This window comes from Nannobrachium achirus, assembly GCF_963921795.1.
Source record: "Nannobrachium achirus genome assembly, chromosome: 24".
Taxonomy (NCBI): domain Eukaryota; kingdom Metazoa; phylum Chordata; class Actinopteri; order Myctophiformes; family Myctophidae; genus Nannobrachium; species Nannobrachium achirus.
In genome coordinates, this window is record NC_137831.1 from 41684325 (window position 1) to 41799465 (window position 115141).

A 115141-nucleotide genomic window follows, 5' to 3' on the forward strand; every position below is an offset into this window, starting at 1 on the left:
ATGATGAAAAGTACATTTTATTATTCCCCCCCCCTGCCATAGCTTGCCAGAAAGACTGGTAGGCGAGGTTATAGCTTGCCATACCCAATTGACGCCTCTGGACCCATAAAGATACTGGGGAAACTGTGAACTAAAGTAGCCAATCACGGCGCGGCCATCCCCCCGGGCCATGGGATGTGGAGCTACCTCCTGAAACTTTAGAGGGGAGAGTGGAAACTCCATGTTGAATCAAAGTTGTCAACTCTTTTGCTAAATGTTTTCTAACCTCCAGCCTTCAGACAAAAAAATAGACCATAACCACACGGTTATGACTTAAATGGACGCGTTGGACGAGTCGACGTATCGTTTATTACCGGGTAGTTCCACTTGTTTCTAAATGTTGTTGTGGTATGTGTAGGTTTAATGCACTGTGTCTGTACTGTGCGAACAATCTTTGATATCGCGACAAGTAAAGCTGCAGAGTTTTACTTTTAAAGAGTAGATCACAACGTTGATATTCTGGACCAAATCTGGATGTGATGGACAATCCGTCCTCGATAATAACTCAAGTTAGTCGCGATGAAGAGGCAAAGAAATCCCCCAGACAGAGAGGTAAGTGAGTGCATTTAAAAAAAAAAAAAAGTTTGAGCTCATTTTCACGTCATAGTGTCCTGCACGCCATGCATGTCAACAACACCTTTTACAACTTGAACTGAAGTCATCTCAACAACTTTACAACTCACCCTATCGAGGGCTATTATTATGATCTGTATTCTTGTAAAAGAATATAACCACACATTGAAAATATCAAATAGGCCTAGGCTATATGAACATATCTTTCAGTGGTAGAAAAAGTACTAAAATTTTTTACTCAAAGTATCAATACAGCCATATAGAAATACTGTTGTCCGAAATAAATAAAGAAATTCTTGAGTAAAAGTACAAACTTATTGGCAATCAAAATGTACCTTTACTTTACTGGAGTGTTTCCAATATAGTCAGTACTTTTACCAAAAGTCAAAGTACTCATTAGGCAGAGTGTCCCATTTCAGGTTTTAAAATGTATACAAATCTTTTGAAAATGGTAGATCTACAAGCTCACAAATAATTGCAATGGAGTAAAAGTACAATAGTTGGGTTTTGATGATCATGTAGTGGAGTAGAAGTAAAAGTACTGACTATTGGAAAACACTCCAGTAAAGTAAAAATATCTCAAAAGTGTCCTTAAGTACAGTACTTGATCACAGTACTTGAGCACATTTACTTAGTCACTTTACACCACTGTTGTTGTTGTTGTTGTTGTTGTTATTATTGATATTGCTGTTCTCCTTGTTACAAGTCTGAGAAGACAATGAACATTTGACACACTTCCAGATGAACACCTTGCTTCACATTAATTAGCAGGTCACTGCAAGTATATTAGTCTATAGGAGTCAAATGCATGCATGGAGTGTATACCTTTAGAGCAAGCAGTGTTTCTAAAACTTTCAAATTTCAAGGTCTCCCCTTAACTCTGACAGTGTACACATGGAACTAAATGAACCCTGACGGGTTCATTTGGTTTCATTTGTACACTGTCAGAGTTACAGACTTGTATGGGTCAATTTGGCCTAAAGGAATTCACAGAGTCCCTGGAATCCACTTTGAGAACCACTGCTTTAGACTAGAGAACTGGAAATTCGGGCTGCTACTGCCATTCGTCATCTCTGAACGTCACTGACTGTCTGTATCATTATATGATTAGATTATTGTCATCATCGTAATTGCCATAATGTCATCATCATCATCTTATGTCTGCTGTATGTTTAAACCTCTCTGCTGTTGCATTCTCTTGGATTTTAAGCTTCTGGATGTTGACATTTGAGGGAAACTTTGTTCACGCAGAACTAGGCCTTGTGACTATAAGTGTGTGTGTGTGTGTGTGTGTGTGTGTGTGTGTGTGTGTGTGTGTGTGTGTGTGTGTGTGTGTGTGTGTGTGTGTGTGTGTGTGTGTGTGTGTGTGTGTGTGTGTGTGTGTGTGTGTGTGTGTGTGTGTGGTGTTGGGGTATCTATTTAGTGTCTGTGTTTTATATTGAGGTTAGGAGAAAAGTAGGTGTGTGGTGGTTGAATAGCTTGGCTCTAATTGGGCCTTACGGTAGCCTAATCTGTTGCGTAATGTACTGTAACCGTGTTCCCCAGCCCGCACATTGTTGTGCATTTGTTTACCCAGTCAAAACACACACTCTTTTGCTGCCTCACTGAGAGCGTGTTTACACTCAGCAAAAGAAAGTGTGGTTTTTCACATCTGGTTTCAAAGAGGCCGCCTCACCAGTTCAAGGTTGCTTTGCTTTCTTTGTAGTGTAAGCCACACGTGCTTATAAGGACCTATATGAGCTACTGTACTCCACTGATAAAACATTTAGACGTTATTTCATATTCCTCTTCTATCCTAATTGATAACTTGGCGCCATGTTGGCTACAGACAACTGAAGTGGTACCAGTAAGACTCCCTAATCGGGAGATAAGCGACCGTCACGTCGCATACACAAACTTTAGAAGGCAATCGTAGCCAATCAGGAGGGAATATTGGAAATGGGACAGATCCATGTTGATGACTTTAGATATACTGTGTACCACTGTCCGTGATTTTAGGCCAAAATCTGTTGGAGCAGTGTCCAAAAATGTGTTTTACAAAAATCGGGCTTGATGGTGGTGCTAGAAGAGGGTGTGAGATATTAGGGCTGGAGGTTGTTGTTTGGCAGCCAAGGAGTGTGTGTGCAACGTTTGGCATGAATTTGGCAGAGTAGGGAAAACGTGTGACCTGACGTGACGGACTGACTGACTGACAGACTGACTAACTGACAGACACACAGCCGGTGGAGGTTTTGATAGTAACTGCGACCTGACTGTCGCAATCAGTTGTGTTCATTGAACTCTGAGAGTACAAATGTGAAAGGCCTAAAGGGTCCTCCCCTATACGTCATTTAGCTGGAGACCCCCTGGAACCCCCACCAAGGACTCCTGGGGTCCCCGCACATTCTCCCCCATAGTGTGGGTGATGACCGAAAGTATAAGGTTGCGGGTGCAAGCGGACGAAATGGGTTCCCTCAGACGGGTGGCTGTTATCTCCCTTAGAGATAGGGTGAAATCTGGAGGTCTCAGTTGGAACTGTTACCCCAGCGACCCGATTCCGGATAAGCGGTTGAAGATGGATGGATGGTTGGATGCTGTACAGTATACCACTAATGATGCTGTGGCTGTGAATTAATCAAGGTGCTGGATAGTCTTAAATTGGCATAATTAAGTCTTGGAGTTCATTCACCATGCTTGCAAACTGCGTGCTATGTATTGCCCTCCTATTAACATAGTATCTTTAGAATGGTGGGCGAACACAGTGAATTATCAAATTAATAATTATGTGACAAGGGTGCAGCTCCCAGAAGTTGCATTTTGCACCAAGCGTATGAGTCTCTGTATAATTTATACAACATCATTCAGTGTTTTGTTGTCAAACACAGAAGAATGTATCATGGTTCGAGGTTAATGCTTGGCTCATCATCAAATTCAGAATATTAATAGACAGGGCCAGGTGCACAGATCAGGGTATTTGAAATGAGGAAAAAAAAAAAAAAAAAAAAAAAACATTTCATAAAGGTTAACACTTTGAGTGCCAGGGCGTCATATGACGTCAGACACGCACTTGGCAATGATGCCAGAAAATAATATTGGCGTCATATGACGCCAGATGCTTTTTTTTCATATTACAGTAGTACAGTGTTGGATCTATGCGGTAACCAAGATACAGCCCTTTTGGACGATGGGACGGTCGTCATGCATGACAATTCAGTGGCGTCAGTTCAGAACAAGCTAAGGTATGGCAACATGACTGGTGTCTGGTGAAGACACCAGTCATGTTGCCATACCTTAGCAACAGGCACGATGAAAAGTACATTTTTATTATTTCCCCCTGTCAAGGTATGGCAGCTGCATACCCCTGCCATACCCAATTGACGCCCCTGCATGACATCACACGCTTATGTGACCAAATTCAAGCATGCTGATTGGCCGGTTCCCCCCAGAAACAAGGGTCTCAAAGATTTCAGTGACTTTTACCGTCCGGACACACAGCAATCAGAGGGAGAGAGAGATATATTGAGAGAATGAGCTAGAATTAGTTATAAAATCATTAGATGTAGTATTATTTAGAGAGATAGAGAGAGAGATCGGAAGGTAGAGGTTTTACCTAGGAGGAGTGGGGGAAGGGAAGGGCTAGTTTCTTTGTAGGTTGGGGGCGTCCATTTTGTATAAAAAGAAAAAGAAAACGCCGTCCCAGTTACCGGACCGTTGCTCCGCTGATCAGAGAGCAAGTCATGGCCGCACATGGAGACCAAGCAGGCAGCCGAACCATGCCCCGTGGCCGTGGACACCAAGCCCGCAGCCAGCGCCGCCACCGACCATAATCAAAACCCGAAGCACCAGTTGGACTTTCGTTTGTTGCTGCGCGGCTGCGTTTGGGACTTGACTGAGGCGACGCGTGAGGATGAACGGTGATGCCGTTGAACGCTGATGCCGGCGATTTGAAGAGAATTCTGTGTTTTTGCTGCTGTGTCGGGGTAGCCAAGGAACGTCGCCAGCCATCCACAGTGGACGGAGGAGCTACGGCGGTGATCCGGACCGGAGGCAGGCTGTTTGGAGCAGTGTATCATCTTACGGCGCCCACCGGCTGCACCGATAGGTATGGCCCCGGAGAGCGGAGTTGCAGCGGGCGCTAATACACCCAAATGAGGCCGTGCGTGGACTTAGCCAAGGAGGACGACCCGGTCGCTGCGGTGCTCTGTCTCCCCCTGCCCTGAAGGAAGCACTGCTGAGGTGTGCTGCGATCAGCGAACCGGGTAAGCATTATAAAGCAATGCGTTTTACGTTTCAATATGTTCTATACGTCTGTCTGTCTTTCAATGTTATATGAGATCAGTGCTGTGTTCTGGGGACTCACCGGGGACTACCCTCCACACCTCGCCCGACTTGGGACACCCTCGCAGGCACGGCGCCGCCAGGCGCCGGCCTCTATACCTCCGTGATGGAGGAACAATAAAATATGAACGGCGTCTGCCCTCGTGAACCTTTCAAAGTAGCGTATTTGATAGGGATTATGTACTATAGCGTCTGCCCTGGCCAAACGAATAGTAGCTGATCGTATGCCCTCAAAAAAAGTCTAGAACACACCACTGTATGATATGCATAAAGTGTGTTCCTGTGGAAATGAGCCATGAATCTGTAGGTCTACTCTAATGCAAGCTTGTAATACATTCTTCAATCAATCAATAACCGATGTCAATAAGCCTGACCTGCTATTGTTTTTTTTCCACGTAGGGTGCATTTGGTAATATACAATTCAATTCAAAGGAGCGTTATTGGCATGAGAAAACATACGTTTACATTGCCAAAGCAAGTATCACACATACAATAAAAAAAACAGTTGAAAATATACAGTTGGAGGGGGTACAGCATTGTTCAAACAGAGCTATGTCGCATTGTCATTTTATATATATACAGGGTACAAATAGCAGCATTATTTTCCTCATACTAGTACATAAAGGTATCAGCTCTGTTTCATACTGTATGTGCAGTAGGTCTAGATGTCAATCCATGGTTTGTAGTAGGTGTATGAAGTTCCTCCAACTTCTTCCAGTAAGAATACATTTCTTTATAGTTTAGTTTTTTATTGTGTGTGTATACCTAGATAGATAGTTTAGTAATACAATCAGTGTGTGTGTGTGTGTGTGTGTGTGTGTGTGTGTGTGTGTGTGTGTGTGTGTGTGTGTGTGTGTGTGTGTGTGTGTGTGTGTGTGTGTGTGTGTGTGTGTGTGTGTGTGTGTGTGTGTGTGTGTGTGTGTGTGACATAATAATCTATCAAATCGATCTCAAATCTGTATCAAATTTGTATCAAAGCAGAGCCTATAGAATTCAGTGGCCACGTATATATACATATATACATTTGAAATTATTTAGACTAGTGAAAACAGCCGATCTACAAGCACACAACGCCTCGCTTGTAGATCTGCTGTTTTCACTACTTTTGTGCGACAGCCTTTGCTAAAGAACATACAAATTATACAGAAGCACGTTCATTTAGTATTTTGTATTTATTTCTATCATATACAGGGCCCGTGGAGTCTGACTGGATGGAGGAAGGATGGGAGCCCGATCTGCAACCAGACCAATGACAACGCAGAGGACAGTATGATGGCGGAGATAGCGAGAGCGGAGGAGTCAGGCATAGGTCATACACACTGTAGGTTCGCTGCCTGGACCAATGTCACTCTAGGGGAGCTGAAGAACTTTCTGGGACTTCTCTTCCTCACAGCTATCGTTCACAAGCCGGAGATTGCCATGCAGTGGTCAAAAAAACATTGCCATGCCGTACTTTCCCAGAACAATGGCAAGGAACAGGTACCAGGCCATTTTGAGGCACCTGAGGTACACACACACGCACACACACACACACACACACACACACACACACACACACACACACACACACACACACACACACACACACACACACACACACACACACGGTGAACAGTACCATCTTTGACCTTGATTTGTGGTGCCTTTGACTCCTGAATGTTGGCTTGTTGAATGCCTTTTTTTGACTTTTATATTATTTTATTTATTCTTTACTTGCTGCACATTTATTTTATTTTACTTTTATCCAGTTATATTTTATTTTTGTGAAGTCATATTTGTGATTTTTCTTTTGGAAATATTTGTAAATATTGTTGAACATAAATATGTTCATGCTGGATGTGTGAGGTACTCACCAGGGTTAGGGTTCGATGTTGCCATAAAATAAAAGGTTGACATCGCTTTTCTGACTTTTTGTCTTCCTGACCTTCTAGACCAGGTAAAAACACAGTGAATTCACAGTGCATAGTTCTATCAAAATGTAAGGCAATTTCCACCTTCTGAGTCATTTCATACTTTTTCACTTTGCCCCCTTGAAACTAGACGATGGTACAATATTTTTTTCACTTTTTTTGCAGAAAATAAAGTAGGCATGCTATTCTTTCTGTCAAGGGTACTTGTGTTCCGTTACCATTTACCAATTTGTCGCTATGGCTTCCTAAAGTTTTTTTTCTTTGAACTCAAATATCTCAGAATCTAGATTTCTGAGGTTATTGACTGGTTTGCGCAGTGCGCACTCTCGAGCACCTATCTCCAAAACCGCTCACCGAAATCACTCCAAAATTCTTTTGGTAAAAAAAAAAATCCTCTTTTACCAAACCTCCCATTTTTGTTCCGATGTGAATATCGGATCATTTTCAATATATTCCCTGGAATCGGGGCAGAATGAATGGGACCTAATGGTGGCACTGGTAAGGGACGGGGGCCAGGGGGGGCTGGCACTCAAAGTGTTAACTAGCCCCCAGCAATAAACTGCAGATTGAAGATTGGTTCCCTCATCAAATATAATGGTGCTGGAATGAGTTTGTTTTAGGGAGGGCACTGGGAAGCACAGGCTCATTATTGATTATAATCAATGTAGTCTTAAAACGGTGATTCTCAACCTGTGGGCCGTGAGGGTATTGCAAGTGGGCCCCCAAATAATTAGCAAAACAAAAAGATTTGAATGATACTATAACATTAATTGCGACCGTCAGGTTGCAGTTACTATCAAAACCTCCCCCGGCTGTCTTTCAGTGTGTCCGTCACTTTTCCCCTATCCATGCCAAATTGTAAGAAAAATCATTAAATATATAAATGCTGCTACAGTAACAAAATAAATAGAAGAATGTATAGATTTTTGATCGGGAATATCGGTATCGGCACATACTGATTCCAGTTGATCGGTGATCGGGATCGGCCCCAAAAATCGCAATCGGAGCATCTCTACCAAAGAGTGAATAGGGCAACGAAAGAGTGATTAAGGGTAAGAGAACTGTCCAAGGGAAAAGATTTTATTGTCAGTCAGTAAAGCTTTGTAAGACACAGCATAGGATTAGACGAAGGTCGAAGGGGTACCAGAAACCAGGTATACTACAGAAACCTTGCCTGCATTTGGCCTTGCACTTTTGGACTGCCTGGGAATTAAGCATTTGTGACCTTACCATTTGTTCCTCGTGAGGTGTGTGATACCCTTCTGTTTCCTCTTCCTGTGTGTGTGTGCCCATGGCAGAAGCCGGCCGCGGGGGTCAGATGGGCTTGTGTCCACAAATAGAGTAGGACGGGAGTAGGGGAGAGGTAGTGAAAAGAAGAGAGGGGGCGAGAGACAGAGACCCGGACAACAGAGGTTTTGTGTGTTTGTAACGCGGTCACGTCCAGAGCAGGACAGGGAAAGAGATGGCTTCTGGGGTGTAAGAGAACGAAGGGGGTCGTGGTGGAGGGAGGGGGTCCATACTAACACAGAAAAATGAGAAACCTGACGTCGGAGAGACCTGTGTATTGTTTTCTCTAAATCAGGGGTCTTCAACGTTTTCAGGCCAAGGACCCCTTAGCTGACTAGAGAGATCAAGCTCTACATATAAATGTTTGATGGAGATTTTCATCGATTTCATAGATTGATTGATAGACTTGTTAGACAGCACTGTCATCTGTCTATGTTGGATTCTTTTTTTCCCAGACTTAAATCGTCGATACTTAGTAAACTTGACCTTTCGCTCTGTACTCTGTCCGCTCTACACCAAACCTATTTGCCGAAAATAGCTGATCTACGAGCTCTCAACGCCTCGCGCTGTGAGGCGTTGAGAGCTTGTAGTAGTGTTGTAGTCGAGTCCACCTAAAGCGAGTCCAAGTCAAGTCCAAGTCATATGGGGTTCGAGTCCGAGTCGAGTCCGAGTCAAGAGCCCCTGGGAGGGGGTCGAGTCCGAGTCGAGTCCGAGACCAATGGGAGGCGAGTCCGAGTCGAGTCCGAGACCAATGGTAGGCGAGACCGAGTCGAGTCCGAGACCAATGGTAGGCGAGACCGAGCCGAGTCCAGTTTTCTTTTTTTCTTTTTGATAGGTAGGCTGCAGAAAACAATATATATATTTTGTCTGGTGTTTCCTACCAATACCTTTCAAATTAATGGCTTGTCTTCAAATTAAATCAATAGGTCTCCCCAAATTACCTTTGGTTGCTGTCAATGCTGTGATTTAGGTTTGAGGGAGTTTTTTTCCCATAGGCCCTACCAATATTCTGTCTAAGATCTAGACATTTGAGTTGCTACAATTACATTTTCTCCCAGGCAGAGAACAGCATGCACCAAAAGGCCAAGTGATAACAAAAATAATATTATTCAAAAATAATTATGTCTACTACCAGGGCTCCAGACTAACTTTTTCACAGGTAGCACTGGTGCCACCTACGTTTTAATTAAGTAGCACAATCAGAAATTAGGTAGCACCACATTTTTCTTTGTATAGCGTATTAGCGTGGTATTAATACATAGCCTTATTATACTGATGACAGTTGTGTTCATTTCCATACCATAAGCCATTTCAATTTGCCTTGATGTAAAGATTGACAATGACCCTAACTTGATATTTGCTAAATATTTTAATCTGAACTTTAGGTTTCTCTGCATGAGCAGCAGTAAAAATAGGTCAGCACTAAGGCTGTGTGATATTAGGAAAGCCTTTGATATTTGATATAATGTTGTTGAATACCCCGATAACAATATGTCTCATGATAAGTAAAAAAAAAGCTGTAGCCTAGTTTTTATGGATTTTTGCTTCAAGTTAATATTTGCAAACTAAAGACATTAATTCAAGAAAGATTTACGAATATCTCGGCTAACAAACGCAATATAGAACTATGACTTTAAACTTGCACAACGTAGACTAAATGCAATAGGCCTGCTTTCATGCAGGATGGAAAAATAAAATTGTCCTTATGGTTTTAGAGTGAGATACTGGGAAGTAAGCTGCTTGATATCAACAGAAAACGTTCACTTGGACACACACACACACACACACACACACACACACACACACACACACACACACACACACACACACACACACCCCACACACGCACACGAGACACCAAAGGCAGAAAAGTTTACAGCTGCCGTTCATTTGAGCTAATTGGCTATGAAGTGAGAAGCGCATTTTGGGCACTGAGGAACTTAACGAGTCACACAGCTGTTTTAACGTAACGAGATGACAACAGAAAAAAGCACGGTTATACAAAGAAAGGTTAGTATATATGTGATATCTATCCAATGTGAGCGAGAGAGAGAGAGAGTCTGTCTGTCTGTCTGTCTGTCTGTCTGTCTGTCTGTCTGTCTGTCTGTCTGTCTGTCTGTGTGACCCACCAGCCACCACCACCGGACCAACGATAAAGTGTGTGTGTACTGTATGTGAGTGAAAGAGAAAGAGAAGGGGAGGGGCCGAGCATAGCCTCTGCAGGCAGGCAGCCAGGGAGAGAGAGAGACGGAGCGAGAGAGAGAGAGAGAGAGGCGTCAGGCGATCTTCGATTGAGGATTTTCTTTTTGTCCCCTCTTTTTTTCCAACTCGCACCAGCACGACCTGGTTACATTTTAACTCGCACTTTATGAAATTAAGTCGCATATGCGAGTTAATAGGTCGCACCCTGGAGCCCTGTCTACTACTGTAATCTATAACATTTTTAAACATTGCTGTTATAGTTGCATTGAAATAGAGCATGCATGATTTTAGCAAAACGTTTTTCAAACAAACTCTTATCTTAATATTTTATTTTGACTAAAAGCTAAAATAAATAAATAAGGTTTTCCCATTCAAACACATAGCAGTACGTGCCTGTCTGCATTTCATTGTTTAAGGTGAGAAATGTAGGCTACCCTATGTCATTAGTCTGATGCCTTTCAAGTAAATACAAGGCAAAACAATACCCCATGTCACTGCTTCAAGTTGTTTTGATTCGTTTTAACCTCTCCAGGGACTTACAATGTTACACCAGGGCTCCACCGGCGGCGTCGCGTTGCTCTGCGTCGTGGCGGCTTCATTGACGCCGTCACATTGACGTCCGACCGGCTCCACCGCAGCGCAGCGGCTGTGTATTCATTCTATGGCCAATATAGCCCATTTCCAAAACTACATGAAAATCACTTTCAAACAGGAATAAAACTATTTGTGACCTGAATGTGAACGTATAGAGCACACTATGTTCACAGCAGAGAGCAGCAATGCACCACGGACCACTTTGTTTTGTCATGATTAAAGCCTATGTTGTATAATTTTATCAAAGAAGACCGCTGTAATTACATAAAAAAATATGCTAGGATTTCTGGGACATCTAGTCACCCTTGTGAATGACGTGAATGGATAGCCAACAGCAGAAAAGCACGTATGTAGCCTACATTTAAATATACAATGCATTTATTCATATTTTATACATGACTGGACGTTGTGGACACCGTCAAAAAATTGAACCGGGGCGATTTTTGAGTTTGGACGCCGTCAAGGGAGCGTCCGACGCGGACGTTGACGTCGGCAGTGGAGCACCCTTCATTGATTAAAACGGGAGTGTTCCCAACGTTGACGTTGACGCGACGCTCGACCCGCCCGGTGGAGCCGGGGGGTTACACTTCTCTCTGTTGATCAGTGCATTTTAAAACTTTCGGACGAGGCTTGCTTAACGAGTAATAGACTACACCTGGAAATACAAAAAGACGTAAATTCTTAATCCAGCTGTGCAGGTGGATTAAACTACACATGATCACAAAGGCTTGTGTTTGGAAGCAGTTAGGACTTATTTATTTGGGGACACAAGGATATCCTGCAGGTAAGAGGAAAGTGAACTGTTGTGCTGTTGTCTGTTTGGCGAAAAAAATAACTTCTGGGAAGATTAGATGCTTGCTGCTGTGCTGAGCGGGGGGCTCTACGTGTGTGTGCCTGCGTGTGTGCTACTACTGTGTGCCTATCAGATGCGCGTCAGAATGCTCCGTTACTTAACAAGGCAGCTCTCTCAATGTTAACGTGAATGCGCTCCTCATATGGATATAACATTTATTCCATTGCATTGTAGTGACTTGACTCGAGTGGACTCGGTGGGGGTCCAAGTCAAATTAGACCGAGACCGAGACGAGTCCAAGTCAAATTAAGGGCGAGACCGAGACGAGACCGAGTCAGTGAAAATTTGGACTCGAGTCCTGACTCGAGACGAGTCATTGACTCGAGTACTACAACACTAGCTTGTAGATCTGCTATTTTTGGCTAAAGTCAGAATAGGGATGTGAGGGTTCAAGTTGTTAATTTAAAAATCCTATCAAACAAGCATTTGGTGGCCCCCCCTGTAGTAACTCTGAGGACCCCCTGTTGAAGACCCCTGCTCTAAATCAATACACAGTTTATTTCTTATCATCTCTATTTTTGCTCATTCGGTTGTTCCAGGTAAGGGCGTCTGTAAAATACCTTGAGTGTAAAATGTGAGACGTGATTGAGCACGCTGTGAAATGTGAATCGTAATTTGTTTTGACCCTTCATCCACATTACTGTACAGAACATTGCAAGCAGGTGTTTTCTTGTTAGTGGCCTCATCATCTCCTAGCCCTAGGACAATTCTTTTCAAAAGTGGGTAATTATGGTGTTTGTAATTTATTGGTTGGAAAGAAATGAAGGTCTTCTTCCTCCACAAGTGCCGCGCTCTTCTATTGGAAGTCCTTGTTGTCATGTGAAAAGTGGCTGGTGGCTCCAGACAGGTCTATGACATACTTATTGCTGTTGTTGCACGATTACACATCTCCAAAAATTAGGCTGCTCATTTTCGACACGCATGTGGTTCTGAAATTATGATGCCTACTTTTAAAGTGCGGGTGCCATGATTTTTTCCCCCTCTAAAACATGATTATCAGCTATTATGATTATACTAGGAGGAAGATTTTTTCCCAAAAAGTGTACAGAAAGAGTTAAAATTATGTTTTTATGTGGCCACACCCACCAGTTCATTGGTATGCGTGGTTGTCATGGTGGGTGGTGACCCAGCTGAAGTTAGCCACACCCACGTATGTTGGGTGAATGGTAATTAGGGGAGGGGTTGATTCTGTGATGTAATAAGTATCTGTGTTTTTGGACCGGCACGTTTGACCCCACAAGGTGGCATCCTCCAGCTAAAACCCAAATAGAAAGGCAATACATAATTATGTATTGCTCATAACAACCACACCAGGGGGTCTAATGAAGTACTGTCAACCTCCTAGACACATGAAAACTAGAAAAAGTACAAAACTATGGCACCGCCTCTTTAAGAGGTTTTACTCGTTCAACACGCAAACGTCTATGTCACGTCAGGTAAGAAACGGCAAAGGTGTTACTGTTGAACCGTGGTTAGTTTACCCAGGCCAGGACAGCTCCTCACAGCTGCCTTGGCAGCACTCCCAAGTGTTGGAAACATTCATTGGTGGACTGGAGTAGAATGTCTTGTCACTGACATCAGTGTTATGGTTATGCAAGAACTCTTCTGTGAGGCACATGTTGTGCTGTTGGCTTTATTGTACATGATTGTACATAATAAATTAAATGGTAAATGATAACATTTATATAGTTTTATCCAAGGCGCTTTACAATGTGCATTACAGTCACTCACTCACACACCCACATTCATACAGGTACGTGCAGAGAATGTTAGAGAGGCAGGGGCTGACGTTCCTAAAAGGAAAGGACCTTTTGGTGAAAATGTGGTACTGAAAATAGCCGACCTCCAAGCTCACCGTTGTGAGCTTGGAGGTCAGCTATTTTCTGGTACCTGATACCACTCTGAACTAAGCATATAGTGAATACTGGAGATGTGACGTACGTCATGGATTTCTACACATGCAGAGAGGGCAATTCTTTCAACATGATGCTGCATTCAAGTTCAGTAGAGTTTGGACCAGGCAATTCTCGTGAATGGCATGGAAATTGGGCATTTTAATTTCTTTCACCAAAGTGAAAACTGCATTCATAGTCTGGAGAGGGCGCTTTTTACAGACGGGTAAAAGGGCAGGGGCTCAAGCCCCCTTTGACGTCTATGTGTGCACATGCCTGCATTCATATGCAGACAGCAGAGGAAACCCAGGGGTTGACACTAGGGTCTCAGATCCACTTCCCCGTACAGGTATGGCTGGGCAACCTGAAAGCAAACTCCACCCGACCGAATGTTTTTATTTACCTGCCAGGGGCAGGTGGGCAACCTTTAGTGTCAACTATGCAATGCATCAACCAGCTCATTGGGAGCAATTAGGGGTTCAGTGTCTTGCTCAAGGACACTCCGCGGGAGCCCGTGATCCTCCGGTTCCCAAGCGTCCGCTCTTCGTCCTGAGCTCCTCCCGCCCCTAATTATCACTTCTATACAACCAGTAAGACTCCTTAATCCGGTAATCGATAAGCGACCGTCAGGTCGCATGTAAAAATCGGCCTGATGGTGGCACTAAATGAGACAGATCCATGTTGATGACTTTGACTTGACTGTAGACTGTGTACCGCTTTGCATGATTTTAGGGCAAAATGTGTAGGAGCAGTGTCCAAAAATGTGTTTTGCAAGAATCGGCCCGATGGTGGTGCTAGAAGAGGGCCATGTGAGAAATGAGGTTATGGTTTGGCAGCCAATGAGTGTGTGTGCAAAGTTTGGCATGGATGGGGGCAACAGTGGTGGAGTTATGAGTAGGGCAAAAGTGTGACGTGACGGACAGACAGACAGACAGACTGACTGACTGACGGACGGACGGACGGACGGACAGACAGACTGACAGCCGGTGGAGGTTTTGATAGTAACTGCGACCTGACTGAGCCTGCGGCCGGGAATCAATTGCTAACTAACATTGCATTGAATTGTGCTCCAAGGGGTAGATGTGATTGTTATAGAGATTCACAATAAACTAGGGCAGGGTTCCTCAATTAGTTTAATAATCAACAAACTTTATAACAACTAAAACAGGAAAAGAGTGCCCTGGCAGAAAAAAGGTTGAGAAACACTGTACTAGTGAGACTTGTTGCTGCTCTTATACCACCATTATTATAATTATTATGATAAATGCACTCCTTAAAGTTGAAACAAAATAAGTTAAGAACCAATTAACCAGTCTGCTTGAGAAGTATGAGTTAAACAGCAGCTAGTTGAACAGTGCAGAGACATAATTGCCGTCCTTTGATTTATAACGAGGGGTCATCAACTACTTATTGGCATCAGCTGCCAGCTGGAGACAGACACACACAAACATTCCCTCTGCTGTGCCGTCTGTCTCATTTCCCCAAAAGCCCTTGAATATGATTGAAAATGATTAAGGATTGCTGTGATTATGGTAAGCTTATGTTTCATATCGCACTCACCATATCTTTAACTTTCACTACTCCCCGAAAATATTTTTTGGGGTAATTATTATTATTATAATTTTTTTTGACTGGGGTTGGTGGGGGCCGGACAGAACCCTACCACGGGCCGCAAATGGCCCTGAACTAGGGGTTCGGGCCTCTACGCGGTAGGAATGGGCATTATGTATTTGCATTGCACATAGGAATACATAATTGTAGTGTACAAGGTTATGGATTGATTGGTTTCTATTGAACATTGGTTGACCATTTGGTTGACCATTTTCTTCTCCATATATGGGCATAAAAGGGATTCTGTTAGAGTGGTTCCCATGACATCACATACAATCTCTTTTATGCCCATACATGGAGATCTCTATCTGAACCAGCCACACAGATATGGGCCATGTCTTGGCCATCTGGCCAGTGATGTATATCGATGACATCAAGGATCTTCAATTCTTCATATACAGTATGGGCATAAAAGGGATTCTGGGAATAACTTGTATGGACTTTTACCTAGGTGATGTCACATGTGATATCACCTCTGATGTCACAGTGATGTGTCAGGGGAACCACAGCGTCAGGCGTGACCTTCAGAGATACACGGATACGTGGACACGTATACACTGTATCGGTCACATCAGTGGCTCTCAACCTGTGGGTCGGGACCCCCAGAGGGGTCCCCAAATCACCCCAGATGTTTAGCTTAATGTTAACATTGCTTTCTCACTAAACAAACCAAACATAAAGTTTAAGCGTATAGAGGGTATCTGTCTGCACATTTCTAATGTGACAATCGAAGGACTTTTTAATACCTCTAAAATGACAAATTAAATTTTGGTCAAATTGTCAAATATTAGAGGCAGAAGTTGTGAGCATGTGAGCATGCTTTTGAGCATATAGATAATCTGTTTTCACAATAGAACTGTGTTAAACAAAATGTAATGCCTCACCTCTTAGTGCTCATCAGGGTGGGGTTCAAATATGATTATTTTGGGCGCATGAAATGTTTGAGAACTACTGGGTTACATCACATTACATCTTCTGTCCAAACTTTATATTAATCATTTGATTAATCATTTCATCCACAAATGAAACTTGACTAACGCCTGTCCGTCCCTCCTCATCTCCTCCCAGGTTCCTCCCAGTCGTCCAGAAAGCCCAGAAGTGGAGGCCTCCTCTCCAGTCTGTTCTGCTGCCTGTGTGAAGAGCGCTCAGAGACCCCGGCGGTCAACAACAACGCCCCGCTGCTGGTCGAAGAGAATGGAACGGTCTCCAAGGTGGTTTTTTAGGGATGGGACCATATGAAACATTCATATCACCGTTATTGGGACCAAAGAAATTTACGATGTTATCGTGATAATCAATATACCCTAAACATCAATTATCCTAGGGCCAAAGATTGCAGATCTACAAGCTCACAACGCGTCACAACACGTTGTGAGCTTGTAGATCAGCTATTTTTTGGCAAAGAGATTTGGTAGAGAGTGAAAAAAAGACTCTATTAACTCTTTTAGTGCCACCCGTTCACCACTAGAGGGTGCCCCAGGTGCCATAGAAAATCCCATAGAGATATGCTGGTATATGCAGAAGCCCTGCAGCCATGACTTGCCTGAACACTTTCCTTTGTGCATGTACAGGAAGAGGATGAAGTTAGCTTGAAGTTAGCTATTGGCTACCAAGCATTTTAGAAGCCTTATTTTCGTCAACTTAGCCATGATTAAACCTTGCACACCTCATGCATGGGAAAAAAACAGAGAAGAATGAGCTCTAAAAAATCCAATGCAATCCTGGATTGCATTGGAGTGGATTTGTGCAGTTTGTTCACAGCTTTCAAACAAAAAAATCCGATTGGAAATCCGTTCAGGCATTCTTGAGATAATCGCCATTATGTTTTACATGTTATGTAAACAAACATGGCTGCCCTGTATGTTAGATGGGGTTGTATGGGGGTGGAACATGCAAAATCGCGATTGAAATCATGTTCACTAGATTTGATGGGGTCCAAAAAAATCTTTTTTTTTTTAAAAATTCAAAAAAAAAATTTTTTTTTTTTTTTTTTTTTTTTTCAAAAACCGAATTTATTCGGTTTTGGCATATGTAATACGTTTTAAAAAACCGAACTTTTTCGGTTTTGGCACTGGATGAGTTAAGGAGGACTTCACCACTTTTCAACCTATCTTCATATAATAGGTCCTCACTAATGTTCATAATAAAATAGATCAATATTTGAGCGGTGCTAACCACTCCTATAGACCGCTTTTTTACCAAAACTATGATATCACAAAAGATGATGACATGAGTTCGCTAGACCAATGAAACACTTCAATTCTGTTGATCTGTCCATGATGTCATAGTCACAGAGGCACCCGATTGGTTAACCCTGATTTAGAACGCGTTTAGGCCGTGTAAAATACGTCATAACGCGTTTAGGCCGCGTAAAATACGTCATAAAAAAATTATTGAGCGGTGCTAACCTTGAATTTCAAAATTGTATTAGATGAATATCACTTATAAGCGATAAAATAACCACACTTTTAGACAGACTGTGGAAAATCTTACAGGTTATAAATGATAGGCAGCTAAGACAAGTTTAAAATACAAATGAACAGACTTTGAAAAACTAAAATATTCATCTTCTGGCCTCTTCTCGCCTCTCTGGAGGCCTCTCTGGAGGTAAATAAGGTCACTTATCATTACACTACGACACTCTTACAAGTTACAATCCGTAGCTTGGTCAACTAACTGATGAGAAATGACAATAAAGACTTATATAGTCTGAGCAGACCTCTAGACTGACATCATACACAACAAAAACAATATTGCCATGCATGCCTATCAACACTGATTCGCGCAGGAATTAGTTTGCACCGCTCACTTCGCACAGGTGCGATTCTTTTCTACTCTGTCCAAGTCTCCTATAGGAGAGCTGTGGGAAGTTCAGAATTTATCAATATTTTTGAAAAAAATATTTAGATTTTTATTATCGCGAGAACAATGGCTTCCACTTTAACATTGCAACTTTTCAGGAATAGAAAGCCTGCAGTTTCTATTAGCTTGGATTCCCAATCGATGATGTCACAAGACGATGGGTTTCTGACCTGCCCACAGCCCTCCTCTGAAAAAAAAAAAAAAAAGACATTTTTTTAGTGAGGACCAATTATATGAAGATAGGTTGAAAAGTGGTGAAGTACTCCTTTAAAGGGGAGTTTCGGTCAAAAACGACTTTCCTACCTTTAAAATGTTGATTCAGGAAGCTTCTGGGTTGATCCTGGTTAGTTTTGACCCATAGCAGCATTTTGTTCTATTTTGGATTTTCTCCCCTGCACCCCACGGCTCCAAACGGCACCTCTTGGGTCACTCCATAATCCGGTTATTATTCTCGCTCAAAACTCACTTTTCTCGCTCGGTCTCAGTCCCTGGTAACGTTGTTAGCATATACGAGCTACAACAGCTCCTGGTCGCCGCCATGTTTGTTTACAAGAAGCTCAACTCTGAACTCTCAGCCCTGCAAGAGAAACACTGGGAAATCCCATACCCGTTGGGAAACGCGCGTTCGCGAGCTGCTGCTGCTGCTCACAGCTCCACCCCCCTCCCCCCACAGCCTGTTGTGCCTGTTGAGGTAGACAAGAGGCTACACCATACATCACTCTGCAGACTTTGTCGACATAGTTACATCTTTTTTCTTTGGCTAAGAGCATTTTTGTGTTTTATTGTTCGTCGCGCGTCGGGGAGTCACGCGATACAAAACGTGATTTCACAGTGTTCTCTCCTGGGCTGAGAGTTCAGAGTTGAGCTAAAAGTAAACAAACATGGCAGCGACCAGGAGCTGGTGTAGCTTGGATTTGCTAACAACGTTACCAGGGACTGAGACCGAGAGAGAAAAGTGAGTTTTGAGCGAGAATAATAACCGGATTATGGAGTGACCCAAGAGGTGCCGTTTGGAGCCGTGGGGTGCAGGGGAGAAAATCCAAAATGGAACAAAATGCTGCTATGGGTCAAAACTAACCAGGATCAACCCAGAAGCTTCCTGAATCAACATTTTAAAGGTAGGAAAGTCGTTTTTGACCGAAACTCCCCTTTAAGTGTGTTATTTCCAGGTCCTGACTGATCCCAACTCATCCAGGCGGGGTCACCAGAGGTAAAGTCTTTACCTCTGGTGACCCTGCCTGGATGAGCAGAGTTTAGATTCATGTTACATGAGAGTGAAACCAAAAAATAATAATTTCAAAGCTGCTAGCATACATCTGACCTCTCTGTCTCTCTAATGGCGCTTTTCCTCTCTGTGGTAGCGGCTCAACTCAGTTCAGTTCTACTCGCCCTTTTTCTCGATTTGACTTTAGGCTAAAGTACCCGGTACTCTTTGGTATCGCCTCCGTCAAAGCTGAAAGTGAGCTGAGAGCTAAAGGTGAAATACAAGCTCACAACGTGATCTACAAGCTCACAACGTGATCTACAAGCTCACAACGCCTCGCGCTGCGAGGCGTTGTGAGTTTGTAGACCGGCTATTTTTGGCAAAAGAGCTTTGGTGTAGAGAGGAAAAAAGAGCAGACTAAGTACAGAGTGAAAGGTCATGTTTATTAAGTATTGACGGTTCAAGTGGTTAAATACCGGTATCTGAAAACACAAATTGACATGAATCCAAATTACACTGATGACTGTGCTGTCAAACAATGAAACTATGTAGAATGAACAGATTGTGGGGGTCCCTGCTTCATCTCTCTCTTAACTAAGGGGTGGTCCCTGGCCTGAAAATGTTGAAGACCCCTGGGGACATTGCTATAACGACCAGCTACTATTGAGGCCGGGGGTCTTGCTGTATCTGCACTGGAAAGTAGAGTTGAGCCTGTACCATGCAGTGGATAAGTCTCTCCCTCTCTCTCCCTCCCTCCCTCCATGTCATTCAGTCTCTGACTATCTCATCTTTCAGATGTTGCTTTGTAAGTCCCAAGTAAGCGTTGCTTTATGTTTTTTGAGCTGATGGTTCGTTGCTTCGTGCAGCTTCAAGTAAATGTGACGTACTGTATACTGTCTGCATTTATTCCTTTTTAAATCCAGGTGAAACCATTGCTGCCTCCGGCAAAGTCCAAAGACGCTGGAAAGATCTGTGTGGTTATCGACCTAGATGAGACATTAGTTCACAGCTCTTTTAAGGTAAGGTTGACCACACATGTTAAGGGAGGGGCGCTGTTTTTCAGGCCACACACACACACACACACACACACACAAACACAGCCTCCACCGCTCAGTTCATACTAGTGTGATTTTTAATAAGACAATAGATTTATTGGTCCCCAAACTCTTACTCTTACTCTTACTGTAGGAACCTGTCTGAAACGGCTGAAACCTCTAGTTACTTGTAGTCAACATTGCAGTTACAATATGGCTGATATTCTTCAAATGATTGGGATATGGAGAGTTACATGTTATTTTATCTTTGTGTATCTCCTTGTTTCTATGCAAAGAAAAGAATAAGCTGTTGCCACTTGTGGGTGCATTACACCATCAGATGCGTATGTTCTATAGTAAGACACACGCTTTATGGTCTGGCTAATCGTTCTCTGGTTGTTGTTGGCAGCTACAATGACATTGCTGTCATCTTTGGCAGACGCCAAACCCAGACTAGCTGGTTCTCAAACACAAATAACCATGGATTTCCTCCTACGTGGAACCGATAGCCGCAGGCATATTTATGTTTCCAGGTAGAGCGTCTGAGTTGTGGGTTCTATTCCCTACGTAGCTTAAAGAATCGTTGAAGGTTGTTGAGCAACTTCCGTTCCCATTGCAGCTGCGTGGGTCAAGCACTAAAGTAGCATACTATAAACAGTGGTGTGATATGGGTTTTTGAAGTGGTGGCCCTCTAAATTCATGACGTCACATGCACGTCACGTGCACGCGCATGTGTGCACGCATGCCTGCCACTCGGTGCTAATACTGCATAACACAACATTTTTAATTTAATTATATTTCTTATGATTTAGTTACATTGTTAATTTGTTGTTTTTATTTTAGTTTCAATTAATGTATTTTCCTTTAGGTTTTATATAAAATAACTTTACATAGACTTTATAGACTCACAGTAAAGTCTGCTAGCTCCTTTCGGAACCTCTCCCGAGTCCCTCCGCTATGCAGCTCTGACAAAATGAGTGATTTAAACTCATGACATGAAGAGTTAGGAGCTGCATAGCGGAGGGAGAGGTTCCGAAAGGAGCTAAAAGTCTGCAAAGAATGCTAGGCGAACATATATGCTGGCCGCATATACCGTAAGTGTAAATGAGCCTGCCTACCAGAGTATTGTTATGCAAAGCAGACAGGTAGGGGATTGAAGTGTTGACCGAGCCGTCGAGCCGTCACACAACTTGACGACGTGCGTTATCTCTCCGATGTATCGGTCTAATAAGTAATATTAGACCACCATTTGATTATATTAGCCACTCAGACCCAAAACTTAGAATATATTTAATATTGCTGAATCCATTGGGCTTCATTTTACACTCATGAGTTAAAGATCTTATAAAGGGTCCATGTCCATGTAAAGGGTCCATGTGTGCGTACGGCTTGCGTGCGTACTGCTTGATACAGTAAGTGTGGGCTCGCCGAGCCCAACCGAGCCCACGGCATCTAAGCCCTGACTATAAACAAAGTCAAAACCTTTTTCCATTTCTGCAGGTCAATAAGGACAACATTACGTAATTGCAGAACAAACAAGTCTCCCGATTCACATACTTTGAATCGGTCTTCTCCCATGTCAGATTTCCACACTCGTCTCATCCCATGTAGGGCATTCCAGGCAAGTGCCCTCCGGACCCTCAGATGCTATTCCGTTGAGGCAGTCCAGGCCCCCAAAGTCCTCACTGAGGCGCCGGCTACACAGAGCTGGATATTTCTGAAGCTAGACATTTTTTTATGCGTTTGGGGCTTGCAGCCAAGCTGGATATTTCGGCTGCGAAGCTGGATATTTTTGAAACCGGATAAATAAGTGGAGAGATTGAAAAATATCCGATTCACTGGATCCGTGTAGACGGGGAACCCGGATATCTCTGAAGACTTTACTGTGTGTGTGCTTGTTAGACCTAGATATCTTTGTCGTGTGGACCTAGATATTTTTCTGTGTGGATATCTGAAAAAACGGGATATATGAAATATCCAGCTCCGTGTAGCCTATGCCTGAATTGAACTGAGATTGAGACTGAGATGTCTGATCGTCTGGCTATGCAAGCCTAAACTTTTTTTTCAAATTAGCCAAACATCACTGCAGAGAAACAAACGCAAACATCATGGGTGCACTCAATGTGCTCGTGATTCATATTTTTTTACTTCCGCAATGGACCATTACAGTGTTATATAAAGAGAGCACAACCAGACGGCAATGAATTAATGGAAAGAGATAGCACACACTTTGTCCATAGTATCTATCACCAAATATGACAAAACCTCAGAGACAAATACCCGTAATTGCCGGACTATTAGCCGCAGCTTTTTTTCCCATGTTTTGAACCCTGCAGCTTATACAACGGTGCGGCTTATATAAAGATTTTTACAGCTAACGGCCAGTTAGTTAGTTTTACAATGGTCTTTGACAAGGATTTACATATAGATTTTTACAGCTAACGGCCACCAGGGGCGCTCTAGCGGGAAGCAGGAAGGACACCTGCGGGTTATAGTCCGGTGCGGCTCATATATGTAAACATTTGTTTTTTGTTCTAAATTTAGTTGGTGAGGCTTATATTCAGGTGCAGCTTATAGTCCAGCAATTACGGTAGCTGCAGACTGACTAAAGCGCTTTGGCGTTATAAAAAGATCAGATGATATTGAACTAAGACCACCAACGTTACTTAGGCCAAAAAAACATTCTTGGTTTGATTAAAACTTTGGCGAAGAATGCACTCAATGGTTAAATGCATTGTGGTTAAGGACATCCGCAGAAATTATGGCGTTTCATGATTTGGTCTTTGTTGCTCCCAACAGCCGGTGAACAACGCAGACTTCATCATTCCAGTGGAGATTGATGGAACACAACACCAGGTATGGATGCTCGTGCCACTGCAAGATGGTACAATATGATTCTAATTGGGATTGTATTTGTTTGATTACACTGTGTGTTGTTTGTATGTCTGTAATGTTAATCCCTTTGCACACAGGACAGTTGCGTTTTTCGTTTGCTGCATGAATAAAACACATTGGATTTGGTGTGCAATGCTCTGCGGAATCGGCGCTGCGGATCCCAAAAGGAGTCATAAAAGGAGTGATGAGTTTTTTTACCGCATGCTACAAGACGCACAAATCGAACTGGATTAGATCGAGAAAAATACGCACGGCCGTAGCCACTCGTCGCACAGCTAATTCAGATCCGGTGTGCATTGTTTTCTTTAAAAAAAAAAAATTGTCCGTTTTATCCGTGCGGATAAACGCGCATGTGTGCAAAGACCTTTACTGTACATCAGTGCCCTCGGATTTTTGTGTTTGAGACCCACCAAAAATTAATGTGCACATCCGTGCAGGCCAGGAAAAAGCTCTCGGTTTTTTATAGAATTTTCAATTTCTGGAAATGAAGGCAAATCTCATGAAGTCAAAAATTAAAAACAAGATTACATAATATGAAAGTAAAAGTAAAAGCAGTGTCGACATGAAACAAACAAAAAGGAAAACAAAAATACAAGTCAGGTTTAGCACCGCATAACACATCCAGCAACATATGAGTACCCTTACAATGCAATATCTAAAATTTAAACATTTAAACATTAAGAGGCATTGTCAGAAAGGGCTGCCACACTCTGATATACTTATCAGTAGAACCCCCTCAGTTAGTAAGGGGATTTTATAAGATATTTGACCAATCTGCGAAGTAAATCGTTACCAAGAAATGTCTTCACCAATGTGTTTCTAAAGGTGTGTAATAATATGTACTAAAAGGTTGAAATTCAACTCCCAGGGGAAACCTCATAAAAAAACTGATTTGTGTTTGTGTCCCATTAATTTACTATACAGGTAAAAAATACAAAACATAAATATGCTTTAAATAGCATGTGAGGGGTCAAACTAGGGGTTTTTCATGATGCTGAATCCATTGCAAGCATTTGTTTTGCATGAAAAACATTCCTTGGGCTAAAAACGGACCCACAAAACGATGGTTTAGTGATGAATCATCACTTTTCACCCTTTTGTAGGGGCCATTTGTAGCCCACGGAATATTTTTCGTGCAAACAAATGCTTGCAATGGATTCAGCATCATGAAAACCCCCTAGTTTGACCCCTCACGTGCTACTTAAAGCAGATTTACACAAATCAGTTTTTTTATGAGGTTTCCCCCGGGAGTTGAATTTCAACCTTTTAGTACATATTATTACACACCTTTAGAAACACATTGATGAAGAAATTTCTTGGTAACGATTTACTTTGCAGATTTTCTTGTTCCCCTTACTAAGTGTATATCTATTTTTTTCTAGTTTAAGAAAATACATGAGCTCGCAGATCCACCTCCAGTTCAAGAGAATTAAACAAGCCAAGATTCTCAGAGGGCACAACGAAAAGACCCAAGCATAGGGCAAGGCTCAATCGTTCGACCGGAGATTGAAGTCAGGACACGCAGACATGTGTTAATGTCTTGTCTAGTAAGCTACCCGCACAGGTTAACGTTGTGTGTTCCCATACACTGACCCTTAATTCTACCTCAGCGCTCCTGTGCTGGTTTCAAATTGCTACGTGCCGCGTGCCGCTGGCATTTAAGGGATTTTGAAAATGGGACGCGTGAAGAAGACGGATGACGTGCCCCAGGTCCGGGCCTGATTCAAGTAATCCAGGATAGGTTTGTTCAGACATGCAAGAGCCTATTCCGGATGACTTGGTTCAGGAACGCTGTCCTCTAGCGCGCACACCTGGGAGAGATCGACGCGGAAGGAAGCTCAAAGGAACATCTTTATTTGTTTGTGTGTTTGTGTGTGTTTTTTTTTTTTTTTGAAAATCTGACTCTGGATTCTGTATTTGTTTTCATGGTTTCTGCACATGTATGGAAGAATTAAATTAAAGGACAATTTTGTTTTTTTTCCAACAATTTAGATAGTTATTAGAGAAAAGAAAAGATGAGTGTTAACATGTTTTCATTTACTGCTTTCTATCATTTTAGTGATTTGATTTGCATGCAAGTGGCTAAATATGTCTTTTAGACACAATAAGCCCATTCCCAAGATGCACTGCAATCTTTCATGGCCAGATGTGACTTTTGGGGGCTGGTGTAAATAGTAACAAAGAAATTGCTGGCTTATGGTGTCTAAAAAGGCATATTTAGCCACTTGTACGCATGCCCCCAACCACTGAAATCTAAATCCTAAAATTGTTAAAACAATAGAAAGTAGTAAATGAAAACATTTTAAAAGTCATTTCTTTTCTCTTATTACAATCTAAAATATGAACCCTTGTTGTAAAAAAACAAAGTTGTCCTTCAAATAACATTTCCAGATTTGGAAAGTTTTTAGAATTGAACGATGTAAAACAATGGGGAAGTCACCATAATATATGCCCATAACTATGGAGTTGATGGATTTCTGTCTACTGTATGCTATGCTACCCTCCTCCGGACATAATGATTTGGGGAATCTGGGGGGCGTTCCAGGTGTACGTGCTGAAAAGGCCTCACGTAGATGAATTCCTGAAGAGGATGGGACAGCTCTTTGAGTGCGTCCTGTTCACTGCCAGTCTAGCCAAGGTGAGAGGATAATTGCACTGAATATTCACTAGTGAAAATGGAGTATTGGTACAACTTCATCACACATCCAGACCTCCAGATACTTGCAAAGGGAAAACTGTTGAACATAAAATATGTACTGTTGTGCTCGAAATTATTCAACCCCCTCTGAAGTTTAGGTTCATTGGTGAACTATGCTCAAAACTGTTTTAGGAACATTGTGCCTTTGCAATTGTTTTATATTTTTTCCTTCTGTTTTTAAGCTCTTTAAAGGACAATAGTTCAAACTCTTGTGCGCTGCTGATTAAGTAATTTATTTTTTTAAATTGATTAAAATGATATGGTAACAGGGTTGAAATTACTTTACCGGGGTTGAATAGCCACATTACTTTTGATCATAGATTATTGTTAGTATGACAAATACTTGCTCAAGACCACAGAATTGGTATTTTAATAACATCAATATTATTTGAATAACTTTAATGTTACACATAAGGATGGTTGGTAGACAATCAAGCAATGAATGTTCCTAAAAGTTTGAGGATAGTTCACAAGTTCAAAGTTAAAGGAGGAGGTTGAATAATTTCGAGCACAATCATAGCTAATAACCATTTAAGAGCTGGAAAGCATCTGTGTCACATTTTAACCACTTTAACCATCATTTTAAATGTTGGCTATTCAAAAATAGCAGATATACAAGCTCATATGGCATCCCAAGTGTTAACACATGGTGCCAACCCCCGAGTTTCCCGAGTTTGGGCCGTTTTTGAAGATTTTCTTTTCCCAAAATATATATATATCCACAAGTTTCCAACGCCCCATAGTGCATTGCGCAGACGTCTGCACCGAGCTTCCGCCGCCGATTTACAAGCTCACAACGGGTTGCATCTGCGACGCGACGTGAGCTTGTATGTCTGCTGTTAAACCCGGAAGTTTGGTCCCGATAGTCTCCAGTAAACTCCCGCGGAAACTTGTGGATATATATTTTTTAAATGTGGACCTCCACAAATGTATTAAGCATGATCGCGATGGCGAAATTGCATGTTTAACCCCCATAACAAACCCCATCTTTCAAACATGGCAGCCATGTTTGTTTACATAATGTAAAAACATAATGGCTGATATCTCATGAATGCCTGAATGGATTTCCAAGCAGATTTTTTTGTTTGAAAGCTGTGAACAGCTTTTTTTTTTTTTGGTGCATGATCTAGGCATGGGAGTGCATGATCTGTGCTCTATGAATTACATAGAAGTCTATGGCGACCATGGCATCTTGGACCTTCAAAGAGATTTAATTGATTGCAACAAATGCGTTAATGGGTTACACATGTTTAAATGTTTTTTCCCCGCTCTCTGTCTGTCTTTGCCCCAGTATGCAGACCCTGTATCTGACCTCCTGGATAAGTGGGGCGCCTTCCGGTGTCGCCTGTTCCGAGAGTCGTGCGTGTTCCACCGCGGGAACTACGTCAAGGACCTGAGTCGCTTGGGCCGCGACCTCAACAAGGTCATCATCATCGACAACTCCCCCGCCTCCTACATCTTCCACCCTGACAACGCAGTAAGAGACGCCTTGCATGCACTATTAATCATGGAAGAATTATTCAGGTCAGGCTGACTGAGCAACACCACACCCTCCTCCTCCACATGTATACTGTCTGTCACTGATAAAACCTTTGACAGGGTTCCCACGGTCATGAAATTCCTGGAAATATTTTGAAATTAGAAAAAAAGAAATCCAGTACTGGGAAAGTTTTGGAATTGATCAAGGGTCCTGTAAGGTCCTGGAAAAAATAGCTATGCATTGTCTTTGGTTGTAGATCTGCTATTTTCACAATAGAACTGTGTTATACAAAATTCCTCAACTCTTAGTGCTCGTCAGGGTGCCGGGTCCCCAGTTAAAACATGATTATTTCGGGGGTCACGGCCTGAAAAGGTTGAGAACCACTGGCATACACTTCCTGTCTTTGGGCATTGCTCATAGGAGTAAGCGACCTGTTATTGAGCTGAATTATTGTTATATAGTCCTATAAATTGGGTTAAATATTCTGGAAAAGTTTTGGAAAAGTTTTGAAAATGAATTGGTAAAGATGTGTGGGAACCCTGTGTCTGTCACTGATAAAACCTTTGAGCTGGCCAGAGTTAAAGGAGCCACACCATGCTTTAAAAAATATATATATATTTTATATAAATATTAAATATTGGTCCATAATACGGTTTTATGCAGGTTTTAGCCTAAACAACCACTCAGATATTGAAATTTCATGTTCCGTCTGTCTCTAATTCCAAGCTATTTCAGATGCAATACCAAAATGCCTTTTGTTGACAACGGGGCACTGTCTTTGGGCTAAAATTGGAACGATACCATTAGCATGATACCATGGCACCATGCTAATCTTCTCTGTATCGTTCCAATTTTAGCACCACTTTACTCCGCCCACCTCATAGTCTCAATAGAATATAGCCTCCCAAAAAGTACCGCCCCCTTCTCGAGGGGGCCCAATAGGAAATGAGCCCAATGCCTACCTAGACGGAGGGCAGATTTCAAAAGAGTACCGTTCAGACACGCCCATTCAGAAAATCACTGAAATGAAAGGCAAGAATTAGAGTTAACAAATGTTTTTTTGGGGCTCGAAGAGACACTGGGAAGACCAAAACATGTGGAGCTTGTAGATCTGCTATTTCCACTTTTTTTTTTTTTTTTTATGAAACTTTTTCAACATGGAAACGATTATGACGATTATGTCAAATAATTGCGATTAGACGATTATGTCATAATTGTGACAGACACAAGTCTGAAGAGGGGAGTTTTCAGACTGGTGAGTCTGCAGTTCTGAGCCAGGAGGGAGAAGAGACTACTAGGACGTGTCGTGCGTTGGCCCGGGTGTTTTAGGGGCAGATCGTAACTTATTTCAGCGCGGTATGAAACTCATCCTGCAGAGACTTGAAGTTTGAGACTTGAGACCGGTAATCCAATGCAGTGAACTTGTGCCACTATTGCTTTTGGCAAAGTTATGGTTTCATTGCATTTGAATGCACAGGCTGACTTGAAAAGGCTTTTCAAGTCAATTTTCACATAACAACACAATTTCAACTCTTTATGTAGGCCTACACCTTTTTTGAAAAAAATCCTCACTGCACGGCACCGAGCTTGTAGATCTGCTATTTTTGAAAAAATCGTGAACATTTGAATTTTGACCCCGATTTTGACCCGATTCTATAAGTGTCTTCTAAATCCTTCTAAGGTTTTTTGAAGTGGTTCTCAAACTTTTTCATGTCAAGGACCCCTAGAATTATATGTATTTGGCCGCCGACCCCCATCTCAAAATATTTTTTATCAGGGAGGGACCCCTCAGAAGCAAATATTTGAGTTACAAATGTTCGCTTTAAAAATGAGATATTCAAAGATTTGCACAAATTCTCATGATTTTCCAAAAATAGCAGATCTACAAGCTCGCACAGGAGTGCTCTCAGTGCTGTGAACTTGGGCATTAACAAAAAAGTCGACAAGTCAACTGAGTCGACTTCATTACACAAGTCGACTCCCACCAGAGAAAGTCAAAAGTCGAAGTTGAAAAAAAAAATCCTTTGTATTTCTTTCTATCATTATTTTTGCTCCATGTGTGCGTCTGTACAGCATTCAAAACAGTAGGATTGCTTTGGCACTTGTGTTTGTTTGATTACAGTTGAGTGAGAAAACAATGTTGCACATTAAGTTAATCATCTGGGGACCCCCCCAAAATAATTGGGGGGTCGTGTGTGATGTGATGATGTCATCAAACGATAAAGTCGACTTCAACTCGAGTCGAGTCGACTTGCAAAAATCACAAGTCGTTAATGCTAGGGGTGTAACGATACATTTTAATAGTGATTCGATACATATCACGATACATTGTTGACAATACGATACATGGACGATATTGGTTCATTTGTGACGATACGATACGATTCGATTCAATGATTTAAAATCGATATAGTAACTATTTAGCAAAGAAGTTAAATCTGTGTGAAAGGTGTGGATAGTTCAGGTTTTTAAGGGAAACATGTATTATTATGGATATAAATAAGTAAACACAGTGATTATCTGCCAAATACATGAACATTGTATACTGACAAACCCACACCTTGACATGAACCCAGAGATTACACACATTTATCGATAGACCAGTGTAGTTATATGGAAAGGAAACGTAATTAAACCCCTCCTTTTAGTTTGTTCTTCTAAAACATGCTAAATACAATGCACAAGTAGGTAGTATCGATACAATCGATTCTTTGCACTGCCAATTCGATACGATACAAAATAAAACAATGCGATATTCGATTTTAGCTGTTTTCATTTCGATATACTTCGATTTATTAAGTAAAAAAAATATATATATTTCGATACAGTTACTATATCGTTACACCCCTAGTTAATGCCCTACTGTGAAGAAGAGTGAGCCTGTTTCACCCTCCCCTCCTCTGTCTTTTTGTCCAGGTGCCCGTGGTCTCGTGGTTCGACGACATGTCCGACACAGAGCTCCTGGACCTCATCACCTTCTTCGAGAGGCTGAGCAAAGTGGACAACGTCTACACGGTCCTCAAGCAGCAAGGTATCACCAGCTAGCAGCGTTCGCTTTGCATCCCATCCAGGAAAAGAATGTCACTATACCAGGGCCTCATACAGGCATTTAGACGTCGACTCGGCCAGATATTACTCCATCGTCAGAAGAACAGCACACCTAAAACATCCCAAGTAGACGCAGGAAGCTTGTTGGCTTCTCAATGTCGTCTCGGCATGCGCTTGGTGGGCAAGCGTAGCCAACACTGCCCTCTTGTGGACAGACAACATACCTGACTTTTTTTAGTTATCAATGCTCACCCTGTCCTGAAATATTTGATATTGAATTGATGACCCCCCCCCCCCCCCCACACACACACACACACACACACAATTTTCTTTTACTTTTTACCTTAAATCAAATCTCGCCGAGCAGTAAAATAACAACAGTCTCAGGCATCCACAACACACAGAACTGGGTGCTGGAAATGGTCTGACAGGTCAGATGATGCAGCGATCTGGTCCTTACAAAACCATGCAGAAGCCGGACCGAGACGGAGGATTATCTTTTGTTTGTGCAACAAAAGTCGGAAGAATCTCGTCTAGTGAGAAAGTAATCGGTATGCTTATTGCTTAGGCATTTTCTGGTGTTACTCTGAACGACTAATGTTCTCGCCACGCGCTCTCTTTTCTCCCGTGACATTAACTTTCAACACGTTTTCCCATTTCGGTGAGTTTGGATTCTTCTGCGTACCGAAGCATGTGTGATCCACGGGGCACGGCTAAAACCTTAGCCAGGTTGATCAGAATGGAGGACTTCCACGTGGACAAGTGCATCTCATTTAATGTTTTTTTTTCCTTTTTTCTTTTTTTCGTTATTTTGGCTGATTCTTTACTTTCTACGTTTTTTCTCAACACCCCTTTAGGGATGGGACGATATGAAAATGTCATATCACGATTATTGTGACAAAAGAAATCGCGATTTACGATATCATCGCGATAAACAAAATCCATGATCCTGGGGACGAACATTTGCCAAAAAATAGCCGATCTACAAGCTCACAACGCGTCACAACGTGACGCGTTGTGAGCTTGTAGATCGGCTATTTTTTGGCAAAGACATCTGATAGAGTGGAAAAAAAGACTGTATCAAGTACATATATTATAAGTACCTTTTACCGATTATAGAGGGTTTAAGTGGTACCGGATATGCAGCTCGGCAAATAAAGGTTGAATTGATCCCAGTGCATGACGGAGGATGATATCACGATAAATTAAATATCCACGATTATCGTGTTTTTTATCACGATAATATCACGTATCGTCCCATTCCTACACCCCTTCTGGGGTTTTGTTTTGTCTGATAGCAATATAGGTAATGTAACCCCTTTGTAACAGAGTAATACAAGACTGGACTGCACTTTACATGATAATCTCCTCGACTGGCCTCAGTTCCACTGTACCTCTGAAAACCTATTTTTGTGAGACGAATTATATTCTTAGTTTTGTCTGTTTTGGACACCAACATTGGCACGGTGAAGTGAAATGCCCCGCTCCCTCCAAGGGACAGTGTCGTGAAACGATTGAATTTAACTAAAATGGATATCCAACTAGCTCCTTTCGGAACCACTCGCTCCGCGGCTATACCGCTCCGAGATGTGGTTCCTGCTCATAGCATGCCCAAAATTAGGTTTTTCCGGGGGTAGTTCCCCAGGTTATCGACCGCTCTTGAAATCTCGTGAACATTTGAATTGTGCCCCTGATTTTGACCCGATTCTATAAGTGTCTTCTAAATCCTTCTAAGGTTGTGTTGAAACGATACTTTAAACACGCTCACTTTGTCAGCCCGGTCTGTGTTTTTTTGTCAGCCTGTTGCCATTTTCTCGTGGGGAAATCTCGCGAAGTGATTGCTTCCGTAACATTTCACTGGGAAAACATGGAGCTGGCTGTCAAAACGAGCATGTTTAAAGTATTGTTTCAACACAAGGCTTGGATTACCCCCGCCGCTAAAAAAGTAGAGATGCAAGAGACGGGTATTAGGACCATTGCTTTTTGGATACAGCGCTTGGTGGCGGTAAGAGCGGTTGATAACCTGGTGAACTACCCCCCGGAAAAACCTCATTTGGGCATGCAGGGAGCAGGAACCACATCTCGGAGCGGCATAGCCGCAGAGCGAGTGGTTCCGTAAGGAGCTAATATCCAACCCAGTCGCAAATGACCGTGAAAGTGCAGCTAACATGTGTATAGGAGGAGCACATGACGCTCAAGACCATAGATCAACTCAAGTCCTTGAGGACCCTGTGTGCGTGTCTCTGTGTGTGTAAGGTTTGAGTTATTCATGTTTGATGGATCTTCCACTGACTTTGGTTTGACTATCTGGTGGGATTCAGATTTGTCAGTTTACAGTCACTGCAGTGGACTGTGTTGCAGTTGTCAACAGATGTTGACGCCAGAAATGAGAGGAACCCGGGATGTACAGTTACTACAGTACAGTATACTTGATTGATTTCTAGTAATGTTCCGACACAGTGAATCTCTGAAGATATTCAGGCATGCCTCTTTAGGCCTGGGGTCTTCAACGTTTTCAGACCAAGGACCACTTAGCGGAGAGAGAGATGAAGCAGGGACCCCCCCACAACCTTTTCATAGATTCCATATAGTTTCATCGTTTGACAGCACAATCGTCAGTGAAATTTGGATTCGTGTCAATTTGTGTTTTCAGACGTTTAACACCACTTGAACCGTCAATACTTGATTAACGTGACCTTTCACTCTGTACTTAGTCTGCTCTTTTTCCCCTCTGCACCAAACATCTTGCCGTTGAGCCGATCTACAAGCTCACAACGCCTCGCAGCGAGTTTGTAGATCTGCTATTTTTGGCTTAAGTTCTCCGAATATGGACGCTAGGGTTCAAGTGGTTATACAACAAAGGAGAAGGAGAGAACTTTCTGTAACTCAAAGGTTTGGACCCCCTGTAGTAACTCTGAGGACCCCCTAGGGGTCCCGGACCCCCTGTTGAAGACCCATGCTTTAGGCCATTTTGACTTAAGATTGACTATTGAAGAGCTCTGTTAATAGAGTGAATCTTTTGAAGACCTGGGAAACGATTAGATCTCGCTCTGTCTTCAGTGGTTGAACTGTCTAGGTTTGTGTTGGGAACTTGTATGTGTAAGTGCGAACGTCGAAAATGCATCAATGTTCGTGTTTTGAGCAACGGAGTGGCCTCAGTTGCGTTGACGTATGAGAGTTGGTTTTGTAATGCATAAAGTTGTTTGTTTTATAACCTTAAACAAAACTTGAACCTTAATAGCATTAAAGGACTGCAGTTGCGTGGCAAATGAAAGTTGTGAAGTTGAAACAGAGATGTTTGTGTGTGTAGGTGTTGGTGGTGGGGGGGGGCAGTCATTTTCATCATAAGCTGCAATGTAAAGTTGTATTTCTTTACTAATCGGTACATATGGTCTTGAAACAATTTCAGGATCTTTTAAAACCCATTTAGAACGGGTACACATTGTGTATCATTATTTTATGCTTTAACTATTGAAAAATAGCAGATATACAAGCTCACAGCGCGGCACCGAGTGCCGCGCTGCGAGCTTGTAGATCTGCTATTTTTGAAAAATCGTGAAAATTTGAATTTTGACCTGATTCTATAAGTGTCTTTTGAATCCTTCTAAGGTTTTTTGAAAAACCTGTGTTTCTATGTCAGCGATCTGGCCAGCCATCGTCAATGATAAGGTCCTTTTCACTTAACTGGAGCTCAGTTAGTCTGTTCTTGAGAGACTACTATGTCAGTGGTTCTCAAACCTTTTCATGTGAAGGACCCCCAAAATGATATGTAGGCCTATTTCAAAATCTCAAAATATTTAGTTCCAGGGACCACCCAGAAGCAAAATTTGAGTTACAAACGTTCGCTTTGACAATACATATATTCAAAGATTTGCACACATTTTCACAACTTTTTCCAAAATAGCAGATCTACAAGCTCGCAGCGCGGCACTCGGTGCCGCGCTGTGAGCTTGTATATCTGCTATTTTTCACTGGTTAAAGCATTCAATAATTCTAGGCCTAAATGGGTTAATAAGTCATAGGGACTGGTGGAAGTATGTCTAGCGAGTTGTTTAGCATAGGTTTCTGTGCCTTGAGAGATCAGCAACAAGTATCAATTCATGTCTGAATGTGCCAATAGCGTCTTTGATCATATTAGTATATTTTTGCAGAGCATATCTGCAAACATAATGCTAGTTTTGTCATTGTTCCCTAGGTATTTGTTTTTCATAAATGATATGACAGGGTTTAAACAGGGACTGTATATACAATATTTGTTGCCCTATTCGTCTGCTTCGGCAATGTTATGTTGACACGGATGAATGCAACCGGGGATTTGACTAAGCTAACGTGATAGTCCCAACTAGTGGATCAATGACAATTAGGGGTGGGCGATATGGTGATAATTATCAGAGGTATCGTATATATCGTGATACAATTGAGGGAGCCTTGTAAAAAAATCCTGTTTAATCGTTAATACAGAGATTCATTGCAGAATTCAATTTAAACCTGCATTTTGGTCTAAATCAGTAGTTCTCAAACTTTAAAATGTCAAGGTCTCCACTGAGGTCTCCACTCTGACAGTATACAAATGAAACCAAATGGACCCTTACGGGTCCATTTGGTTTCATTTGTATTCTGTTACATACTTGTAAAGTTCAATTCAGACCTCCCTAGTTTTTGTCAAGTAATTTGAAAAATAACCATCAAAATCAACGTGAAAAAGAATCGTGATAACATTGTGTATCGTGATACAGCTTTGGGAAAATATCGTGATATTGTATTTTTCCATAGTGCCCACCCCTAATGACAACACAGGTAAATCCACAGTTGAAAATAGATTACACTATTTTTCGTTCTAAATAAAAACAAACAGAAAAAAAATCTTCTGAATAATCACTAAGATTAACCTTTGTTTTCTTGTTTTTTTTTCTTACACAAGATAGTTTTGTTCTGATATTGTTTCTCGAAGGAGAAACGCGGTTCTTGCTATTATAATGCAAAAGGTTACCTCGTATGGACAGGTAATAAATCACACCAGCAAACGTTTGAAAGGGTAGTATCTACTGTTGTAGGAAGATAATGCGGAAACATGGAATGTACTGTAATTCAACTCATATGTCAATTAGAATCAGAAGTTGCAATTGAAGAGATTTCACTTAAAAATGATAGAAATCCAATTTTAAATGACATTGCTCATTGCTTAGTTTTTTTTGTTCTTTTACAAACAACAAGATAACAGCTGTTAAAATAAATAGTACAGAGTACTGAAATTTACTTAAATACCAGCAATTTTTTTGTAGATGTAGTTATCACCTGGTACTTTTTTATTTTGGAGTAGAACTCGTTTCATATTTTGTATTACCCATTTAGAACGGGTACACATTATTGTGTATTATTAATTTATGCTTTAACTATTGAAAAATAGCAGATATACAAGCTCACAGCGCGGCACTGAGTGCCACGCTGCGAGCTTGTAGATCTGCTATTTTTGAAAAATCGTGAAAATTTGAATTTTGACCCGATTCTATAAGTGTCTTTTGAATCCTTCTAAGGTTTTATGAAAAACCTATGTTTCTATGTCAGCAATCTGGCCAGCCATCGTCAAAGAAAAGGTCCTTTTCACTTAAATGGAGCTCAGTTAGTCTGTTCTTGAGAGGCTACTATGTCAGTGGTTCTCAAACATTTTCATGTGAAGGACCCCCCAAATTATATTTATTTGGCCACGGACCCGCATCTCAAAATATCTAGTTCCAGGGACCCCACAGAAGCAAAATCTGAGTTACAAACGTTCGCTTTGAAAATACATACATTCAAAGATTTGCGCACATTTTCACGACTTTTTCCAAAAATAGCAGATCTACAAGCTCGCAGCGCGGCACTCGGTGCCGCGCTGTGAGCTTGTATATCTGCTATTTTTCACTGGTTAAAGCATTCAATAATTCTAGGCCTAAATGGGTTAAATATCAGGACCTGACTTTGGAGGAATATTATTATTCACCTTGTTTCTAGTTATGTATTGCGTTGCCTTTTAAAGTGAATGTTCTGTCACAATGGGGCACATTCCCTTGTTACTGTACTTATACATTCGGTGGATATATATATAAATATATATTCTGTTTTGCACAGTAATAAAGCAAACAAATGACATTAATATATGGACATTTTCTTGTATGTACTCATGATTGAGTAGATGTAACCTAGTTTTTTTGGACGTCTGTTGATCATACCAAATTGTATTGAACTGTATGTAATAAGATGTTTTGTTCCATAAATTCTAAATGAAAGTCCTGGTTGATTTTGAGTATTTTTATGTATGTTTAATTGAACTATGTTTTTATTGGGGGAAATTTCACCATGCCTTGTGTAGCTACAAACATATCGTTGCTGTTTTTTTATTATATATTTATTTTTTGGCTTTTATGCCTTTATTGATAATTAGTTAATTAGTTAAGTGATACGCGGTCACCGCAGGGTCTCCCGCTAGGATCAGTGGCGGCCGCGCCGCGTTGAGACACAAACGCACTCGCTCAGTGAGTAAACTCCACGCTGTATTTCACAAAGATGAACACAATCCATCTCTAAACGCCCGCATAAGCATGCACAAACGAGCACGCTCGCGGGGGATTTCACGGGACTGCGCCCGCTCACCTCGCCGCCCCAAAACTTTGCTGCGCGGCCAAAATAGCCTCCCGCCTCTTATTGAAAAAGAATAACTAGCAGGCGGTGACCGTGTATCGTCTGGAGGGAACTATAGACCAGGGGTTTTCAAAGTGGGTTACGGGGCACCCTGGGGTGCCGTGACTTGAAGTACAAAGTTATTTTCAGTCAGTTCTAACCAAAATGGCTATTATCGCAACGTTTTCCTCATAATCACATAAATATAATCACTAAAATATGTGTACGTCTTTTGGTAAAGCAAAGCCCTGCTTCATCATACAAGACTGTCGCACAAAACGAGTGAAAACAGCCGACCTACAAGCACACAGTAGATCTGCTGTTTTCACTAGTTTAGTACATTTTATAGATGATAAATACAAAACGAACGGTTTTGGACATACAAGGTTTCCACCCGACAACGACGATATGCTATAAATATTAGGTGCTGGGAGTGAAAACTATAATGTAGGGGTGCCTCGGATTAAAAAAATATTTATGGGGTGCCCTGAGACAAAAAAGTTTGGGAACCCCTGCTATAGACAGTAGGCTGACAGGAGATGGGGAGTGATCGGGACTGGAACCAGCCATTTATGTGGCTTAATGCGTTCACAAGCTGCACTCATAGTTTAGTCATTGGTAGATAGAATTTGGGCTGAAAGGCCACAAATATTTTCAGACCAATCTATTCAATTCCAAAGATACATACTGTACATGCACTGTACATCCTCCATAATGTGCCGTCATGTGTAGTGCAATTTTCAAAATAGACCAGAGTTACGTTATCGAATAAAACGCTGCTACTTTAGCATATTTATTTATTTTTAAATGTCTTGTTCTGGAGAACATCAGAATGTAAAGTTATTGTCAATTATAGGAACTGTATTTTGATGAACGTTTCTACACTTCCAATACTTCAAACAGAATATCTCACCTTGCTCAATACTGTCCCACAACTAGGGCTGTCACCATTATGACATTTTACCTGACGATTAATTGTCAATCAAATAATTGCGATTAACGATTTAATTGTGTTTTTGTCGTTGACAATTACCTTCCTTTTTGGCTTGTAGGCTTTGAAGTTGCACATGGTAGATATGACACATAACCTAAATATACAAAGAAATTACTTACATATTTGACAACCTTATACTTGAAAAAGAACCTTGATAGTGGAAATAGCCGATCTACAAGCTCACAACGCATCGCATCGCGACGCATTGTGAGCTTGTTGATCTGCTATTTCCACTATTTTTGAAAATGTTTGAAAAGTTTTCAACATGTAAACGATTATGACAAAATAATTGCGATTATGTCAAATAATGGTGATTAGACGATTATGTAATAATCGTGACAGCCCTACCCACAACCACTAGCTGTAGACAAGCTGCGAGGAACGTGCATCACGGTAAGCAATTCACATTTACAAAAGTCACTTTCTCTTTCTCACAAAGTCACTTTCTTCTGCTCCTTCCCCCCGAGTCCTCTACTCTCTCTTCACGCACAGAGTGGCCGTGCTTTTAGCCTTTCCCGTGGTAAACCGAACTGTTCCGCTCATGTCCGCGCTGGTGTCTTTCAGGGTGAGTTTGTGGAGCGTCCCTCTGTTCTCGATGCGGACCCCCGGGCCCGACTGTAGGGTCTCCCCGTTCAGGGTCCAAATGGGGGACTTTTCGATGTCCACGGACACTTGGCACTGGAAGCATGCCGCGTCTGGTTCCGTCACTTCCACGTCCTCGAGCTCTTGGACTATCAAAAGGGCTTGGGCTGTGAGGGGGGGAAAACAGCATGTACTAATGTTAAGATAGACATGCTGGCAGTAAAGGACATTTCAGTGTTTCAAACATAAAGAAATGGGTAGCCCCAAAACCAAATATAAAAAGTAGCATGTTTATTTTGCGGGGGTACTGCCCCATGGTTCGAACTCCCGTTGGTCCGAACACTGTCGGCAAGTTGGCTATACTCACCAGCGCCGGCAGGTTAGCTACTCCCACCAGCGTCGGCAGGTTAGTTACTCACCAGTGTCGGCAGTTTAGTTACTCACCAGCGTTTTACTGAGATTAGGGTTAAGGTTAGGTTTAGGCATAGTTTTACTGGGGTTAGGGTTAAGGTTAGGTTTAGGTGGTCGGACCAAAGGGAGTTCGAACTAAGGACATGTTACCTTTTGCTCAACAAATACATTATCATGTATTTATTGAGCAGCAGTGCTATGTCACAGAAAGAAAACAATCAAACAAATCTGAATGACATAGTCAGAGGATATTAATAAAACCTGGGAATAAATTCCTTACGATTTCTTCACCAATGTGTTCGTTCGTAAAGGTGTCTAGTAACATATCTAACAAAGTTTGAAATTCAAAATCCCTTGGAGAATCTTTGACAGCTAGGGTAATTCTGGGTCTCATTCACTTACTATACACTATACTATAATGGAAAAAATCTGCTTTAAGTTGGATGTGAGGGGTCTAACTAGGTGTTATTAATTATTCTGAATCCATTGCAATCATTTGTTTTGCACGGAAAACATTCCTTGGGCTTAAAAGGTATAGTGTACTGTATAGTAAGTGAATGAAACTCAAAGTTACCCTAGCTGTCAAAAAGTCTCCTAGGGATTTTGAATTTCAAACTTTTTTAAATAATTATGTTACTAGACACCTTTACGAACACATTGGTGAAGAAATCGTTCGGTAAGGAATTTATTCCCAGCTTTGACAGGTATTCTGATAATATTCCCTGACTATAAGGAAGGGAAACGAAAACATTTTGTTTTGAGCCATCGATCGATGGCTTTTGTTGTCCCGAGACTGACCTTCCACCAGTATCTTGGCTTTGGACGTGTGCTCGCCGACCTCGATGGCGTAACTGCCCTCGTCCTCCATGGCCGCCTCCTGGATCACCAGTCTGTGCGAGCAGCCGTCGGCCACGATCTCCAGCCGCTCCGACGAGACCAGCTCCTCCCCGTCCTTGTACCAGGTGACGCCGCCGCGGGCGGAGGACGCCGTGCACTCCAGGATGACGCGGTGCTTCTCCAGGGCCGTGCGGTCGCGCAGGGGTTTCACGATGGACACCGGGCGCTCTGGGACGCCACGAATGTAAAGAAAAGCAGATTTCGGTGAGTTTATTATTTTTTTTTTTTATTATTAGTCTCATTAGCATAGTACAGTGTTTCTCAACCTTTTTTCTGCATGGGCACACTTTTCATGTCCCAAGGAATCCATGGGCACACCAACATAATACGGGGGTGTAAATATCTTCACTGTCGGGAAGACAAAGTAAAGCCCTGCTTCATCATACAAGGCTGTCGCACAACAGTACTGGCTTTCAAGCAGTTTCAAGGGGACTCGACCCTTCTCAGGGGCACACCAAAGGTCCCCAGGCACAGTGGTTGAAAAACACGGTGGGGACCCCAAAATACTTTCATAAAAAATGACTAAATATTTTCACAATCAAAATTGTGAAAATAGCTTTTCTAATAGCTCACAACGCGGCGTTGTGAGCTTGTAGATCAGCTATTTTCAAAATGTTTGCCTCTTTCTTATATTGACAATTTGGCCAATGTTATGACCAGTTTTTTTATAGTGTAGTTTGTTGATTACTTTTGATGCTGCGGTAATGGCTGGTTACAGTTTAGGCATTTAGCAAACGATTTTAATCCAAAGCGACTTACAATAAGCAGGTAATACATCAATATAATAAGCAAGATAATATGTCAGTACATCAACAACAATACAACAAATGCATAGGAATATCAATCTAGGAACATTATGTAACATTGGTAGACCACGCCCCTAATCTTCTAAAAACCTCTAAAACCTGAAAAAAAGAAAATGCTATCTAGCTTCATGTGTGGTCATCGAGGGAAGGGTAGTACTATGGGTTTAGGTGGAGTCTAAAGAGGTGAGTCTTCAGTCCATGGCGGAAGCTAGAGAGAGTCTGTAGTTCTAAGTGCGACAGGGAGTTTATTCCACAGTTTGGGGGCCAGGAGGGCAAATTGTCTAGGACGAGTGGATTTTTGTCCCGGGGTTTTTAGCGAAGGTTCTGTCAGCATCCCCAAAATCATGCGGGGTCCTGACCTACAAGTTAAGAACCACTGCATTAGCATATGTTTTCCCCGTCATGTCATAATAAGGCTGTTGACAAGGTGTTGTGGGTGGAAAGCGTGTTTACCTTCTATCTCCAGGTAGGCTGTGGATTCAACATCTTTGGCCACAAAGCGGATCTCACCAGAGTCCTCAGCCTTGACGCTGCACATCAGAAGGAAGTGCTTGGTCCCTGTGGGAGAGAAATCACATGGTTTAGAGATTGGCTGCTAAATTCCAAAAATGTGTATATTCTTGGTCTTAGTGAATAGTGACTATTCTGTGCTCTGAGGTTTCTGCCCCATAAGACCTGGAATTATTGCCAGACCCAGGGGGTCGGCCTACATAAGGCTTTGTCGGTCTGTCGGTCTGTCGGTCCCTCTTTTCCTCAGTGTCCCTCTTTTCCTCAGTGTGCCTGTGTTTGCCTCTGACTGCTCATCTGCCCCTCCCTTCCCTTGCTCGGCTGATTGCCTTGAGTGCCGTCACCTGTACGGGACCAGCTGAGTTGAGTTGGCTGACGAGCTGCTGAGACTATAAATTCCTGTGTGTTCATGTGTTAGTTCAGTGCTGCAAAACATTTGCCCCACAGCCATACTAGTGAAAACAGCCCATCTACAAGCTCACAAACATTTCCAGCTGCTCAGCCTATAAAATCCTGTGTGTTCATGTGTTAGTTCAGTGCCATACTAGTCAAAACAGCCGATCTACAAGCTCACTACGCTTTGTTGCTGAGACTATAAAATCCTGTGTGTTCATGTGTTAGTTCAGTGCCATACTAGTGAAAACAGCCGATCTACAAACTCACTACGCTTTGTTGCTGAGACTATAAAATCCTGTGTGTTCATGTGTTAGTTCAGTGCCATACTAGTTTTCATTGCGGGTCTGGCACAACCAGGTGACCTGGTCTAGTTTTATATTTGTATAGCAAAAATAGCACATATGTACAAGCTATTTTTGAAAAATCTTTTTCGCATATCTTTCTGAGATGGGGCTCTGCGGCCAAATACATGTAATTTTGGGGGTCCTTGACATGAACGAGTGTGAGAACCACTGATTTAGAGGAAGTATTTTAGAAGACATTTATAGAATCAGGTCAAAAATATTCAAAGACTTGCACACATGTTCACCATGCCGCGCTGGGATCTGCTATTTTTGAGCGGTGCTAACCGCTCCTATAGATGAGTTCGCTAGACCAATGAAACACTTCGATTCTGTTGATCTGTCCATGATGTCATAGTCACAGAGGCACCCGATTGGTTCACCCTGATTTAGAACGCGTTTAGGCCGCGTAAAATACGTCATAAAAAATTATTGAGCGGTGCTAACCTTGAATTTCAAAATTGTATTAGATGAATATCACTTATAAGCGATAAAATAACCACACTTTTAGACAGACTGTGGAAAATCTTACAGGTTATAAATGATAGGCAGCTAATACAAGTTTAAAATACAAATGAACAGACTTTGAAAAACTAAAATATTCATCTTCTGGCCTCTTCTCGCCTCTCTGGAAGCCGCTCTGGAGGTAAATAAGGTCACTTATCATTACACTATGACACTCTTACAAGTTACAATCCGTAGCTTGGTCAACTAACTGATGAGAAATGACGATAAAGACTTATATAGTCTGAGCAGACCTCTAGACTGACATCATACACAACAAAAATAATATTGCCATGCATGCCTATCAACACTGATTCGCGCAGGAATTAGTTTGCACCGCTCACTTCGCATGGGTGCGATTTTCAATAGTTGAAGCATAAAATAATGGTTAAAGTGGGTTAAAAATTCGAGAGACACGTTCCCGCCCCGGCCATAATGGCTTCATTCCCATAACCAGTAAACGGTGCCGGCGACCAACTGGAGCTGGTTGCGTTTCTCCTAGCTCTGGTCCAGAGCGCCAGCTGCACTGACGCTCTGACAGACTGCTGGCTAAAAGACTAGACCAGGATTTCTCAGCCCATACGAGGGCTCAACTTCAGTCAAAATAAACTAAACTACTTCACTACTCACCAAACCAAAGGTAGTTTTGTGTTGTTGAAAGCCTATTCTCCGCGGTGGGAAACCTCTCAGCACCCCACCCACTGTAAAATCATTTTTGTCATGAAACAAAACGCATCCAACTCGATCCAACTCGACCGCCGCTTATTTCCGGGTTGTGTCTGCGGTGGCCGCTGGGTGGCTCGACGAGGTGGGTGCGTTTTATTTCATGACAAAAATAATGTATTTTACAGAGTGGGTGGGGTGCTGAGAGGTTTCCCACCGCGGAGAATAGACTTTCAACAACACAAAACTACCTTTGGTTTCATGGTGAGTGGTGAAGTAGTTTTGTTTATTTTGACTGATTTGAGCCCTTGTAGGGGCTAAGAAATCCTGGTCTAGTCTTTTAGCCAGCAGTCTGTCAGAGCGTCTGGACCAGATAGCTACATTTGCCCTACCTTCGGTGCGGATCTTGATTGTGCTGGTGGGCCGTATCCTGTGTCCGTCCTTGTACCACTCCCCCGCCACGTCCTCCAGGGACACCTCGCACATGAAGACGGCGTTGTGGTCCTCCTGCACATACAGGTCCTCCAGACGCTTGACCAGCTCCAGCTGATGCTCTGCGAAACACGACACAACAATGGGGAGTTCAGTCAGGGTAACTGGGTGGGGGCCTGGGCGAGCTGTGTGAATTGCCATTGTCGGATGGAAACCGTGTATGTCAAAAACCGTTCGTTTTGTATTGATCATTTTTAAAATGATTTAAACTAGCGAAAACAGCCGATCTACAAGCACACAACGCCTCGCGGTGCGAGGCGTTGTGTGCTTGTAGATCTACTGTTTTCACTAGTTTTGTGCGACAGTCTTGTGTGATGAAGCAGGGCTTTACTTTGCGGGGAAAAAAACTTACACATTTTAAACTCGGAGATACGAGGTTTCTGCCCGACAGTGATGATATGTAAAACACACAATGGGTAGTGGTGGGAAAAAGTACTCTGTTACAAAAAGATACTCTGTTACAACGTACAAGTAAAAGGCCTGTGTTCAAAATGTTACTTGAGTGAAAGTAAAGTATTGGCATCAAAATGCACTTAATGTGCCAAAAGTTTAAGTACTAAAATGTTTGAAAATAGCCGATCTACAATTAATCAAATCGGTAAATAGCCTACCGGTATGTATAAAATAGGGCTGAAATGGTCAACATGTTTTATATCTGTAAAGTAACTAGCAACTGAAGTTTTCAAATAATTGTAGTGAAGTAAAGGTGCAATATTTGCCTGTAGTAGAGTACTAGTAAAAGTATTGAAAAAAGTAAAGTAAAAGTATCTCAATTGTACTTAAGTACAGTACTTGAGTAAAAGTACTTAGTTACTTTACACCACTGACAATGGGATTCCGTCAAGGGAACTGGGGGCCTGAGCGAGCCATGCAAATGTAAAACACACAGCCTCCCCAGTCCCCATGGAGGTATGTACTGTATGCTCGAAGAGTTCCTAACTGGATGTCTCTGGATATATGGATGAATGAATGATGTAGTCGATTCAAACTTTTTGTCAACGAATCTTAACTATTATTGTTGTTTGTGGCTGTTAATTACTTTAGAAGTGTCGGTATATTTTGTAACAAGTCTTTATTTTCTAACTGCAAGATAATATGGTCTCCTCCTTATAACCACTAGGTGGTGCTACCGTAAAACATAAGTACAACTGAACTCTCAGTTGTTAGTTTTACAATCAACAGCATAAAAGCTATAAGTAACAAATAACATAAGTAACTGAACATAACAGCGACAGGATAAAAGAAAACATCATTATCAAACAGGGGTGTCGCACCAAATTCTGGGCCCTGGCCCCGCTGCGAGCTTGTAGATCTGCTATTTTTGTTTTAAATCGTGAACATTAATTTTGTGCAAGTCTTTGAAGGTTTAAAAAAAAAAAACATGATTCTATGTCAGTCGTGCTCAAACCTTTTCATGTGAAGGACCCCCAAAATGATATGTATTTGGCCACGGAACCCCATATCAAAATATTTGGTTCCAGGGACCACCCAGAAGCAAAATCTGAGTTACAAATGATCGCTTCAAAAACACATACATTCAAAGATTCGCACACATTTTCACGACTTTTCAAAAATGGCAGATCTACAAGCTCGCAGCGCGGCACTCGGTGCCGCGCTGTGAGCTTGTATATCTGCTATTTTTCCAATAGCTAAAGTATAAAATAATTAAGGCCCCCTCCACCTTGGGCCCTAGTAACTCAGTCCCACTCCCCCCCCTCCCATTGTGACGCCCCTGATGGTGCGTACCGTACACCTCCAGGTTGCAGGAGGTGCTCAGCTCTCCCATGTCACAGGTGTAGGTGCCCGAGTCGGCCAGGCTGCACTCCAGGATCTGACAGAAGCGTTTCCTCCCCATGGAGTAGATCCTGCAGTTCTGCCCTGGTTTCATCTCCACCCCTTTCTACGTTCCCAACAACACAATGAACAGATGGACGTGCAGGATTAAAAAGGAGCTGAATACTTTTCACAGTTGAGGTTTGACATTAGACGAGAAACATTACAACATACAGCATTGGCCAGCCCCAGAGTTGTTCAAGAGGAGAGTGGCGTCACGCTTTGATCTCGCCGCAGACCGGAAGTGGCGTCGCTGGAGCCTGGTGACATTCCTACAGCTCTTTAGCTGTAGGAATCCACCTCCATTGTAACCGAGACATTTGTACTCGACCAAATCATGTCTTTTCCACCCTTTTAACGCATTCACGGGCCTCTCCAAGTTGGGCAACATTATTATTTCATGTATTAATGTTTAAATTTGACTTTATTGACTTTTAAATCATTGACTTTAAAATGGACCTAAATTAACTTGGAGAGGCCCGTGAATGTGTTAAAAGGGGGAAAAGACGTGATTTAGTCTACTTACCAGCGAGTGAAAATGCCTCGGTTACAATGGAGGTGGACGAGGCTGAAGAGCAGCAGGAATATCACTAGACTCCAGGACGCTAAATAGTGACGTCACGTTCGCTTTCCACGCTTACAATGGGAGCCAACGCGACTTCCGATTCGACTTTGAAAACGAACCTAGGTCAGGTTATGAGAACGTATTGTTTTGCATGATGAGCAGGGTGGTGGTGATGATGATTATGTTGGCCAGTAAAATAATGAAAATGGCTGGCCTAGCGGTCCGGGCACTTAGGCTCCAATGCAACATGACAGCGTGGCGCGGGTTTGAATCCCGTTCCCGACTGACCTTTGCTGTGTGTCGCTCCCCGTCTCTCTATCTCTCCCCATTTTCTGTTAATATACTGTATACTACTAGTAAGACGCCTCAGGGCGACAAGCGACCTCGCCCTATCGGACCAATTACCCATATATGGAGACCCCTGGTAGGCTGGTACCCATACATGGAGATCCATGTACTGTATATGGAGATAATGCTGTGAGAGCCAAAACATGCTTACTCAGTTATTCGTTATGTGAAAGTCCTATGATGTTTATGACATCTGACATCATACCCTTTTATGCCCATACATGGAGATCCCTGTCTGTAGAACCAGCCACATAGATATGGGCTGTCTGGCCATATATGGATTCTGTTAGTGCTGTATGTGGCCGATGTGGCCTCCATAGTCCTGTCAGATATGGGCTTAATATTGCTGACATCAGGGAACTCCATATATGGCCACAAAAGGGATTCTGTTAGTGTTAATCACAGTGAAGCCAGAGTGTGATGTCAGAGCGGCAAACCCATTCCGTTCGAGTGGTTCCCCTGACATCACAGTGATGTCAGAGCAGCAAACCCATAGACCGTAAACAGTGTACACGCCCAGACGGAGTCAGCATGTGCCGTTTCACATACTAAACTGTGTCCTTCGGTCGCAATCAATAAAGGCAGAAAAGAGAAACAAAAAAAAAGGTTTCTACCTTGAGCCACTTGACCTCCACGTGTGGTCTGGAGAACTCACACTCCAGGGTGGTCTGCGAACCCTCCTCCACACGCAAGGGAAGCAGGTTTCTTAGGATCGTCACCGGTGTCTCTGTCAATCAATCAATCCATCATTACAGTCAAACATGCTTCTATTATGCTGTGGGTCTGCACTGGTGACCTATTTGTTGATATTTTTACTATTTAATATTTAGTGTTTTTTTTTTTTATATATATAAAGAAAAACCTGAATATAAATAACACCAATAGATCGGTAACTTTTTACATTTACATTTTGGCAGTCAGACTAAACTTGAACCTTAAAGCAGCACTATGTCACTTTCCTCTTCTACCCCAGATTTGAAACTGGTTTCCTGCTCATTTTCAACATTGAGCTACTAGAGTTGGCCTGCTTGCTCCGGGGATCAATTGAATCTTGATCTTGATTAGGTCAAAAGGTGAGACATGACATGTTCTAAATGTCTCAATAGAAGAGCAGGGAGCCAAAATACTACCCCAATTATATAAGCAGTGTTGAATTAGTCCGTGCCTCCACCTGCCTATGCCTCTCATGCAAACGGACATGTATTGCTCCCAAAACCCATCAAGTTCACACCTCGCCAACGCTTATGCTCACAACAGGGTGTTTTAACAAAGAAACAAGCCTGTATACATATCAATAGACCTGTATAGTAGGTGTTGAGCGACGTGCACGTGATCTCTCTAGATAAGCCACCCCCCAAACATTGAATCACCAATGCGCCACTGTATACGTTTTAATTAATTAATTGTATTAACATATTCTACCATACAGATTGGACACAATTCAATTCCTTCAAATTTGGGATTATTTGGCGCCCTCATATGGAATCTTTAGGTAATACACCCAATAACACAAACTTTAAAGGTGGCAGGTTTCTCATTTTACATTGTGCTCTTCTCGTGGTTTCGTGCTCAAAAATGAATAAACCTGAAAGTAAGAAACCTCTGGCGGTATGGTACCTTTAACGGTGAGTCTGGCGGTGGAGCGTACACCCTCGGCCGAGAAGACGATTGTCCCCGTGTCCTCCAGGGTGAGGTTGGGGAGGGTGAGGCCGTGCGTGAGTCCGTTGACGCTCACCCGCCACTGGTTGTTGGCTTTGACCCGGATGCCGTCCTTCTGCCACGCCCCCTCCACTTCGGCGTGGGAGAGGACCACCTCGAAGGAGGCCGTCTCGTGCTCAAACGTCTCCGTGTCGAGGAGGCCCTTGCGGATGGAGATGTTACGAGCTGGGGGAAGAAAGAACGCAAAGAGAGATGAGCTGCTGTACTAATTTCGGTAATTAATGTCAATTAAAACTGGATTCTAAGGAAAATTTAAGGACTGACTTGGAAAATCGAATGCCATTTAATAGTCAACTTTAACACTCTTTCAATTATTTCTTCTCAGTTCCGGGATATAATGTGGGTCTCCCACACAAGAACCACAATGTCTACAGCTGAGCTAAGACGTAAAGCCTGCAGCTGCGATATTACACTTTGAGCTTCATGCAATTCCCCTTGTCAGACCTCGGTGTCTGGAAGGTGGCCGATCTGCAAGCTCACAACGTGTTGCGGATGCGAGGTGCTGTGAGCTTGTAGATCGACCACTTTTGGCACACAACACGGTGTGACGACGAAGTGTTAGCCAGGATTTACTTGGGTGATGTGACTGACAAGGCTTGCACTGCACAGTCACAGTGGGACACAGCGCCAACAAGTTGGTTGCTCCCTTCAGCTCCCCTCAGCCAAATCGATATCATGCAGGTTCAATGTATTTTAATTGAAAACCTATTCGCTTAGTGTTTCCATTTTCCTTTTGCGCATTTCGTTTTTTCAATTATGCCCCAAAATCCACCTCCTCCAAGTGCATAAATGTTTTTGCGAAAAATGTGTTTCCATAAAAGATTAATGCGCAAAAAAACACTTTATGGAAACGCCACTAGTGTTGAGTCTGTTGTTGATTATGTTACAAGGACAATCAGGGGACATTCAAGTATAGCCTCAACACAGCAGCTGCGTCTGACGTGTGGCAAAAAGCACCCCACACACCTAGGTCCATGATCCGTTTTAGTCCCAGCATCACTGAATACACTATTGTATAACGGCATCGCACCCTTTCACCAGCTGGCTCTAGGTACTATTTTTAGTATCTGTTTGGGTCTCGTGCCAGCTACTGTATAATGGAAGAAGAGGGTAAGAGTTGGCTGCAGATAATGCTGTATACATTTGTTTTAATGTTACAAGATGTACCAGATAGGATAACTTGGGTAATGTCAGCAAAGATGCCAAAGATGGAACGGTAGACCTACTGTATACTGAGGGGGTTTAACCCATTTAGACTGGGAACGCATTATTATGCATTATTTTGTGCTTAACTATTGAAAAATAGCAGATATACAACCTCACAGCGAGCTTGTAGATCTGCTATTGAACTTTTGTGCAAGTCTTTGAATATTTTTGACCCGATTCTATAAATGTCTTCTAAATCCTTTGAAAAACCTATGTTTCTCTGTCACTGGTGCTCAAACTTTTCCATGTGAAGGACCCCCAAAATGATATGTATTTGGCCACGGACCCCCATCTCAAAATATCTAGTTCCAGGGAGCCCCCCAGAATCAAAATTTGAGTACAGATGTTCGCTTAAAAAATACATATATTCAAAGATTTGCACACATGTTCATGACTTTTCAAAAATAGCAGATGTACAAGCTCACAGCGCGGCACTCGGTGCCACACTGTGAGCTTGTAGACCTGCTATTTTTCAATAGCTAAAGTATAAAACAATTCCAGGCCCCTCACTCCACCTTGGGCCCCAGTAACTCAGTCCCACTTTCCAACCCCCCCCCCCCCCCCCTTGTGACGCCCCTGTGTACTCCTTACAGGGTTCCCACGGTCATGAAATTCCTGGAAATATTTTGAAATTAGAAAAATATTTTTCCAGTACTGGAAAAGTTTGGGAATTTATCAAGGGTCCTGGAAGGTCCTGGAAAAAATAGCTATGCATTGTCTTTGGTTATTGATTTTGTTAATACCTCTGAAATGACAAATTAAACATGGGCCAAATTGTCAAATATTAGAGGCAGAAATTGTTTTGCGAGGCGTTGTGAGCATGTAGATCGGCTATTTTCACAATAGAACCGTGTTATACAAAATTCCTCAACTCTTAGTGCTCGTCAGGGTGGGGGGTCCCCAGTTAAAACATGATTATTTCGGGGGTCACCGCCTGAAAAGGTTGAGAACCACTGGCATACACTACCTGTCTTTGGGCATTGCTAATAGGAGTAAGCCACCTGTTATTGAGCTGAATTATTGTTATATAGTCCTGGAAATTGGGTTAAATATTCTGGAAAAGTTTTGGAAAAGTTTTGGAAATTAATTGGTAAAAATGTGTGGGAACCCTGTAAAGTATAAAATTCCAATTCCAGGCCCCTCCCTCCACCTTGGGCCCTAGTAACTCAGTCCCACTTTCCAACCCCCCCTTGTGACGCCCCTGTCTACTCCTTACGTTCCACGTTGAGCTTGACCTGCGTGCGGTCGTGCAGGGTCTCGCAGCGGTAGGTGCCCCGGTCGGACAGCGTCAGGTTGCAGATGGTCAGCGTGCGCTTGCAGCCGTGCTGGCCCAGCGCGTGGCGGGGCCCCGGCTGGATGACCACGCCCTGCCTCATCCACTGCACCTCGCCCGTCTCCAGGCTCACCTCCGTCTCCAGGGTGGCGGCGCCAAACTCCTCCGCCATCACGGCGTCCATCTTCTTGGTGAACGTCACCTGAGCCTCTGATGCAGAGAAGAACAGAGAACGGGGTGGGGGAAACGTAAATGATCACGCACTTTTTGTTTCATTTTAGAAAATAAATGTTGTCGTGCATTGATTGAATGAAGACTTATTTCATCATTTGCATAAGAAAGGTACAGTTTCATGACGATGTACAATTACAATTTACTATTTAGCAGACGTTTTTTTTTATCCAAAGTGACTTACAATAAGCATAAATAAGCGTTGATGTACTGACATATAATAAGCATGTCAGTACATCAACAGCAATACAACAAATGCATAGGAATATCAATCTAGAAAAAACAATAATATGGGTAGACCACGCAGCAGCAAAAATACCTAAAAATGTTATCTAGCTTCACGTGTGAAGTGCTATGGGTTTAGGTGGAGTCTGTTCACTGGTACAAGGACAACCAAAGGGAATCCTAGTAAGCTGCTATTCAGTTTTTTTTACACAGGAAACCTTTATGTATCTCATATAACGTTGAATGACAGACGGATAGAACACAGTACTATGCAGAGGATAACATCAGCGACATAAATTCTGAGCTCTTTATGGCAGAAGGATGAGACTTGCATTTCCAAGCTTGGACAAGAGTTCAAAACTTTCAATCCCTATCTGTGTGTATCAGATTTGGATTTGGGGCTTTAAAGGGATAGTTCACTTAATAGATGGCTTTCTTTTCTCTATCGATTACTCACACCATGGAGACTTGAATTCATGGATATTCTCTTGTATTTGTCACATTCCTATGCCAATAATTTGATTGCGATGCGTTGTGAGCTTGTAGATCGGCTATGTCCACTATAAATGTCTAAAGAATAAAGTTATTAAATATGCCAGTCATTTATTTAGGTTATTTGTTATATCTGCCCTGTGCAACTTCAAAGCCAAACAGAAATGTAGTTTTTATTCATATGTTCCAGTGTTCAGACAAAAACACAATTAAAGGCCCACTTCACCTCTGGGACAACCAGATCTTATTTTATTGTTGTTTGGGACACGATCAATACAATCGAGTTATTTCTTGTGTTCAATCTGTGTTTTGAGATATTTTAGTATTTCAGCATGACTAGTGATGCATTTTGCATCATATGATGCAGCATGATGCGAAATAAGATCTGGTTGTCCCAGAGGTGAAGGGGGCAATTATTTGTGTGACAATTAATCGTCATGTAAAATGTCATAATCGTGACAGCCCCACACTCACCTTGCACCTTGAGGCTGGCCTTGCTCATTGTCCCCTCCGCCTCGGCCGTGATCTTGGAGTTGTCCACCAACTGGCACTTCTTGATCACCAGCGTGTGGCACAGGCCGTTCTGCGACACCAGGAAGCGGTCGCCGAGGGCGACGGGCTCGTTGTCCATGAGCCACTGCAGCTGGACGTCGTCAGGGGAGACCACGCACTTGAAGGTGGCGTCCTCGCCCTCCAGGACCGTGGTGTTGTGGAGCTCGGTGAGGAACTCCACCACCCGAGGCACTGCGAGAAACACGGGTGCATAAGCAAGGTAAATAGGACAGGGGTTCCCAAACTTTTTTGTCTCAGGGCATCCCATAAATATTGTTTTAATCCGAGGCACCCCTACATTATAATTTTCACTCCCAGCACCTTATATTTATAGCATATCGTCGTTGTCGGGTGGAAACCGTCCAAAACCGTTCGTTTTTTATTTATCATCTATAAAATGCAATAAACTAATGAAAACAGCAGATCAGTGATGATATTTTAGTGATTATGTTGCAAGGAAAACATTGAGATAATAGTCATTTTGGTTAGAACTGACTGAAAATAACTTTGTACTTCAAGTTTTAAATGATACTAAATATTTTTTCAAGTGTCCAAATAAATTCCAAATATTATCTAATTATCTCGCGGCACCCCTGGACTGCCATCACGCCACCCCAGGGAAAACCCCTGAAATAGGAGGTAAAAACACCAACATCATTTTAGCTATGTCGCAATTCCAACCGGCAGATTTGTCGCACCATGGGTGCCAAACTGCAGCCGGAAGTTCGGTAGAATGCACTGGAGTCAGTGGAAGCCTGTGGAGCAGCCTGGAAGCAGCTCATGAATAAACACTGTGTCCGAACAATTGAGACCTTTATAACATACTCGGCTCAGGAAAATAAAATAAGACATGTCACACTTTTATTTCTGCTGTGTTGATTTTCGATGTGTGCACTGTCTGTATCTAAAGATCAAAAAGTATGTTTGTAAAACGTGCCAAATATCGCGAGATTATCCACCGTCTGGGAACCAAATCTCGCGATACTTCGGAGACAGAAATGATTATTATTTACTGTTATTAATATTATTCCATTATGTACTGTGCACATCGAAAAGCGATTGTAAAAATACCTTTGATATTTTCTATCTATCTATCTATCCTTTTTTTTTTTTTTTTTTTTTTCTAATACAATAATTTCATTACAATAAATGTACCCCCATTGATTCCGGAAGGGGTCCTAAGACATTATTGTCTTTGTCATTTTGTCTTAGGAATGCGAAAAATCCAAAGAAATATAATATACATACGTATTATTGAACTCAACTCTCCATGGTGTAATCAATAGAAAAAAAGTCATTGTGGGGGTGAACTACTCCTTTCATTAGTGGCCAAGGCCACGAAGTGGCAATGCCTTGGCCACTCATTGTTATTGGACTTCATCACTATTATCATTATTATTCCGCCACTTTTTCTCTAGCGGCTAGACCGTGCAGTCGCTTTTTACGAAACTCGGCAGTATGGCAGAGGACTATGCCAAACGGCTAAAACGCGAAGCTCGCAACAATCGGCCAAAGGGTGGCGCTGTAGGAAGCCTTTGAAAAATGCCAACTTTGAACTGGTGTAGCTCATGCCCTGTTTCAGGTACAGCAATGAAACCTGTATACACTTATGCGTCTCCTCATGCCGAACAACTTTTACGCTCTGACTTTTGACCTTTGACCTTTACTTCTCCCACAATTTTGAATTATATGAAAAACAGTAAAAATGTATCTCCTCCTGGGATTTTCGCGTAACGTGCGCGAAACTATTTTTACATGAACTTTGGACCAATACGGTCTGCGAAGTTAGGCGGATTTTCTTTAAAGCGAAACATTATTTTTTAATAATTCACTCAATGTTGCAGTTTTATGCAAATTATTCTTCTGCCTCTAAATCATACATGTAAAGTGACACGTTCATGGCATTTGGCAAATATGTAGAGGGTTAGTCCAAATATCACTGAAAGCAATCTTACTCCAATTGGCCAAAGGGGGGCGCTATACGAAGCGTTTGAAAACTCAAACTTTAAAGGGGAATAAGTCATGCCTCGTTTCGTTTGAAGACATGCAACTTGCTTACACGCGTGCCTTGACTCAAGCAGAAGACATCTGTGTCTTTGTTAAGTAAGCTGCGCCCTTAGATTTTCCGCCATTTTGAGCAGTTTGTAAAACACTTAAACCCGCTTTTATTCCGGAACTTTCGCGTCACGTGCACGGAACTTTTTTTACATGAACTTTGGACCAATATCTAAAGATCTGTCAGATCAGATTTTTTTTAAATTGAAACATGCTTTTTTAATAATTCAATGAATATTGCAAGTATTATGCAAATTATTCTTCTGCCTCTAAAACATACATGCAAAGTAAAATTTTCATGATGAACTACTGTAGAGGGTTAGTCCAAATATCACTGAAACCAATCTTACCCCAATTGGCCAAAGGGGGGCGCTATATCATTTTGAAAGAAGGCGTCAAGTACATTACATGAAACTTTTTCTTTTTTCTTTTCTTTTTTTTCAAAATTGACAGGTCCATTATGTGTGACTGCCATAGTGTAGTGGTCAGTGCCTGTGCCTGGTATACGGATGGTTGTCAGTTCAAACCCCACATCGGGTTGAGTTGATGTTAACATCCTGGAAGCCCATGGCATGTGCATTGTCAAACTCTTTAATGTTGACACGTCTGATCTAACTCCAGATCACGTTCATGTTTAAAATGAGCCCCACAACTACTGTAGATTTACATGAAACTTTTTCTTTTTTCTTTTCTTTTTTTTTTTTAAATGACAGGTCCATCATGTGTGACTGCCGTAGTGTAGTGGTCAGTGCCTGTGCCTGGTATACGGATGGTTAGCAGTTCAAATCCCACATTGGGTTGAGTTGATGTTAACATCCTGGATGCCCATGGCATGTGCATATGTCAAACTCACCCCAAGCCTCCAAAATATAAAAAATAAATCAATAAAATCAAGGCACTCAGCCTACATAGACTTTTTTTTTTAAAACAAACATGGTTAATAGATCCTGTGGCTGCCTAGTGTAGTGGTCAGGGCATATGCCTTTCATGCAGAAGGTCGTTGGATCGAATCTCGCCTGGGGTTTATAAGCATAAAACCATGACATTTGGTAGACTTTACAGTTTGGTTCCTTGAACAATGTCTGATATGGAGCCTTCCTAAAAATGTCCCCCAACCCCCCTTGATGCGTATTTGAATATCCGCCATTACTAAATAATGTATTATGCATCATAAATCCTGAAACAAGCATTATAATACAAACTGTCATGTCTACACCTATGTTGTGATTTCCAAGGATTGCAATGATATCATGTACCAGCTCAGTGGCCTAGTGGTTTGAGTGTCGGCCCTAAGACTGGGAGATCCGGGTTCAAACCTGGGTTGTGTCATACCAAAGATTCTAAAAAATGGGACCCAGTGCCTCCCTGCTTGAAACTCAGCATCAAGGGTTGGATTGGGAGTAACTCCCTGCGACATACTAGCAAAATGCTTCAAATCCCGCATGCAGCGTCCGATTGCCGTGAAAGGCCCAAGAACACGTGGCACCCTTTTCACTTTGGCCTATTATAGTAGGCCAAAAAAAAACCTACCTGACCTGCCGGAGTCCTGTTCGGAAGAACACTGCTTCTAGTTTTTCTTTGATATTCTTCTTTGCTTTCCCTTGATGCCTTTTTTCTTTCCTGCTTTTTATGCCTTGGCCACTTTATCGCTGCTTGCAGCTATATTTTGATTTATTATAAAGTGCATTTCTTCTACTTACACTCCACTCTCAGCTTGGCCACGGTCCTGTCGTCTCTGGACTCGCAGGCGTATTCCCCCTGGTCCTCCTTGGTCAGCCGGTGGATGGTCAGACTCCGCTCCACGCCGTCGGCGCGGATGGTGAAGCGCCGGCTCGGCGCCACCTCCACGCCGTTCCGCAGCCACTGCACGTCGGCCTTGGGCTTGCCCACCTCGCAGCGGAGGGTCACCATGCCGTCGGCGTGGGCCGTCGTGTCCTCAAGCGGCTTCACAAACTTGATCCTCATCTCTGCAACGGAAGCGATCGAAGTAGATGTAAAAGGTAGGGTAAGTTGATTTCACTTAAGTTTCAGTTTTCATGTGTGTGATGTGTGCGCAATTTGGAATCACACCACAGCTCTAGGCGGAGCCGCTCATTTCACCAATGTCGGCAGGCAGGGTTAGGTTTAGGCATAGTTTTACTGAAGTTATGTTTAGATTTAGGCATAGTTTTACTGAGGTTAGGTTTAGGCATAGTTTTACTGAGCTTGTAGATCGGCTATTTCCGGCAAAGAGCTTTGGTGTAGAGGGGAAAAAGAGCAGACTAAGTACAGAGTGAAAGGTCAAGTTTATTAAGTACTGACGGTTCAAGTGGTTAAATATCTGCAAACACAAATTGACACGAATCCAAAATACACCGACGACTGCGCTGTCAAACAATGAAACCATATGGAATCTATGATAAGGCCGTGGGGGTCCCTGCTTCATCTCTCTCTCAAGGGGTCCCTTGGCCTGAAAACGCTGAAGACCCCCTGTTGTAAACGAGTCTTACCTTTGACCAACAGGCTGAAGTGGATAGTGTCGGTGTTGACGTCGCAGGTGTACTCTCCGGCGTCGGAGCGTCTCAGCGGCTCGATGGTCAGCGTGCGCGTGTGGCCCACCATGCTCGTGTGGAAGCGGTCCCCCTCCACCTGGGTCCAGTCTTTGAGCCAGCGCACCATGGCCCAGTCCTTGGACACCAGTCCTGACAAGGTGACGCTCTCTGCCTCGTACCCCGTCACCACCACGTCCTCTTGCTTGTTCACGAAGGTGATTGGAGGCTCTTTGACCAATAGGGAAAGAGAGAGTCTAATCAGCAATAGAGCAGGGTTCCCCAATTCATTTTCCCCAAGGGCTGAATCATGTCTAGGGTACCAAGCCGAGGGCCACAACATTGCAGGGGGCGGCGGCGGCGTTCCCGCTACTCAATCGACAGTTCGGATATCTTCGTTGTCGGGTGGAAATCTTGTATGTCCAAAACCGTTTGTTTTGCATTTATCATTTTAAAAATTATTTAAACTAGTGAAAACAGCCGATCTACAAGCACACAACGCCTCGCACCGCGAGGCGTTGTGTGCTTGTAGATCTGCTGTTTTCACTCCTTTTGTGCGAAGGCCTTGTATGATTTGCGAAAGAACGTACACATTTGGAGATACGAGATTTCCACCCGACAATGACGATATACTAGTGTTGTTGCTGCTCTTATACCACCATTATTACTAGGGTTGGTGGGGGCCTGACAGTAGCCCCCCGCGGGCCGCAAATGGCCCGCAGGCTGCCTATTGGGGAACCCTGCAATAGCAGCAGAAGTGGTTTCCTGGTCCCATTAAAAGAAATCGCCCATTCATTTTCCCCATAGACTTAAACAGAAATATTTATAACAATTATGTTAAGCCTAGAACCAAGCCATCCAGGATGGCAGTGAATCATGACCATGAAACCTTTGAACCGATATAAATGTATATTTAATTTTTATATTTAATTATTTGATATACTACATTTAACCCTTTGTTTAGCGATGTTCAAAATGATACGATACGCTTCACGATACATGGTTAACGATACGATACATGGACGATATTGGTTCATTCATGGCGATACGATTCGATTCAATGATTTAAAATCAATAGTAATTATGAAATCTGTGTAAAACGTATAAAAAATCTATTATGGCAGTAAATGCTGTGATTATCTAGCAAATACATGGACATTATATTTCAACACATATGGACAAAGCCACCAGCCACCTTGACATAAACACAGAGATTACATACGGTACATTTATCAATAGACCAAGAGTAGCTATATGGAATGGAAAGGTAATTAGACCCCTATTTTTCATTTTCCCTCTTAAAATTGCCAAATACAAGGCACAAATACTTAGTTTCCATACAATCAATTATTTGCATTGCAAAACGATTCGATACCGATTACCCCATTTTATTGAGATGACAAAATTATAGTCCTGCATTAAATCAGATTAGATTACTGTTTTGTAAGTAAATGATTCAGGATGGGCAATAGTTGCAGTATTATTCGATAAGACTTTTAACATTCACACCAGGAACCGTATTTGAATGAAATTTGTAGGGCTGTCACGATTAGGACATTTTACATGACGATTAATTGTCACTCAAATAATTGCGATTAACGATTTCATTGTGTTTCTGTCATTGACAATTACAGTACATTCCTGTTTGGCTTGTAGGCTTTGAAGTTGTACATGGCAGATATGACACATACAGTAACCTAAATATACAAAGAAATGACTTACATATTTGACAACTTTATACTTGAAAAAGAAACTCGATAGTGGAAATAGCTGATCTACAAGCTCACGACGCGTTGTGAGCTTGTAGATCTGCTATTTCCACTATTTCAGCAAATGTTTGAAAATATGATAATTTTTCAACATGTAAACGATCATGACGATTATGACAAAATAATTGCAATTATGTCAAATAACTGCAATTATGTCAAATAATTGCAATTATGTCAAATAATGGCGATTAGACGATTATGTAATAATTGTGACAGACCTATAAACTTGTCTTCTCAACCCCAGGCTCAGTACCTTGAATCCTAACGATGATCGTCATCTTGTCGTCCCCCGTGTCGCACACGTACTTCCCGGAGTCCGAGGACTGGACGTTACAGATCATGATCCTTCTGAGAGTGCCGCGGCTTTCGATGGTGGCGCGATCGTCGCTGGTCAGCAGCGTGTCGTCGCGGTACCACTGGAGGGGAGCGTTGGCCCGCGAGACCTCGCAGGCCAAGATCAGATCCTCACCAGCCATCATCTCCTGGAATTCGGAGTCGCCCGAGTTCCCCACGATGGTTACCGGGGGCTCTGGGGGGGTGAGAGGGTTTTTAGGACATGATGCACATTATTTAGCATTATTGTGTCCAATTTAATCAACACTGATCGATTGTTATTGTCATACACTTTTGTTGGTGCTGTCCTGCTTTAAGACATTATAGTAATAATAATGCAAAATGCATGTATCATATATTTATCGACACAGTACAATGTGTTTCAGAACAAGTCTTAAAGGACAACTCCGCCTTTAAGGGATATGGGGGGGGGATTTTATTGTCTAATCAGGCTTTTATGAACACCCTGAACAGTTTTAATTTGCTTGATTCAATATTTAGATATTTAATATAAATGTTACCAGGCTTTTCAGGCCCAGGGCCTCTCCCCACACACGCATTGTAACTTCAGTTATCGAAAAAACACGGCCTGCTCATGTATTAGGAGGGTAGTATGAGTCACCATAATGGGTGTTTTTAATGAATCTATCATGGTTAAAATGAAGTTTGAAGTTACAATGGGTGTGTGTGGAGAAAAGCCCATAAGGTGTTTCCCTGTTGAAAGTGGAATATCCCTTTAAATAACCTCTAGGCTCATTTTCCTACTTATATTGATCCAAAATTACTGTCCATGGGGTCTATTGGGTAGAAATGCCCCTGTTGTCCAGTTTCCACAGCAGAAACCAGTAGCCCTCATAGCATAGAGTGGAGCCCATAAGCCTATGGCTTTTACACTATTTGTTGCAGTCGAAAGTGATTTTTTCTTCTCGTCCATGCCTTGGTTGTCCCACACAAGCCACCACAGTCTCATAAATCATGTTTTGGGGTGAGCATTCGGCACAACAGCCACGTCTTTTCAGGGAACTGGCAAAACACATAACAGCCTAACATCTGTTTAGCAGAGTGTGGCAGCTTGTGTGGGACAACGATGGCATGGATGCGTGTGTAATGGCAACTACTGTAACAACACATTGAGAAAAGAAAAAACACCAATAGCGTAAAAGCGATAGGCTTATGGGCTCCAATCTATGCTATGAGAGCTGCTGGGTTCTGCTGGGGAAACAGGACAACAGGGGCATTTCTGCCTAATAGACCCCATGGACAGTCATTTGGGATCAGTAGGACAATGAACCTAGATGTTATTTAGGGCAGAGTTGTCCTTTAAGTTAGGGGTCTTCAACAGGGTTCCAGGACCCCTAAGGGGTCCTCAGAGTTACTACAGGGGGTCCTCCAAATCTGTGTATGATAGAAACCTTTTTTTTCCCTCCTTTTTTATATTAACCACTTGAACCCTAGCGTCCATATTCGGAGAACTTTAGCCAAAAATAGCAGATCTACAAGCTCACTGCGAGGCGCTGTGAGCTTGTAGATCGGCTATTTTTAGCAAAGAGCTTTGGTGTAGAGGGGAAAAAGAACAGACTAAGTAAGAGTGAAAGGTCAAGTTTTTTAAGTATTGACGGTTCAAGTGGTCAAATATCTGAAAACACAAATTGACATGATCCAAAACACACTGATGATCGTGCTGTCAAACGACAAAACTATATGGAATCTATTAACAGGTTGCGGGGGGTCCCTGCTTCATCTCTCTCTCAACTAAGGGGTCCCTGATTCATCTCTCTCTCAGTCTCAACTAAGGGGTCCTTGGCCTAAAAACGTTGAAGACCCCTGCTTTAAGTCAAAGCATAAGCCACAAGTGATGTAAAATCACCACTGGCTGAATGGGTTTACCTTCTACGGTGACATGGAAGATGACGTTATCGTCGCCCACATCCAGCAGGTACTCTCCCGAGTCCCCCAGCTCGGCGTTGAGGATGATCAGCGAGCGGAAGGCGCCTTCCTCCTCCTCGCAGAACCTCTCGTCGTCCTCGACGCGCTGGCCGTCTTTGAACCACTTGGTGGCGGCGGCGGTGGCCCTGGACAGCTCACACTCCAGCTCGATGTCGCCAGAGACCAGCACCTTCACGTCTGTCTTCAGCTCTGCCTTCCCCACAATCTTCACCGGTGGCTCTGATGGATACAGAAGTGGGAAAAATGTCAACTCGTTATATGATAGCCGTAGAATGAAATATTGAATGGATAACTCTCGTGAATTATGTTAAATTTTAATATCATTAGACCACATTCAATTGAACCACGTTTTTATCATGCTGTGGGCGAAAGAGGCTAGCCTTCTACAAGTGTGTATATACGTGTGTATATATACAGTATATATATATATATATATATATGTTACAGGATGTTTGAGACGCCAGGACGTTCATTGCAAGAGCGCTTGTTTTGTCGTTCACCACACACCAATCACCACCAGGTGGCGACGAAAGCCATTCAAAAGTGAAGGCGCCGACGTCACTCATTTGCGACTCCATATGCGACTCTATTTACTAGCCTAGCCTAGCCTAGCTTAGCCATTAGCTCCATCGTAGACAGGGCGTTTATCGTGGGCTTGCCCAGGCCTTACGGCCTGGGCATAAATATAACGATTGCATTCACCACGGCTTCGTAACTCGCGCGGCGCTCCGCCGGCCACGCGGCCCTGGCCCGCTCTTCGCGGCCACTCGCGCCTGCGGCGCTCGGGGGCGAAGAGCAGGACCAAGGACCGCTGGCCTTCGCGCCGCTTGCAGTGTCGCTGTTCCGCCCCGTGCAAGCACGACGAGCGCTCCGCGTCTCGAACGTTCTGTTTCTCTAACAAACCGTGACATATATATATATATCCCGATTTAGGGAGTCTTTACTGGTACACTTGAAACACAATTGTATACATAAATATACCAGTAAGACTCTTAAATTGGGAGATAAGTGTCTGTCAGGTCGCATACACAAACTTTGGAAGGCAATGGTAGCCAATCAGGAGGGAATATGGGAAATGGGACAGATCCATGTTGATGACATGACTGTAGAGATACTGTGTACCGCTTTGCGTGATTTTAGGGCAAAATCTGTAGGAGCAGTGTCCAAAAATTTGTTTAAAAAAAATCGGCCAGATGGTGGCGCTAGATGGGACAGATGCATTTTGATGACAAGACTGTAGAGATACTGTGTACCGGTTTGCGTGATTTACGGGCAAAATCTGTAGGAGCAGTGTCCAAAAATGTGTCTTGCAAGAATTGGCCTCATGGTGGCGCTAGAAGAGGGTCATGTGAGAAATGACGGGCGGGGGTTGTGGTTTGGCAGCCAAGGAGTGTGTGTGCAAAGTTTGGCATGGATCGGGGCAACGGTGGCGAAGATATGAGTAGGGGAAAAGTGTGACGTGTGACGTACTGTAGTAACTGTCTACGACCTGACGGTCACAACAATATAAGTTGTAGCCCCACGGGGGGTGGGGCTGCTCCATCTCCCTGTCAGTTTGGGGGTCCCTGGCCTCTGTTTTAACCCATTTAGGCCTAGGATTATTGACTACTTTAACTATTGAAAAATAGCAGATATATGCGAGCTTGTAGATCTGCTATTTTTGAAAAAGTCATGAAAATGTGTGCAAATCTTTGAATATATGTATTTTCAAAGCGAACGTTTGTAACTCATATTTTGCTTCTGGGTGGTCCCTGGAACTAGATATTTTGAAATGGGGGTCCGTGGCCAAATAAATATCATTTTGGGGGTCCTTCACATGAAAAAGTTTGAGAACCACTGACATAGTAGTCTCTCAAGAACAGACTTACGGAGCTCCAGTTAAGTGAAAAGGACCTTTTCTTTGACGATGTCTGGCCAGATTGCTGACATAGTTCTTCCAAAAAATCTTAGAAGGATTCAAAAGACACTTATAGAATCGGGTCAAAATTCTAATTTTCAAGATTTTTCAAAAATATCAGATCTACAAGCTCGCAGCGCAGCACTCGGTGCCACGCTGTGAGCTTGTATATCTGCAGTTTTTTAAATTTATATTTAAAGCATAAAATATTGCGTCATAATGTGTTCAGGCCTAAATGGTTTTAAACATTACTAAATCACAAATGTCCTTACCGGAAACGTTGACCTGGAACTCCACCTTATCGTCCACCGCGTCGCAGGTGTACCTCCCAGAATCCCCGGGTGTAGGAGAGTGGATGGTCAGCCGACGGACGAGGCCGTCCTCCGTCATGGTGACGTTGCCGCCCCACTCCAGCTGTCTCCCGTCCACCCACCAGGTCACCACGGCGTTGGGCCGGGACACCTCGATCTCCAGCACCATGGGCTCACCGGCCAAGTGCACCATGTCGTCTGACACCGATGTGGGGCGGGTAAGCTTCACGGGAACATCTAAAACAGGGAAGGAGATCAAGTGCAGGAATTAATGGTCATGATAAACAAAAGATAGTCATTTTAAAGGACATATTTTAGATTGTAATTAGAGAAAAGAAAATATGAGTGTTAGAATGTTTTCATTTACAGCTTTCTATTGTTTTAGAGATTTTAGTAGTTTGATTTCAGTGGTTGGGGGCATGCGTACAAGTGGCAAAATATGTCATTTTAGACACAATAAGCCAGCAATTTCTTTGTTACTATTTACACCAGCCCCCATAAGTCACATCTACCCATGAAAGATTGTGGTGCATCTTGGGAATGGGCTTATTGTGTCTAAAAAGACATATTTGTATGCATTCCCCGAACCTGGTATGCATTCCCCGAACCTGGGTGCATGCATGCAAATCAAAATCGTTAAAATCACTCAAACGATAGAAAGAAGTAAATGAAAACATTTTAATACTCATCTTTTCTTTTCTCTAATTCTCTAAAATATGAAACCTTGTTTCAAAGTTGTCCTTTAAGAGTCACGTGTGCTTCATAAACGAGGTGCCTTCTGTTACAAATATTGCAGAATTATGTTACGACCCCCAGTCTAGTCTTTGTCCCCGGGTAGCTCAGTCGGTAGAGCTCTCGCCTTTGTACCGCTAGGTCATGGGTTCGATTCCGGGCACCGCCAACTCCAGCGTATGAGTAGCACGGCTTAGCAAGTCGTGCGGCAAGTACTGGGAGCTGATGGTAGGTGTGGCGCTCCACCTCAGCAGTCCATCTCCCAGGGGTCTAGCGCATTGTAACGGGGACAGACTCCCGCGTGTTACCGGCTGATACCGACAATAAGCCACTCCCGACCTACTTGACTTGCCCAGTCTAGGGTTGGGGGAAGTAACATAAAATGGAAAACAACAATGGTTTAAAATGGAATATATATTTATTACAAAGAAGGAAAGTAGATTTTTTTTCTGCATGCAATATTGTGAATTATCCAGCTGCACACACACACACACACACACACAACTAGTACTCTATCAATCAAGCTTTATATACAGTAGCACTTTTTACAGCGTGGCTCTGAAAGAGGCTAGGCATCTGTCTGCAAGGCGAGGGTACAGTATTTACCCACTTAAGCCCTTAAACCTTATGTACCTCATTGTGTGACGAATAGCAAAGGTGACCAATCTAAATGACAAGTTCACAGTCTGTAGCTTCAATGTGTTTTTGTAAGCTTGACTGTAGAAGAAATATATATATATATATATATATATATATTGTAAGAGCCATTTTAGCCATCTTGTTATTTAATTGATGATGTCACCAAAAGGCAGTGTTGTAAAAAGTACTCACATTTTATACTTAAGTAAAAGTATCAATACAGCAATATAGAACTACTCCGTTACAAGTAAAAGTCCAGAATTCAAAATGTACTTGAGTAAAAGTATGAAAGTATTGGCATCAAAATGTACTTAAAGTGCCAAAAGTAAAAGTACAAAATGTTTGAAAATAGCAGATCTACAAGCTCACAACGCGTCGCATCGCGACGCGTTGTGAGCTTGTAGATCGGCTATTTTCAAATAGCCAAGGGATAAAATAAGGCTAATATATGTTTTTTTTATATTATAATGTATAAATGCAAAGTAACTAGTAGCTAAGGTTTTCAAAAAATGTAGCGAAGTAAAAGTACAATATTTGGATCCGAGATGTAGTGGAGTAGAAGTGAAAGTATTAGAAATTGGAAATACTCAAGTAAAGTACAGATACCTCAAAATTGTACTTAAGTACAGTACTTAACCCTCTAAGGCCCACGGTTGTAATATTACAACGTTTGTATTTTATCCAAAAAAAGGTTTAAATCATTTTATTTTAGCTCCCCCTACCACCTAAACACCACCATTGGATTCTATTGTTTAGTATTACAATGCCATTGGCCACAATATTTGCATATAAATACCCCCCACAGGGGCTGACATTCACACCCGCCACACCCGCTGAAATTCCAGAGTTTTGACGAACAACATCTCACTTTTTCATGGAAGCTATACCTCAAAAAAACATAAGTAAAATGCCTGTACTATTCTTTTTGGTGATCATTAGAATGTCTAGAACATGTACATATGTTATTATTTTGAAAAATATCCCCCATATGTAAATTAGAGCATGATTTATGATTTTTGATTTATGGCTATAAAATCTTACAAAAACATTTTTTTGAAAAAAACATTACATTTTCCTCTTAATAGGACTCCTACAACACCATCTGATTTTTTTCAATTTTTTATTTCAAGTATTTCTTAATGCGGGCCTTAGAGGGTTAAGTAAAAGTACTTAGTTACTTTACACCACTGCCAAAAGGCATGGTCAAGGCCAGGTTGCCTAGGTATTAAACAGGCTCTCTAATCAGCCTCAGGTGTTGCCAGTGGCAGAGGCATGTTTGACTGCGTTCATGAGCGCTATGTTTGACTGTTCATGAGAGCTGTGGTCTGGTAAGCGTTTGTGTATATTGTGGGGGGGAGTGGGACTGAGTTACTAGGGCCCAAGGTGGAGGGGCCTGGAATTATTTTATACTTTAGCTATTGAAAACTAGACCAGGTCACCTGGTTGTGCCAGACCCGCAATGAAAACTAGTATGGCACTGAACTAACACATGAACACACAGGATTTTACAGTCTCAGCAACAAAGCGTAGTGAGCTTGTAGATCGGCTGTTTTCACTAGTATGGCACTGAACTAACACATGAACACACAGGAATTTATAGTGTCAGCAGCTCGTCAGCCAACTCAACTCAGCTGGTCCCGTACAGGTGACAGCACTCAAGGCAATCAGCCGAGCAAGGGAAGGGAGGGGCAGATGAGCAGTCTGAGGAAAAGAGGGACCGACCGACAGACAGACCGACCGACCGACAAAGGCTTTTCTAGGCCGACCCCCTGGGTCTGGCAAATAGCAGATATACAAGCTCACAGCGCGGCACCGAGTGCCACACTGCGAGCTTGTAGATCTATTATATTTGAAAATTCGTGGAAAAATCTTTAAATGTAGGCCTATGTATTTTTTAAGCAAACATTTGTAACTCATATTTTGCTTCTGGGGTGGTCCCTGGAACTAAATATTTTGAGATGGGGATCCGTGGCCAAATATATATATCATTTTGGGGGTCGTTCACATGAAAATGTTTGAGCACCACTGACATAGGTTTTTTTTTTTTTAAACCTTCAAAGACTTTCACGATTTCTCAAAAATAGCAGATCTACAGCTGGCAGCGTGGCACTCGGTGCCGCGCTTGTGAGCTTGTATATCTGCTATTTTTCAATAGTTAAAACACAAAATAACACAGTGAATCCTTGTACCCAGGGCCCAGAATTTGTTGCGACCATAGACTGTATAAAAGATATGGACAATGCGAAGCCATTGGTTTCTATGCAGCGCAAATGACACAATATGGGCGCTTGGCATGGGTGTTGCCATCATAGATTGAAATGCAAACGGGGGAGGCTATTGGCTGCCAACGGTCACGTGCAACCGCAGGGATACATGGGAGAATGTGGTCGGAGCCTCCCGAAATGCAGCACACGAAGAAGAACACAGCCGACTGGTATCAGTTTAGTTGGTCATGCACCCCGCAACTTTATCATCAATGTTAACATAAATGGGACCTTATTTTCACAAAACGCATATCATCGAGATTGAAAGGCAATTTTTAACTAGCGATAGGAACCATAAAGTATTCATGAAAATGTTAATTAAGGTTAGAACACGAAAGGGGAAAATGAATGGGATCCAATGGAGAACAATTCTTTTTGCAACCGGCCAGGGGGAAAACAGCACAACTAGCGGCCAATCATAGGAAGTTTTAGTTCCGTATTGGGCTCATTTTAAATCGGCGGAACTCTCCCGCTGGGGTTGCGACACCCCTGGTCCTTACCTGTAATGGTCACGAGGAAGGCCACCGAGTCGTCCTCGGTGTCACACACGTACTCCCCGGTGTCGTCCGTCGTCGTCATGGGGACGACGAGCCGCCGCACGACACCGTCCGCCTCCAGGATGAGACAGGAGCTCTCCTCCACCTCCAGGCCGTCCTTGTACCAGCGAACCGAGGCGTCCTCCTGGGAGACCTCGCAGGTGAGCTCCAGCCGCTCGGAAGCCAACTGGGTCAGCTCCACTTCAGACTCTTCGGGTGAGACGATTCGGATCGGAGGTTCTGATGGATAAACATGGGTGCGTAGAAACGGACGATTGACACATTGACACATAACGGACGATTGAAAAGGACTTCCTTCATAACCTAGACTGACGGAACTATTGCTGTATTGACTTTGACCCCTAAGGACCTTCCAGGGAGAGTGCTCATGTGCGTCTTGCGGTGACAAGTTTTTCTTCTTCTCTGAGCTGCTTTTTTTGTTTGTTCTTTCGCACTGATTTTTTTGTTTAATTTTTTTTTAACAATGTCAGTGAGATACTTGTTGCACTAACTAGCATTGACTGTTACGGTCGCTTTTTGTAAGACACTTTATGTATACCGGTATATACTTATATAATATTCGCACCCTCTATTGATGCACCTTCTCCTTATTGGTACTGTACTGCTCTTTTTTCCCCTCTTATCTATCTTTTTTCTTACTTCTCTGTAACTTTGTAAATACTGTACTGCTATGCTACAACTACTCCAGTATCTGGCCTATACTCCTGTTCGCAATTTGGTGTGAGGGGAGTTTCTCACCTGAACCGAGTCAGTGGGTCCCTAGACATGAAAAATCACAGAGGTGCTCGTTCGCCATAGTGCCACGAATGGCGCAATGGCCAAATCAAATATGGCCTCCATCTGCTATAATGAAAATCCAACTTTTGTGTATATGCACGAGCAATACCTCCATTCTGACTAATTTGGGTGCGGGGAATTCATTTCTGTTATCGTTTTGACCATTTTGAGTGATTTGGACCTTGAAAGGTCATGGTCAAGGTCATGGTCAAGGTCATTTTGTAATTCCGAAGACCATGGCCACAACTTGGCCATTGTTAGGAGTAAAAACAAGTGCTGTAGGTCTAAATCAACTAATTCTGACATGTATAATTCATTTCTGGTATTGTTTTGACCATTAAGGATCATCTTGTCTTTGAAATATCAATATCAATGCCATTTTTCAAAAACGATTTTGTCCTTACTAGCAATTTTATTTTATTTTTTCATAATAGTTTGTTTTGTTTATAACAAAAGATATACTAGTGATAATTATAAGTAAACACCCCCATTTAACTTTAAAGGGGGACTTTAAATGGGTGTTTAAATGAGCAAATAAGACTATTTATGAATAAAAGTGACAAATAAGATCACATAACAAAATCACACTCAAAATTAAATTAAACTCAAAGTGCACCATATTGTGATTCTGTGTATGCAAGTTAGTGTGATGTGCTTTTACAGGATGGATTTGCCATTGTTCCATCACAACATATGATGCACAGAACTCCATCAGCAAGGCAGCCATAACGTTCAGTGTCACGCTTCAGACATGGCAGGAGTGTACTAAAGCCAAAGTGTTCCTTCCATCCATCAGGGCTTGACATAGACCTTTTGAGGTACTTGTCCTTTGGACAAGTACTTCTCATTCACTTGTCCGGGCACAAAAGTCACTTGTCCGGATAAACTGAGTCAGACATTGAAATAGAATGAATAACAAAAGGACTGCTAATGACCCTCCTTGCTCCCTCCACTCCATAGTATAGTATATGGGCAGTCCATAGTCTGCATACAGCACAAAGGACAAGCCTAATGTCATGACCTGATCCATGTTCCATTGGTTCTAGTCTTTCCTCAGGTTCCTTGGCTGTTGCAAGCAGGTGGCAAGAAATGCACTAGAAAGGTGCCTTGTTGGTCTCAGCTGTTGTACTTCTCTGCTACCAATGCTGTGTCTTCTGTCAAAGTCTTTGCCTCTCAGTCTCCAAAGTTTGTTAGATATATTGTACTTGGTCAGAAGCCATAACTGCATGTTTAATCCCCACCTGGCCCATGCAGTCATCTCCATTCTCCAAGGCATATGTGCCTTGATCACTGTTTAGCTAGTGGTGCTCCAAGATCAATGCAGTGGAAGCATTTCCAATTTTCACCAGTGCCATTCTTCAGCCAGTGCTTGTAAATATGGGGTGTAGTATAGCAGTTACGCGAAGGAGACAACAACTTTCTGGGGTCAGCCATAATTCCGACATCCCATTATTCCGACCATTAGGTTAGTGAAGGTTAGGGTTGGTTATTATGGAGTCAGTACATGCACCATGTGTCGGCCTCCTCAATCCTATTCAAGATGTCTGGGATCTCTACTCCACCTTTGTCATCTTCATCAGAGACAATGGTAAATGGACTGCATTTACAGTATATGGTGCTTTTCTCCAAAGCACTTTACAATTCACCCATTAACACACCATGAAACCATGCAAGGTTCCACCCTGCTCATCGGGAGCAGTAAGGGATTCAGTGTCTTGCTCAAGGACACTTCGACACATAACCAGGAAGAGCTGGGAATCGAACCTGGAACCTTCAGATTTCAAGGCAGGTGCTCTATACTGAGCCACTGTCGTCCAACAATGATGGTAACATTGCCACAGGCTAGATTGGACACCATATTCCGAACACACAGCTGGAGAACTGTTTGTTCTCCTCAGACACCCAGAATTTGGAAAGTTGCTGAGGGATGGATGTGTCTACTAGTAAGACGCCTCAGGGCGACATGCGTGCCAATTCTTGGCCATCTGGTCAGTGATGTGTATCGGACCAGTTACACATAATGAAGACAACAATGTTATGTCAAAACATGCCAGGTATGTTCTTAATATTGATGACATTGGGACAGGGATCTCCATATATGGGCATAAAACATATGTTAAAAGCCAAGCAGTGCCTTGGCGAGTTAGGGCCTGGGTTTGATGTCTGGGGATCCCCATATATGAGCATGAGGCGGTACCCTAACAGGGCATCAAAAAGGTAGCACATCCAAAACTTGAAATCAGTGGAGAATAAAGTACTCACGTTTCCACTTTTTTATTGGCACAAACCAACAAGAACGCTTAAGCGTTTCGGCTATGAGCCTTCATCAGAGCATTCTGGGTGTGTCTGTCAGCTCTGTTGTCTCTGATGATGAAGGCCTCCCTGCAAAAGGAGCTGGTGGTGAAGAGATCCCAGACCTCGATCTAGATTGAGGATGCTGGTGTTACATGTGGAGTCAATTGGCCCCTGCATCATAACTAAACCTATCCATAACCCTAACGTCAGGATTATGAGCGGACCCCATAGAGTTGTCGTAGTCTCCTTCGCATTAATGCTATACTACACCCTAAACATTCAAGCACTGGGGATGAGGAGATCTGGCTGCAGAATGGCACTAGGGGTGCTCTATGGCACATGCTTCCACTGCATCAATCAGTCTCTCATCTTGGAGCACCACTAGCCAAGACAGTGATCAAGGCACACATGCCTTGGAGACTGGAGATGACTGCATGAGCTAGGTGGGGACTAAGCATGCAGCTATGGCTTCTGACCGAGTACAGTACAATATCTTAGAAAACTTTGGAGAAGCAAAGACCTTGACAGAACATGGTAGCAGAGAAGTACAGTACAACTGCTGAGACCAACAGGGCACCTTCCTAGTGCATTTCTTGCCACCTGCATGCAACAGCCAAGGAATCCGAGGAAAGACTAGAACCAATGGAACATCGATGGATGGAAGGAACTCTTTGACTTTAGTACACTCCCATGTCTGAAGCGTGACACTCGTCGATATGGTTGCTGGGCTGGTGGAATTCTGTGCATCATATTTTGCCATAGAACAATAGCATATCCATCCTGTAAAAACACATAATACTATCTTGCATCATAATACACAATCACAATATGGTGCACTTGTTATTTAATTGTGTGTGTGATTTTGTTATGTGATCTTATTTGTCACTTTTATTAGTAAATAGCCGTATTTGCTCATTTAAACACCCATTTAAAGTCCCCATTTAAAGTTAAATGGGGGTGTGTACTTCTATTTATACTAGTATGTCTTTAACAAAACAAACTATTATGAAAAAAATAAAATAAAAGTGCTAGTAAAGACAAAATCGTTTTTGAAAAATGGCATTGATATTGATATTTCAAAGACAAGATGATCCTTAATGGTCAAAACAATACCAGAAATGAACTATACATGTCAGAATTAGTTGATTTAGACCTAAAGCACCTGTTTTTACTCCTAACAATGGCCAAGTTGTGGCCATGGTCTTCGGAATTACAAAATGACCTTGACCATGACCTTTCAAGGTCCAAATCACCCAAAATGGTCAAAACAATATCAGAAATGAATTCCCCGCACCCAAATTAGTTAGAATGGAGGTATTGCATGTGCATATACACAAAAGTTGGATTTTCATTATAGCCGATGGCGGCCATATTTGATTTGGCCATTGCGCCATTCGTGGCACTATGGCGGACGAGCACCTCTGTGATTTTTCATGTCTAGGGACCCACTGACTCAGTTCAGGTGAGAAACTCCCCTCACACCAAATTGCGAACAGGAGTATAGGCCAGATACTGTATTAAACTGGACAACTGAATTTCCCCCTTGGGATAATAAAGGTATCTATCTATCTAATTGTTGTTAGTGTTTGGGGAAAATAAAACTACGGCAATCTTCTTTAAAGGACCACTTTGTTTTTTTACAACAAGGGTTCATATTTTAGATTGTAATTAGAGAAAAGAAAAGATGAGTGTTAAAATGTTTTAATTTACTGCTTTCTTTTATTTTGATTTCAGTGGTTGGGGGGCCAATGGGGCATGTCTACAAGTGGCTAAATATGTCTTTTTAGACACAATAAGCCAGCAATTTCTTTGTTACTATTTACACCAGCCCCCATAAGTCACATCTGCCCATGAAAGATTGTGGTGCATCTTGGGAATTAATGTGTCTAAAAATACATATTTAGCCAATTGCATGCCCAATGAAAAATCGTTAAAATCACTAAAACGATAGAAAGAAGGAAATGAAAACATTTTAACACTCATCTTTTCTTTTCTCTAATGACTATCTAAAATATGAACCCTTGTTGTAAAAAAACAAAGTTGTCCTTTAACCATAGGCATGCTTACTCTATTGGTTTATGAGCTGACAGGGCTACTCCATCATCCATTACATACGGTATATTCCAGAAAGGCACCTTACTTCATCAATTATTCTTGTATTCTATGTACGGTATTTTAAGTGTGGTTGCAATACACTATTGTTATTGCTCTGAGTTTATGGAGGAACTTTTAGCCAATGAGGAAGCAGCATTCTTGTGACGTCACCTTTTATGCAACTTTCATTGGCTAAAAGCAGTTTTTGCTGCTCATTGGCTAAAAGTTACGTATGACGCGTCGTATCGTATGCCCATGTCACCTTTTGCTTCTTCTTCGGCAGTAGCCCCATTGACTTGAATGGGAAAATGCATTGGTATTGGTATCAAAATGTTACTTAAAGTACCAAAAGAAGAAATACAATGCCTATAGGCATTTACTCTGGAAACTAAAATAAGCTATTAAAATTGGCCATATTATCACTACAGATATGCTCTAAAAGTGTGAAAAAAACATATCTTTAACCCCTGTTTTATACTTTGCCATCCAACTGATACAGTATAAGACGTTTCCCCCCCAAATCAAACATGTATTAGTTCGATTAAACCATTGCACCCCTATTACATTTTCTGAAACTCTTCGTGCATGTACCTGTAATGGTGAGCTGGAAGAAGACAGAGTCTCCGTCCGTGTCACAGACATACTCTCCGGAGTCTTCCACAGTCGCACAGAGGATGGTCAGTCTCCTGTAGGGCCCCTCGGACGCCACTCGGACGTTGCCGTCGCTCTCGTCCACCTCCTGGCCGTCCTTGTACCAGCGGCCCTTGCCGCTGGAGCGAGAGAGCTCGCACTGCAGGCTGATCTCCTCTGAAATGCAGCGGTCCACGACCACGTCCTGCTTGGGCTCCACGATCATCACTGGAGGCTCTGCAATTCAGGGACGTGCAGAGAATGTTAAAGAGGCAGGGGCTGAAATTTCTCAAAGGGCCCTTTGGTGAAAATATCGAAAATAGCAGACCTCTTACTAAGCTCTCACAACATTGTGAGCTTGGTCGGCTATTTTCGATGCTTGATTTCTACACAGAGAGGGGAATTATTTCAACGTAAGATGTTGCGTTCGCGTTCAGGAGAGTTTGGACAAGGCAATTCTCTTGAATGGTATGGCATGGAAATGCCCCAGAATTTGCATTTCTTTCACCATAGTAAAAACTGCATTCATGGTCTGGAATGGGCACTCTTTTACACACGGATAAAAGGGCAGGGGCTCATCTTCCCTCTCACTCTTGCTGGTACCCTTCTGTCAGATATCCATTTTTGAGGTTTTTGATTTTTTTTGGCATAAATCAGGGCTATTGAACACCCTTTACAGCTGAGTGTTGGTTAAAATAATATTGAACCAATGGAAAGTAGTAAAACGTGCTTGGGACAAAACCTCCTAACTCCACACTTTCTGCCAAACCAGCTAACTCCACCCGAATGGCCCTCTCTTTTCTTCATAAATATGTGCTATTGAACACCCTTTACGTCTCTGTGTTGGTTCAAATAATATTGAACCAATGAAAAGTAGTAAAAAGCCCTTTGGTCAAAACCTCCTAACTCCACTTGAGCTCATTTTACAGAAAATGAACATTTTGGAGCATATCTCGGCCCGACAGCAGAGATATGCTCCTGACACTTTCCTCCAACCCTGCCTGCATTCTCTTCTTCACCACTCTTCCACACCATGGATAGTTACTGCCCAACACCGCAAATTCTTTATTATTATTAACTATGTAGGTTAAATCATTTGTCCATGTGTTGCCAGCTGATCAGGGACATGCTGGGCCCCTGATTCAGCCCAGGAAAAAGAGTTGTAGAGGCCCTCATTGCGCGCTATACAGAGAGATCTCTCTCTATAGCACTGCTGCTACTCAAAGATTTGCCATTTCAGATCATGACAAGTGACAAGCCAGTGGGCCAATTACATGAGTTATATTTCGTCATTGTCGGGTGGAAACCTTGTATGTCCAAAACCATTTTTAAAATGATTTAAACAGCCGATCTACAAGCACACAACGCCTCGCGGTGCGAGGCGTTGTGTGCTTGTAGATCGGCTGTTTTCACTACTTTTGTACAACAGCCTTGTATGATGAAGCAGGGCTTTGCTTTGCGAAAAAAATTACACATTTTAAACTTGGAGATACGAGGTTTCTGCCCAACAGTGACGATTTACTTTGTTGGCCGCCCCCAGCCCCCAGGATGGAACGAAGGCCGACATTTTTATTTTTTTTCCCCTAATGGCCGGCCTGTACCGGACGTTCGGGAGTTGTCCCACTTTTCCCAATGGCCAGCACGTCCCTGCTGCTGATATGTTTTAACAGATTACCTCTGACATTGACGGTGAATGCCATGTCGTTGTCGCCAGCCTTGCAGGTGTAGATGCCAGCATCCGAGGCGTCGGCAGAACGGATGATCAACCTCCTCATGGTGCCCTCTGCCTGCAGGGTGATGTTGTCACTGGGATGGATCTCACAGCCGTCCTTATACCTGTGGGTAAGTGAATAGTCCATCAGATCCAGAATTCAAATCCAGAATTGACTTCAAAATCCTCTTAATAACATACAAACCATTATGGACTGGCCCCACTGTATATTTCAGAATTGCTACACGCAAAACCTAATGTTAAATCCCTCAGGTTTTCTAACAAATGTCTTCTAGACATCCCTGTATCCAAACTCAATTAATTGATGTTTTTAAGAACCTGCTGAAAACTCTTTTGTTTTGTATACATTTTATGTTATGAAGGTTTTTTTACCTGTCTCATGGGCCCTGTTTTATCTTGCTTTAACTGAGGGGGGCGGCCTCTTGGTTAGACCAGGTTAACATTCACCAGGTTAGCATTCACCAGTGTCGGCACTTTAGCTACTTACCAGGCTAGCATTCACCAGCATTAAGTTTTACTGAGGTTATGGCAGTGACATGTTACCACTTTGAGACTCACTGGTGTAGCAGAGTATTTCCAGCAGGGCCGCCGATGGGGGGGGGGGGGGGGTCTTTTCCCCCCTCCCGGAGGCATTGAGCTTGTATATCTGCTATTTTTCGATAGCTAAATAGCTATAAAATAATTAAGGCCCCTCTACCTTGGGCCCTGGTAACTCAGTCCCACTCCCCTTCCCACCCCTTGTGACACCCCTGCGTGTCTATGTTAACTAATGATCATTTGTCATACCACACAGCTGGAGCGTCCTCTCGGGAGACCTGACAGTAGAGAACCACGGGGTCCAGCTCCATGGCACTCTTATGCAGGTCCTCTTCAGGAATGGGAGTGAACTCCACCACGGGTCCTGGAGGAAAGAAGAGGGCGTGAGGGGACAAATGGTGTTTGTAAGCAACTGGAGGTGAGGACTGACGGGGGAGGGGGGAAACTTTGTCTCCTGGAAAGTGTTAGAAAACTGTTTGTGTTACATTTCGGGCACGCATGTTGTCGTCTTGACACCTAGAAGTCCCACACACACCACACACGCACGCACGCACGCACGCACGCACACACACACACACACACACACACACACACACACACACACACACACACACACACACACACACACGCACGCACACACACACACACACACACACACAGCTTTTGTTGCTAGTGACCATTTGTTAGTAGTTTTTAAATGTCTCCACCACTTGGTACCCTGGATATTCCATTTTAGTTGGTTGAAACCAGTGGTTCTCAACCTTTTCTGGCCGCGACCCCCAAAATAATCATATTTTAACTGGGGACCCCCAAAATAATCATATTTTAACTGGGGACCCCCCTACCCTGACAAGCACTAAGAGTTGAGGCATTAGATTTTGAATAACACGGTTCTATTGTGAAAATACGCCTTGTGCTCACAACATGTAGATCGGCTATTTTCACAATTTCTGTAATATTTGACAATTCGGCCAAAGTTTAATTTAACATTTTAGAGGTAAGTCCTTAAATCGTCACTTTTAAAATGTGATGATAACCTCTATACACTAGGGCTGTCTTCGACACAGGATTTATGAAGTCGATTCGAGTCGCGGGGGTTAATCCGACGCGTCGACGAATCGTTTTATAGTCTACTTTGTGTAAAAAAAAAAAAGAGAAAAAAGTGTTGCTTTAAACCACGTCAACATAATAGAATAATACATTAAGAGATGAATTGAATACACAGTGTTTTCGGTGAGCACAAATGTTATCTGCATAGCAGTGTACAACCATAGAGTTATAACACACCGTTAAAACAAATAAAACATCTCCGCTGTTTCAACTCTGCCCCGTCTCTCGGCAGCGTGCAGTTTAGATGAGACATTCGCGAACGATTCCGGTCTCTTGAACGGCTCTTTTAAATGAACGATGGGATCCAGTCCGCAGTCGCGGGACACAGAGCACTGACAGAGTAATGAGTCAGTGTCGAGAACGGATTCATTTCAGAAAAGGATCATAAAAAGGGGGAGGCACAGCTCCCGTTAGAGCCAGCAGTGTGGACATGTCATGGACGCAAACACAGCGAAACACAATCATTCATCATGGATTACAACACTGGAACAATTCAGAAGCACTTTAATTAGAAAATGTAACTTGTAGCCTACACTTGTGTATGTTAATTTGACTTTAGAAGATTGTTTACTACTTCGTGGACGCGCGTTTGTGCTGTGGCAGGTTATTTAATATGGGATTTTGACAGCGTGCTTCCTCCTCTTAACGGAACACTGTCCCGGCTCTGAATGTTTTAACGAAGCGGCGGTCTGAACCGTTCTGGCCGTTCCGTCTCACTTTCAACCCGACGCTGGTGCGAGACAATAAATAACTGTTCGCCAATTGCTACTTCTCATTGGAAGTACATGACCACACCAGTCCAGCAGTGCACCGCAGTACTGGCAGTAGTAGGCTAACTGGTGATATAAAAAAATATATATTTTCGCTTCGACTCAAACAATTGTTGTCGATTCCCGGGGCTTAAAACGACGCGTCGATTCGTCGATTTTTAGAAGACACCCCTACTATACACTTAAACTTATGTTGGCTTGTTTACCTTGGAGCGAGAAAACAAAGTTTCACATTAAGTTAATCCTCTGGGGACCCCCCCAAAATAATCTGGGGACCCACCTGGGGGTCCCGACCCACAGGTTGAGAACCACTGGTTTAAACTGGAACTCAACATACAGTTGCAATAAGTTATCAAAATGAGTAGAAACGACAAGCCGCAAGACAACGAGGCAATTAGATGGAAAAACGATGTTTAAAAAAAACGACATCGACCCTGATGACAAGCGATTAACCGAAATGTGTTTGTTTAAAACCAACACGTTCCCTTAGGCTTAGCATCTCACTTCTGCACAACAAAGAACACCAAGTCTTCAGCTTTATCATCACCTTTGACCTCGACCTGAAACGTCGCGCAATCGTCGGCCGTCACGCACGTGTACGCGCCCGAGTGAGACCAAACGGCCGATTGGATAATCAGCGTCCTCCTGTGGCCTTCCTCGAGCAGCTCCACGCCCGGATGGTTGAAGACCTGCTCGCCGTCTTTGTACCAGTACACCTGGCCGCACGGGTCCGTCAGGTAGCACTGGAGAGCTATGGGTTCGCCCTCCTCGGTGGATTTGGTCCGCTCGCCCTCTGGGATCTCGTAGAACTTGACGGGAGCCGCTATATATGAGCGTTTGGGAGTTGGGTTAGTGTGTGGCAGATGAGACATGAGGAGTTTAGAAATGGCATTTTTTCCAATGTATGTCTCATTTTGAAATGGGACTCGAGGTTGAAATGGACTTCTTTTAACCACTTTACCCAGGGGTACCTATTTTGGGCAGTCATTGTAGGTGGATATTTGTCATGAATTTTTAAAATAACTAAAAGTATTGTAAACAAAAAAGAAAGAAAACAAGAGGAAAAATTGCAAAAAAACAGTAAATCTACAAGCTCATAACATGCAACAATGTGAAGCGTTTATTTGTAATGGAAATGGAAAATTATATATAATTATATATGTGGTTAAGCGATCGTCTAAATATTTGAAGAGTACCTATTGTTTTACTAATTTCATGAAGTCCAAATTAAGTCGACTGTGTATGTGGCATTTTGCAATGATGATTTAGGTTGATTGTCATTATGGTGGGATGTAGGGTGGTTGTGATGGCATGATATGTGTATAGGAAGGGGGTTATGCATACTGTATACGTGCCAGCTCTTTTAAATTTAGGCCTAGAATTATTGAATGCTTTAACCAGTGAAAAATAGCAGATATACAAGCTCACAGCGCGGCACCGAGTGCCGCGCTGCGAGCTTGTAGATCTGCTATTTTTGAAAAAGTAGTGAAAATGGGTGCAAATCTGTCAATATATGTATTTTCAAAGCGAACGTTTGTAACTAAAATTTTGCTTCTGGGTGGTCCCTGGAACTAAATATTTTGAGATGGGGGTCCGTGGCCAAATAAATATAATTTTGGGGGTCCTTCACATAAAAAGGTTTGAGAACCACTGACACAGTAGTCTCTCAAGAACAGACTAACTGAGCTCCAGTTAAGTGAAAATGACCTTTTCTTTGACGACGGCTGGCCAGATTGCTGACATAGAAACATAGTTTTTTTTCAAAAAACCTTAGAAGGATTCAAAAGACACTTATAGAATCGGGTCAAAATTCAAATTTTCACGATTTTTCTAAAATAGCAGATCTACAAGCTTGCAGCGCGGCACTCGGTGCCGCGCTGTGAGCTTGTATATCTGCTATTTTTCAATAGTTAAAGCATAAAATAGTGATACACAATAATGTGTACCCGTTCTGAATGGGTTAAATGAAAGAGCGCCTCCGCGCACACAAACACACATACAGTACTGTCAGGGACATGCAGAGAATGTTAGAGAGGCAGGGGCTGAAATTTCTAAAAGGGCCTTTTGGTGGAAATATTGAAAATAGCTGCGACGCATTGTGAGCTTGGAGGTCGGCTATTTTTCAGTGCGTGACACCACACTAAACTAAACATACTCAAGTCAATACTGGAGATGTGGCGTAACGGCATGGATTTCTACACAGAGAGGGCAATTCTTTCAATATAAGCTGCATTCAAGTTCAGGAGAGTTTGGACAAGGCAATTCTCTTGAATGCTGCCTTCAGGTATGGAATTGAAAGAGGGCGTTTGCATTTCTTTCACCATAGTAAAAACTGCATTCATGGTCTGGAGAGGGCACTTTTTTTACAGATGGATAAATGGGCACAAGCGTAATTTGTAAAGGGTTGATGGGTTTAATAAACCCAAGGGCCCCCCTACTGGTGACAGTATTATAAATTCATAGGCTATTATATCGTCGTTGTCGGGTGAAAACCTTGTATGTCCAAAACCGTTCGTTTTGCATTTTTTATTTAAAAAATGATTTAAACTAGTGAAAACAGCCGATCTACAAGCACACAACGCCTCGCACCGCGAGGCGTTGTGTGCTTGTAGATCTGCTGTTTTCACTATTTTTGTGCGACGGCCTTGTACGATGAAGCAGGGCTTTGCTTTGCGAAAGAGCATACAAATTTGGTCTCAATAATGCCTCCCCCTGGCCAGCCGGGGCGCCTGATGGAGGGGAAAGGAACTGGTTGGAATAACGTGTTCCTTCCACGCGCTACGTCCAAACCAGGGAAATCTCCACTGTCAGGTGAAAAGAAGCAACGTGGACTCCTCATGCATAGAAGGAAGCATGAGGTCAGTCCGTTGTCTCCCCAGGCGCGGCAGAGGGAGAGCAGAGCCCAGGATTGCATAGGCAATTAGCACTGGGTGAAAAAATGGGTTACAAAATTGTGGGATAAAAATTATAAGGAAAAAAAAATAAAAAAATTGAAACTTGGAGATACAAGGTTTACACCCGACAACGACGATATGTATTTTGTCATTTCCAGTATATCAGTGGTCTCTAATCTCCTAATCTATGGGCCCCCCCTCACAGCAGTACAGGGCCCTTTTGATCTGACAACCCATGCAGAATAAGATCTAATTTCGCCCCTGTAAATGGGACTTTGATGTCTATGTGTGCACGTGCCTGCAAACGCGCATACTGTACCTGCAACTTCCACTTTGAATTGGATGGCGTCCCCTGTACTCTGGCAGGTGTACACTCCAGAGTGCGACGCCTCGGCCGAGTGGATCACGATCCTCCTCATGTTCCCCTCCGACTGGATGTTGAGTCCGTCGCCTATCTGGAGCTCCTCCCCGTCCTTGCACCAGCGCACTATGGCGGTGGGGTGGGAGACTTCGCAGTAGAGGACGATGGAGTCGCCCAAGGTCACCTTTTTGTTGCCGTCCTGTTCGGACAGCGGGCCGAACTTCACCTCGGCAGCTTTGGAAGGTAATAGAGGAAGAACTGAAATGAACGACTCATTGTACACAGTAGGGAATTAACGAAAAAGTCGACAAAGACTCAGTCGACTTCATTACACAAGTAAACTTACTCAACTACCACCAGACAAAGTCGAAAGTCGAAGCTGAAAAAAATACTTTGTATTGTGAAAATAGCAGATCTACATGCTCACAACGCCTCGCATCGCGAGGCGTTGTGAGCATGTAGATCGGCTATCAAAAATCGACTTGCAAAAATCACAAGTCGTTCAGAGTTACAGTTTATTTTAGTGATCAGTCAATCGATTGTGTTGTAGCTTGGAAGTATGAAACTAAGGTGGTTGCGACCGTAGGGAGCAAGTTTACTATGAGAATCGTCACAGCTTGACCGTATTTATACATACGTGTAATGCCTGTGATTCTCCTCACACATCACTGTGACATCACAGGTGACATTGCAGTGATGTCATATACTCAGAGCAGGGTTCTCCATATATATGCATAAACAGGTGACATCACAGTGATGTCAGATACTCAGAGCAGGGATCTCCATATATGGGCATAAAATGGATTCTGTTAGGGATTTCCATATATGGGCATAAAAGGCCACACTTTTTTTTCAATGTTTTTATGAAAGATACTTTGAGATAACTAGAAGAATAATTAAATAGAATAAGTGTTTCCAAATCAATTTGTTTCATCGTATACCATACCATTAATAAAACAAACAGTCTTTACACCTACGTTTAACGTTGAGGACCGCCGAATCCCGGACGCCGTTGGCTATGAACGTCACCTCGGCCGCGTTGTCCGTGGTGCACGTGTCGCGGACGGACAGGGAATGCAGCGTCTGGCAGTGCTTGACGCAGTAGCGCCCGCCGTGCTGCAGCTGCGTGCTGTTCAGGAACCACGTCCCGGACATGGAGGCCGACAGGTCGATGGAGAAGCGGGCGTCTTCTCCCTCCGTGACCTCGCAGCCTTCCAGCTTTCGGCGGATCTTGGGCCCAGGGACTAATGAACGAGAGAATGAACAAGAAAGTCAGCTAAGTAATAAAGAAGAGACAGTGGTATGTGGTCTGACTAATAGGTTAGAGCAGAGGTCTTCAACGTTTCCAGGCCAAGGACCCCTTCGTTGAGGGAGAGATGAAGCAGGGACCCCCACAACCCATAGATACCATATAATTTAATCGTTTGACAGTACAATCATCAGTGTATTTTGGGTTCATGTAAATTTGTGTTTTCAGATATTTAACCACTTGAACCGTCAATACTTAATAAACTTGACCTATCACTCTGTACTTGGTCTGTTCTTTTCTCCCTCTACACGAAACCTTGAAAAATAGCCGATCTACAAGCTTGTAGATCCGCTATTTTTGGCTAAAGTTCTCAAAATATGGACGCTAGGGTTTAAGTTGAAGACCCCTGGGTTAGAGTGAGGATTGGAAAATAAACAATATGAGGCAACAGGTGGTCTCCATGAACCATTCAAGTCAGTTTATACAGTGTTTGAGATTTCTTTATTTACCATAAGTACCGTATAGTGGTCCTGTAGTATTTGTACTTTACTTGAATATTTCCAATTTCCAATACGTGTACTTCTACTCCACTACATCCCAGATCCAAATATTGTACTTTTACGCCACTACATTTATTTGAACACTTGAGTTACTAGTTACTTTGTGGATTTTGATTATTATTACAAAACATACATCAACCAGTTCAGCCTTATACAGTATACATTTTGTCCATTTGAAAATAGCCGATCTACAAGCTCACAATGTGATGCGACGCATTGTGATCTTGTAGATCTGCAATTTAAAAAAATAAATGTAAAGAGGGTATGCACGTGACATCATCACTACTTTCTGGCCTTGACAGCCCATACATCCAAACAGAAAAGTCCTATCTGATCATTAAATTACGTTAAACTCACTTTGCCACTCGATTTGCCAGTCACTTTATGCATACACTTACCCGCTATACATTTGAAATTATTGGTCATTCTGCGTAATTGTCATTTTTATGCCAATACTTTTGTAATTTTACTCGAGTCAATTTAGAATTCCAGACTTTTTGCAGCGGAGTATCTACATTGCAATATTGATACTTTTACTTACCGTAAGTACAAAAATATGAGTACTTATTCCACCTAAACCACCCCACAGGGCGCCCGCTGGCCTACTGGTCTAGGCACATACCACATAGGCATTGCCACATAGGCATTGATGCCTGACGGCGTCGCCGATTCGATTCCCGACCTTTGCCGCATGTCACTCCCCATCTCGCCTCCATACTGTCCTATCAAATAAAGGCATAAAAGCCCAGAAACAAATCTAAAAAAAAAACACTAATTTTTGACTCACCCAGATGGACGACCTTGGGGAACTCCACGTGGCCGCTCCGCCCGTACTTGTTGATGCAGCAGACCCTGAAGCGGAAGTCCCCCTCGCACGGCACGCTGTCGCCGGTCACCTCCGTGGAGGTGGCCGTCTCCGACGTGAAGCACTTGTGCCACTCCTGGGAGCCCACCTCCTGCCGCTCCACCACGAAGATGGAGCGGGTGGTGCTGTGTGTGGGCGGGGCCGGCACCCAGCTGAGGAGGGCGCCGCTGGGGCCGTCCGCCTCCGTGTCCATCTTGACCCCCGCGGGGCAGGCAGGGGGGCTGTGTCTCGCAGCTGGCGAGGAAAACCAAGTGTGAAAAAAGAATAACATGAGCAAAGTGGTAGGTCCACAGATATAAAAAATCACACCCGTGTGAACTGAGCGGTGGTTTACCCACCAACCCCCCCCCCCCCCCCTTCCCCCCTGTGTGTGTGTGCGTGTGTGTGTGTGCCTGGCTTGGCCTGGCCTGAAAACAGCGCCCCTCCCTTAACATGTGTGGTCATAAAAGGTACTACACCACAGGCTTGAGGCTACATACAGACCCACCCACCCACAAACATACCTACACACACGGCCACGCTATGGAGACGGTGTGACCACCGCTCAAAAGCTAGATGCCTCATTCGCCTCTGCAGTTCTTTGGAGGGGAGAGTGTTTTTTGCAGGTCTTTCAGTCCGAGTTTATCAAAAAAGCAACTGGATTAAGGTAGCGGAAGCTTGTGAATGGCTGCGCGGAGGTGACGAAAGTCGGGGGACGGAGATACAACTAAATCTAACCTTAACCCTAACCCTAACTTCAGTAAAACTAACGCTGGTGAATGCTAACCTGGTGAAGTTTGTGATTATGAAGCTTATAAATGGTAAACATAATTTAAACTTGTATTCATACTGTATGTTACGGTATTCAATGCCAAAAACACAATTAATCGCTAATCGCAATTATTCGTGTGACATTAATCGTGACAGCGCTACAAAGTGGTCAGATGAACCATCCTGTAACAGGGAGATTACAGTAAAAAGAAAAGTCAAGTACTGAAGAAAAGATCTGATCCCAAAGATCTGAACTGGAGGATAGGGTGTAAAAAATAAATAACTTCAATTAAAACCTGTTAATCTGTCCTCTTAGAGTTATTTTGTTCACAGAAACACAAACAAAAAAGAGCAATCTGTATACAGTATAGTTAATTTTTAGTCCTGTTGACATTACCCGTAATTGTAGAGATTAAACTTTGCAAGCCCTATATCGTCAGTGTCTGGCCAAAACCTCAATTTTTGAGGTTTTTGATTTTTTTGGCATAACTAAGGACTATTTTACATCTGAGTGTTGGTTAAAATAATATTGAACCAATGGAAAGTAGTAAAAAGTGCTTGGGACAAAATCTCCTAACTCCACACTTTCTGCCAAACCAGCTAACTCCACCCGATTGGCCCTCTCTTTTTTTCATAAATATGTGCTATTGAACACCCTTTACGTCTGTGTATTGGTTAAAATAATATTGAACCAATGAAAAGTAGTAAAAAGCCCTTCGGTCAAAATCTCCTAACTTCACTTGAGCTAATTTTCCCGAAAATGAACATTTTGGAGTTAGGAGGTTTTGGCCCGACAGCAGAGAGATAATTGTTGGTCGTACAACATATAGTGATGCAAAACTTGAGCTTGTGGACAGTTTAATAACATGACCAAAATTGTGACACTTAATTTAATATCTCTGGTTCCTATTCCTTACCTTTCACTTTAAGCCGCGAGGACGTCTTTGACCTTCCCGCCACAAAAGTGACGACCCCTGTGTCGTGATGGGCCACGTTGACAAACACCAGGATGTGGGTTTTCCCGAAGGACTTCAGGATGGTCTGGTGCGTCTCGCGGAGCGGCAGGCCGTCCTTGTACCAGTTGACCTCCATGTCGTCGTCTTCCACCTCCACGCAGAAGGCGGCGTTCTCCCCCTCCATCACCTCCAGCTTGCGGGGAAGCTTGCGAACAATGGTACCTATAGAACATAATACAGTGGTTCTCAACCTTTTCAGGCCGCGACCCCCAAAATAATCATAGTTGAACTGGGGACCCCCCCACCCTTACGAGCTCTACTTGGAGTTGGAAGAGTTGAGGCATGAACACAGTTAAAATAACATGCTCACAATGCCTTGCGTTGCGAGGCGTTGTGATCATGTAGATCGGCTCTTTTCACACTTTCTTTTCTAATATGTTACAATTTGGCCAATGTTAAATTTTTCATTTTAGAGGTATTAGAAAAGATCTTAAGATTTTTTCACCTTAGGAAAAGTAGCAATACCACAAGTATTGGTATCAAAATATACTTAAGTAGGCTACCAAACGTAAAAGTACTCATTATTCATAACGGCAAAGTAATGCATTAATTTGTTCATCACTTTCACAGCTATAATAATACATATTGTTTCAATGTGTGCTTAAATTTAAATGTTTATCTAAATCTAAGTAAGTATTAACTAAAGCTGTCAAATCATTAATAAATAATAAATAAAGATTACAAATATACATTGTTATGTGCAAAAAATGGAAATAAAAGTACCTAAAAATGTAAATGTAGTTAGTTACTTTCCACTGCATGGAATATCAAAATATAGACGTAATGTACATGCCACAAATTGCAGTAAATGTCTCAGTGGCGTTACCGTTTTGCTTCCAACAACGCTAGTTCGATCTCGGCATACCTTTGACAGCCAGCTCTGCGATGCTCTTGCCACCGTCCGGCATCTCGCACAGGTACACGCCGTCGTCGTCCGCCCCGACGTCGTGGATGGTGAGTCTGCGCTTGCTCCCTTTGGTCTCCATGGCGTACTTGCTGCTGGGCATCAGCCTCTGGTCCTCCAGGTACCAGGAGATGGGCATGGACTCCTCGGGCACCTCGCACTCCAGTACGGCCGCGTCTCTCTCTCTCACCTCCGCGTCTTTTAGAGGACGCCTGAACCGCACCGCTGGGCCTGGAGACCGGAGACTGATGTTAGGTGGGAATAACTTTTAAGTGTGCCAACTAAGCAGGCCTTTTACATACAAGTGTTGCTGTTTTTAAGTTGCAATGATTTTTTCTCTTCAATGTCTCGCGATGCCATGGTCTCCATAGACTTCCATGTAATTTATAGTGCACGGATCGTGCACGCCCATGCCTAGATGATGCACCACGTGTGTGCACACTGTTCACAGCTTTCAAACAAAAAAATCCGCTTGGAAATCCGTTCAGGCATTCATGATTAACCAGCCATTATGTTTTCTTCAGATGTAAACAAACATGGCTGCCATGTTTGAAAGAATGGGTTGGTATGGGGGTTAAACATGCAATTTCGCGATCGCGATCATGCCTAATACATTTCTGGAGGTCCAAAAAAAATTTTTGAAAAAAAAAATCTTTGAAAAAAAAAAATCTTTTTTTTCTTCAGAAACGGCCCAAACTCGGGAAACTCGGGGTTGGCACAGGGGGGGGGGGGGGGGGGGGGTACCTTTTCAAACTCGGGAAACTCGGGGTTGGCACCATATGTGTTAAGATGAACTAGAAAGGTGCAATTCTGGAAAATTGCAAGTGTGGTTGTACTGACGGGAGTCGCGAGGAATCCACTGGCAAATGAATTCCATCTTACTATCAGTGTTTCTCAAATGGGGGTACCTGTATCCCTAGGGGTACGCAGAGGTATTACAGGGGGTACTCAGCCCCCAAAAAAAGAAATATTGTTCATAGTTAAATAATTGACTACAATTGAATTCGGAGGGGGAAAACTAGCCTAGTAAACTTGAGAAGGCAGGAGGAGGAGTCTGGTTTACGAGGCTAGGGGAAAACATGTACTGTTATGTTTAATGATGACAAATGGAGAAACTTGATATGAGCCTGAGCTGCTAACCCAATTTACATGGCACCCGGCAACTGGGATGTGTTTTAAAGTTAATTTTTTTAATGTATTGAAAACCATTTGAAACTCTTTCACTCCATTCCTTATTTGTGATTTTATATCCTTGGAATAGCATCATATACCACTATTTGTTTTTATATTTTTATTACAGATTTATAAGCAAAATGTTGTTGCAGGGTAAAGGGGGTACTTGGATTCAGAAATCAGGGAAAGGGGGTACTCAGGCCAAAAATGATTGAGAAACACTGCTTTATATTACCTTATATATTGTGATGTCAAGTGAAGCATGACCAATCCTCGGACATTATATTGTCTAAGATATCTTGCCTTACAACCCAGAATATCCCACCATAATGACAGAACACATTTACTGACATAAGAATTCTCAGACCTAGAACAATAGTGTGTTACCTCTAACAACCGCACTATTTATGTACGTTTGTGCTTGGCCCGGGTTGGACTTTTCTCACGTAATGTAGGCCTGTTAGCTAGGCTTTGGCTTGTGCTGAGGCATTTCTTTTTCCACTGTCAGAACGCCATTATTCTCCATTTACCAACAAAGCTTTTCCAGAAAATATGAAATACATGGGAAAAGACGAACAAAAAAGAAGAATGATTAACAACAAACTAATATGATAGTCTAGCCTAAGGCTTACAGACAGCCCTGTGCTTTCTAGTTGCCATACCATAGCCCATGACTCAGGAACTAAAAATATACTGAGACACGAGTGCTTGTTTAGAGTCAAGGGTCACAATTGGGAGGCAAGAGGCGTTGATGATACCAGGAGAGTTGGAATAGTTGTTGAATATGCCTCTGCCTGTCTGCTTTAGTTCATTGATGCTGGAGTATCAGGAGTTAACTTCAATATTGGCATTCAGATTCATGCTTGAATATCTAAATGTGCAGCAACTAAAATAATGATGCGATATATTTTGAATAATACTATATGTTATCATTGTAGAAAAAAACCCTTGACCTCTGGCCCTCATTATGAATCTCAAATACTAAATATCAACAGCATTTAGGCCTATTATATATTTTTTATATTCGCCTATAATGACATGCTAAATTTCGGAACACCAGGGTTAGCATGGTTAAAGGACAACTTAGTTTTTTTTTCAACAAGGGTTCATATTTTAGATTGGAATTAGAGAAAAGAAAAGTGTTAAAATGATTTAGCGATTTTAGTATTTTGGTATTTTGATTTCTGTGGGTGGGGGCATGCGTACAAGTGGCTAAATATGTATTTTTTAGACACACTAAGCAATTTCCTTGTTACTATTTACACCAGCCCCCATAAGTCACATCTGCCCATGAAAGATTGCAGTGCATCTTGGGAATGGGCTTATTGTGTCTAAAAATACATATTTAGCCACTTGCATATCAAAATAGTTAAAATCACTAAAACAATAGAAAGAAAGAAATCAAAACATTTTACCTCATCTTTTATTTTCTCTAATGAGCATCTAAAATTTGAACCCTTGTTGTAAAAAAACAAAGTTGTCCTTTAAGCTGGACTCGAGCTCTCTAATTAAAGATCAAAATGTGAGACAAACCTAATACAGCTGATGCTGCCAGTTGGCAAAGTGTTTTGTATGAAATGAGCTATGTGACCCTAGACTCATCCCTTCCATTATGACTGGATTAGGAGAAAATGATTAGCAGTTAGAAACATGACGTCTGTGGTCCATACAGAAGGATTGGTGACAGGTGCACTTTGGGACTTAGGCCTAGAATTATTGAATGCTTTAACTATTGAAAAATAGCAGATATACAAGCTCACAGCGCGGGTACCGAGTGCCGCGTTGTGAGCTTGTAGAGCTGTGAGCTGTAGAGCTTGTAGATCTGCTATTTTTGAAAAAGTGGTGAAAATGTATGCAAATCTTTGAAATATATGTATTTTTAAAGCGAACATTTGTAACTCAAACTTTGCTTCTGGGGGGGGGGTCCCACTCCCTGGAACTAAATATTTGGGGGTCCGTGGCCAAATACATATCCTTTTGGGGGTCCTTCACATGAAAAAAATTGAGAACCACTGACATGGAAAGATAGGTTTTTCAAAAAACCTTTGAAGGATTCAAAAGACACTTATAGAATCTGGTCAAAATCGGGTCAAAATTCGAATTTTCTGGATTTTTCAAAAATAGCAGATCTACAAGCTCGCAGCGCGGCACTCGGTGCCGCGCTGTGAGCTTGTATATCTGCTATTTTTCAATAGTTAAAGCATAAAATAATAATACGCAATAATGCGCTCCCGGTCTAAATGGCTTAAAGGACCATTAAGACTGGGAACATATTAGTTTACGCATTATTACTTTAACCATTATTTTGTGCTTTAGCGATTGAAAAAATAGCAGATCTACAAGCTCACAGGAGCTTGTAGATCTGCTATTTTTGAAAAATCGTGAAGATGCGTGCAAGTCTTTGAACATTTTGACACGATTCTATAAATGTCTTCTATCCTTTTTCAAAAATGTATGTTTCTATGTCAACGGTTCTTTTTTTTTTCATGCAAAGGACTCCTAAAATGACATGTATGTATTTTGCCGCAGACCCCTATCTTAAAATATGTTGTTGCAGGGACCCCCCCCCCCCCCAGAAGCAAATATTTGAGTTACACAAAAAGATAATCAAATATTTGCAAAAATAATCTAGATTTTTCAAAAAAAGATCTACAAGCGAGTGCCACGCTGTAAAAGAGGATTTTGCCAGTGAAGGTTCCAATTTTTAACCAACAGGCCAGCTGTCTAAAAGTTTAACCAAGAATTTAGGTTGCCGCTTTTTAAATCATAGTTTCAAAAGATTGGATATCTTTTTCGTGATCAAAACTGTGAATAAAATGATATTAACATGAAATCGTGACATTAAAATCATTGGTTTTCAAAAAAAAAAGAAGCCGAGGCCTACCTTTGACAGACAGGTGTACGGCGCTGAGAGTGTTTCCCAGGGCGTTTGACGCTGCACAGACATAGAGCCCCGTGTCTTGCACCTTGCTGTACAGAACCTTCAGCGTGTAATACCCCTCTCTGTCCTCAAATATGAGGTGCCGTCTCCCGGGATCTAGAGGCACTCCGTCTTTCTTCCAGATGATCTCGGGTTTTGGCTTCCCGGTCACGAAGCAGCGGAACTTTGCGTGTTTGCCCTCTGCCACTGCGAATTTCTTAACTTTGGCCGCGTTGACGGGCGGCTCCTCCGAGTGCCTCGTTAAACTGTGCCTCCCTCCCCTGTGTTTCGGTGACATCAGGCCGCTGGGGAGACCGTTGGAAGACCTTCAGGGTGAGCAAGCACATTATGGAAACGGTTTATAAGAACTAGGGATGGGTATCGTCTGCGATACTTTTAATGGTATCGATCGCATGACGTCGATACTATCGGGTATCGGTTCACGTAAAAACGAACGATACCTTGTTTCGATACTCTGGAACGCACCCCTGGCCGGTCGCGTCTGTAACAGTTGGGCTACTGAGAGTTTAATGACTGCTTTAGTAGGCTACACTCGTTACTGTGGAAAATAGGCGACAATAGCCTATAATATTATTATGATGATTATCCAACGTCTATACTCTCCGCTCCGCCACACTGTGTGATCATCATCATCACCTCTGCTCTACCGCAGCAGCGAGTCACCACTCTTTCCGTGTTGAAGTTAAACTTAAATAAAAAGTATCGAAAATGGTATCGTATCGATTCCCAGGTATCGAAAAAGGTATTGTATCGATTCATAGGTGAACGATACCCATCCCTAATAAGAACCTCATAGAGGGAATATTAACCTTCAACATGGCAATGTGGTACGGTGATCTTAACATACAATGTAGAGGCAAGCTGCAGAGAATAGTAAATCTGGCATCAAAAATCATAGGGAAAAAACTAAAACAATTAAGTTGTATCTACAGTGAAGTGCTTAGGAAAAAAGCTGTCAAGATAATAAATGATCCCTCTCACCCACTCCATAGGGATTTCGATTTACTTCCTTCTGGTAGACGCTATAGAACAGCTTGGGCACACCGTAGCCGAAATATTTTTAAAAATTCATTCATTCCAAATGCCATTAAAGGACAACTCCGCCCTAAATCACTTCTAGGCTCATTTTCCTACTTATATTGATCCATAAAGACTGTCCATGGGGTCTATTAGGCAGAAATGCACCTGTTGTCCACTGTTGTCCAGTTTCCCCAGCAGAACTCAGCAGCTCTCATAGCATAGAGTGGATAATATAAGCCTATCACTTTTACACTATTTGTTGTGGTCAAAAGTGATTTCTTTTTTCATGAATGTGTTACTAGTTGTCATTACAAACACATCCATGCCTTGTTTGCTCCACACAAGCCACCACAATCTCATAAATCATGTTTTGGGGTGAGCATTCGGCACAACTGCCAATCAAAGTGACTGTACTGGCCAATCACAGGGCATCTTTTCCGGGACTTGGTAAAACAAATAAAAGCATAACATCTGTTTAGCAGAGTATGATGGCTTTTGTGGGACAACGATGACATGGATGTGTTTGTAATGACAGCTAGTAACACATTCATGAAAAATAAAATCACTTTTGACCACAACAAATAGTAAAAGTGATAGGCTTATAGGCTCCTCTCTATGCTATGAGAGCTGCTGGGTTCTGCTGGGGAAACTGGACAACAGGAGCATTTGTGCCTAATAGACCCCATGGACAGTCATTTTGGATCAATATAAGTAGGAAAATGAGCCTAGAAGTGATTTAGGGCGGAGTTGTCCTTTAAGGCATTGAATGATGTCATGTCTCGTTGATCTGCCTGTTTCTTCACCTTATATGCCACTGTTGTCCTTCTTGTTGCCTTAAGATGTTTTGTGTGTAAGTGTTTGTTGCTGTTTATCTGTCAGTTTAATGTTGTCTAAATGTATATGAGACAAAAGACAAATTTCCACATTGTGGACAATAAAATTAAACTAACTAACTAACCTCTTGCTGTCCTCCCGCTCCGGAACGGGCTCCACCAACAGAACGGCGCCGGCCAGCGCCTCGCCGTGGCAGTTGACGGCCCGGCAGGTGTAGACGCCTTTGTCGGGCATGCGCGTGCGGAAGACCTTGAGCTGGACCCAGCCCCCCTCCTGCTTGCTGACGCTGAAGTGGGTGCTCTCGAAGATGTCGTTGAGCTTCTTGCCGTCTTTCTGCCAGTCGACCTCGGGCAGGGGTGTGCCCCAGAGTTTGCACGAGAAGGCGGCGTCCTCTCCCCGGTCCACGCGCAATGACAGCGGCTTGATCAGGAACCGAGGTTTATCGGCCGACGGAAGGTCGTCTTCCCCCCGAGGCTGCCGTCTCTCGCCTACTCCACCGTTGCATTTCGCAGTGTCGCCGTTCTGGTGTTTGCCAAGCATACCATTCAAGGTTTCACCGTTTTGGTTCAAAGCTGCATTCGGGTGCACTTCGGCATGGCCGTTGACCTGTCCTCCGAATTCCCCGTTTTCATGTGTCGGCTGATCCACGCCGTTGACCACCGCGTGTCTTTGTTCCCCTTCCTCGCTCCGTGCTTCCCCTTCCACTCTTAGGGCGGCCGCGGCACAGGTTTCTCCTATGCTGTTTATAGCCTTGCAGATGTACTGGCCGGCATCCTCCAGGGTGACTCCAGCGATGGTCAGCAAGTAAGCCTTTCCCTCCTCCGAGAGTCTGTAGCGTCCCTCGGTCGAAATCTGAACGTTCTTGCGCTCCCAGGTCACGTCTGGTCGCGGGTCACCGCTTATCTGACACTTCAGAGTGGCGGTCTCTCCCCACCGTGCCACTACAGGACGTGGATAGCCCATTATACGCGGGGCACCCCCGAAGATGTCCATGATGGCGGCCTTTTCGAGCTCTTTTTGGTTTTTGAAGGATGATGAAAATGGCCTTTTCTGGAGTCTCCTCTGAAGGTCCCAGTTGTCTTGGGTAGATATGGCAAGAGAAAAAAGAAAAAATAAGTTTACTTATGCTGCCATACAAATGTAATGTTTAATAATGAACACATTTCAACAGAAGTCATCATTTCAGAATCTCACATTTTGAAAAAGAACATAGGCTATCTCTGCTGTCGGGCCGAAACCTCTTAACTCCAAAATGTTCAAATAATTTTCGGGAAAATGAGCTGAAGTGGAGTTCGAGGGCTTTTTACTACTTTTCATTGGTTCAATATTATTGTAACCAACACACAGACGTAAAGGGTGTTCAATATCACATATTTATGAAAAAATAGAGGGCCAATCGGGTGGAGTTAGCTGGTTTGGCAGAAAGTGTGGAGTTAGGAGGTTTTGTCCCAAGCAGTCTTGACTCTTTACTACTTTCCATTGGTTCAATAAGATGTAAAGGGTGTTCAATAGCCCTGACTTATGCCAAAAACGATATGCCATATTGACTTTTCTTCTTTCCGTGACTGTTAGAAGAATGCTTTGTCCTCTTGTATGTTTATGTCTCCTCAAGTTTACAGTTACAGTCTTTAGCCAGCTGGCATCGCGTCACATGACAAAGTCACATGACACAGTGTCTAATTTAGGAAAGAGAGCAGACAATCTATTCCAAAATGACGTCCATCAGGGGCGTCACACCAAATTCTGGGCCCTGGGTACAAGGATTCACTGCGGGCCCCCCCATGAATGTTAACTATTGAAAAATAGCAGATATACAAGCTCACAGCGCGGCACCGAGTGCCGCGCTGCAAGCTTGTAGATCTGCTATTTTTTGGGAAAACCCGTGAAAATGTGCGTCAGTGGTGCTCAAACATTTTCATGTGAAGGACCCCGAAGATGATATGTATTTGGCCACGGACCCCCATCTCAAAATATTTAGTTCCAGGGACCCCCCCCAGAAGCAAAATTTTAGTTACAAATGTTCACTTAAAAAAATACATATATTCAAAGATTTGCGCACATTTTCACAACTTTTCAAAAATAGCAGATCTACAAGCTCGCAGCGCGGCACTCGGTGCCGCGCTGTGAGCTTGTATATCTGCTATTTTTCAATAGATAAAGTTATTAGGGCCCCCTCCACCTTGGGCCCCGGTAACTCAGTCCCACTTTCCTACCCCTTGTGACGCCCCTGCTTCCATGATCCCGTCAGGTATGTGGATGGATCACAGAGAGAGGGCGAACTGAATGACACAGTTTCCAAGTTATTCGAATGTCTTAAAATGCCAGTCACCACCAACAGCCAATGTTAAGTGAACACACAAGAGCCCTGAGCATCCAGTCTATGTTGACACGTCTTTAACAGCTGGTGCTGTAACTCAAGAGTGTATTTATAAAGCGGAGTAAAAGGCACAGCGGAGAGCATGTGTCACACCTGCAGTCAGTAAAGCTAATTGCTCTGGAACCCTAATGTTTGGCCACATGGATGTTCTGATTCTGTGTATACAGTGGCACAATGGTTTTCAACCCTATTCATATCAAGGTCTAGGGCATTCACCAAATATTCAAATATTCGAATATCAAAGTCACTATTCGACGTAAAACGATAAATGATGGTATTAACAATCTGATCCGTGCTCAGCCCTGCTTCAATTGGTTTAAAGATGGGGGCTCAGGGTTGTGTAGATTTCAGAATCTCAACAAAAAACACTGGTGTCTACATGACAAGAAAGAGACACTGGTGTCTACTGTCTACGGTACATGTTGACCAGAAAGAGACAGAGGAGAAGGTACAGTCAGCTGGGGCATTGAGGCCACTTTGGCCTCAGGTCATGCTATTTTTCTGAGGGGCACAAGGCCAAACTCAGGGGCAACGGTGGCCATGGCCTTCATGGCCTCCGTGAAATTCCTGCCCTGCATAGATACAGGTACAAGAAGCAGAATGTTGGTGTGACATGTGTCACAATGTCTGGCACCTTCTGGCACATGCATGCTCTACTGTATCCTCTCCCCCTGGTGGCTGTCCTAATGTTGTTATGATTTAGAACACTGTTTCTCAAAGTGCGGTGCTGTGGACTGCGGGGGTTCTTGAGCGTATAATTAGTCCTCACTAATGCTCATTATAATGCACAACCTGTCGCAATACAACATGTCAGCCTTGCCAAAAGTTGACAATTGTTGTCTTATGGGGGTCCCTGGCACAAATAATGAAAATACATGTCAGTTTGGGGGATCTTGACATTAAATTGTTTCAACGACTGACTTAGAAGATAAATCAAGCTTTGAAGGTTTAAGTTTCAGACTTTTATGCAACCAACATATGTGTAGTTTGTTGTTAGACATGATTCAGTTACAGGCATGTTTTCATAAGGTTTGTAGTACTGTAGTTATTAACCATCATGCACTTCGTCAATTGTGGTTTAGCCTTGCTTTCAGGAGCAGTTTGTTTGATGTTGTAGCCAATGGAAATGACACCAGCATTTCACAGAAGATGCATATTCAGGCCAGGAGGAAACTATATTTAATCAAGCCTCTGATGGATAGCAATCTTGATGGATTCCAAAGTCCTCTAATTATTTTCATGTGTTTACGTACAGTAAGCGAGTGTGATATTTTGTATGAAAACAAACCCACAGCTGGTAGCACAATTACCACATTTTAGAAAGCTGCTCATATTTCCCACATCCTCTAGTTATACTGTACCAAATTAGACCCTCTACTGTAGATCCACATTACTAACCAATAGTCACCAATGGTCCATCCATAGTCAAATATCTTTGCACCATTGATATCGAGTCATTTTTTCAAAAGTAGGCCTGTGATATTTTAATTTTACATTCAATGAAGTGAGTGAATATACTTTGGAAATTGTTAATGTAATACATAGGCTGAGCTTACCAGTGAATCGTCCGTATCCTGTTTAGAACATCACATCGACAGTATGGTGCTACAGACTCTGCCGAAGATCAACAAGTCCAAGTAGAGTTATGATTGCCCGTCTGCTTAAGTTGAATTTCCGTTAGTGACCTTTGCCCCTTTGTGTGAAGCGGTTCTCAGAACTACTCGAAAAGGAAAGCATCTGCCGCCTGTGTCAAGCAGTGACCAATAAGACTCCTGAAGTATACTTCCTGAAGGATTTTTGCTCCTGTGTGTTCACGTCATCCAGTCCTGTGTGTTGCCTTTGTTACATAGTCTTGAGTGGCAGTCAAAATCAAAGCTGCAAAATCTCCATTCACAACTTCGAGCCAACGCTTTGGTTCCTCCTCAGTTAGTCTTGGTCGTGGTGTCCCCTTTGGTTTGGTTTTTCGCATTGGTTAGTGATGGTGAAGAGTCACCCGGGAAATGGACCACGTTCATTTATTTCCGAATGCTTGATATTGGTGTCAGTTAGTCCATTGGTGGCCTGGCAAGACAGGGAGAGTGAGAGAGAGAGAGAGAGGGAAAGAGAGTGAGGATTGGATTTGGAGGCGGGCTAAAGGGGGCTGCTGTGGGGGGTATCAAGCGCTTTCTCAGCTGCTGCCCCACTGCAAGCCCACCCTGCTAAATATAGCACCTAGCTTCGATGACCAGTGAGTCCAGATAAAGTTAGGCACTCCATTCACAGACCGTGGCCCTGCTAAAGATAGGAGGAGAGGCACAGCTCTGTCGTGGCTCACCGGGCTTAGCAGATATCCTGACATAAACCCCCACAAGAGAAGACCACCCCATCCAGGGGCGTCACAAGGAGGGGGGGAAGTGGGACTGAGTTACTAGGGCCCAAGGTGGAGGGGCCTTAATTATTTTATACTTTAGCTATTGAAAAATAGCAGGTATTCGAGCTCACAGCGCGGCACCGAGTGCCGCGCTGCGAGCTTGTAGATCTGCTATTTTTGAAACGTCGTGAAAATGTGTGCAAAACTTTGAATATATGTATTTTTCAAGTGAAAATAGCAGATCTACATGCTCGCAGCGCTGAGCTGTGAGCTTGTAAATGGTGCATTTATATAGCGCTTTTATCCAAGGCGCTTTACATAGATTGTGCATTACATTCACCCATTCACGCACACATTCATACACCGGTGGCGGAGGAAACCATGCAAGGCACCAACCTGCTCACCGGGAGCAATTAGGGGTTCAGAGTCTTGCTCAAGGACCCTTCGACATTAACTCAGGGGGAGCCCGGATTCGAACTGGGAACCCTTCGGGAACCCTTTGTGCTCTAATAACGGTTTCTCTACCCCTGAGCTATGCCGCCCCTTGTATATCTGTTGTTAATAACATAACTTGTATATCTGCTATTAACATAATAATGCGTTCCCAGTCTAAATGGGTTAAACCCCCTCCTCCCCTATGAAGAACATTCATGGGGGGCCCGCAGTGAATCCCTGTACCCAGGGCCCAGAATTTGGTGCGACACCCCTGACCACCCCACCTACTGGGCCGCTGAATCCTTGCGTCATGGTGTGTGCTGTATACAGTATGTGACCTCATTGGCAACGCAGAGTAGCTCGACGGCGACGGGTCGTTGAAGACGACCCGTCGGTACCGTATGGATTTCTGGTGTTGTTGGAAAGTTGTCAGACCTCAACATGAGGGATGCCTTTAATTTGATCTGGAGTCTTGGCTTGTTTATATGGAAACCTCTTCAAAGAAATGTTTTTCTGATCTTGGTGGGGGAAAAAACAAAGGGGATCAGGTGTGAATGAACTGGGCTTTGATTTCAAATTAGACTTGGATGAAGACTATCATCAATGTGTTTTATCAAGTCTGACTTTTACTTTCGTATCAGAGATATCGTCATTGTCGGGCGAAAACCTTTTATCTCCAAGGTTTCAAATTTGTATGTTTGTATGCTTCATCGTACAAGACCGTCGCACAAAAGTAGTGAAAACAGCCGATCTACAAGCACACAACGCCTCGCGGTGCAAGGCGTTGTGTGCTTGTAGATCGGCTGTTTTCACTAGTTTAAATCATTTTTAAAATGAAAAATGCAAAACTAACGGTTTTGGACGTACACGGTTTTCACCCGTCAACGACGATATGCAAATGTCAGAATCTATGAAATACATCTATGATAGTCTTGATCCAAGGCTGATTCAAAACACACATCAGCCATGCTATGCAGCCAGTTGTCATGTTGCCTACAACGTATTTCTGGTACCAGAAAGAACCTCAAACAAACACCGAACTTTGCAGTGTCAAGACATCACTTTGATCACAAGAATGGAGTCGAGAGCTAGGTTGTGACACATGTGTCACGTCACGTGTGAATGGGCGCCTGTACGTCATGTGTTGTGATAAGGACAGTATGGACCACTCACTCACTCACGTATGGCACAAAGATAAGGAAGTGACTCATTATGATCTGGCACATGGAGTCCTCACCATCAGGGTGTTATGCCTGATTTAAACTTGGTTGTGCGTCATGTTTCGCACCGACAATAGACGCTCTACAACAGGGTTCCCCAATAGGCAGCCCATTTGCGGCCCGCGGGTGGCTACTGTCTGGCCCCCACCAACCCCAATAATAATGGTGGTATAAGAGCAGCAACAACACTAGTATATCATCGTTGTCTGGTGGAAATCTCGTATCTCCAAATGTGTACGTTCTTTCGCAAATCATACAAGGCCGTCGCACAAAAGTAGTGAAAACAGCAGATCTACAAGCACACAACGCCTCGCACTGCTTGTAGATCGGCTGTTTTCACTAGTTTAAATCATTTTTAAAATGATAAATTCAAAACGAACGGTTTTGGACATACAAGATTTTCACCCGACAACGACGAAAACTGTCGCTGGAGTAGTGGGAACGCCACCGTCGCCCCCTGCAATGTTGTGGCCCTCGGCTTGGTACCTAGACATAATTCGTTATGGATTTATGAAATCCATGCGTTTTATACAAGACTCCCTAATCGGGAGATAAGCAACCGTTAGGTCGGCAACCTCATGGTGGCGCTAGAAGAGGGGCACATGAGAAATCAGGGGTGGAGGTTGTGGTTTGCCAGCCCAAGGAGTGTGTGTGCAAAGTTTGTCATGGATAGGGGCAACGGTGCCGGAGATAAGAGTAGGGCCAAAAGTGTGACGTGACGGACAGACTGACTGACTGACTGACTGACAGACAGCCGGTGGAGCTTTTCATAATAACTTGCAACCTAACGGTCGCAATTAGTTGGTCATATATTCTTTGGGTTATGTCAATAGGAATACTAAATATTTATCAAACACTGAAGACAATTAGTCTGCACAAATACTGCTGGTGGAAAGCTCCTACCAGAGCTACACCTACAGTACTGTAATATAGTCTTGAGTTTCCTGTTGACACATAGTTATGAGGTGCCATAACTTGTGTTTATGTCTTTATGTCTAACGTCTCTCAGAGGAATATTTGACAACATAATCTCAAGCTGATATATATTTGTATTTTATTTTGTATAACAATTAGTAGCAGTTGAATTCAATTAGTCAAAAACCAACCGAAAACACATTTCTTAAAGGGGTTCATTAGTCAATCAAATTAATCGATTAAATATATATATATACCGAATATAGATTAAATATTTACAGAATATAGCAGATCTACAAGTTGTAAGCTTGCAGAATTATTATTCTACAGTATATTTAGTATGTTGGTGCAATATTGTAATAATGCACATCATACACATGCATACCTGCTGCTACAGTATGTGGACCTACTGTATGTACATTATACTTAATGCACCTACTGTGTGCTGGTCTCACGCTATGTGTATATTATTTAGATATCTTGATCTTTTATGTTATATGTTCTATTTGACTATCATTTTTGTATCTACATTTTGATCCCATAATTTTGTATCCCATGTTTCACCCAGTGCCACTCATGCTTCCTTCAATGCATGAGGATTGAGCAGGCCGCTTCTTATCAACTGACAGGGGGAAGTTTCCCCAGATGGACGTGGCATGTGGAAGGAACACGTTATTCCAACCAGTTCCTTTCCCCTCCATCAGGCGCCCCGGTTGACCAGGGGGAGGCAGACCAGGATTACTGCATGTTTTTGTGAGCATACCTACCCTAGGAGACACTGGGAGAACATGCAAACTCCACACAGAAAGACCCTTTCGTCAGCCCCACCTAGGGTATGGGCACTGATGACGCGGAGGAGAGAACACGACGCCAGCGCCCACAGCGTCCCCAGCAGGATACAAACCCGGGACCTTCTAGCTGCCCCCTTTCTCTTTGGCATGTTTGATTGATTGAACAAGGGTTCATATTTTAGATCATTAGAGAAAAGAAACGATGAGTGTTAAAATGTTTTCATTTCCTTATTTCTATCATTTTTAGTGATTTGTAACGATTTTTATTTGCCCCCAGGGGCATGCATGCAAGTGGCTAAATATGTATTTTTAGACACAATAAGCCCATTCCCAAGATGCACCACAATCTTTCATGGGCAGAGGGGGCTGGTGTAAATAGTAACAAAGAAATAACAGGCTTATTGTGTCTAAAAATACATATTTAGCCACTTGCACACATGCCCCCATCCACTGAAATCAAAAATACTAAAATCGTTAAAACAATAGAAAGCAGTAAATAAAAACATTTTAACACTCATCTTTTCTTTTCTCTAATTACAGTCTAAAATATGAACCCTTGTTGTAAAAAACCAAAGTTGTCCTTTAAACAAGGAAAATAACAAGAATTGACACACAGTCAATATAAAATCTGTGGATTGGTGTGTTGACGTTAGTGTAAAAAAAGTTTGAAAAATTATTTTTTTTGAAAAAAAAAAAAAAGTTTGAAAAAAAAAATTTAGAAAAAAAAAAGTTTAGGTCCAAAAATGTGTTAAAAAATCGACCTGATGGTGGCGCTATATGGGACAGATCCATGTCGATGAGATAAGTGTAGACATACTGTGTAGCGATTTGTGTGATTTTAGGGCAAAAACTGTAGGAGCATGTATTCAAAAATGTGTTTTAAAAAATTTGGCGGGGGTCCCTGGAGCTGCGGGGGTCCCTGGAAGGGTGGAGGTTGTGGATTGGCAGACAAGGATTGTGTGTGGAAAATTTCACATGGATAGGGGCAAAAAAGTGTGATGTGACGTGACAGACAGACTGACGGACAGACAGGCGGTGGAGGTTTTCATAGTAACTGCGACCTGACGGTCGCAATTATAATCATTATTATTGTTTATTTTTATTATTATTATTAAGGAACTCTAGAAATCTCAGTTGGAACTGTTACCCCAGTGACCCGATGCTGGATAAGCGGTTGAAGATGGATGGATGGATGGATGGATTATTTTAGAGTAAGCTACTTTATTTACCATTATTGTGTACTCCGCCACATGGGGAGCAATCTTCAATTCAATCTTCAATTCAAAGAAGCTTTATTGGCATGAGAAAACAAACGTTTACACAGTGGTGGAAAAAGTACCTACATTTTTATAATTAAGTAAAAGTATCAATTCTGCAATGTAGAATCACTCTGTTACAAGTAAAAGTCCAGAATTAAAAATGTACTTGAGTAAAAGTACAAAAGTATTGGTATCCAAATGTACTTAAAGTACCAAAAGTAAAAGTAAAAAATGTTTGAAAATAGCAGATCTACAAGCTCACAACGCGTCGCACCGCAATGCGTTGTGAGCTTGTAGATCGGCTATTTTCAAATAGCCTTGGTATAACATAGGGCTAAAGTGGTTTATGTATGTTTTCTTTTCAAATCTTTTTTATTAAGGTACAATGTCACAATGATGCAGGTATAGTGATGGCACCCCAAATCACATTCCAATCACAACAATCATTGGTCCAAAATAGCACAGGATCTGAGGCGATCACGGTACGTACACATTCAGTTGTAAGGAAGAGAAACCCTGCCCATAAGAGATAATAAAAGAAAACATTTTTTCCCCATATACCCAATTTAGTGTCAAGCCAATTCCCCCATCCCCATACTCTACGTTTGACCTATCCCTGCTAATCCCCACAGTAGCCATTGGGAGGGTGAAGACAACAACGGGTCTCCTCCGATACCCGATCCGTCATGCCACCATCTTCTTTTCACCTGACATTAAGGAGCTTCACCAGGGGGGCGTAACGCATGTGGAGGTACACGCTATCCTCCCCGGTTCCACCCCCTCTGAACAGGCGCCCTGACCACTGTGGGAACCGTTAATGCAGAGACAAAATCCGTCTCTCCTCCCCAATCGACTTCCCTCCCACGAACACAGCCAATTGTGTTCGTTGGAGCGCCTGGCCAAGCCGAATGCACCATGAAAGTAGCGTTCCATGGTGGTGGACAGGAAGTTTAACCTGCCCACCCAGACGCCCCAATACTGGACTGCCACCGGGTCCCAAAAGGCAGCCCCCAGACATCAGAAATTAAAAGAAAAAAAAACACATAAACATAATAGGTTATATAATCCCAGAGGGAAGGTGCTATGTGTCGACATATCTATCCAAAAGGTTAAAAGAAATAATAATAATGTCCATGAGTCAGTTGTAAAATAGAGAGAGGCTGCTGTTATAACCAAAAAGAAAAAGTAACAAAAGTAGTAGTGATACCACCTCCCAACCGGCAGAGGCAGTGTAGAGCCATTGTCGAGCGAGGTTCAGAGTTCAGAGTTCACAGTTTGGTCCATCCTGTCAGAGGCGCCACAATGGCGGCCACTGACCAAAAACAAACAACCAACTCAGGCTATCAGCATATTAAAGCCACATAGTAGGAAGATGAAGTATAAAAACAACGAAAACATGTCGAGAAGTCTCGACTACAATCATGTCATCATAAAGTGCAAAGCATTCGATCGCTCTCTAACACTTAACTAAACCGCCGTAACGTAATCGTCATGTACGGAGAGAAAGAAACAGCGCATATTAGCATACCACAGGCACAATAGAATTCGCCGTAAACAAAATACCTAATTGAGTAAACAAGTGGTTCGCATTAACCGTTGGAACGGACATGTCTACATACGCCGTTTGATCATATAATATCAGTCAGAAAAAGGTTGCATATTTACGTTAGAAAAGGAAATAGGAAAATTAAAGAAAGAAAAACCCCCCTGTTAGCATGTACTAGCTAGCTAGCCAACCCCACACACTATCGACCATTCCACAAGCTACTGTAAAACAATACAAATAAATAAAAAGTGGCGTAGCAAATAACACAAGTCAACCCCATCTAAACATTTACTTAATACTGTAGTATCAACTGTAGAGTACGAGAGATCGACCATATATGTGTGTATAAAAATAAAAAAGTAGAAAAATAAATAAATAAACAATTACTGGAGGTTATATAGCATGTTAGCATGTGTTAGCTGGCCAAGCAAGCCAGTACAATGTACTTCTAATCTACAGTCCCTTCTCAAACCGATGCGGTCGAAGTTGAAGGCGATGTCCCCTCGTTCTGCCCCTGGTTCTTCTTCAAAAAGTCTGCGGCTGTTTATGTATGTTTTAAACTTTAGTTATTGATGTAGATTAGCATTATTGGGCTAAATGTAAAGACGCTACGCTGCGCCAACCGTGAATTCAACACAATCTGCTGTTGAGCAGTTTAACCAATTTGCTACGTATGTCTACACAAACGGTCAGATTACAAAGATAAATTGCTTAGTGAAGGCTCACGGATGTCACCATAGGGTACGCTCCAGCAGAATGTCCCGTAATGATCGTATTATTTAAAGAGGAGCATTTTAATCCGATCGGTCGTCGTTTCCTTCAAAAGGTATTAATGTATCTAAGTGCAGTACACCTCGCAACCGATGGGGTCGCATGGCTGAAAAACAACAAAAATGTCTGATCGGATTAAAATGCTGTTTATTAAACAATACGAAAGATACAGGTAATTCTGCTTGAGCGTACCATACTGTGACATCTGTGAGACTTCAGTAAGCACTTTATCTTTGAAATATGAACGTTTTTGTAGACGTACGTAGCAAATAGGTTTAACTGCTCAACACGAGGTTGAAGTGAATTTATTACACACCGTGACTCGTGCGTTAGCCTGCAGCTAGCGCTAGCTAGCGTTAGCCTGCAGCTAGCGCTAGCTAACGTTAGCGTTAGCCGTTAGCCACACATCCAGAATAGTCTAATATAAGTCAATTTTCCAACGGCGAGTGAACGATTGCATTCCGTGTCCTTCATGGATTTTTTTCCCCCTGGCTGTCAATGTTTTTATTGTTCAAAAAGAAAACGTTCTGAACGTTAAAACTAGATAGTTTTACGATCATGACAATGTGACAAACGGAACGGATCCTTTTTTTCCAAACTCGAGAAGAAGAACAGCGCAAGGCCGCTCCCAGAGCCCTAGAATGGAGAGTTGCGTGTCCGCGGTGACACCACTCTCTGATTATACTGCTCTGGCCGCTCCCAATCATGAAACTAGCTTGGTTACCATGTGACATGCGACAGCCAATCGGCAAATAGGTCGCCTAGGTCGCCTAGGTCCCCTGAATGTCTCAGGACAATGTAATCTGTTTAATGTAATCTGTTTCACAGATTTAATAACCCATTCCTTTACACCTCTAAACCAGTCTAAACTTCTAACACTTGTTCAGTGTCACTGGTACGTGTGCGGTAAGGAAACGGCCACCCTTTATGACGGGTCTGAATCCCCTGCTGACACGCATTCGTCCACATTCTCAGACGATAACTCGCTAAGCTGTCACTGAAGTGGAGTGTTCGGGGCTCCCAAAGACTGATACAAAAGCAAGCTGTCATCGTCAGCTATTGACCTTTTTAAAGGAGGTCTCGTATCTCCGTTTCCTTTGTTTTATTTGGTTGACAGTTGTTGACTGACAACACTCGACATTCCTTTTCAAACCTGGCTTTACACAGGAGAATCTGTGTTTCTTATTATCTATCTAGACCGTGTTGTCCTCGGGGAAAAGGGGATGTGTGGTGATCCTCTAGTCTTCTCTATAAAGTATTCGTGGTTGGGTCCATTTGGTTCCATTTGTACACTGTCAGAGTTACAGACTTGTATGGACCCATTTAGACCCCCAAAAAGGAACCCACAGAGTCCCTGGAATCCACTTTGAGAACCAATGCTCTACAGGATCTCCAACTTTCTTTTGTGCTTATTATTTTCACAAGCAACACATTTTGCACATAATGCCCTCTAGCAAAGACCCTTTGATGACTGTTTTCTCCATGCCAGCAATTGTTTTGTCAAACAAATTGTCTCCATTTTTAAAACCGCACACAATGAACGTCCAAATCCCTCAAGTCTGAGAAATGTATTGATTAGAAATGAAGAGATTATCTACAGCTAGTATTAACGCCAGGCACGTGCACACATAGACATCAAAGGGGGATTGAGCCCCTGCCCTTTTACCTCTGTAAAAAAGTGCCCTCTCCAGACCATGAATGCAGTTTTTACTATGGTGAAAGAAATGCCCTCTTTCCATGCCATACCTGAAGACAGCGTTCAAGAGAATTGCCTTGTCCAAACTCTCCTGAACTTAAATACAACATCTTGTGTTAAAAGAATTGCTCTCACTGTGTAGAAATCCATGCCGTTACACCACCTCCCCAGTATTGCCTTTTTTATGCTTAGTTTAGTGTGGTATCAAGTACCAAAAATAGCTGACGTCCAAGCTCACGCGGTGCGAATATTTTCACCAAAAGGCCCTTTTCGAAATGTCAGCCCCTGCCTCTCTAACATTCTCTGCTCTGATTAACGCCTTGAAAGAAAACAATGAACTCAGCTAACATGAATGTATTGATGTAATGGTTTATCTGTTGGTGCCGTTTGAAGGTCTCAAGCCACAGTGACCGCGCCACATAAGGTGATCAGTACTTCTGACAGTCTCATAGCCGTAGAGGGATGACCCTCAGCAGCTGTCAGTAAGCTACAGTATGACAACCGTACTAGGAATCAAAATAATACTGTGTAGAGTGATTGGATTTCAACAACAGTATGTGCTCTTCACTAATGGAAGGCAGCTATCTGATATTGATAATATCGTCGTTGTCGGGTGGAAACCTTGCATGTCCAAAACCGTTCGTTTTGTATTCATCATCTATAAAATGTACTAAACTAGTGAAAACAGCAGATCTACAAGCACACAACGTCTCGCATCGCGAGGCGTTGTGTGCTTGTAGATCGGTTGTTTTCACTAGTTTTGTGAGACGGTCTTGTATGATGAAGCAGGGCTTTACTTTGCCACGTACTCATTTGAAACTTGGAGATACAAGGTTTCTACCCGACAGTGACGATATAAATCTGTATTTATTCCCAGCAAGCACGGTCAGGACCTGGACCGATCAGTGACGTCTCGATTGGGGCCAGATCAAGTCAAACCATGACTAGTCAGATCTGGCCTAGAATATCACCTGATTTCAACCAACATAAATCCTGCCCACGAAAACGGACGTCCTGGATTAATCAGAGAGGGTCCGATCGAGGCCATAAATAGTCAGATATGTCCCAGAATATAACCTTATATGCTCATATTTCAACTAACATTACAAACCATAACAATACTCCTATAGTCCATATGACGTCCTGGTAACGACGTCAAGATCATCCCCATATGGGCTCATTGGGCTGTGATCTGGCCTAGTTCTGAACGTCACCGGAGTCACTGGAGGACGTTATCATGACGTCAGTTGGCTTGCTGGGTTATAATAGAAACACAGTCTTTTCCTCCAACATCGAAGCTACTGTAGGTTGCTGTGTAAATGCTCACCCAAGCTGAACCAACCATGATTACTGTATATCAAGTCTCAAGGTTTATTTTATCAGGCATTTACAGTTGATCCAGAGAGAATTAAAGTGAGAGACATGGCAACATTCATTGTTTTCTTTTGCACAGGATGTGATTTAACATGTAGTGAGTAACGTGTGGTTTGTTTGTTTACATCTTTACACCGCCTACTACAAGCTACCATTTCCAAATGGAACAATAAACCATTGTATTGGATTGGAACTGAATTATGCTGAACTGAATTGAACTCAGGGACGTGCTGGCCATTGGGAAAAGCGGGACAACTCCCGAACGGCCGGTTCATTCCTGGCCGGTCCAGGCCATTAGGAAAAAATTCAAAATAAAATGTCGGCCTTCGTTCCATTCCAACAAAGTAAATCGTCACTGTCGGGCAGAAACCTTGTATCTCCAAGTTTCAAATTTGTAATTTTTTTCGCAAAGCAAAGCCCTGCTTCATCATACAAGGCCGTTGCACAAAAGTAGTGAAAACAGCAGATCTACAAGCACACAACGCCTCGCGGTGCAAGGCGTTGTGTGCTTGTAGATCGGCTGTTTTCACTAGTTTAAATCATTTTTAAAATGATAAATACAAAACAAACGGTTTTGGACATACAAGGTTTCCACCCGACAACGACGAAATATAACTCATGTAATTGGCCCACTGGCTTGTCACTTTTCATGATCCGAAATGGCAAATCTTTGAGTAGCAGCAGCGCTATAGAGAGAGATCTCTCTCTATAGCGCGCAATGAGGGCCTCTACAACTCTTTTTTCCCGGGCTGAATCAGGGGCCCAGCACGTCCCTGATTGAACTGATCAAGGAGATTATTGCCAGGACAACCTTTCTTGTTCATTAGCTACTGCGTGGATCAACAACTCTTGAGTACCAAGACTTGTTTTGCCTTAGGGGTGGTAAGGTACTGTTGCATTCGCAGCTACAGTCAAACAACACTTGTCAGAAAGAGATATAGGGCTCGCCTCTGCCAAGAACACAAGTGCTGACACCCTCACTTCACTTGTGCGGGGTGAACGTATCTCTGTGTCGGTGCGCAAGGCGCGTGCATGTGTGTCTTTGCAACCCGGCCACATAGAAGAGGTTTGGTTAGGTAAACCCACTGAGGTGACGGGTAAACCCACTGAGGTGACCACAAACAAATTTTACCTTCGTTGCCATGTCGTGGCTGACGTACTATGCAATAGGGCATTCACCAAATATTCGAATATCAAAGTCACTATTCGATTTGTAGGTATTACATTTAATGTGACTCGGTTCCGCAGATAAATATTGTGAAAATAGCAGATCTACATGCTCACAACGCCTCGCAACGCTCTGACATCACACTCTGGCTTCACTGTGATGATGTCACTCTAACAGAATCCCTTATGCCCATATATGGAGTTCCCTGATGGCATTACTATTAACTCATTTAGTGCCCCTGAAATTAACGGATTATAAAGTCCACAACGCCACCTTCAGGCTGGCATCACCGCCGTTATCTTATTTTGAAGGCCAGAAGTCCACAGCCCAATCACTTCCGGTCTGACGTCATCGGGTCGTGCGCCGGAACCGATCCTTGTCCACGTGGAGTTGTGTAATGGCCGACCGGGAGCTTTTATAACTGTGTAACATAAGCGAGCATCTGCCTCCATCCTAGCTTCTAAAGTGTAGTTTTGAGATAATGGACATTAAAGATGAGATCCCCCGTCCACCTCAATGTTATGGATGGGACTATTTTGTGCTCGTGGAGCCGTGATGATGCGAAATCAGCGACGGATTTCGTCTCCGGTCCTCCGCCCATTCTTCTCGGTAATGTACTCGCCGTTACAGTAATAGATTACTTTTCCCGAGATATCTCGTGAATGGCACTACATATACTCGAGTACATTTCACGAGACATCTCGGGAATGGCACTAGATGAGTTAATGATGCCCTGTTAGAGGGATCCCTGTGACGCCAGGGGGAACACATCCCTTTTATGCCCATATATGGAAATATAGAGATCCCTGTGATGCTAGGGGAACAAATCCCTTTTATGACCATAATGGAGATCCCTGATGTCCACATCCCTGATGTCCACATCACTGTGGCGCCCTTTAGGGCGAGGTCGCTTGTCGCCCTGAGGCGTCTTACTACTATTATTGTTATTAGTGTAACTATATTGTTCCACTGTTTCATCCTTACTGCGGCGCTCCTACGACAAATTAGTTATGGTCTATAATATAATATCATCCTAAAAAAAGAAGAACTTCTGAGGATTAATCCTAGCCTATCCTATCCTAATCTGTCCTATCCTATATCATATCCTATCCTATCCTATCCTATACTATGATTGACAGGATTCACAATGTGCTATGTGCCCTTTTCCTGAAAAGAAAGAAATGTATACGTTGCTTCTTAACACTTCTTCCTCTGCTTTTCTTTAGGATTAGAAGAATATAATCTGGTTACAGTGACTCTGGCCTATGTACTTAACACAATTGGTTGCTTGTGTTGAATGAGGGCTACCTTTGTGCTCAATGGTAAAGTGATACTTATGATGTGCAAGATTATCGCTATATAATTTGCCGCAGGGCGAATGTTCCATTTGCAGCCATACAACTATGAGCAGCCTTTTGTGTGTCTCTGAAACGCTGCCAAAGTTGACTCCTGCAGTGATGTCACTGGGCGGGAACGCGATGCGCCACGTTGTGACTGTGAGCTTGTAGATCGGCTATTGTCACTATCCGTTGTATGCCAAAGTGTATGGGGCTCCCATTAAAGGGCAAGTTCACCTCTGGGACAACCTGATCTTATTTTATTGTTGTTTGGGACTCAGGACTGTGTTGATCTAGTCCCAAACAACAATAAAATAAGACCAGGTTGTCCCAGAGGTGAACTTGCCCTTTAAATACATTCTTGTCAACTGAAATGCAGTGTTGATACATAACGTTCAAAATGTAACAGATTACCTAATTAACACCATGTACTGAAATTGTAATTGGCAACTAATGTCACTAATTTAATTACTTTTAGGCTACTTTGGAGTACTCCTTTATCAACAGAACATAGGCTACTGTTAAATGAAATAATCCACAGGTTACTGAAAGAAATCACTTATGCAGGTAATTAGTAATCTGTCCGAATTTGCGATGCAATGTTCTCAACCTCGGTGGTACATTATACAGCATTTGTTCAAATTTCTGTGTCTTTGTGTGAACCTTGATACTTCCCCTCTTTTTCTTGTCAATCAAATGTTCTCCACTTACGCCAGGTTAGATCTCCCTGAAGGTGGCGGCCCTGTACCTGACAGGTGTTTGTGTCTCACCGCCGCAGTCGCACACAGGTCGCGGCGTATAAGTGGCACCTCCGAAATTGCCCTTCCTGAGCTTTTGACAGCTAATGGTAACAAAGACGACGGCTGGAATGTCGACGCTCACTCTACCGAGGGCCCTAGTGAAACACATAGCCGAGGGCAGGATTTCCGAAGATGTGGTGAAATCACAGCGGAAGGCGACCTTCTTTTTTGGGGCTTTTTTACGTGTACAGGCAGGATTGACATTAGAAATGAACACGCGCGGGGGGAGAGAGAGGGAGAGAGAGAGATCCACAGGGGGAGTTGTGTCAAAGGGATTCTTCAGTTCAATTGTAATGGTTCGCCTCTTTTAAAGAGGGCATGTTCTGACAGACCCTATTAAAAGGCACTGATATTTAGGCCTACTTAACCCTGGCTCACTGTGCTGAAAGAACGCAACTTTTTTTTGGTTAGATTCGGGGGGAAATAAAAGCAAGTTAGGACTTTCAGAATGCCCTGTTCTTTTCTGTTCTATTCTATTGTGTTGAGTAGGGGTGTAACGATATAGTAACTGCATCGAAATATCGTTTTTAACGTAACAAATCGAAGTATATCGAAATGAAAACAGTTAAAATCAAATCGTATCGTTTAATTTTGTATCGTATCGAATCGGCAGTGCAAAGAATCAATTGTTTCGATACTGTATTTAGCATTTTTAAGAAGAAAAAATTTAAAGGAGGGGTTTAATTACTTTTCCTTTCCATATAGCTACACTGGTCTATCGATAAATGTGTTCAATCTCAGGGTTCATGTCAAGGTGCAGTTTTGTCACTATAAGATGTCCATGTATTTGGCAGATAATCTCTGTGTTTACTTATTTATATCCATAATAATTCCTGTTTCCCTTAAAAACCTGCACTATCCACACCTTTCACACAGATTTAATTTCTTTGCTAAATAGTTACTATATCATCATTGAATCGAATCGTATCGTATCGCCATGAATGATCGTATCATCAACCATGTATCGTGATATGTATCTAATCGCTATTAAAATGTAACGTTACTCCCCTAGTGTTGAGTGATCTGTGTGGCCATGTGGGCATGTGTCCCCTCCGGACAGACGGCCGCGATGACTTCGTGACTTATAGTGACTTAATTTCTTCAAATAGATTACTTGGACAATGTTGGCTTACTCAAATGACAGACACAAAGTTTACTATATGTCATGGGAGCTGGGATTTGTCTTGCTGGCTTCTACATTAAAGTTGACCTGTGTGTGTGTGTGTGTGTGTGTGTGTGTGTGTGCGTGTGTGCGTGTGTGCGTGTGTGCGTGTGTGCGTGTGTGCGTGTGCGCGTGTGCGTGCGTGCGTGCGTGCGTGCGTTTAGGGGCGTCACAAGGGGGGGGGACGACTGAGTTACAAGGGCCCAAGGTGGAGGGGCCCTAGAACTTTAGCTATTGAAAAATAGCAGATCTACAAGCTCACAGTGCGGCATCGAGTGCAGTGCTGCGAGCTTGTAGATCTGCTATTTCTGAAAAGTCGTGAAAATGTGTGCAAATCTTTGAATTATGTATATTTTAAGCGAACATTTGTAACTCAGATTTTGCTTCTGGGGGGGTCCCTGGAACTAAATATTTTGAGATGAGGGTCCGTGGCCAAATACATATCATCTCGGGGGTCCTTGACATGAAAAGGTTTGAGCACCACTGACATGGAAACGTAGGTTTCTTGCACACATTTATCAATAGTTAACATTCATGGAGGGCCCACAGTGAATCCTTGTACCCAGGGCCCATAATTTGGTGTGACGCCCCTGTGTGTGTGTGTGTGTGTGTGTGTGTGTGTGTGTGTGTGTGTGTGTGTGTGTGTGTGTGTGTGTGTGTGTGTGTGTGTGTGTGTGTGTGTGTGTGTGTGTGTGTGTGTGTGTGTGTGTGTGTGTGTGTGTGTGTGTGGGAGAGAGATTGTGTTGTTGGATGTGGGATCTGTCATTCTCAAGCCTTTCTCTCTGTATGGAATGCAGTATTTGGGCCAGACCTCAGACAGGTGCTATATGCTACTATAAGCCAACAAGTCTGAACAGGGGTAGTCAAATACATGTAATGCTATGCCCTCTGCTTATATTGCACATTTTCTGTGTATCACAATTTATACTGACTGCCGGCTTGGCCTGCCATGAAGTAAATGTAAGCCTCTTGTAAATTCATATGAAGAAATGTTAAACCTTAGAGACTTTATCTTCCCATTACGTTGCTGTGTGCGCAGTGGTGTAAAGTAACTAAGTAGCGTTACTTAACTCTCCCCACGCTTCGAACGATAACGCTCGCCCCATTTTTTACAGAACGTCGATGCCAATACGGCGCTCGTTCGGTTCGTTCGTCTGATGACTGTAAGCTGATGAGGGGTAGCGCGGCCGTTTACTGTAAACACATTTTCCGCTGTGATGGTGTAAAAAATCCATTATGCGTTAGATCAACGGAGAACAATTCACTTCCTTGTTGATTTCCTCTGGCCCGGAGGCTCTGTAGCCAGTGACTGCTCTGAATGTACGGCAACACATAGCAGGACAATTCACATTCATTCTCGCATGACGCCGCCCTCTGCTGCCTGGCAGACCAAAGTGCACTATTGCACAACCCAAAAAAATAAAAATAAATAAATAAATGTCTGTCTGTCTATCTACTATAACGTCGCAAAGGTAAGCCGCTTTTTGATGGCGCCAGACCCAATAAATAAATAAATGATCTGGCAGTAGGAGAGTTAAGTACTGTACTTAAGAACAATTTTGAGGTGTTTGTACTTGATTATTTCCAGTTTTAACTACAGTACTTTTACTTCTACTCCGCTACATCTCGGATCCAAATATTGTACTTTTTCTCCACTACAATTATTTGAAAACTTTAGTTACTTTGCAGTTATAAATTATTATATTAAACATACATTAACCACTTTAGCCCTATTATATACTATACCTAGGCCATTTGAAAATAGCCGATCTACAAGCTTGTGAGCTTGTAGATCAGCTATTTTCAAACATTTGGTACTTTTACTTTTGGTACTTGTACATTTTGATGCCAATACTTTCGTACTTTTACTCAAGTACATTTTGAATTCTGGAACTTTACATGTAACGGAGTACTTCCACATTGCAGTATTGATACTTTTACTCAAGTCAAAAAATGTTTTTCCACCACCGTGTGTGTGTGTGTGTGCGTGCGTGCGTGCGTGCGTGCGTGCGTGTGTGTGTGCGTGCGCGTGTGTGTTTGCGCAGCATGCGTGTATTGTGATTCTCTGCACTTTCCCAGCCCCAAGGCACACAAACCCATGCACGGCTTTTAAATCTCGCAAGGCTCCGCTTGTCAGAAATTTTAACTCAAATGCCCCGGAAAGTAGGCTACTGGCTGCGCGCTAATATCGTCTTCTCTAACGATCAATCACTTTGAAGATTGACAGTAATTTTACAACCCTTTAATTAGGACCCGGGGGCAAGTCGCCTCACAGGGTTCAAGTTCGTAAATCTTGCCCCAAGCGCCTACTGAATTCCCAGTGGTGTAAAGTATGCCTTAAGTACATTTACTCAAGTACAGTACTTAAAGGGGAGAACCACCCATTTTCAATATTGAACTATGTCATTAATTGCGATGGTCAGGTCGCAGTTTCTAGTTACTATCAAAACCTCCACCGGGGGGCACGGTGGCGCAGTGGTTAGCGCTTCGCCTCACAGCTAGAAGGTCCTGGGTTCGATACCCGCTGGGGGATGCTGTGGGTGCTGGCGTGTTTCTCCCTCCGCGTCATCAGCGCCCACACCCTAGGTGGGGTTGGCGATAAAGGGCCTTTCTGTGTGGGGTTTGCATGTTCTCCCCGTGTCTCCTAGGGTTGATACCCTCACAAAAACATGCAGTAATCCTGGTTTCAATAATGCCTCCCCCTGGCCAGCCGGGGTGCTTGATGGAGGGGAAAGGAACTGGTTGGAATAACGTGTTCCTTCCACGCGCTACGTCCATCCTGGGGAAACCCCCCTGTCAGGTGAAAAGAAACAACTTGGACTCCTCATACACTGAAGGAAGCATGAGGTCAGTCCGTTGTCTCCCCAGGCGCGGCAGAGGAGGAGAGCAGAGCCCAGGATTACATAGGCAATTGGCACTGGGTGAAAATGGGTAAAAAAAAATAATAATAAAAAACCTCCACCGGCTGTCCGTCAGTCTGTAAGTCACATCACACGTCAAACATCACACTTTTCCCCTACTCATATCTCCGGCTCATATCTCCGCCACCGTTGCCCCGATCCATGCCAAACTTTGCACACACTCCTTGGCTGCCAAACCACAACCCCCTCATTTCTCACAAGGCCCTCTTCTAGCACCACCATGAGGCCGATTCTTGCAAGACACATTTTTGGACACTGCTCATACAGATTTTGCCCCCAAATCACACAAACCAGTACACAGTATCTACACAGTCATGTCATCAAAATGCATCTGTACCATCTAGCGCCACCATCTGGACGATTTTTGAAAAACACATTTTTGGACACTGCTCCTACAGATTTTGCCCTAAAATCACACAAAGCATGCACAGTATCTCTACAGGCATGTCATCAACATGGATCTGTCCCATTTTCCTTATTCCCTCCTGATTGGCTACCATTGCCTTCCAAAGTTTGTGTATGCGACCTGACGACGCTGATGGTCGCTTATCTCCCGATTTAGGGAGTCTAAAGCCCTTTGCACACAGGCGCGTTTAACCGCACGGATAAAACGGACAATATCATTTTTTGAAAAGAAAACAATGATTCTCTATATGACCTCATGCACACCGGCTCCGAATTAGCCGTGCGACGAGTGGCTGCCGCCGTGCGTTTTTTTCTCATCGAACCCAGTTCGATTCGTGCGTCTTGTCGCATGCGGTAAAAAAACTCATCACTCCTTTTATGACTCCTTTTCGGATCCGCAGCGCCGATTCCGCACAGCCTTGCACACCAAATCCAATGCGTTTTATTCATGCAGCAAACGGAAGAAACGCAACTGTCCTGTGTGCAAAGGGCTTTAGGGAGTCTTAAGGGCTTTGCACACAGGACCGTTGCGTTTCTTTCCGTTTGCTGCATGATTAAAACGCATTGGATTTGGTGTGCAAGGCTGTGTGGAATCCACACTGCGGATCCGAAAAGGAGTCATAAAAGGAGTCATTGGGTTTTTACCACAAGCGACAAGACGCACAAATCGAACTGGGTTCGATCGGGGGAAATAAAACGCACAGCCGCAGCCACCTGCCATGGCAAATTCGGAGCTGGTGTGCATATAGGTCATAGAGAATCATTGTTATCTTTAAAAAAATTTAATCATCCGTTTTTTTCCGTGTGAGAAAAACGCGTCTGTGTGCCAAAGGGCTTTACTGGCATACCTTTACATTTTTATGTGGTAGGCTATGTG

The 115141-nt window shown here is 42.8% G+C and overlaps 2 protein-coding genes across 2 annotated transcripts; one reads left to right on the forward strand and one right to left on the reverse strand.

The window, feature by feature from the left end:
- The first annotated feature begins 228 nt into the window (after positions 1 to 228).
- LOC308280014 (carboxy-terminal domain RNA polymerase II polypeptide A small phosphatase 1-like) lies at positions 229 to 31459 on the forward strand. Its single transcript, XM_080720268.1, has 7 exons — positions 229 to 591; positions 16347 to 16489; positions 20268 to 20363; positions 23178 to 23234; positions 25819 to 25911; positions 27263 to 27448; positions 30368 to 31459. The coding sequence occupies exons 1-7, from the start codon at positions 519 to 521 to the stop codon at positions 30494 to 30496; spliced, it is 777 nt and encodes a 258-aa protein (XP_080576394.1). The 5' UTR covers positions 229 to 518; the 3' UTR covers positions 30497 to 31459.
- A 7162-nt stretch (positions 31460 to 38621) lies between these two features.
- obsl1a (obscurin like cytoskeletal adaptor 1a) lies at positions 38622 to 92730 on the reverse strand (the record flags this gene model as incomplete). Its single annotated transcript, XM_080720572.1, has 25 exons — positions 38622 to 38899; positions 39942 to 40208; positions 41300 to 41404; positions 43650 to 43811; positions 45496 to 45649; positions 47110 to 47222; positions 48113 to 48379; positions 50637 to 50903; positions 52116 to 52385; positions 55949 to 56215; positions 56738 to 57007; positions 58799 to 59074; positions 60766 to 61044; positions 62995 to 63270; positions 67169 to 67444; positions 72983 to 73258; positions 74697 to 74857; positions 75540 to 75654; positions 80384 to 80659; positions 81403 to 81669; positions 83022 to 83333; positions 84767 to 85027; positions 85731 to 86000; positions 89827 to 90188; positions 91862 to 92730. 25 exons carry the CDS (start codon positions 92728 to 92730, stop codon positions 38622 to 38624), a joined length of 6696 nt encoding a protein of 2231 aa, XP_080576698.1.
- Positions 92731 to 115141: the final 22411 nt, after the last annotated feature.

Excerpts from the sequence above, each read along its gene's own strand:
- LOC308280014 (XM_080720268.1), top strand. The coding sequence starts at position 519 with ATGGACAATCCGTCCTCGATAATAACTCAAGTTAGTCGCGATGAAGAG. Across the intron at positions 592-16,346 it reads GAAATCCCCCAGACAGAGAG|GTTCCTCCCAGTCGTCCAGA; the intron begins GTAAGTGAGTGC and ends ATCTCCTCCCAG. Across the intron at positions 16,490-20,267 it reads AGAATGGAACGGTCTCCAAG|GTGAAACCATTGCTGCCTCC; the intron begins GTGGTTTTTTAG and ends TTTTAAATCCAG.